This window comes from Protomyctophum parallelum (genome assembly GCF_964188405.1).
Source record: "Protomyctophum parallelum genome assembly, chromosome: 4".
NCBI lineage: Eukaryota > Metazoa > Chordata > Actinopteri > Myctophiformes > Myctophidae > Protomyctophum > Protomyctophum parallelum.
Window position 1 is genome coordinate 43003615 of NC_139700.1, and position 121896 is coordinate 43125510.

The 121896-nt window shown below is 43.0% G+C and overlaps 4 protein-coding genes across 5 annotated transcripts; 1 reads left to right on the forward strand and 3 right to left on the reverse strand.

The window, feature by feature from the left end:
* Positions 1-22797: 22797 nt before the first annotated feature.
* Positions 22798-29234, reverse strand: hyal6 (hyaluronoglucosaminidase 6; the record flags this gene model as incomplete). The annotated part of the gene is made up of 3 exons (XM_083763980.1): positions 22798-23316; positions 24967-25056; positions 28380-29234. 3 exons carry the CDS (start codon positions 29232-29234, stop codon positions 22798-22800), a joined length of 1464 nt encoding a protein of 487 aa, XP_083620106.1.
* A 17182-nt stretch (positions 29235-46416) lies between these two features.
* On the forward strand, positions 46417-75745 carry wasla (WASP like actin nucleation promoting factor a). Of its 2 annotated transcripts, XM_083763230.1 has the most exons (13): positions 46417-46964; positions 51748-51882; positions 53000-53086; positions 53833-53929; positions 54988-55011; positions 61182-61440; positions 62029-62071; positions 64804-64957; positions 66779-66796; positions 68814-69157; positions 69501-69860; positions 71123-71225; positions 73813-75745. In XM_083763230.1, the coding sequence occupies exons 1-13, from the start codon at positions 46848-46850 to the stop codon at positions 73872-73874; spliced, it is 1803 nt and encodes a 600-aa protein (XP_083619356.1). In that variant the 5' UTR covers positions 46417-46847; the 3' UTR covers positions 73875-75745. The 2 variants fall into 2 exon arrangements, with proteins under 2 accessions (XP_083619356.1, XP_083619357.1); XM_083763231.1 differs by lacking the exon at positions 66779-66796.
* Positions 75746-82258: 6513 nt separating this feature from the next.
* Positions 82259-90072, reverse strand: lmod2a (leiomodin 2 (cardiac) a; the record flags this gene model as incomplete). Its single annotated transcript, XM_083762812.1, has 3 exons — positions 82259-82332; positions 86987-88429; positions 89800-90072. The coding sequence occupies 3 exons, from the start codon at positions 90070-90072 to the stop codon at positions 82306-82308; spliced, it is 1743 nt and encodes a 580-aa protein (XP_083618938.1). The 3' UTR covers positions 82259-82305.
* Positions 90073-95495: 5423 nt separating this feature from the next.
* On the reverse strand, positions 95496-120543 carry asb15a (ankyrin repeat and SOCS box containing 15a). Its single transcript, XM_083762813.1, has 20 exons — positions 120523-120543; positions 120337-120389; positions 119205-119339; positions 118342-118506; positions 117396-117645; positions 116131-116298; positions 114562-115087; positions 111885-112038; positions 110929-111103; positions 106806-106822; positions 106257-106365; positions 106034-106071; positions 105765-105896; positions 104743-104901; positions 103758-104003; positions 100476-100647; positions 99341-99646; positions 98328-98571; positions 97071-97224; positions 95496-96223 (listed from the first exon to the last, which is right to left on the reverse strand). Exons 3-20 carry the CDS (start codon positions 119332-119334, stop codon positions 96048-96050), a joined length of 3321 nt encoding a protein of 1106 aa, XP_083618939.1. The 5' UTR covers positions 119335-119339; positions 120337-120389; positions 120523-120543; the 3' UTR covers positions 95496-96047.
* Positions 120544-121896: the final 1353 nt, after the last annotated feature.

Here is a 121896-nt window from a genome sequence, read left to right on the forward strand (position 1 = left end):
GCATTGGTGTCCCTGCTGTGATCGGCTAGTTAGAAAATCTTGGAGGTGCAAGAAATGCCAAAATGATCGTCGGCAAGGCCTTCCAAATCGGTCATTTTCTCTGCACCTTACCAAACTTTCTATTTGTAGTTCTTACAGTAGGTGTCTCCGCAGGAACACATTGGATAAACACACACACACACACACACACACACACACACACACACACACACACACACACACACACACACACACACACACACTCTAACAAGGAGTGGAAGCCATGCTGTCGCGGCTGATAATAACCTGCCATACAACACTCGCGGTACAAAGCAAACTTCAGGCACGCGCGAAACGGAGCCATTGGAAAACTCTCAATTAACATTCACCACTAATAATAGTCCTTTGGCAGCTGTGCAGGCCGAGTGTCATTTTCAGTTTTAACAAGTATATGGGACTGTCAACAACAGAACTGCATGGGAGTCATCTTCTGCATCGTTTCTCAGCAGGGAATCGAGTCATTGTGGTGAAATATGCCTTAAAAACACTGAGGCTGTTCCACCATAGGGCCTCTAAGCTTGGCCGGGCGCTCCAAATGAACCAATATTTCATACCAGCATATTCACACGGTGGACATTTTGCTCTTAAGTCATACTTGAGCACGCCGGCGGGGGTGTAGGTTCCCAACCCGCAACTATGATGCAAGAGCAAAATGGCGTGAATGTGTGCATTTTAGTCAATTGGCTGTGCTGGTATATGTGCACACTGCACAGCTGGCAGTGCAGAGAGCAGGGTGTTCTCTGTGTGACTCCTACAGGTTGGTTGGGGCACCTGTTCATCAGGTAGTGGAACTGGGAGGGATGTTGGAGGGTGAAGTTGCCTTAACCCATTCATACAAGCTTGTAGATCTGCTATTTTTGAAAAATTGTGAAAATGTGGCAAAAATCTATATATTCTTTCAGAGCGAAGGTTTTTAACTCAAATCTTTACTTCTGGGGGGTCCCTGGAACACCATATTTTCAGATGGGGGTCGGCGGCCAATTACATATATTGTTGGGGGTCCTTCACATGAAAATGTTTGAGAACCACTGACATAGAAACATGAGGTTTATCAGAAAACCACTTTTCAATCTATCTTCATATAATTGGTCCTCGCTAATGTTCATGATAAAATAATACAATTCCTTTCTTTCTACTTGGTCTGTGACTCATATAGGGCTGTGGGCAGTTCAGAAATGCGTCTTCCAGTGACATCATCGATGGTGAATCCAAGCTAATAGAAACGGCAGGCTTTCTATATTCCTGAAATGTTACTACAATGCAATTAACACCCTGCTTGATCATACTACACTACTACAGCGTCACACAAGTTTTGATACTTTTGAATTTGAATCCTGTAAAGTAACAATTTATGGACGTATGAGGTTTCCACCCGACAGACGGCATCCTCCCATTGTCCTTGTTGTTTGAACAGAAGCAGCTGGGCTGCGACTCCATGTGGTTACACCCTCCCCCCAGACCAAACAGTATGGGCATCACGGTCATAGTGTCAATCATCGGGAAAAATGGCTGTGTTGTTGAGTAGATTATGTATATTATGAAGAATATTCCTTTGGACTATACCTCTCTGTCCAGCCCCTTTGAGTTTGTACCTAGCACTTCTCTGTATTGTAACTGCAGGTCATTTCGTAAGAGCTCTTGCCAGGGGCACTGTGGCTTTGACCCTCTCTCGCACATGAAGGTGGCGATTTAGCGAGTGACGTTCATTCTATTGTTCTCTCTTGTCTTGAATCATGTCTAGAGTGGCGTCTGGGTTTCTCAAATTGGGTGCTGTGATGCAAATCCAGTGGTGCCACAGAATCCTTTGATAATATATCAAAGTTGCCCTGTACTTGTAGAAAAATACCTTTTTTTTCCAAGCTCATGTCACGACATGTGTTGCTTGTAGAACGGCTATTTCTGGTGAATGTTCAGAATTGGGTAGTTAAAAGTATAAACTTATTTTCAATCTGTCCTAATGGAAACAGATAGTCTCTCAATTATTTTCTCGTGACACACTGTATGTTAGTGGGGAAGATTACCTATTTAAAGATGGAGTGCCACAATTTTTGTATTTTTCCAGCTTTTCATGTGTCTATGGGGTGACAGTACTTCATTAGACACCCTGGAGTCGTTTTTATGTCCAATGGTGTAATAACTTTGTATTTAGGGTTTCTTCCTGGAGGCTGAACCCTTGACGGTCAAACGGGCCAATGAAGTAAACACGGATAGTGTGACGTAAAAATATTGCACGCACACACGCACCTCCCCCTCTATACATATTTTTTAAATACGACAACCTCTGTGGGCGGAGCTGCCTGCCACATACACACGTGTGAACTGAACAGCGCAGCCAGTTTGCTTTTGCTGCTCTGTGTGTGTCTAACTGTGTGGCAGATTTTCAAACAGTCATTTCACACATTACCAGTTCACAGCAGAGCAGACTGTTTTTCGTTAGATTGGAAGCAAGTAAATGTTCACGTCGGGTCCTCAGGAAGGAAACCACAACAAACCAGTCTTATAGCCTACCTGCTCTGCTGTATAGTTGCTCTTGTTGTTCTCAAGGAGTAGGTTGTTTCTTTTATAATCACAGTGGTCGGGCTTTGATACAGAGTGTAGTGTCACAGTGTGCATTCTTGTTGGCTGTTGTAGTCAATATGTATGTAGGTCCTAATACTTATACGAGGCTGTAAAGTCAAGAATTAGAAGTATGTTGTGTCGCGCTGGATGTCATGTTGCCATGTCTGGCTATTACAAGCGACTTGGGCTTGTTTTCATATAAGTAACTTTCAGGGGAGATGTGGTTGACTTGACCAATGATTCATGTGAAGGACCCTCAGATTAATATGTTGTTAAAAGGATTGGTGTTGTTGAAACGTTTTCATAAATATTCACGGCAATTTCTGTGACTTATTTTTGTGGACCTGGCCGCTTGTTTCTTTAAATCTGGCGACTTTTGCTGAAACTCAACGCAGTCAGATAAAGGACAGTTTTAATGCCAGGGTGCTTAGCTGGAGGAAATCAATAGCCTACAATATATTGTAGGCTAAATGATCTATCAAACTAATTGTTTCTGCTGTTAAACTATGATCGAATTGGATGATGAGCTGAGCTGATTGCGACAATAGGGTCAATATAATTGGAGGAAATAAATAAATGATTATAAAAAATCAGAAAAAACAGATCTGATATGGTATGGATGCATGGATTATATGCCTATACATGGATGGTGGCAGTATAAGTGCATAATGGTGCCTATACGATATCTCAGAAATATTGGAAGTGTTCACTTCTAACATTCACAAAAACATGAGTTTTTGTTACATTACAGACACCAATTTGCCATTTTGTAAACAAAAGGGCAGAGCCATGGGCTGTCCTTTTATAAGGAGGGGGAGGGACTAGGACAAGTGGGTGGTCTTAAAGGAGGAGGCGGAGGGACTGGATTAGGTGGGTGGTGCTATGGTTAAACTCACGCATACCTAATGAACTGGTGGGTGTGTCCACATAAAACCATCATTTTAACAAATACTGTACACTTTTTTGAAAAAATTATACCTCATATACACCTAAATACACCTGATGATCATGTTTAAGTGTGGAAAAAAATCACGGCACTCCATCTTTAAGTAAATACAATATTAACATGTAATATAAACCATAACTGTATGTATTAGATATGACAAGGCGAGGCTTGTATAGATCACTACAGTACATAACCACATGTCATCTTGCTACACTAATTGAAAGACGCTCGCCCGTTTATCTGTCCGCCTTCCCAGTTCTGCAGTACAAATCGTCCGACACCCCAATAGGCCGATGTGTCTGCTCGCCCACTATTCATAAGGTCCACACAGACACACACACACACACACACACACAGCACTTAGACGACTGGGCACCTAGGGACATGTGGCCACCTGGACAACTCAGCACATGGTCACTTGGACAGCTGGCCACCAAAACCAACTGGCCACAAGGGACAGATGAGTGGCTACCTGGACAAGTGGCCACCTGGACAAGTGGCCACCTGGACAAGTGGCCACCTGGACGAGTGGCCACCAACTGGCCACCTAGATGAGTTGGCACCCGGACAACTGGCACCAACTGACAACCAGCGTGGCGTGGCGCTAGAGCGAGACCGGCCGATGGTCGGTCGAGTTCTATGGATATAATGCACAACCGATGTGAATGTTGTGAAATAGGTCCCAGACCCTACATTATATTTCTACTCAAACTCTTATGTAATCTGCTATGGTGTCAATATATATTTTTCTTTGAATATTCTAATGTTTTCATTTATTTAAAGCATCGTATAGGGAGGCAGGACAATGGGAAAACGCAGATCTCCAGCTTGAACCCAACTGAGGACATTGCATTTTGTGGTTGGTATACAGTCCAGTAACCGTTCCCTGTGGTATCAAAACACTGTCTTGAATGATTGAATGATTTACTTTATTCACTACTGTTGTTTGACAGTTCTACATTACAAATCCAAGAGGAAAACGGTGACATCTGTAGTCTGACAACTATGATCTCTGTCAATTGGTGATGTCTAGCTTAAAACTAATGCAGAACGTTTACAAAAGCATGCACATCCAAACGATATATTCCAGATGCTGCAGGACAAGAAGAACATACAAAAAAGGAGTTTATCGCACACTGCATTATCCTTCCATGGACACTGGCTATACCATCAAGTGACAGTCATTATCACCAAGCTGAAGAAGAGATTGAGGCTCGGAACGTAACAACAGTGGTGGAAAAAGTACAAAAATATTTTACTTAAGTAGAAGTACTGATTCTCTACTTGAAAATTACTTAAGTAAAAGTACAAAGTACCCATTGAGAAAGTTACTTAAGTAAAAGTACAAAAGTACCTCAAATTAAATGTACTTAAGTACAAAAAGTACCCGGTGTAAAATGTACTTAAGTATAAAATTACAAAGTACAAGTAAAAAGTACAACATGCTTTTCAAAATGCCTACAAAGAAATTAAGTCCAACAGTGGCTTTATTTCAACACTCGTCTTGAAACTGGCCAATGGTTTTTAATGTTTGTGTTGGGATAAACACTAGAAACTGTCCATTCATTATCAATGGCATTTAATGTTTGTGTTAGGATAAACACTAGAAACTGACCATCCATTATCAATGGCATTTAATGTTTGTGTTGGGATAAACACTAGAAACTGACCATTCATTATCAATGGCATTTAATGTTTGTGTTAGGATAAACACTAGAAACTGACCATTCATTATCAATGGCATTTAATGTTTGTGTTGGGATAAGCACTAGAAACTGACCATTCATTATCGATGGCATTTAATGTTTGTGTTGGGATAAACACTAGAAACTGACCATTCATTATCAATGGCATTTAATGTTTGTGTTGGGATAAACACTAGAAACTGACCATTCATTATCAATGGCATTTAATGTTTGTGTTAGGACAATGTTTGTGTTTACTATCATTACAAACATTACAAACAACTCAGGTTGCAAGCAGCTCACACAAAAATATAGTTCAGATGGGGGTAGACAGTCATTTAGGGGAGAATGGGGAGAGCCATTGCAATTTGCAAAACAGACATTATAATTGCGTGAATTCACACATTATAATCCTTAACTATTTAAGCCCCACCCACTCCACTCTGTGAGGGCAAACTGTCTCCCACTGAGATGCATGTAAATGATTTCTCCATAAAAATAATCGGTCATTTCAGTAGCAAGAGCTTGAAAATGTCTTCTAAATCTAGTCAAAAAAGCCTACAGTAGGCTATAGGCCTATGCACAAATGTGGATTACATTATTGGGGAGAAAGTTAAAACCGATATCAACTTTAACAACCATCCCGTTTGACAGACGTTTACATGCAATGCACTAGGCCTACAGTGATTATTATTGCAATCACCTGGATCGGTGAGTGTAACGTTCCTGAAGTTAAGCTGTGTATGTGACGAAAACAGAACTGCAATAACCAGCAGATGCAGCGCACGTCACACACACACACACACACACACACACACACACACACACACACACACACACACACACACACACACACACACACACACACACACACACACAGCGCGGCTCGCTGTAATTTATTCACGGCACCAGAGAGAGAGACCGAGAGAGATAGACGGGCGCTTCTGTCCAGCTTTTTCACCGGACCGCACCAACATGCTTCTGCGTGAATGTGAACCATAGAGTATTAAAAGGATAGAGACTGAACCGCCCCTCCGCTATTCATGTCAGTGGAAGTTTCTCAGTGGCGTTTTGAAGCAGCCCCTTGATGTGAACGAATGAGTGAGGCGATCAAGCGAGCCCCGCATATTTCTCATATTTTGCGCGGAAATGTGTAGCGAGTAACGAAAGGTGTCCAATTTTAACAGTTTCCGTGCCTTGAATGGATTACTCCAGGTTAATGTCGCTGCCGTATCGGACATACCCGCCTTTTGTTTTATGTGTTTAATCCGCCGTAATGTAATGAATCAAAAGAAAATCCGTCTTCGTCGCGGAGTATGAGACTGGATGCCTTCGCTGTGATGACAAAACCGGAAATCGTCACATGCTGTGGGCTGCTAGGGCTTCTGGGAAATTGAGGCCAATGGAAATGCATTGGATGCAACGCCTCATTGAAACCAATCTTGTGTGCGTCTTCCGGGTGCACCAAGATGGTGGATGCTACACACAGATCATAACAAACCACGGGAGCTTTTTTTGATGGATTTTCGCGGATTAAAAGCCCAAATAATTCAGCGTATGCTCTAAAGGTAATACAACAATCTCGGCAGTGAAGGGGGGTTGATTAAAATGCGGGTTAATCGTAAAAAACAGTCAAACTGTTAATGTAGCGGATTAAAAGTAAGATTTTTTACTTGTAAATGTAACGAAGTAAAAGTAAAAGTACAGCAAAATAAAAATAGTAAATTAAAGTACAAATTCTCAAAACGTGTACTTAAGTACAGTAACGAAGTAATTGTACTTCGTTATTTTCCACCACTGCGTAACAATTTAGTTTTCCCTCTAAACTCTACTTGTGAACCTTAGTGCTAATTGGTCTCATTTCTCAAAGTCCCACCAAAAGCACTGCTCTTCGGGGTTGGCGTCACATTTCCGTCTAACTATCAGGTTCATCTGCTCAAAGTAATGAGAGACAGAGAGCGCGGAGGCAGGTAAACACCGTGTGCCTCGTCATACACAAACACTTAACCCATTTTGGGCGGAAACCCCTTTTGCTGTTTTAAGCATTATGTAGGTCTGCTATTTTTTTGAAAAATCTTTGAATATATATTCTTACAGAGCGAACGTTTTTTAACTCAAATCGCTTCCGAGTGGTTCCTGGAATAACATATTTTCAGATGGGGGTCGGCGGCCAATTACATATAATTCTGGGGGTCCTTGACATGAAATAGTTTGAGAACCATACTGACATAGAAACATGGGTTTTTCAGAAAACTGTCAGGATTTAGAAGACATTTGTAGAATCGGTCTCGGTCTAAATAGGTTAACAAGGTCCAAACAGCAACAACTGCAGATGGAGTGTGATGATGTCTCTGGCTGGGGGTTTGATGGCTCTGCCACCCCTCTGCAGCACTCCCCATGGAAGAGACTATAACATATGCATTAGATCTGCATCCTGCGTGCCTGCAGCCAGGATGGAATCACTAACTTTTTTTTAGCAAACCTGTGATTTTACCCTGGCATGCAAAATGAAACCCTACAGTTAGGGTTACATCAGATTGTTTTAATAATAAGAGACGAGGGCATATGAGATCAGAAGACTGTACATAAAACGTATTGTGGTCAAAGAAAGTATACATTACTTTTGTATGTGTTTTTGTTTATAGCGTAAAGTAAAAAAAAAAAAAAAAAAACGTCAAAATAACAGACAAAGAAAACCACTCGACTAAAATGGACGGAATAACCATTGCGTTCAAATCAATATCCATGCATGTTCACAGTTTGACTGCTGAAAACGATTTACCAGACTTTTAATCAACCCCCCTTCACTGCCGAGATTGTTGTATTACCTTTAGAGCATACGCTGAATTATTTGGGCTTTTAATCCGCGAGCGAAAAAAGCTTCCCCCGTTTGTTATGAACGGCAGCACCACCCGCCATCTTGGTACACCCGGAAGACGCAGCACAGGACCCTCCTCAATGAGGCGTTGCACCCCATTCGTTTGCATTGGCCTCAATTTCCCAGAATCCCTAGCAGCCCACAGCATGTGACGATTTCCGGTTTCCTCATCAAAACAGATGCACCTACTCTCTTTCTCCGCGGCGAAGAAGGATTTTATTTTTATTTATTACATTACGGCGGATTAAACACATAAAACAAAAGTCGCGTATGTCCGATATGGCAGCGACATTAACCTGGAGTAATCCATTCCCAGCACGGAAACTGTTTTTATGATGGGTGTCATGTTATAAATGTTTAATTTAACTTTTAATATATTTTCTTTTTTTGTCATAGCAACTCAATTTCTTTTTTATAATCAAATGAAGGGGCAGGTGTTTTAACAGGAAAGCTGAAGTTGTACACATTGGACTTATTAAACACATAAAGAAAACATGTCTTCCCAAGATTGAAAAAAAATAATAACCGTAAGAATTCCTCCTCACCAGCAAAAACACCATTACATAAAACCAACGTTGGAATGGCCACGGTTCAAGCACCTCCGAGCAGGAACATTGGTCCTGAATCCCCCTTCTTCCCGTCTGGATGTTAGATGTTCAGCCAACAGCAACTTTGAGAAGCTAAGGAAAAGGAACATGAGAGAGAGAGAGAGAGAGAGAGAGGGCCAGCGACTTTATAGTAACTTTATACACGGAGAAATCTCGCAGTGTTCTTTTAACCCATTTCTGAACGGGAACCACTTTTGGATGTTTTATGCATTATGTTATACTTTACCGATTGAAAAATAGCAGATCTACGGTGCCGCGCTACGAGCTTGTAGGTCTGCTATTGTTTTTTTTTATCGTGAGAATGTGTTGCAAATCTTTGAATATACCGTATATTCTTTCAGAGCGAGCTTCTGGCTTCTGGGTCGGCGGCCAATTACATATATTTTTGGGGGTCCTTGACATGAAGATGTTTGAGAACCACTGACATAGAAACGGGGTTTTTCAAGAAAACTATCAGGATTCAGAAGACATTTTGTAGAATCTTTCTCTCCGGTCTAAATGGGTTAACTGCAGGATGTATAAGTGCAACCAAAAATATGGTTGCGGTTGGTACATCCTCACGAGTTCAAATAACACAGGGGATTTTAACAGTGTACAGTACGGTGGAGAGACATATAGGAGGGAGGAAGATGATAATCCCAATAATAACAAGACTAAAGGGGAAAGCTGGAAAACCAAACTGACAGCGCAGTGAGCAGCTTATAGAGGACATTCAATGTCAATGAACCCTAATGCTTTTAGACAGTAAGTATGGAAGGGAAATATTAAAAGTTTACATGTTTATAAAGCTGACCCTAATCCAAATGCAAAGTGTAGCTCCGTCTGCTGGTGTTTATATTATATTTCGCCTGTTATTTTTACAGAATGGATTTGTAGGAGGCAAGACATCTAACTCGTGCGTGCGTCCGTGCATGCGTGCGTGCGCACGCACCCACAGCTAATCTTGCAGACAGCTGGACAGATGAGCACCAAATGCTGACATGCAGGATAGGCGAAGGAAGTAAATTCCTGGATTATGTTTCACATGCAGGGCAAAGCCACACTATACTCTTACAATGGAAAGAAAGAATTTGTCTGACCCTGTCAATAATCATATAATTATTACATTTTATAATGTAGCACCATTTTAATGCATTATAGTGTGATTATTTGTCACTATAAGTGGTCATTGGTGGCCTGGTGTGGGGGGGGGGGAGCATTAAAATAGAAAATACACACAATCTGTTTCTATATACCTACACCTCCAGGAATGTCATTGCTTTACTTAAAACACCCATTGACCACTTATAGTGACTTATAATTACTCTAAAATGCATTATAACAGTGATTTAGAATATGTTATCAAATTATTTTAATGTATTAAAGGGATGGGGAGGGAGACCTTTTGTTGTAAAGTTCACCTTCACCCAGCTGATGGCTGCTCAGATGTTGTGATTAGCACCCGTGGTTGAGCAGTTAGGGGTTAACCTATTTTGGGCGGGAACCCCTTTTGGTGTTTAGCTATTGAAAAATGGCAGATCTACAAGCTAATAGCGCGCTACGAGCTTGTAGGTCTGCTATTTTTGAAAAATCGTGAGAATATTTATTTCAGAAAACTGGCGGGGGCAATGGGGCTCAAGAGGTTCTTGTTCAGGGGACTTTCTGATAACCATTCTGCCTCTCTACCAAACCACTATAAGCTACGGCTGCCCCATCTATATGAGAAGAATTACAATATACCGTACCATGATCCTTGTGTTATAAGCAGATTAGCAGAATACAATTCATTATTAAGTACGCTATGTCTTCTAATGCATTATTACAGTATAGACATGGGGCTTCGTAGAAAATCTGAATGTAACACATTTTGTAAAAACAAACTAAAGGAGCAAGTGCAGCTCTAAGTAACTGTTTGCCATGTTTAAAATAGAGCTCCGTGGCAGAGGCTGTTCGTCAAACATAATTGCTGCTTTGCTTTTTGTTGTTGTTCTAATGCATATGTTGCATCTTACAATCTTACAGTGAAGCTGTTTTTTATCTTCTCATGAACCCAACACCCTTTTAGCACTAATCCCTATAGCAAGCGGTGTTGTTTTTTGGCAGCACATTTTTATTTTAGTTTTAGTCTCTTGAATAGTTTTCATTTAGTTTTAGTCACATTTTAGTCACCTGGAATGTTTTAGTGTCGACAAAATGTCATAAGATTTTAGTCGACTAAATCTACAGTTGATTTTGTCGACTAAATTTGTCGGCCTTGATGCCGTCGTAATGGCTGATTTTACACTTGCTGAAAATAGCTGATCGTTGTGAGCTTGTAGATCTGCTATTTTCAGCATGCAACCAAGTGTAAAATCACTTATACTGGATCTCTCTCACATTTTGTCTAGTTTTTAATCTGTTGACGAAATTGTCAATACATTTAGTCTTAGTTTTAGTCATCATAGCTTAGTTTTCATTTACAGTAGTTTCCATTTAGTTTTCGTCAGTGAAAAAAGGTAGTCGACGAACATTTTTCGTCTTGGTTTTAGTCGACAAAAACAACACTGCTAGCAAGGAGATGCATTTTAAAACTGCTTCAAATCAACCATGGACGCTTTTACTTGCATATTCTCAGAGTCGGCATACCATGCAACGTCACCTTCACACTCTTTAAACATACAGCGCAGATGACTCTAGCACGGCTGAGTGGCTGTAATTTAGCCTCTGCCTCATTGAGCCCTCATTAGCGCAGAAAATTAGCATGTCATTACTGTCTACATTCTGCACGACAACTCATTTATCTCAGTACAAGACAGCTGAAGGTGTTATTAAAGCATTTTTTTTGTAATCAAACTGAGTTCCCGAATCCCTGCACACACTTGCTTCTGAGTCTACATGGCCTTTTTTGTATGCACTGCTTCATCTGTATATAATTGTCTCCACCAGGCCGAAGGCATGTGGGGAGAGTATGTTTTGCACTCCGTCCGTCCGTTTGTGTGTCCGTCCGTCCGTCCGTGTGTCCGTTAGTAGCTAATCTCGGCCACCGTTAACCCGGTCGATGGCAAATTTTGCACACACACTCCCTGGATGCCAACGATGAATCTCTGCCCCAAACTTTCCAGAACGGCCTGTTATAGCGCCACCAGGAGGCCGCTTTGTGCAAAACAAGTTTTTGCACAGTACACCTACAGATTTTGTCCAAACATCACGCAAATTGGTACACACACTCCCTGGATGCCAACGATGAACCTCTGCCCCAAACTTTCCAGAACGGCCTGTTATAGCGCCACCAGGAGGCCGCTTTGTGCAAAACAAGTTTTTGCACAGTACACCTACAGATTTTGTCCAAACATCACGCAAATTGGTACACAGTCTCTCTAGAGCCATTCAACGAAACCGGTCTTTCACATTTCTCAGACTCCATCCTGATTGGTTAAGATTGGCTTCCAAAGTTCACAGGAGTGCTCAGTTTCAAACAAAATGCTGCAAATCATGAACACATTGCGTGATTTCCGTGAAATTGTGCACCCACATTCCCACTAGGCCGAGGACGAAATGCCACATGAACAATTTCAACTCAGCCTCAAGGTGGCGCTATAACTGGCTGAAAAGTGTTTTTACCTCTAACTGCACGGATCTGTGGATAACTTTGTATGCCAACTCCCCTACATTCCTATCCTGGTGGAGACCTGTGCCCAGAAGGGCACTTTTTCTAGTTAATTATAATTTTATCACACTTACGTGTTGTTACCCAGTATTAATCGGCCTACACAGACATTTTAGACCCACCATGACTCAGAGAGACGCAGTAGCATCGAAATATCACTCTTTGTAGGTCCAGTGCTACCATCAATGCATAGTGATGTAGGCATTTATAGAGCGTCGCAGTCCCGCCCCCTACCAGGGCCCAGGAAATGATTCCCCATTCAGTTTCTTCCTAGACTTCAAAATACTTCAAAAAGTATTTATTTACAAAGAACAAAGAATTAGAAAGAAGAAAAAAACGGCAGGTTACAACACTTTTCTTCTTTGGAATTATTTGTTTGGTCCAAAATATTGTCATGATTTGTCTCAACTCGAGTTGGCTTTGTCCGCAGCGTAAACTTATTTATAACCCAAGAAAGCACTATGGCTTGTTTCCATTGGGGTCCTTCATACTCAATTCATCTTAGTATTAATGACTACAGGCCTGTTACTCTGACATCTGTAGTCCAACTGCAGGAACATTTCAGTTTATTTCTTCATTTTCTATGTATTTGTTATGACAATTCCTCCCAGGTTTATTTTGTAAGTCGTCATGCTGCTACCATTACCCTAGTCTCGCGGAGCCAGACAACTATTCCACAATCTCTGAATGCTATATAGAGTCTGGAACTACACCTCCTGAATGCTATATAGAGTCTGGAACTACACCTCCTGAATGCTATATAGAGTCTGGAACTACACCTCCTGAATGCTATATAGAGTCTGGAACTACACCTCCTGAATGCTATATAGAGTCTGGAACTACACCTCCTGAATGCTATATAGAGTCTGGAACTACACCTCCTGAATGTTATATAGAGTCTGGAACTACACCTCCTGAATGCTATATAGAGTCTGGAACTACACAAGCTGCATGCATCTGTTCGGCATTTCTATTCCTTTTGCGTTTTTCTTTTTTAATTTCCATTTCAGCTAAGCAGCAATTTATAGCTTAGATGATTTAAATTTATATTAGGATAAGTTTGCATTACTGTACAGATGAAGCGGAAGTGGGGAGGAGGCGTCACTACAGCTTTTAAATAGTTTCCGTGGCCAAATAGTTTTAGGGAAATAGTGATTTATAAAAGCCTCTTTTTTATATCTAATACATGGTTAAATGTTTCATTTTATATTTTAAACAGGCTGGAAGAGCTTACACCGATGGTACTGAGTGCTGACCACAGTGCAAAGGTGTAATAAACATGAAGAAGAGAGGTCGCACAGCAATTGTAGCCAACGATACATACATTTATTTTGATGTGAAACCAATGTTTTGACCTTACAAAGAGGTCTTCTTCAGGGAATGAGGGTGGAAAACATTGGTTTCCTATCAAAATATATGTCTGCATCGTGGCTACGAGCTGTGCAACCCCTCTTCTTTTTTATGTTTTAGACATTTAGATGGCCCTCTATAGACTGGAATCCAGAGAGAGAGAGAGAGAGAAATAGAATAAACTTCACTTGCTAAAATCACCACCTGAGCGAGGGTCAAAGCCACAGTAGCCTGGCTAGAGATCTTACTCAATGGCCTGCAGTTAAAATACAGAGAAGATACAAAAGGAATATTCACATACATAATTTACTCACACACACACACACACGCATTTGTTTGGTGATGGAAACTGAACCTAGGACCTTTAAATGTACCGTTAGAGGACAAGCTGCATTCACACTTTCATTCGTTTGACCACAAAGTGCACTTAACGATGACTGACTGGACCGGATGATTCACTGCTGAGAAGTGACTCTATACGAATGTGAACTTTTAACTTGTATTTGCTGACAGACCCAATATACTACCTGTTAAAACTTGACAAATTATGGCACGAGTCGTATACCACACGGCTGGCAAAGAAAGGACTGCTATTTAGTGGTGATGTTAATTGGGAGTCTTTCTAAAGACTTGATTTCATGTATGCCTGAACTTGAAGCTTCTTTGTACCGTCAGGAAATAAATACATGTCTTGGCCAGTGTCAAGACATGCGCTGATGTTATTATTATTATGAGATGAGAGATTGTGACAATACTCTATGTGGTGAGGTGATGATGGCCATGCTTTAATGTACATGATGTGGTGGGGAGATGTACAGTAACACATGTCGGTGGAATGGTACTGTACAAGGACAAGCTGAACCATAACAAGACATGCTGTGCCATAAGTGATGGTTCAATATACAGGTTAGATATAATCAACCATAATAACTATATAGTGTAATTCTTCCTCAGGACACAAGGACTTGTTGAAGGCTTACTTACAGCAGATGGAAATGTAACAGTTCAAGAACAAACAATCATCCATTGCAGAGGACGAGGTTTATTGTCATTCATAGGATTATAGTGATCTTTGACGACAAAATCAACCCTCGTTTTTGTTTTGTTAGTGTAGAGAGACAGGGAGACGAAGAGAGACATTATGCAAGACAAGATGTGGCTTGAATTCAAACCCGGGTCCTGCATGGCTGAGCCATCAGGCAACCAACCAAATTGACTGTACTAAATGCCTGAATTCAAGCTTCATGAAAGCAACAATCACACACATTCTGAAATCTTTCCAAATATAAGTTCACTGGGCAGTAGTGTCCAAGTTTGTCAACTCTATGTTCTTCTTGGAAATGCAGTGGAAATTTTGTGAAGTTTTTTTCAAATGTTGCATGCTATAGAGCGTCACAGTCCCACCCCCTTTCATGACGACGCCAGGCCCAGGAAATCATTCACAATGCATTTTTCCCATAGACATTTCAAAAAGTATTTATTTAAAGACGACAAAGCCAACTCGAGTTGAGACAAATCATGACAATATTTTGGACCAAACAAATAATTCCAAAGAAGAAAAACAACAAAAAAAGTGTTGTAACTTTTTTTTTCTTCTTTCTAATTCTTTGTTCGGCCCAAAATGTTTTGTTTGTTGTCATGATTTGTCACGACAAGAGTTGGCTTTGTACAACGCTTAAAAGGTCTTTAAATAAATACTTTTTGAAAAGTCTAGGAGGAAACTCAAATCATTTCCTGGGCCCTGGTAGGGGGCGGGACTGCGACGCTCTATAAATGCCGACTGTATATACATCACTATGCAATATGCATTGATGGTAGCACTGGACCTACAGTATATCTTTACGTTTATGATCATACGTGTTGCTTCCTCTAACCACAATGCTCATCCACAATGTTCTGCTTGTGGTTTAACCCAGACCTGAGGCTGATTCTGCAAATGTCTTTTCTGAAAGACTTATGTTACTACTGCTTTTTTATGTCAAGGATCCCCAAAATTGATATAGGCCTCCGACCCCCATCTCAAAATAGGTTGTTCCAGTGACTGCCCCTTTAAAAAGATAAATATTGAAAGATCTGCACACATTTTCACGATTTTTAAGAAATAGCAGATCTACGAGCATCTGCTACGTCTTGAATAGTCAACCAATGTGATATACTGTAGCTAAAATGACAATGGCTTTCCCGGTTTAATGTGTTAAGTAGTCGGTAATTGTATAGTAGTCTAATGCTGTCTTAAAGCAACTATTCTCTCTGTTGCACAGCACAGACAGGCGTTGACAACTTGACACTAAAGGCTCTTTCATAGTTTGGATTTTCGGTGGTGAGGTGACCACTGCAACTACAACATGACGTCACTGAGCCGCGGTGAAGAGCAAACCACCGCTCTCCCCAGCCCTTCTCTCTGTTTTTACTCCAACCACAACATTGGCGACATCCAAACCTCCGCTTCGGTGGTCACCTCGGACTTCACTTCACCACTGAAAATCCAAACTATGAACAGGCCTTAAGGGTTGCCCACCTGCCCCTGGCAGGTAAATATAACCTGTGGGCCGGTTGGAGTTTGCCTTCAGGTTGCCCGACCGGGCAAGTGCTCGTTTGAGAGCGGACACAAACCAACACGAGATATCTGTCGGCTTGTTATAACTTATAACACCTGAACATGGCCAGAGCACTCTGTCTTCTGGTCATGTGGAATGTAAAATATACCTATAATGTGCTGTTTACCTATCATTTTCGAATGGCCGATTTACGTTTCTGGCAAGTGCGCATGACCTTTGGGCAAGTAGAACATGAGCTGTACTTGTTCAACGGGCAAGTGCAGTCTGAGACATTGTTTGTGAATGTCACAAAAGTGACATCAACAGGCTGTTGATAGGAATGTTTATCTCATGTCTTTGAGGGTGTGGTACGTCTTCAACTTTATTTCAAAATGGAAGTGAGTCACATGCTTGATATAGAACATTTCTCAAACAAACAATGGCACATGAGCATATCAGAGCGCACACACACACACACACACACACACACACACACACACACACACACAGATGCTTTGAAGTGATTGCCTTCTCTCTTCAACCTTGTCTGGGTGTTTCTTTCCTGTCGATTCTCCAGTGGGCCCCATCTCTCCATCGTTGCTTATACTGGCCCAGACTGTTTGCCAGCCGAACACCTCAAAGCATTTCTTTAATCTGCAGACCCCGTTGGTCGGGCAATCCTGTCACCAGATATGTCTGTGGGCAGACCACACCGTTTGCAAAGTGTATTCTGCCACCTTTGAGCCTCCGCCACTGTTTTCATTACCTACCGTTATACTGTTTTAGTTTGTCTGGGGTTTGTCATCGTTTCAAGAACAATAATGTTAGTCAATGAAAACATAAACATGTGAAAACCTTAAAGTAACCAACGTGTTGCATATTGAAGTGATTGTTTTGATCCATCCAGGCTGGCAGTGTTAACCACTCAAACCCATTGACCGGAGTTCCACAGAAATCTAATAGGCGGCCTCCTTATATATATTATATATATATATAAATGAAAACTATTCAAGAGACTATGACTAAAACTAAAATCTAAATTTGCTGCCAAAAACAACACTGGTATCACCCTCCCCGCCCGGCTTACCCTGTACCTTCCCCTGAACACAGGCCGATTGTGTTAGTGTGTAGACACTTGACAAAGCCAGATGCACCACTGTGGATTTGAACCCACAACCTCTGCAGTGGTGGGCTGGGCAGGCACTTTACCACTTTATCACCCGAGTAGTACCCAAATGCTAGGGTAATTGTTTCAGACGCCACTTCAGGGTTTCCTTCCCAGACAGGAAGTGTTGAAAGGAACCCATGAGCTTAAAACACTAGAAGTGTGTCTGATTCAGATCACACATTGCCTAGTATTGTTTCAGGCACAACTTGCATGCACGCGTGCACACACACACACACACACACACATGCGCACACACACAGCTTTTTTAAGCTTTGTTCTGTCAGCCATGGAAAATTCAACACATTGATGGATGATAAGGCCAGTGGAACCTTTCTTATTTTCTTGTAGTCTTTTCTTTTGGAGCAGATTGGGCAGAGTGTGTGTGTGTGTGTGTGTGTGTGTGTGTGTGTGTGTGTGTGTGTGTGTGTGTGTGTGTGTGTGTGTGTGTGTGTGTGTGTGTGTATGTGTGTGTCAAAAAAAAGAAATCTCATAAACTACGTATGTGCATTTCTTTTCATTTCTATAAAATGTCTGTCTGTTCAATTTTTTCTCCTGAGTGAATTGACCAATTAATCTGAAGAAGTTTTATTACGTTTTTGTGAACTAACTCTAAACACTAAACAGCTGGGTTTTGAGATTGCTGCGCATGTGCGACCACTACAGGCTATGGGCTCTGTTGTCACGGTTATGGTCCCCGCAGGCTATAGGATCTTGCTCTGTTGTTGCGGTTACGGTCCCAGACGATTTTAATGATTTAATAGAAAACAGGGCGAGAGAGATGGGGATTAACACGCAGCGAAGGGCGTCGGGATCGGGACTCGAACCCGCGATGCGCTGGGCCGGTGGACAGGCTTCTATAAGCACCACACAGAGAAAAGCCGGTCGGCACCACTAAGCCCAATCGCTAAAGATCTAAGCTTTGGTTGAAAGTGTCACAAGCACAATGTTCGAATGAACGTCCTATTGGCACAAATGCGAATAACAGCTGAAACAATGTAAACATGGACTTCTCAAGGTTATGGTGTAAGGACTCAACCTCAGGGTTGTTACACACACAGCCATGATCAAATGAGCAACGGGGTGGAAACATCATATATCCAAAACTGTCACTTTTCAGGATTCAAATTCAAAAGTAGCAGATCTACAAGCTCAAAGCGTGTTGCTTCGCGCTCGTCCTTCGAGCTTGAACATCTGCTCGACAGCCACTACATACTCCATGCAGTGCATAATCCAAAGTCTACTTCTTCCTATGGGGGACGTTTTGAAGATTTATAACTTCACGTGTAAAACAAAAAACAATAATTACGTTGTAAAGCCTGCAGGACCCAATTCTGTACATTCCTGTACAGTCCTGTACAGCTGAATGATATTTTTAAGTAGGTGTGACTGAGTTGCAGAGGGGTCATTTTCTGCGGTGAACTCCTCCATGTGAGCAATCAACGGCCCTTGTTGCTCCGGTACACAGTACTACACACACACACACACACACACACACACACACACACTCACACGCTCTCCACTCAAACTCATTCACATACACCCACACACACAATCTCTCTCAATTTTCAAAGGAGCTTTATTGGCGTGGGAAAACTGTTTACATTGCCAAAACAAAAGTAAACCAAGCAAATCAATGTAGGCTATGTACAATTACATGGAAATAAAGAAATCTGTAAACGGAGCTGTGTTACATGCAACTTAGAGGGAAGGTTGTCTTACAAAACTATACAAACTATATCAATTTCGCATTTTCCGTCAGAAATAGTTACATCCATCCATATAGAATCTCTCTCTCTCTCTCTCTCTTTCTCTCTCTCACACACGCGCACACACACACACACGCACACACGCACACACACACCCACACACACCCTTGTTGCAAGAGCGCCATCCAAACAGCCCCTCCTCCTGCTTATTACCCAAAATGTAATTTGATGTCATGCCACCGAGGCTTTGGAGAACCTCCCTTTCCCATGCGTCTCATTGGCCCGTGTACCAGACCATTGTTTGATCACGTGACCCGTCCAGACGCGCTGCTGAGGCTGTGCTCTGTGTTGTGAAAGAGTTGTTGACTTATTGCATTGTGTCGCCGCTAAATTGCAGATGCATAAAAAAATTTAATAAAAAAAAAGACGACTGATTAAACGTTGGCAACGGGGTGTAATGTACGCGAGAGAGAGAGAGAGAAAGGCTGGCCAGGAAACTTTTCCATACTCATTATAGTCAAGGATAATTGTAGCTGACCTTGCTGTGAGTAACAAATTACTGGGACTGCCTACTACAGTTTGAAGAACTTGAAATTTCCCAGGAGAGTTTTGGAGCGTTCATTGATTGTTTCTGGGTTCGATTCTAACATCGGAACGATCTAAGGGGGCCCTAAGCCAGTGGTTCCCAAACTTTTTCATGTTAAGGACCCCCAAGTTGACCCTCATTAGCCCACGGACCCCCATTTGAAAATATATGCTAGGGAAGCCCCATAAGAGAAGATTTTCACAGCTCTGGCAGTGATTTTCACCGATTTTCATTTCAAGGACCCCCAGGTTTGACCAGATTTTTTTTTTCTTCTTTATTTAAAGGTATAGCCTTTTAAGGTACCATGTATGTAAAGGCTTAACCCTCTAAGACCCAGCGTTGCTTTTTAGCAACAATTTTATTTTAATTAATTATTAAATTATTATTATTTTCTGTTCTTTTTTCACCTAAACGTCATCAGTGATGTTCATTGCAATGCCATTTCAATGCCATTGGTCATGATATTTGCATATAAATAACCCCCACAGAGGCTGAAATTCACACAAATTAAAAATGTCTTGAACATTTTTTAACCTAAGACTTTTGACCTTTACCCTAATAAAAGTAGGTACAATAATTGTAATATATGTGTTTTGTGATCGTTAGAATGTCTAGAACATGTTTTATTCATTATTGTGAAAGATATCCCCCAAATGTAAATTATTTATTTATTATATTATTATATAATTATTGTCTCCACCAGGCCGAAGGCATGGGGGGAGAGTATGTTTTGCACTCCGTCCGTCCGTCCGTGTGTCCGTCCGTGTGTCCGTCCGTGTGTCCGTGAGCAGCTAATCTCGGCCACCGTTAACCCGGTCGATGCCAAATTTTGCACACACACTCCCTGGATGCCAACGATGAACCTCTGCCCCAAACTTTCCAGAACGGCCTGTTATAGCGCCACCAGGAGGCCACTTTGTGCAAAACAAGTTTTTGCACAGTACACCTACAGATTTTGTCCAAACATCACACAAATTGATACAGTCTCTCTAGAGCCATTCAACGAAACCGGTCTTTCAGATTTCTCAGACTCCATCCTGATTGGTTAAGATTGGCTTCCAAAGTTCACAGGAGTGCTCAGTTTCAAACAAAAAGCTGCAAATCATGAACACATCGCGTGATTTCCGTGAAATTGTGCACCCACATTCCCACTAGGCCAAGGACGAAATGCCACATGAACAATTTCAACTCAGCCTCACGAAAAGTGTTTTTACCTCTAACTGCACGTATCTGTGGATAACTTTGTATGCCAACTCCCTAGAGGCCAAGGAAAAAACTTTGCCTGGAATTTTTCACATCTGCTCTTTATAGCGCCACCAGGAGGCCGACATATGTAAAACACATTTTCTATTATTACTCCTTCAGATTTTATCCAAATTTCACGCAAATCGGTACACATCATCTCCATAGTCATGTGATCAAGACAGGTTTGTTTGATTTCTCATATTCCATCTTGATTGGCCACGATTGGCTCCTACAGTTTTCAGGAGTAGCCCGCTTTGTACAAATCGCCACAACTCCTCAACGCCAGTGCCAGTCACCATTTTGTAACGGTCACCATCTCCCTGTTGTTTTCTTGTATACTCTTGGTACTTATCCATAAACACATACAGTAGATCAACTTTACTTTTCTCACCAACATTGTTACAACGCCCAATCATTTACACTTCCTCCAATACCATCATCTCATGAGCACCAGTGTGTCAAGACGATACCCTGATCTCCCAGTGGTAGACACTAACAAAGTACATTTATTTGAGGAGTAAGCCTACTTAACATAACCATGCAAGCACCTCAACGCTGGTTTGCCAGGCATCTATACTAACACAATTGGACGTGCCGGGAGGGTGGTCCTTGTCGCTGCGCAGACTTGTACATTCTGGGGGCGGAGCCTGCCAGTGGGGAGTGTTGAAGTGTTGGAGGTGCTACATCCTCCTGGTAGGTTTTTTTGGGGAGGGGAAAGGGTGATTTTTTTTATTTTTACTATAGCCTATTGGTAGCCTGCTTTGATCATTTTGCAATACGCAAATGGGCCAAGTCTTCCACGTTCAGCTTGTCGAATCATTGATAGCCAGTCGACTCATTGATAGTGAACATACGGTCGTGATTTTGTAGGAAACAAAACAGTTCTTTAGTTTAAAGCCACACAATTTCATTTGATGTGGTTTTTCATATTTTGGATTATTTGTGTGATGACGTTGACATGACATGCATGATTTAAAAACGTCTTTAATCTCCTTTTTAAAAACGGCAACTGGTCCAGTCTCCCACTCACCCGCTCTCATTGCTCACGCACACACCAGTGAGGGAGAGAGCACAGATTTACCTGCTCTCTCTCTCTCTCTCTCTCTCTCTCTCTCTCTTTATCTCTCTCTCTGTATCTATCTGTGTCTATATCTCTCTCTTCACGCACGCAGCCACGCACGCAATATCTGTATATACTGTAGCTACCTGTCTCTTTCTCTCACTCTCACACACGCACGCTCTTTTGTGTGTGTGTGTGTGTGTGTGTGTGACAGAGGGAGAGAGAGAGTTAAGAGAGCAGATTATGGGGGGAGAGAGACCGTGTGTCAGTGCGTGAGCAGTGACAGTGGGTGATGTTTTTATAACTCATGCGTCATGTCAACGTCGCCATGCAATACAAACTATGAAAAACCACGCAATAATCAAATTAATTTGTGTGGTTTAACGAACTCAACTCAACTACAAAATTACAACTGTACATCCACTATCAATGAGTCGGCTGGCGACGGGAAGGGTTGCGGCGGGCCCAGGCTGTACGCGGAAGACTTCTAAACCCTAGACATTTTCACTCAACTTAACTTCATGCACAAAAAACCACTGAGAACCACTGGTGGGTTCTCAGACCATACCTATCAATTTGACATGAAAATGTTTGACAACCAGTGGTTCTTAAAGTGGGGTCCTTGAGGGGGTCCCTGGGGGATCCCCAGCTAAATGATTATAGTTATGAACCAAAATGGAACGTTACCAGTTTGTACCTCTGAATTATGGGGATCCGTGGTCTTATATAATTACAAAACCGAGGCTCCTTGAAATGAAAAAAAAAAAAAAAATACAAAAAAGAGTTTTGAGAACACACCAACGTTCTAAAGTATCAGACACTTGATAATGAGACACAGTCCCAGGAACATGATGATGCACAGACAGGAGAAATGCAGCGACAGCAGAAACAGGACGTCCCCCAGCAGCCCGTTGTCCCTGGGCCGCGGGAAGTGGACGTCCGGTGGCGGCGGATGTGGCGGCGGAGAGCCTTGGGCGGGTGGCGGCGGCGGCGGCGGGGGGCGACCCTGGGGCATCTCGCAGTAGACCCCCGTCCAGCCCTGGTAGCACTGGCACGTGAACTTGTGCTTCATGTCCAGGATGTCGTGGTTGTTCAGGTGTCCGCTCACGCGGAAGCGCGGGCCGCGGTGGCCCGGCGGGTCGCGGTGCACCCGGAAGAACCTCGGGTTGAGGTGGAGGTGGGCGCCCGAGGACAGGCTCTTGCGGACGCAGCGGCCGTTCTTCTTGCACAGTGCCTTGCTGCACAGCTTGGCGGCCGACGTCACGTTGATGACGTAGTGGCCCAGCGGCCCGTCGATGTACTTCTTCACCGTCTGGCAGTTCTTCTGCGTGGCGGGAGAATGTCGAGAGAATAATCAAAACTGACTCTGTTAAAGTCTAATTTCTAAAGTGACAATTTAAGGCCTTTTAAGACCTTTTTAATACCTCTATAATTAAAACAATTTGCTAATAAGAAGACCAATACTACGTCAAAGGTAACCAACAAACATTGTCAAATATTAGGCTACTACCTAAGAAAGAGGCACTTTTTTTTTAAATAGCCGTACAAGTTCACACTTGTACGGCAGTGCGAGTTTGACCGTGTAATTTTTGCATTATGTATCTGTTGTGAAACCAAGCCAAAGTAAATGTAATGGCTATAATTTCATGTGCTCATCAGGGTGGGGCGTTCCCAGTTCAAATATGATTATTTTTGGGGATCAATTAATGCCTGAAAAGTTTGGTAAATCCTTGTCTTAGGGTTCGATTTGCCGGGGTGGGGGGTAGTGTGTGTGTGCGTGTGTATGTGGGGGGGGGGGGGGGCTCATAACGCGAGCTTGTAGATGGGCTAATGTTCCCCCCCAGAATATAGATGCTGGGGTTCAGGTGGTTATAGTCCCATCATCGTTCATGATACAATGTTTCCATGACACCACCGACCAGAGAGATACTGAATGTAAATGCTCGGTCCATGTGCCACTTGTAAACAGGATGTTTAAAGGAAGCCATAATAATCACGTTGGTCTTCTTCACATGACACCCACACAGCTGCAGCAAAGAGAGATCCACTTATTTCTGGAAACTGTAAGGACTGTATTGTATAACTGTACTGCACTGTAACTGTAGAAACAATCCCAACTGGGAGCGGAGACAATGCCGGCGGCTGACATGATGACATCATTCATTCACAGGCCTAATTGTATGCATTGCCACAGTTATGCTATAAGTTATTTTCTAAACCCACTGACATTGATGGATGGCGTTCATTTGTCATGTATGACGTACCATGCATAGCATGGTTATGAAATACACAGCAGTCAAAGTATGCAGATTATGTGAGTCCATTTAATTCATATCACCAGGGTAGCATTTGTTGTTGAGGGACTATGCCTCTGCTTTTGATTCCCCCTCCCCCAGGTCGGACTGAATTAAATACATGTATACAAGCATTGTCTGTCTGATTTAAATGGATTTTGTCTGCAAAAAAAAAAAGCGTAAATAGCATCTTCTACAAGGTCACAAAACTATGCATTGCGACTTGTGGTATGTAGTTATGAAAAAAAATATTTTTTTATTTTTCTCAGACGGAACCTTAAGGCCTATTCATACTTAAGGTGACCAGCGAACACTAGGCTGCAACATGAACGTCATGTCGCCTAACTGGAGTATGAATACTAGGCCTTTAGGACTCCATTTTCGTCACCGCTAAACCCCCTATCCCTAAACTTCTTTGCCTTTTTTTTCTATTTTGAAAAACATTTTTGTTTAATAGTTCAACTAGCCAATCTACATTGTGTTTTAATATTTTTATTAAGCTATTAGCCAATCTACATTGACACGTTGTGAGCTTGTAGACTGGCCATTTTAACTATTCAAAAATGTTTTGCAAAATAGTAAAAATAGGCAAAGAAGTTTAGGGATAAGGGGTTTAGTGGTGACGAAAATGGAGCCCTTTGTAGTCTTCCCCAGAGCAACGTCATGTCACAATGGGTTACCTGGGATCGGGCGTATTCTGACGATCCCCAAAGTACGACTCCTGACGCTCCCAGCGCTGCAGTCTCTCCGATGGTGTGAACCAGGTCACTCTGTAGGACCCACACACACACACACACACACACACACACACACACAGTACTCACACCTTGATAAGACCTCTGCCCTTAAAGCTGCAACCCAGAACTTATTTTAGTGAATTAAGGGATACTTTAATTGAGTCAGTGTTGGTAGACTATGTTTAGCCTGTGGTAAACCATCCCGGTCACGTGAATACATTAACATTATCATGTGTCTGCATGCAGAAGACATTATGATAATGTAAATTAACGCGCCCGGGATGGTTTACCAGGCTACAGTACGTAAATACATACATACATACATAACTAACACCACTGCAGTGGTTTGGATGTGGTCTCTTTATACACAAGTAAGACGAGCGAACGTGGGAAGCGAACGCAGCTCGTAAATTGCAATAACAACAATTTGAATAAATTACATACTTTTTTAAGTTTTTTTTTTAAAGTTCTCCTTTTTTAAGTTTTTTTTTAAAGATATATTTTTTAAGTTAAGGTTTTTTAAGTTACTTTTTTTTAAGTATTTAGTGTGTGTGTGTGTGTGTGTGTGTGTGTGTGTGTGTGTGTGTGTGCGCGCGTGCGCGTGTATTTTTTTAAGTTACGTTTTTTACTTTTTTTTAAGTTAAGTTTTTGTGTGTGTGTGTGTGGGCGGGTGGTGTTACAGCGTGACACACACAGACAGACAGACATGTTCTGCTACGTCTCATAGTGATTGCTCATTGCATTCGCAATCACTGTGTTCACAACTACCATTGAGACATTCAGACCCTGATGTTGACAACTACATACAGTAGTATACTGCCCTGAAGCTCATAGTGAAATATCTCCTGTGGCACAAAAATTCCATCTTGTTTTTTTTGGGGGATTTTCGGCCTTTATTTGTGTGTGTGTCTGTGAGGAAAACGGGTAGCGAGAGACGGGGAGGTTGCACGACGCAGCACGGGTCGCTGGGCTTGGGATTTGAACCTCCGACTTGCGGTCAGCCTGCGCTATATAATGTGGTATGCGCTTCCCAACCAGGCCCTCGTTTGCCCGAAAGGACTCCCTGTTGAGCGATGGAAATAAATGCTGCTTTTTCCCACGCGAGGGACCACGGGTTCAACTCCTAGGCGTTACAAGTTGCAATTAAGAGGACAGATTATAGCTTTAACCCGTTTTGAGCGGCAACCCCTTTTGGTGTTTTTAAGCATCATGTTATGCTTCAGCTGTTGAAAAATAGCAGATCTACAAGCTCATAGCGCGCCACCGAGTGGCGCGCTATGAACTTGTAGGTCTGCTATTTTTGAAAAATCGTGAAAATGTGGCGCAAATCTTTGAATATTTATTCCTTCGGTTCAGAGAGAACATTTTTTACTCAAATCTTTGCTTCTGGGGAGGTCCCTGGAACAACATATTTTCAGATGGGGGGGGGGGGGGTCGGCGGCCAATTACATATATTTTCGGGGGTCCTTGACATGAAAATGTTTGAGAACGACTGACACGGAAACATGGGGTTTTTCAGAAAACTGTCAAGATTTAGAAGACATTTTGTAGAATCTGTTGTCAGTTCAAAATGGGTTAAGTGTAATGTTGCCATCTGTTTGCAGCCCTGATCCAGATTGTCATCGCGTGAAAAATAATAGGTCCGCCCGTTCACAGTCAGATCCCCCGTGTTAGTTTAACTCTGCATGATAAGTGTACAAATGGAACCCAAAATCGTTCCGTATAAGGGTCCATTTGGTTCCATTTCCCTCCAAGTCACAAATGCCTTGAGAATGTGTACCGTGTAAAGCAGTCCCCTCATAAATATGTTTTTGAACTTTTGAAAGGTCGCGTTAGGTCACCCGGCACTTCAACACTCTTGGAGTTACGAAGGCCATAAAGTTAACACTGAGGAATTGACTGTGTAAGCGATGATCAGTGATCATGTGTTTTGGAACGTTGAAAAGGTCACGTAAGGCCATCTAGCCGGAGGCCTTCCTTCCACTCATAGTTCAGTGACAGTCCCCAGACGCTCCCTGAGATTAATGACCCGCTCATCTCTCCGCGGCTTCGGCTTCAGCACACATGTTCATTCATGAGACCGTGACACCATGCCGACTATATGCACAAACAGTCCTGTGTGTGTGTGTGTATAGCTTCTTATCATAAGAACAGTAGCGCAACACGAAAATGCATTTAAAAAAGCAGAAATGCATGTGTTCTTTACCCAACCATTACTAATATCATATCGTGTAAAGTATTTACACGATATGAGTGTATTGATGTTCTTCCTAAGAATTACTTTCAAAGACAGAACAGGTCAGGTGATGGGGACACATACAGACGGTGTTTGTTTCCTTTAGGGGCGGCGTAGAGTGGCCGGATGGTAACCACAAGGTTGCCAGTTCGAACCCGGGCTCCCCCAGAATCAGTGTCGAAGTGTCCTTGAGCAAGACACTGAACCCCTAATTGCTCCTGATGTGCTGGTTGGTGCCATGCATGGTTTCCGCCGCCATCGGTGTATGAATGTGTGTGTGAAAGTAATGCACAATCTGTGTAAAGCGCCTTGGATAAAGGCGCTATATAAATGCACCATTTACCTATTTTTTTCCCCTAATAGCTGATTCAGGTTTCAGGCACAGAAAAAGAACGTGGATGCCAGTCTATGACACCAGGCATGTATGACGTCAGTACTGTGTGAGTCTCTACTGTTTGTGACAGTAGGCAACTGGCTTTAGCAGTATACTGTGTGTCATATATCTGAAGCCAGTAGGAAATCCTGACTTCCTGAAAGTTCATATAATGGCCTGTTGTGGCGCTGTCATTGGGCCCAAAAAACCCCATATCTCCATAGAGGTCCACGTATTTGGGCCCAACTTCACCTAGACTGTATTACCTTAATAAACATGGTCATGAATGCTTTCTGCTTCCAGTCACTAGTTTAAAGTCTCATTTCTCATGTCATAATATTCTTTTTTGGAAAATTATGGTCCCATTTATTAAAAAAGGACCATAAAGTTGAGTATATTCTGAGGCGCGTGGCTACCTTTACAGTCTATGATCGGGATCCACCCCCCGCTCGAGTCAAAATAAAAACCAACGAAGAAGAAGGGGGGAAGTCCCGCGTCGTTGTCTGGGCCAGCCAATGGCCAGCTGGGCCCAAACGGATCTAGAAAGATGGCGATTTACAATTCAAGGACTGACAGGCTTCATCTTAAGTCCATATCAGACCTGGAGAACGCTTTGTCCATATTTTTTTACAGTCTATGATCTGTACCAAGAACTGCCCAGTTTCTTGCATGGCATAGGCCCAAAAGTGTGTGACACTAAGACTTAACAGAATCTATAGTGTCTACAAATGTGTTTATTGCACTGACCTCAGAAAGGACCGTGAAGGTGTACGCGTAGAAAGGCCTGGAGTAAACGAACACCGGCAAAGTGACGTCTGCACGAGCGATCGACGCGATCCTCATGGCCTCCTTGACGCGGTAATGGACATACTTCACGGTGTTGGCCGAAGACTTGAGCTCGTGGTCCAGGTAAATGGACGGGTAGAGCGCAGTGCTCTCCTTCCAGAGCCACATCAGGTGGTCGTTGCGGACGTGCTCCACGTTGGGACATTCGCCCGTGTAGCGATGCGGGTGCAGTTTGTACCCGTAGTTGTAGCAGTCCGGGAACAGGTAGAACCCCCACAGGCCGTTGGGTCTTCGGCTCTCCGCCAGGCCCAAGGTGGAGTTCATGAAGGTCTGCCCGGCCTTCTCGAACCGCTCCTTGGCCTCCTTCTCGACCTTGCTCTCCGGCCACCTGGGATGGAGCTTCCTGATCTGCTCCTTGGATTTGTTGCGGTAGATGTTCTTGGAGCCCCAGTTGCGCACCCACTGCGGCCTCCAGTTCTCCCAGTCGATGACGCCCAGGCCTCGGAAGTCCTTGTGCGGGATCAGCTCGTCGATGTCGGCCCGGGCCTTGCTCAGGTGCTTGGACAGACTCTGGTTCTGCGGCAGGCCGCCGTTGACGGGCGCCCCGGAGTTCAGGTAGTACGGGTAGTGCCCGAGGTGGCTGTGGTAGAAGATGGTGACGTTGGGCCCGCTGAGGGTCTCGTTGAGGTTGGCCACGATGTCGAACACGCTCAGGTCCAGGTCCACTTTGAAGCGCAGGCGGCAGGACTCGGTGGGGGCGTTCCAGACCACCACGAAGGGCCGGTGGGGGATCAGGGGGGCCCGCGACGGTTTCATCAGCTCACCTTCAAGAATCAACAAGGTTTATTTAAGTACAAGCACCAAAACGTTTTTTTGGGGGGTGGGGTTAGTTCACAAATGTGCTGAAATTCTTAATTCATATTTTTTTATGCCATGACTTTGTAACCCATTTTTCACCCATGTGTCAATTATCTAATGTGATCCTGAGCTCTAGACACCCTTCGCCAACCTGGGGAGAGCAACGGACTTGAACTCATGCATGAGTGTCCATGTTGCTCCTTGGACACAGGGGAGAGTTTCCCTGGTTTGACGTAGCGTGTGGAAGGAACACGTTATTCCAACCAGTTCCTTTCCCCTCCATAAGGCGCAGTTTTGTGCTGACATTCTAAATATTCAAAGCCGAAATCTATATTAAAAAGCACAGTCATGTGAATTGAGCGGACAGACATTCCATTCTCAAACGGACATTCCGTGCTCAAACGGACAGACACGCACACAAAGCTGCGTATAAACATATACAGTACTACGATGCTAAAATACTGGAGTTTAGGTCTTGTCTTATAGACAAGGTACAATACTATTGTACCTTGTCTATAAGACAAGACCTAAACTAGACCAAAGCTATTGTCAATAGCTTATCCTTTAGCAGCATTCTTGAAAATGTGCAGATACATCTAATGTGCAAGGTGTACCTTCATACATACTGTACCTTTGACCTCAACCTTCACTCCTACGCCGACCCATAAGGCCAGCACCACCAGGAGGAGATAATAAGGCCTTATCGGCGCCATGGCTCCGGGTGGTGCTTCATGGATCAATTAGTCGTTGCTAATATCAGACGTGAGAAAAAAGTAGGGAACGGGGGGACAAACAACAACAACAACAGGAGAGTAATTATGTGTTTGCAGAGAAGATAAGGTGATTATGAGCTCCGGTGGGCAGAGATAATCAGTACAGCTGGTGAAAAGAGTGCTCCAGATTCCACACTCGGCAGCACAATGCCCCTCTGTCCTCGAGAGGAAAAGGTGGCATGGCATCTCTGACAGAAGCAGCACCTAATTAGATCCTGCCAGTTCCTGCCCAGGCATGTTTGCTTATGTGGAGATGCCCACAAAACAGTGGATGTTGTGACGTCCCTGGGGGCCGTGTGTGAGTAGAGTGTGGTTACTATAGTACATACTGTACACACTGGCTCTCAAAGTGGGGTCCCTGAGGTGGTTCCATGGGTTCTCCAACGAAATTGAAGGAAATACACTCGTTTTGTTTTTCAGCTGTTCTGCAAATAGATCTGATATTTCTGAAATCTTTTGAAAATATTGACAAATATTGACATATCTCTTAGCTCTCACTGTCATAAAATATTTTCAATTGGGGGTCCACATTTAAATACATGTCATCACGTCATCTTTCACTTTCTTTGAGAACTCTTTTTCAAGCTGAAATCTGTTTGCTGGATCTCTTCTTCAGTGTGTGCAAGAGACGCACACTGCCACATATACTCCAAAATAAACTAGGCTTAAGATGGCCCCCTCATGTAGTCTCTTTAAAACTGCAACTGAGCTAAAATGTATTTTCCAGTCCAGTCCAGTCTTTCTTGGGACAGATGCATGGAAAAGAAAGCACCATCATCATCTCTGTCATAACCAGCACTAACCAGAGAAGGGAAGCAGGAAGCCCAACCACTGGTGGGCTGGGGTTGCTCTTGGTTCATATTTGACATTTTCACTTTCACTTTCATTTACATTTAAATATTTACAGTAAATCAGCAGTATTGAATTCATAGACATTCATTTTGAAGCGAGGAAGGCAGAAGAGGGATATAATAGAGGAGGCAGAGGATTGTCGAAATCAGACTTGGCGGGGGACGTTTCTTTCAAAAGATATTTTGAAATATTTGAGATGACCATAATTTCACTCAACTCCAATTCAACTTGAGCATTGCCTAATAACGCCATGACGGCTTCCACGTTTATTTCTTTTTTCTCTCTCTTAATGACCGTGGTAGCCCAGCGGCCTGGTTTTCATGGCCATCCAAGACCCAAGACAAACAGTGTGTGGTGCAAATCTGTGAGTCTCTGAGGCTAAGCTGAACAGACCACAGCCAGGCCCGGTGCCACCGACTGACCACAAGAAGAGACCCCCCAAAAACAATGTCTCTACTCAAGTTCAAGTTCAATACTGACAGAAGAATCTCCCTCCTTTTGATCTTGTGTTTTCTCTCAAACAGACGCCGCTAAATGGGCATAAGTCGGCCTATATAGACCTTGAATCCTGGCTGATTGGATCCAGATGAAGTCGGGGGTGGGATGAACTTTCAGCATGGCTGCAAAGTTATAAATGTAGTTACATTTAAGACTCTCCTTTGTGACCTGCATTTTGTTTTTTTACAGTTCTATTTATGAAATCAGACTGGCATCTATAGCTGCATGATATAGGGACTGTGATCAGAGTTTACCATGAATAAAGTAATTTCAGATGAATAGCCACACATAGAATCCATGTTCTGGTGTTAAACATTGACAAAAATAGGCCATGTACAAGCTCAGAACTGAGTTTATACAGTAGATCGTCTATTTTCAGTGAAGATAGTTGAGTTGTGTGTAGAGAGGAAATCTAATTGTGGTATGTGAGGTTTGAGTTGTTAAAGAAATTCATATCTACAGTATAACCAGTATTCCCTTTCAAACTATTCATCTTCAACCCATCAAATCTCTTCAGTTGCTTGCCTAAAAATGCGAACAACAAGAAATGTTACATGCGTTACATGCAATCTTCATGTGGTGAGCGAAATGAAGTATCTTTGACATACAATATTAATACCACATGTGTGAGCAATTGAATTGGCATAAATATTTTGGTCAGGGGGTCTTAAGGGGTTCTTAGGCCTGTGCACGAGTCTGCATACCAACAGAGTGGCAGTTCAAGCTGTGTTTGAGTTAATCCATTCTGGGCGGGAACCCCTTTTGGTGTTTTAAAGCATTATGTTATACTTTAGCTATTGGAAAATAGCAGATCTACAAGCTCATAGCACGCCACCGAGTGGCACGCTACGAGCTTGTAGGTCTGCTATTTTAGAAAAATCGTGAAAATGTGCCTCAAATCTTTGAATTTTTCAGTTTCAGTTTTTAACTAAAAACTTTGCCTCTGGAGGGTCCCTGGAACAACATATTTTCAGATGGGGGTCGGCGGCATATTACATACAATTTTTGAGGTCCTTGACATGAAATATTGAGAACCACTGATATAGAAACATCTGTTTCTCAGAAAAAAAGATTTCTAAAATGTCGACGTCGGGCCTAAATAGGTTAAAAGGCTGCACATGTTTCAATCTGGAAAATATGAAGCTAACCTTGCATTAGCAGTGAATAGCCCATGCAGGAGGCAGGCAGCCATATAAGTACCATGTCCAACATGGTGCTTGTGCTGAACGCATGATGATCATTATTTAGCTATTGCACACACGGTAAAAAGAAAAGTGTCTGTAGTTTGCAGTTTTCTTTTGGAATGGCTAGACAGATTATGACATTCTGCCCTGTGCGTGCGTGCGTGCGTGCGCATGTGTTTGGCATGCATGATATACGTTTTGTACTGTATTATGACTATCTACATAAACGTCTAAGTGTGATCTATATAGATTGCATACGCAAGTTTTGCACACACACACTCCCTGGATGCCAACGCAGAACGGCCTGTTATAGCGCCACCAGGAGGCCGACTCCAGATTCTGTCCAAAAATCCCGCAAATCGTTACACAGTATCTCTATAGTCATGTGTTAAAGACGGATCTGGATTGGCTATGTAATAACATTTATGCCTAAGTTTGCAGTATTGGCCCGTTTTGAACAAAAAGCCTCAAATCATGAACGCAGCTTGCAATTTACTTGAAATCTTTAATGGACTTTCCTACTAGGCTGAGGAATATTTCCCACCCTTTTCACATTGGCCTGTTATAGCGTCACCAACAGGTGGATTTTTGCAAAACACATTTTTGGAACAAAATGCCTCAAATCATGAACGCAGTGTGCAATTTACATGAAATCTTTCACGGACTTTCCTACTAGGCTGAGGAATATATCCCACCCTTTTCACATTGGCCTGTTATAGCGCCACCAACAGGTGGATTTTTGAAAAACACATTGTTGGTACAAAATCCCTCAAATCATCCAATTGCCATCCAAGGCGTTAGAAGAAATGTCACCCTTTTCACATTGGCCTATTACAGCGCCACCTGACCTGCCCTGGTGGAGACCTGTGCCCCGAGGGGCACTTTTTCTATTTTTACGTATTTTGGTCATGATTTAACTGTTGAACATAGAGAACAATAAAGGCAACAAGATAACTATTGCCCAAAAAGGTATGGGCTGATGCCAATCTTAGCCAATCAGGATAGAATATGAAAAGTCTGACAGATCCGTGTTCCACATGACTATAGAGATAATGTCTACCAATTTGCGTGATGTTTGGACCAAATCTGTATATCCTGGTTGCACTATAACAGCCCCATGTGAAAGATATGGGCCCCCAGGGGTCTACACCAAAACACTTCGGGAGACTCTCTTTAGCTGGTTTTGAGGTTAGGTTCAGGCATAATTTCTGTGAGGTTAGGTTAAGGTTAGGGTCATAGCATAGTTTTTGTGAGGTTCAGGTTTATGTGCAATCTGGGCGACACACCAATGAAAGAGGGATCCCTGTATAGCAAAAGTTTGCTGATCTACGCAACTGTGATGCAATGTTGTCTTTGGCAGAACATTTAGATTTTAGTTTTAGTCATAGTCTCTTGAATACCTTCCATTTAGTTTTAGTCACATTTTATGCCCTTTAAGTTTTTTAGTCGACTAAATCTACAGTTGATTTAGTCGACTAAAATGCATTTTGGCGGGCCTTGATGCCGTCGTAATTACTGTTTTTACACTTGCTGAAAATAGCCAATCTACAAGCTCACAACGCGTCATGCTGCGACGCGTTGTGAGCTTGTAGATCTGCTATTTTCAGTGTGTAAGTGTCAAATGACTTAGGCCTATACTGGATCTCTTGTCCACTAGTCCCTTCCTAACATTTAGTCTAGTTTTTATTTGTTGACGAAATTGTCAGTATATTTAGTTTTAGTTTTAATCATCATAGCTTAGTTTTCATTTAGTTTCCAATGTAGTTTTCGCCAGTAAAGAAAACGGTATAGTCGACGAACATCTTTCGTCTTAGTTTTAGCCATTGCTGTGATGTTTAGGATGCTAAAGCTTGATGAGTCTCTGGGGGAGAGGATGTGTGAGAGGTGGAAGGAACGTGAAAAGTGAGACCTTGGAGAAGTGAATGTGAATGCACTGCAACACTCATCATCACCGACCACAAGCAGCCACCACCAGGCAGGCAGAAACTATGAGTCAGTCAGAGTGTGTCTGTGTGTGTAGTTGAGTCAAGTCAGCATATGGATCACAGAAGATTGTTTGTTGACGGTGTCCCATCTGCATATCAACTCTCTCACCATATGGAGGCCTGTGTTTGTTTTGAGTGATAGAAGCCGTCTACAGTGGCAGTTGTGTGTACAGTATGTGCGCGGCTGTGCGCGCTCCATTTGTAAATTCCATAACACGTCTGTTGTTGTTGTTGTTGTTTTGTTGCTGTGGATAGTCTTATGTGTGTCAGAGCTGTCATGCCCTCTGGCCCTAAACAACTCCCCTTATGCCCTCCTGCAACACCTGCACATCTCTCTCTCTCTCTCTCTCTCTCTCTCTCTCTCTCTCTCTCTCGCTCGCATGCACACACACACCAGGGACGGCTCCAGGGACGGGCAAGGGGGGGCTTTAGCCCCCTCTGGTGGAGGATTAGCCCCCCCTAAGCCCCCCCTCCAAACAAGCCAAATTGACTGACTTCTATGTAAACCAAGATTCATTAGCCCCCCCTCTAAATAGCCAGCCCCTCCATATCACCCACAGTCACAATTTTCTGGAGCCGTTGCTGTACAGTGTGTGTGTGTCACACACACACACACAAGCACATGCATGCACGCACGCACGCGCACACACACACACACACACACATACAGTGAGTAACTGCAGTGTTAACCTAGTTGATTCTCATCACTGAGAACAGCTTTAATGATATTCATATGTCCTTAATTGTATCATGCCGTCTCTCATTCTGCTCCGTTGCTTTGGTCAAAGCAAATTTCCATATGGCATAGTGGTTGTATTAATATGACTCAAGGCCAGCACATTGATGCCTGTGGTGGCACAGAGTTGCATGGAATGATTAGCCTACATATTAGATTTAATTACATCTGAGCAGCAGTGATTACATGAGTCCTTTAATGCCCCTGAGATTTTAACATATTTGTATGCACATTTTCTTCCTAGTCTAATGGACTAAAGGGTTTCAATACTAATCAGCAATAATTGATCAAAAGTTCACATACCTCCAGGTGATAGTAGCTAGTCCTTTTTTGCTCGATGGAGTCTCTCGTCTTCCTGTTGGCAAAAAACTGAAATTGTTCTCTTCTAGAATGTAGACAGTGTTTCCGACCAACCCCGTGTCCTGGCTGGGTCCCTTGGCCCGGTTAGTGGAACCAGTGATGGCCCCACTATTGTTGGCTTGGCCCCTCCTCGTTGACCTGGCTACTAACTCAACCAAGGGAGATAGACGGCCACAACTCTCCCACCAAAAAGAGCTCATTCCTTCCTGCCCAGACCATTCTAGTCAACTAGTTTACTAGATGAAAACCTATATCATTGGCAGTTGCTGTCAGGCAGAAATGCCTTCTCTCCGTATTTTTCTCCCTACTTGATCGTATTAGTGTCACAAAAGTATCAAAAGTAGCACATGTGCAAGCTCCACACGTGGTGCGTGCGAGTGTATAGATCTGCCACTTTTGCTATTTTGGAATTTGGGGTTTGAGGTCTCCATGCACCCGACAGAGACCATATGATGTAGCATTGTTGTTTGGAATAAATGCATCAATGAGATCAGAATGGATCAAATGGATTAGTTCTCTTGATCAAATGGATTAGTTATCTTGATCAAATGGATTAGCTATCTTGATCAAATGGATTAGTTACCTTGATCAAATGGATTAGTTCTCTTGATTATATTACTTATAGTCTTGCACTCTAGCCAGCCAAACTGTTACTTTTCACGATTGAGGAATCAAATTCAAAAATAGCAATAGTAGCAGATCTACAAGCTCAAAACATGTCACTTCGAGCTTGTGGATCTGCCACTTTTGATGCTTTTACGGAAAAACACAAAATGTTACAATATGGAAATGGTTTCTGCCCGAAAGCAACGATCCATCTCTCTATATCTATAATTGGACCAAGTGTGTGTGTACGTACGTATCCACGTAACTCAAGAACCGTTCGCCCCACCGACTTCAAATTCGACACATGCGTTCCACACCACCACAGGGAGTGCAGTGCCCGGTGTCGGTCGGACCCACAGTTGTCCAGAACCGCCACAAAAGGCCTCTCTCTGCCCAGGCTCTGGACCTGATATAGGAATAAAGAGACACAGAGAGACAGATACAGACATCTCCATATAAAAGGGACAGATGGGTGGAATGGGTACATCGTTACCGACTCGGTGCTCTGCAGCCGGGCACCGGTCTAGTGTAAGCAATATCACATGAGAGCCAGTACACTCATACTGTACTGCACGGGACAAGGTTGCGGCCTCGTGCCTATATGACCTCGTGCCTACGACGACAGATTACGATTTATTGGTTTATTTAATCATTTATTTGGCTCTGCCAACGCAAATAGTTTTGTAACTGCTTTACTGTTGCCAGGCAACACATAAACATTTGCTGGCACACTAAAAGGGATATTTTACTACTATTTCACCAATTGTAACGTGGTACAATAGGGTGAGGATGACTTTTTTCATTTATTTTATTCCATTTTTGTCATTATTTTACGTTCTCAAGGAATTGAAAAAAGTAGAGTAGATGACCTCAAAATATCCCTTTTCTAATTCTTTGCTACTTTTTGTAAGTCGGCACGTTACTGCAGGCCAGCTAGTTGTATCATGTACAGATATGTGTCTTGTGCATGTTTACATTTTTCATGAAACCAGTAAAATTGGCTGCAGGTGTGATTCCGATGAGTTAACAAACTTAAAAAGAGTGGCAGGGGTCCCCCAGGGGTCCATCCTTGCCCTCCAAAGAGTGGCAGAGTCCCCCAGGGGTCCATCCTTGCCCTCCAAAGAGTGGCAGAGTCCCCCAGGGGTCCATCCTTGCCCTCCAAAGAGTGGCAGAGTCCCCCAGGGGTCCATCCTTGCCCTCCAAAGAGTGGCAGAGTCCCCCAGGGGTCCATCCTTGCCCCCTTAATCTTTTCACGAGGCGATGCGTTGTGAGTGTTATGTGCTATTTTATGTGCTATTTTTGTCAAATGTTTTGCCTATTATTACATGCCCAGAAAAGGGACACTACTCACGCTAGGGTTCAAGTGATTATCATAGATAACGACTGATCGTTAACTTACGGTTATTATTAAATAACCTACTCTATTGCTCAACTGTACTACTCTACCTATACTCTATTGCTCAACATTCTAGGAATGCATCTTTTCCAAACAAATCTCTTGCTCATAGAACTAAACTGTCCAGCCAGCACTTGCTTAAGCCAGAGAGGAAAGGTGTTTGCTGTATAAGAATTAGCTGACATCCGTGAAAAGGTGTAACTCCAGACAGTTGCATAACAAAGGAAAGGGGTGCTCCACTTAGTTTTTGGCGTTTCTCATACGTATTTGTTTCAACAGCTGAGAAAACAGCCATGGTGCGTATGGTGGACTAACTTGTACAACACCTCTGGCATCAGCATCATCGTTCAAACATTGCAGATCATGATGGCCATGGCCCACACACATGCAGAATGGCCTTCCATCCGCACGCAAAGTTGACTTTACACAACATCACCTCTGAGGTCCGTCACGCGATATCACATAAAAAATATTGCCGTGGTCTGTGTTGCGCACATGTACCATAAAAAAACAACCCCAGACACATTCCTCGAGGCCAAGTATTTCCTGCAGAAACAGCTGAACAGCGTCTACAGGCCTCGCGGCGGGTTCGACGCACGTAGTATCTCCGGCTTTTCCCGGCCCAGCCTCCCACGATCCGATCGTGTTCTTTCATCGATGGAGGGTCATGTGGACGAGTACAGTTCTCCGTAACTCAGCTGTAGAAACAGTTTAAGACAAGTGGTTTGCTTGAAACCTTTACAATGTGCTTGGCTGGTGTTGACTTTATACAGACTCACACAGACCTGCCTGGGCGTTAAAAACATGAGTAAGGTGTGTGGGTTCCTACATGGCTTGCTTCTTCTTCATCTTCATCATTAGGATTAGTCCTTGCCAGCAGTGTGTCATGGTTATCCCATGTTGGAACATTGTCAAGGCTGATTTGTGAAATGTTGTTTTCCAAATCTAGCTGACTAGCTCAAATTGAATATGAGACTGCTCGCCCCTTTACCAAGTCGCCCCGGGCGTGCAGCTGGCGGAACATCGCGGCCTGGTATTCCTACAGTAATCTAAGCACTGATAATTGGTTCTCAGTGCACTCGTCATATAGCACTGACGAAGGTCTTAGGACCGAAACGTTAGCTTTTTAATTGCACTTTGAGCACAGAGCACTTTATGAGCATGATAAAATAAAATAAAAAATATTTTCTTAAGTTTCAGTGAGCGAGTCTTTTTCTGTCAAAGTTTACCTAAAGTAATCTAAGTAAATTTTGCTTAAACGGTTAAACCTAACCTTATTAACCTAACCTCAACCTCAGTAAAACGATGCCTAAACCTAACCCTATTCCTAAACTTAACCCCAGTAAAACTATGCCTAACCCTAAACTTATTTCTAACCTTATTCTCAGTAAAACAAAATAAAGAATACAAGAACCGCCGCACCGAGCTGTCGGCGTGAGGTCGGCGGAAAAAAGCTGGGGCGAGATGGAATTGGGGCGACATGACCCGTTACCCTCAAATTTTTGCTCAAGAGCTTTTCACATCACTCAGCAGCCAAAGTTGGCCTATTGCTCAATGCGAAAAAGACAGAATGCCTGCTTCTGAATGAAGAATCTGATCACCCAACCACCATCCGCTCCATAGATGGCAGTGCATCTTTATGGTGCTGAAGGACAATGAATAAGGAGTTTCGGGATCGTCTGAGGGAGGGCAGAATCCATTTGTACCGGCCGGCCCGTCGGCCGGTGCGATGGGTCGGCCGGTCCGTGGGTGGGTCGGCCGGTCCGTAAGTGGGTTCGCCCGGCCGGAAAAAATAAATAAAAATAAAAAAACATTTTTCTTTTTTTTTCAAATAGTCAATTTTCAATTGTCTCAACCATTACTCAATGGCTCTGGTCTCAGCCACCACGGTGGATATTTTGACATTCCGTATTTATTTATTTTTTATTTTTATTATACAGTGTCACAAAAGTAGCAGATGTGCAAGCTGTAGTTTCGAGCTTGTAGATCTGCTACTTTTGCTATTTTTGTATTTGAACCCTGAAAAGTGACAGTGTTGGACATACAGTATGAGGTTTCCACCCGACATAGACGATATGCTACTTCTGTGCCACACAAGCTCTTTCAAACACTATGATATGAATTGAATGTGCTGTGCACCTTCATTCTCCGAAGAGGATGACCCTTACTGAGCACCACCATTAGAATAAACCTTCCCGTCTTGCAAAAAAGGGCGGATTTCCATGAAACGTTTGCAGAGTGCAAGTCAGGGGAGGATGAACCTTACTCATTTGAATGTTGCCATGACTTTCCCTCTTGCGCCTCCCTCGGGTGAAAATGATGTATTTTCACACAAGATCTCTCATATTCTAATAATATTGCAGGATTTTAAAGCCTGCACAGCCTCTAGCATTATTATTATTATTATTATTATTTATTTTTGAGGTGGGGGGGGGGGGGTTGATCCCAGATGACAGTGAAGTGACACATTGAAAATAGCCAATCTGTAGATCTGCTATTCTCACAAACTTTATTTGTGGAACAGAGTCAAACTAAATGCAATCTGAAAACCCATCTGCAAGTAAAGGAAAAACAGTGCCATCTTTTCCTTTGATTTTGAGTCAACAGTCTGTCTCGAGACACTAAATGTCACTAAATGTAATGGTAATGCCTACAAATACGACATTACAAGTGCTTGTCAGTTGATTATTTTGGAGGGTCAAGGCCTGAAAAGGTTGAGAAGCACTGGTCTATAGTGACTGACATGCCCAAAAGAGGAACACCAAGATTCACTTGTTCTCCTCAATGGCCCCTTTTCCACCCAAAAAAAAGTTTAGTTCTACAACTGGTTCCGTTCTATAGATTCTTGGAACCTTATGGTGGTGCTTTCACGGACATTGTTTTGGTTCCAGATCCGAACAAACTTTTAGGGTTCTGAACCAATTCATTGTCAGTGGAAACACTCTGAACTGGTTCAATATTTGGCGGGAACAAAGAACCGAACCGGTTCAACTCAGGTGAAATAGGGGCCTCTAGTTTGAAACAGACTATAGTATAGTTTGAAACAGACTTTAATATAGTTTGAAACAGTTGGTTCTTTGGTTGGTAAGATCAAAAGAAAATGAGTCCATTTTGTGCCCCCTGTTGGCACAGCAATGACTCCATGAGAACTTCCTCGCAAACATCAAACGCTCTCATCATCAGGGCTTTAGTGAGCGTCTAGACACTAAAGCACAGGAGGAAGGAAGCGTCACAGACACAACTTGACAAATCTAATCAAACCGTTCCATTCCACACATAATAACATTAGACATTAAGACCTGAAGCGGAGGTGGATTAAGGCCAAGACTGTGAGTCTAGTTCACAACTATTCTGCTGAGTGGGTGTGTCAGTTGATTCCATGTAGCTGAGCTGCTGACAGGCATGTTTTCCACACTGCAGTTTGTTTGCCACATTCAGTGTTGCTTGAGAATGAAGTGTCTGCTGCCATCTACTGGCGGAGATTTCATAATACAACCTTTGGTATCTCAAATTACTTTTTATCAGTGGTGGCAACTTGGCAAGTAACTAAGTACATTTACTCAAGTACTGAAGTAGCCTACAATTGGTGTATTTCAAAAATATATATATACTTTTTCCCACTCTCATTTCAGATGAAAATATTGCACTTTTTACTGCAATTATTTGAAACTTTAGTTAGTAGTTACTTTATAACTTTTAAAAAGTTCTCAAACATTTTAAAATATATTCAATGAATGAGTACTACCACTTTCGGTATAGGCTACTTTTGTATTGTACTCAAGTAAATTATTTGTATTATTAAAACCGCTGCGATTTGTTTATTTCTGGAACACAGTGGACACTGTCTAAGATTTCCCTATCTGTAACCCAGGGGGGTAGCAAATAATTGTAAATTTGTAGCAGAAAATATATATAGTTTGGTTTGATTTATTCAAATTCTCAACATTACAGCCATATACAGTACAATAATAATAAATTAATATGTGCACCTATCTAACCACAGAGTGCACGTTAACACATTACAACCAAAGAGCCTTAGTTTCTCTGTCCCCAGGATCAGTCCGTCTTCTCAGAGACAGAGCAGGTGAAACCTCTGTCGACCAGTAATTGACGAGGTGATATGTTGAGACAATATTCTAGGTGCTGAGGGTTATGCTTTAATGTACGTCATATCATGGGGAGAAGTACGTTAGGTCGAAACATATAATTTTTTGCCTGCTGTGTCGCTGAGTAATTATTTTGGGAGCATTCTAAAGTGAGTTGCGAGCCCCCGCTTTTGTTCTACTTTGCCTGTTTTTTACAGTTCGGCTCAGCAACAATAACGGAGGATGTGGGCGTTATATTTTATTCTGAGAAGTATTGACACAAGCACAGGGATAGTTGCTATAAAGGACAAGCTGAACCATAACATATGGGCTATAACAAAAACATTGCTGATATCTTGGCTCCTATACAAGTAACCAAAATGTCATAATGTATTTTTATATTATTTTTATTTAACCTTTATTTAACCAGTAATAACACATTGACACACATTTTTTAAGTGGGAACTGGCCAAGCGACAGAATACATAATTAGTTAATTACACTTCAAACTAAGCTACATCGTACATGTCAAGTTATACAACAGCCAATATTAAATCCATGACAATACCTACAGAAAGGTATACAATATATACAACAATAATCCAAAATGGTACACTAACAATAACCGGGTACAAGACATTTTGCACTCAAATACACAAAGTAGGCCCCTACATTTATGGACGGGAACCAAAAAACAATAAATCCAAACATGTGCAGGTGTTGGATTGTACATTTAAGATGATCCTTTTGAAACTTCTCAAGGGAACTTTCAAGGCCAATTTTAATCTGGCTTGCAGGTCATTCCACGACCAGGGGCCAAAGAAAGCGAGAGTATTATACAAGTACAATAAGTGATAGTAAAATATGAATATTATTATAGTACAATGTGTAATTCTTCTGAACCACTTTCTTCAGATTGTCATTAAATGACACACATTTCTGACTTCTGTGAAATTACTTCTGTGTAACACTAACTGATCAAGTTTGTCTCTCAAGGCAGACGGCAGCACTGAGTACGTGTTGCGACATTGTGGATGCTAGCCAATGTTTTCAGTCGGTCCAGGGTACTGAAACCTTTACTCAGAGGAAACAGGAAAACCACCAACATCAATCTGGTGACCACAGCTTCCACCCGAGGAAACAATTAATCTTTGCACTAATAATTTACCAGTCTTTATCACTTCTCCTGGTCATAAATTAGACGACAATCTAAAGGCAAAGTTGTTCTTGTAGGAGGTCCCCCTGGCAAAATGAGGAACAGTTTAATTTTAATATTATTTCCAATCTAGAAGTTAACTGTTCAGATTATGGGTTTTATTTCTCCACTGTTATCTCCCCACCTATAGACAATTGTAGAATTCTGTACTATATTTAATGTAACAACAAAATCACACCTGTGTGAAGTGTAGTGTGTGGGGCTCCTCGGGGGCAACATCCAGACCCCCAGGAACGCGCCCAGGGGGCTAGCCCGGTTCCGGCGAGCTTTCCCGCGTCCGAAGCGGTCGAGAAATGACAGAGTTGCAGCATCATGTTGCAGCTTTCCGTGCTCATCCGTCCTAGGACATACATACATACATACATACATACATACTGTACATACATACATACATACAATTTCGCCACAAATACAAAAACCTTCTCTAAAACGGTGTCCCAAGGCCATGTCACCACTGGGTTCGCATTCACACCATCCCCCAAATCTATGCCAGTAGATTGAGTTACATCAGTTCTGGGTTGACCAAACTCCTGACTTGATTTTCTGGTTCCACACCGGATTAATGACTGGTCACACTCGTTGTGACAGTTTCACCACCTGTGCCTTTTTATGGAGGAGGAGGTGGTTGTATGTTACTGGATACCATATCTGCATTACTTCCCTGTCCCCCCCAGTCTTCACACTTATACCCGGTAACATTAAAGAAGCAAACATGAAAACATTGCCAGGATTTAAAATTGTATAAATAAATGAATAAAAATAATCCAGAGAACATGTGTTTACGGTTTATGTCTGTACTGTATGTATTATATTAAATTTCAATCAGGGAATGCCTGTGTCTGTACAATACAATTGTATATTTCATTGTTATATTATGTAACATATAATAACTAATTATTGTATTCATTGTACCGCACTTTTGTCTACTTTTGTTGTTTTTAAATATGCTTTTATAAATCAACTTGGTTTCAGTACAGGGCAAAAATATACAGTGTGTGTGAAGAAAAACAAATCATAGCATAGCAGGTGATACCACTTCAATCAATAGTAATTTCAAAAGCCCACACATACATGCCTGCGAGATGAGAAAATGTCCTGCAATGTGTGAATGCGAGCTATCTATCTCTCATGCATTGAGCTGGCAAGGCCCTCACACTCACAGAGAGACTCATGCTATGCGTGGTGGTGGAATAACGTGGGCTTTTTGGTTGAGGCCAAAGAGAGAAAGAAGATCAGTGGACGCTTTGTGCTGCAACATGATCTTGTTCTGAGCTCCGGTTTATGAATGCAGCAGACAATCTACTTGTGTTGAGAAAGTGAATGAATATTCACCAGCTGAAGCCACCGCCACCTGGAGGTGACGTGATGGTCGTGACCCCTTCCCCAGCAACAGAGGCTGGCAGTACTGTGTGTGTGTGTGTGTGTGTGTGTGTGTGTGTGTGTGTGTGTGTGTGTGTGTGTGTGTGTGTGTGTGTGTGTGTGTGTGTGTGTGTGTGTGTGTGTGTGTGTGTGTGTGTGTGTGTGTGTGTGTGTGTGTGTGTGTGTGTGTGTGTGAGAGTGACACTAATTTATTATTTTCTAAACAAACAAAATCTCCTTAATGTGTGTCTTTGCCCCATCAGTCCCATTCTCTTGTCAGAGAGTGTTACATAATCCCCTGGCTTGTTCTCCGGGACAACAACGATAAATGCACAAACAACAGCAGAGAGCCGTGTGAGCCCTGCCAAACCCCCCGTGTCCACTACCCATCTGTTGATCCCAAAATATTCTTTGGTAGTATTCCTGTCTGTCACGTGTGTGTGTGCGCGTGTGTGCATCAATTTATTTATAGTAAGTGTTTACATCTACCTGCAGTATACACAATGTTGCAACATAACTTGAGCAATGAGCATGCATAGTGCATACAGCATGTTGCATCCATAAGCATGCATACAGCATGTTGCATCCATAAGCATGCGTACAGCATGTTGCAACATACGATATGTTGTGACATACTATGCGTGACATGCCTTCATCCATCCGGTTGTTTGACCTATGATCCAGACTAAACCATATCTATCAGTTAGATCAATGGCCCTGCAAGCGTTGCCCTATAGCCTGAGGCTCTACAACTTCTACCCAATGCTGTGTAAACATGGAATCTTAAAGTTACACAGTTTCCCCCATAGCTGTATAGCGGCTCCTATATGGCCTCATAGATTAGTGATGTTGTTGCTAATGCCCAGGTTTAACCAAAGGTGGCAGGTGGCTCCTGCCTGGTGGGGCATCGGTCTTTAGTTAGTGTACGGTCCATCTGTCTACTTTTTCATCCCTGTGTATTTGTTTTGATGGAGGGCTATAGAGGATAAGCTAGAGCGAGGAGGATCCCAAGTCATGCAATGATAGTGCGGGCGAAGGTTGTTGGGGGACATGGAACATGATGTGAACATGTGATGTAGAGTTAGCACCTGTTGTCACCTGTTGTTGATTTCTAGGTCGTTTTTTTAATATCATTGGTGTGTGTTCTATAATAAATGCCATACATTATATCATTCTGATCAATTATGTCAGTATAATAATTATACAATTCCAAAGTGAAAGGAAAGATGATAGTTAGTCGATGGAGGTCAGCAAAAAAGGGCTTTTTTGGAAACAAGGATTTTTGAAGGTGGTGTATGGTGAAATGTAGTGGCATACATTCATTACAAATAAAAATATTTAGCAGCCAGCTACAACATTGAAGAAGGTATTAAACCTTTAAATTGCTATGCAATTTAAAAGAGTTAGTTGTGGTTTAGCCCTGAAACATGACATGTCATAATCAGTGTGGTTGTATATAATGGCATTGCATAGCCTATAATAATTTGCAGTGCAATGCCTAATAACATCATGCATGATTGCATATTAGCCTATATCATGCATTGCATTGCATTATTATCATTATTTACAGCCTATGGGCATATATTTAATGCAAATGATTGCATTGCATTTGCATTGCATTGCATAATATAACATCATGACATGCACATGCATGTCTTTGCATTACATAATTTGCATACCGTTATAATATCGAGGTCAGTCAGGCCAGGGCACGCGGCGTTGTAGTTGTCTGACAGCATGATGACGACGTCCCTTTAGCGCCGCCCCGTCACAACGACACCCCCCCCATACTGCATTCCTGTTGCTAAATCCACAGGGAATCAGGACGAAACCATTCAGCTTGTTAGTGTCACGACATTCCGTCTCCCCCATCCTGCAAACACTAGTAGGCTAAATATTGACCGAACGGATAATAAAACAAATATTCAACAATTCTCAACCGCATTAGTACAGTCTCTTTATTTATTTTCACCACCACCGTCGTGCGTGGAAGATACGACAACATGTTATGCCGTGTTGTTGAAGATACCACCCCTTCCCTTTCTCGTCAGAGTGGTGCGTTCCTTCCCACGTCCATGTTGGATGGACGGGACGCAGCATCGATGATGGTGCAGCCGGAGCAGAGTTTCCGAATGAAAGTTTAAGGATCGTTCCCTCTTGTGCGTGCACCACCACGGTTCCCACGGCTTATTTTTAGGACCCAGGGTCATCTCCCAAACGGAGAAGATTGTTGTTTTGCAGAAGCTCCGCGGGGCCTCCAGTCCAATCCTCCACGTTGGAGAGAGAGAGACAGACACACACACACACACAACCCCAGATGAGATGATCCGCCTGCAGGCAGCAGAGCAGGCCGTGGTGTCGGCGACCCAAGCCTGCTGCATGGATATTATTTCTATGTAATACTTGTCTTATCTACAAGAATAAGTGCGTTTTGGGGGTTTATTTTGTGTGTGTGTGTGTGTGTGTGTGTGTGTTTTATTGGGGGTTTATTTTCCAAACCACTGACCACCACACACCAGCCATGAACAACCACCACCACAACCCTCTTCCACCGCGGAGGGTTGCAAACGTCGGCTCCATCCTGCTGACCCCGCAGGAGAACGACTGTTTGTTCAACTACCTGGGAAGGAAATGCATCGTAAGTTATAACATTGATGAAACCTGTTCATGTATTATCATAGGAAAGAACACTTGCTAAGTTGCTATTCATTCATGACGTTAATTTCATGTGCATGATGGAGACTAGGGTATGCGTTTGTGTTTTCAGACAGTGCGTGTGGGCCGCAATAACAAGTGGAACATTTAGATAACATGATGAACGAAGCAGTGACAAGTTGGTGTTTTGAAGACAGTCAGCATCTTGACAGCTCAGCAGCTTTTCTGCATTGGTTTGGTTTTTTACTGGATAGTCACTGCATGCATGGTGCAGGTTTTTAATGCAAGCTGGACTGGACCAGTGTTGCCATGTCTGCTTATTGTAACCGACTTTTTGGGTTTTGTTTTTCTGTGAAGTCGCTTGTACGTTTATCGTTATGTGCATGGTCGCTGGGGGTGGGGGGTCCTTGCTGTGTAATGTTGTTTTAGACCAGTGGTTCTCAAACATTTTCATGTCAAGCCAAGGTCATTTTCAGATATATACATATCTGAAAATATTTTGTGCCAGGCATTTTCTTCAAGATTATTCTTGGGAAATAGCTGACGCGTTGTGAGCTTGTAATGTAGATGGTCTATATTAGGTTTAAAGTTTTCATGTGAACCTACCAGACCAGTCTCTTCTTCCGGGCTTGTTTTCATAGACCTGGTTGCTTTTTTTTCTCAAAACCTGGCAACACTGGACCGAGACAGGGGCCCAGGCTGAACCAACTGGACTCGTCTAGAAAAAACAGCAGCATTGATTGATTGATAGTTAGAAATATTTATTAACAGTTTGCAGAATTACAGTACATTTCAAGCACAACTCAATACAAAGACTGTTAACTGTGAATGGACGACCCAATAAAGCATTACACTTGTTTACAATTAATCATTTAGAGACATACAAAGTGACACTTCTATAGCCAAAGAACAGAACAGGAATTCATCATAAAGGAGGTAAAAAGGGAAAAGAAACATATACAGTAAGGGGGGAAAAGGGGTGGAGGCGGGGGGATTCCGATTTTACGGGGGGCCAGTTAAGAATTGCAGCCGTATAGGTGCCCTTTGAGAGCGGTTTTGGTGTATCGAAACTTGTGGACCGGACCCATTGCAAGATGCTATACTCTGTCGTCGACCCTAAGCCATTCCAGCCTGTCAAAGTGGGCAGGGGTGAGGTGCGTTCGGGCGGTGAGGCCAAGTAGGAGCCTGACCAGTTTGTTTTGGGAGGTCTGGACTCTGGAGCCTTGTTTTAAGGGCCTTTGAGGTGCTGTGGTACCAAGAGGTGCATGCATAGAAACCTTGTACGAGGGCTCTTGTTAAGGTCTTCAAGGTGTTTTTGTTGACCAGTGAGGAGATCCTGTAAAGGAATCTTGTTGTTTGATTGACTTTTTTGATTAAGTTGGTGGCCATTTTATCACCGGAAAGATTAGCCTCCAGGATGGAACCTAGGTAGGTAATTTCATCTTTTCGTGTGATAATATTGTCACCCACTCTAACCAAGAATCCATCTGCCTTGCTGAGATTACTATTTGATCCGAAGAGGATGGATTCAGTTTTCCCCAGGTGTAAGGATAGTTTGTTATCAACGAGCCAGGTGCAGATTCTACCGAGTTCAGAGCTGAGGGTCTTTTCAACCTGCAGTTTGTTCCTGTCCGAGACCAGCAGTGCTGAGTCATCTGCGAACAGGAACAAGTTGCAGTCACAAGCTGATGTCATGTCGTTTACATATATAAGGAACAGTAAAGCCCCTAGTATGCTTCCTTGTGGAACGCCACAGCTCACTGGGGGGGGGGGGGGGGGGGGAGGGGGGAGAGACAGTGTTCCGTTCACCTCCACCATCTGTTCTCTCCCCTCCAGGTAGGATTGCATCCAGCTCACTGATGTGCTATCAAAGCCGTTTTTACTTTAGAAGAACTAAAAAACATCGCTAGGATGCAACTGGGACGTATCCTCAGTGATGTATCCCAAGCCGTCATCGGGGTTTCCAACATCATACCCCTCACTCGGGTGACCCAGCCGGGGTGACCAAGTCCCGACCTACGTCCCAGTAGCTGTCCTCGATCAGTCCCGAAGGGAAAAACCAGGGACACACAATCCGCTGCTCCAGAACTACTCTGCCGGTACTGGGCGGGCTATCCGGTGGGTACCGGCCACCGGGTGGGCCATCCGGCACGTACCGGGTGGGCCATCCGGCACGTGGAGGGAATAGGCACTGTGTGTTATAGTATAATTTATAGTAATAACGAAACAAATAAATAATCCACTATTATTGGTCCGACAGTCATTAGACCGACAACCTACCTCTATCCCTAACCTAAAACCATAACCGCAAGCACGGGAGCAGCGCATGTTTGAGCGCTAGTCCGACCGTTGTTCCCGCATGTCTGAATAATGCTCCGTCAGAATTATCATCGGATCCCCCCTCAAATACCAATATTTATAAGCGACTTTACATGAAAAACAAGCCCAAAGTCACTTATAATGAGCCGTCATGGCAACTCTGGTGATCTTGATATTGTGTTTCATCCTGTCGCACTGCAGACTCACGGAGGTGTACAACAAGTCAGCCTTGCTGTCAATCCCATTTACATTTATCCTGTGCTGCTCTACTGCCACCATGTTGGCTATTATGATGATGATACCTAGAGGGCCTCTCCTGTGCAATAGATCACACATTTATTGTAGTAAGAAGAAGGCTTGCATGACTAATGAGAACTAGCCTGTTTTTATTGCCCTTCTTGGATTAGACCTGAGGCCGATTCTGCAGATGCCTTCTAAATCAGTAGTTCTTCGCACACTTTAAAGATTTTAAAAACGTGTTTAAAAATGGCAAATGTACATGCTTGCAGCGCGGCACGAAGCGGCGCACTGTGAGCTTGTATATCTGCTATTGAACGGCCAACGCGAAAATCTGAAATGACACTGGTTTCCTGGTTTTAATGATCTGTTAAAATGATTGTGATGCTATATTAACTACTTTACCGTGGGAGTCGGGACCCCTGGTATATCACTTTCAGAACCAAGGACTTAGATCGATTTCCCAACCAGACAGACTTTGGTCAGTGTGAACCTGGGGATGTGATGTGACCTCAAGTCAAATGTACTTGGTGTTTAAATGTTTTGATGTCAAGACACAGGAGAACCAGAACCAAAAACCTACTGTGTTTGCACAGAGAAGACATACTGATAGCACAGCATCGGTTGAAATCTTCTATTCTATAGCTCCTCTTAGCCCTTTTGACCTTCCCTGTTGTGACGTGGGAGTGCCTTCATGTTGAAAAGCGTTTCCTGGTGTTCCTCCTAAAAATGCTCCATCAATCACTGAGAAGGAAACCAGCCAAGTGACATATCCTCTTCCTCGTTGGCCCTGCAGTGAATGAAGCACAGATTGGGTTCTGTTGCTGAGAGGAGGAACAAAGCCCGAACAGGATGGTCCACTGTGGCTGTGCCGGTCATAGACCTCAAAACCTCAGAGAACTCATCTATCCTTTCCTTTTCATGCAGTGAAAGTGCAAGCTTTTGTGAACACTTCCAGTAGTTAATATGGAAAAATGCCAGATGCGTGTCTGTGCAATACCAAGCCTAATTTGGCAAATGCAGCCATGTCAAGGATATAGCCCGATGTATCTAGCTTGGAAAGATAATTGATGTGGAGGAGGATAGAAGATTCTATCAGCATCTTGTTGTCTAGTTGAGGCAAGGCAGTACTTAACTCATGGATTAAAATTCTCAGTTGCCATGAATGTTTTCAGTCATTTTAATTCTATAGAAGCCAGCATGTCACCTTTGAAAGCATGTAGCGCACCGGAAATAGCAGACCTATATGCGAGCTTGAAGATCGGCTATTTTTCGTTATTAGTTTGTACAACTTGTACAGCAGCTTGTACTAAAAGTACAGCAGCCTTGTGTTACACTAGGCTGCTGTACTTTACCTCATACTTTGCGGTATAAAGTACAGCGGCATTGTGTTCATACAGTACAACAGAAAAATTGGGTATTGGGTAAGACTGACGTTATGTTTCTTTCAGGACCTTTCACTGCTTCGTCTCAACCATTACTCTATGGCTCTGGTCTCAGCCACCGCAGTGTATTGTTTGACATTCCGTTTCTCTCCAAAGTTGAATGTTGCCACTACTGTTGGAGCAGCCATAAACTACACAGGTTCATCCTGATGTTCTGGGCATCTTTGTAGAGTTAGTGTTAGTAAAAAGCAGGTAAAAGAGTAACGTTAACTGACTAACATCAGTCACTCTACCATTCAATGTAGTAGAAGACCTGCGAGTTTACACTGCAGATATGTCGTCTCTGCCTACAGGAAATAAGTTCGCTGCGACCAGGAGACCCGTTTCTGAATCGGTCTATACACAGCTATGTACACTTGACTTAGCAGTTAGCATGCTATCACGCCTCCCCAATTGGAGCCACTAGAGCCGAAATGGTACACAAATCCTACAAATGGTCTCCTAAGTGGGTGCAGTGATCATGTCCGATGTTTACTGGTGCCAGATCCCACAAGAGTGTGAATATAATTGTATATTTGTGTCTCTGGAGAAAAGCCATTTTAGTATGAAAACCATGGGAAGATTGTGTGGCTTGTGATCAGGTCCAATATTTAGTTGACTATGGGGCTGAGGAATCGTTCAGAACATCAGAATCTGTGTTCACGTTCACCCCACCGATTTCCCGCCGATACGGGAAGTAAACCGGAGATTGCATGTCTTGGGTGCTGCATGCTATCACTGTGTGTTGTGCACATTACTAACGACCATCTGTGTTTGTGTCCCCAGGCTCTATGCTCTGCAGTGGTGCAGGTGTACGGGGCTGACCGGAGCTCCTGTTGGGTGAAGAGATGCTGTGGCGTGGCGTGTCTGATCAAAGACAACCCCCAGAGGTCCTACTACATCAGGGTGTTGGACATCAAGGTGAGTCCGTGGGTGTAACTAGCCTGGCCCCCGGAGCAAGCCAACGCTAGGTGCAAATCTGCATTTTGAAAATTTTTAGTGACTTTGAAACTCAGTCAATTAAATTATTTTCAAGTTTGAGACTTGTGCGAATGTGCATAAGTGACGAGGACGAAAGCAACAATTACGGAGCCCCTGAGTGGCCATGGTAAGAAAAATAAATGATCTTGTCCGGACGATATTATCTTGTCCGGACGAGATAATATCTTGTCCGGACGAGATATTATCTTGTCCAGACAAGATCTTTTTTTTTCTTTCCATGGCCACTCGGGGGCTTAGTACAACAATAGTTGTCATTATGGGAATATAATGTACGTTTTATGATGAATATTTCCAAAGCAATATACACTACCACCTACCATAGATGTTGATAATCAACTAGTATCTCCAATTAGTGCTTTTGTTGCATGTAGTATTTATTTTATCAAACTTGAAGTGCAATGACACTTTGGTGGAGGTGTGGGTTATTGGTGAGATATCTTGCGCTGTTGATCAAATGAAAAAAATTCATTGTCACAAAAATATGAATAAAATATCATTGGTAAAGATTCTATGGTAATTCTTTAACACAATAAACATACACAGTGATTCGTTTCAGAAGCATACCCACCAGATCTTCTTACTGTAATTCAAATAGTGAGAAGAAAAGGGTCCCACACGCTGTCTTCACTTATAGAACAATAGTTTTATTCAGGTGACAACGTTTCGGTCTAAACGACCTTCATCAGGTATCCTGATACCTGATGAAGGTCGTTGGCACCGGCTGAGACGGGTTTTGTAATTGTATACATGGTCAGAATCCACTTTGTGCTCGTCTGAAGTTATGTCACGGCAAGGTAACTCCACAACCCAAACCTCTAGTACCAAGGTAACTCCACAAGCCAAACCTCTAGTACCAAGGTAACTCCACAACCCAAACCTCTAGTACCAAGGTAACTCCACAACCCAAACCTCTAGTACCTCAAGGTAACTCCACAACCCAAACCTCTAGTACCAAATATGAATTGTGCTTCTAACGTAATTTCCGTAACTATGTTGCAATTCCGGCCAGAAACTGTTTATTTTCTCTCTTTTCTAGGAAGGAAAGACCATGTTTGAGCAGGAATTGTACAATAACTTCTCCATCAGCAACTCCAGAGCGTACTTCATTTCATTTCCAGGCGATGTAAGTCTCTGAACACTAGCTTTGATTCATCATACAATGTAATAATGTATAGCCTCTAGTGTACCGTTTTATGTTGCCTTGTATCTGTGACTTACACTTTTTTTACGGGTAGTAGTATCTCACAACTGCATTAATATTGATTATCATATTTTATTATAGTATGAAGTTGCCCCGGGGCTCTGTTCTTGGGCCTCTCCTTTTCCCCCATCAAATCTACATAAAATATCTGCCTATTATGACCAGACTAGCGACGCCAAGGTTCATCCAATCCAACTTTATTTATAGAGCACATTTAAAACAACAAAGTTGACCAAAGTGCTGTACAATTAGGCAAAGCCGTAATAAAAAAAATAATACAATGCAGTAATAAAAACATATACAATAAAATCAAACACTCAAGAGTACACATTATTCACGGTTTAAAAGCCAGGGAATAGAAGTGAGTTTGAGTTTGGTTTTGTGAGGTTCGTGTAGTTTAAGTCAGGGATCTTCAAAGTTTAAATTTAAATGAACGTTGATTTTACAATATAAATTGGGGTCCCAGAGATAGAAATGTCATTAAATGGGGGTCCGTAGACTAATGCAGGTCAAACTGGGGGTCCTTGAAATTAAAATGGTTGAAAATCACTGCTAGAGCCGTAAAAATAATCTTCTCTTATGGGGGTCCCTGGCATATCTTTTCATATTGGGGGTCCACGGGCTGTCCCAGACAATGTTTAAAGTGGCTTGATTTGTCTTTCCTGCAGAGCTGCCAGATGGGACTGAACTTCGCAAGCGAAGAAGAGGCCAAGAGGTTCCGACTCGCCATCAATGACCTACTTGGGCGGCGACAGCGCAAAACTGGTAATGCACCACGCCAGAGTCTGTTCCACCGATATGCCTCTTTCTCACAGCCAATGACGTTTCAACTTCGCACTAGTTTCCCACGCGCTTTTACTAACATGGCCAAAAAGCCCCCTCTCTCTCAAACCCACAGCTTCAATCACACCTCATCCTTTTCGATCTTCAGAAACTCTACAACGTCACTTCCGTGACGTGGTGCGTAGAGCCAGTCCTAACACGGAGACAAATGGGTCCAGTACATAAAATAGACTAGACTACATATATTGCACTACATATACGCACCAGGCACCTCCATCAATATGTCCATTTTGTGCAGGATAATGTGGTTTCAGAATGTACAGCAGAATGGTACATATCAAAGTGACTCATGGAAAGGTTGATTATAAGGCTTGGTTTGGGGGCGAGGTCAGCAGTCTGTTTCTAACTGGTCTGCTGCTGTAAGCACAGTGGTGTCCATCTCTGGGGCTCTAGTAAAAGCAGCAGCGTCTCTCTGCATCGTTTGAAAAGGAGAGGGGGGTCTGCAGCAGGCAGCATGGCCTCCCTCCTCTGGCTCCTGGCCAGCTCCTCCTGTTCCTCTCCGCATGCCGGGCTTTTTGATGTGATGCTATTTGCACAGTGGTGAGCGAGGTACATGGCTGGCAGGATAAGCAGTGGTAAGGATCTGAGCACGGCAGAGACCCTAGCTTAGCTTTCATACCTCTTTTCTATCTATCTAACCCACTTTCTCCTCTGTCGAGGTTTCCATGACTTTCCTCAACTCTCTTCCTGACTGATGTTCCTTCCTGTGAGGTAGCATGATGTTCTGTCTGGCTTGTGGCGGCATCGCTGCCTCTCACGTCCAGGTCTGGATCAGAGCAGTCATTGACTTAGAGACTGTCACAATGGCTTATACTAACTTCTTTCCAAAGCAACGCGCTTTGCCTCTCTGATAATTCGCTCTTTTCCCCACCCACGTAACTGCACTATGTCTACATATCTTCTTTCGCTAGCATTGTTTGGATGGGTCCTTTTATGATTTGATTTAAAAACTTTAAATTGTGTTAATTTTTGTTTTGCAGAGAAGAGACGTGACCCTCCAAATGGTATGTTTAATTATAACTTAAATAATGACGAATTATTTTTTTAAGTTCTGTCTCAGCGTGATACTTGGGGAAATGCTGACTGTTGCACTTGCATTGGCTTTTATCTAGACAGGGTTTATATCCGTAAAAAATCACAGTACATGTGTCTTAGGTAGCAAGCAAGCAAAAAGGAATCTGATGTCTTGAGAGCTTTTAACTTCAGTGCTGAACCTGAAGTATGTTGCGTTTGTGGGATTTTGTGTACATGCAGTCATGCACCAGGAAAATAACACTAATAGAGAGGTTTGTTTATTACGATTTTTACAGTCAAATAAAAACATATTGGTGCTTCGAGCCTTGTAAACATTTGGGAAAATGACATGTATATACTGGAGGGGGAAAAAGTGATCAGGAGATCAAGCCGTATTTGTGAGAGATTGAGGTACTTATGATAAATACTTTGTCCATATCCCAGTTGCTATCTATAGCTTACTAACTAACACCAGGACTGGTTTATTGAAATCACATCAGTTGTTCAGCAAAAATAACTGGCTTGGATGTCTGTCCGATGTTGACCGTGGTAATTGAGCATGGAGTCTTTTTTTCTTTTTTTATATATATTTTTGCTGCCCGTCTCATCCCAAGGGGGTAACATCAGATTTCAGCTTCATCCAGCTGAGTGCTGCCCACAGAGGAGCAGGGAGGGGTTAGCACTTAGGGGGTTAAGTGTCTTGCTCAGGGACACTTTTGTGTCTTTGACACATTGCTAAGAGCTGGAATCAAATCTTGGGAGTTCTGGCTTTATTAAAATGCATAGGAAGTTTGCCGACAGCGGATCAGTGGTCTCTACATTCTTCTATATAAAGCATAGCTTGCTGCAGACTGACACTCCCCCCCCCCCCCCCCCCCTCCCCGGTGTCCCTCCCCTCCCCTCCGGGGTTGATGGCCATGAGAAGGCCCCATATGTAGACCACATGGCTTCCTTCCCTTCCTTCCTTCCTTCCTACGGCGTCTCTCCCTCCTCCCCCTTTGTTAAATCTGTGCTGTAAAAGGAGCCAGTTCAGGGTCGAGCTAATCTCTAAAGCTTGGGTTAGAGGTCACCGAATGGCTAACTTAAGGTCTGAGTCCAGCTCTTTTTGGCGCATCATCAGAGCCTGTAGTGTCATGTGTTTTAAGCTGCTGGCGGTGTGTGGCATCTCAACAGACTGAACACTTTCACCAACTCCTCCTTTGTTGGTCGGTAACGAACGACGATGATGATCTAAGGACATGGATTAGCCTGTACAGAACAGACCGGAGCGTGGCTGCAAAGGGGCAAATATTCTATTGATTGCTTTTCCAATTCATCGTGAAGCAATCATGTGCTTGTGATTACATTCTTTTTTTGTTGATTTGTCAGTAAAAACAAACAATTGTTTGTATAATCAACTTGAGTGTTGTACAACTGGTTTTTTTTGGGAAAAGTGTCACCTATAATGACAATCTTTATTTAATTTAAATCGATTCATGTTTATAATCAATTCAATCGATTAACTGTTCTACCTCTGTTCTTGTTCTGTTCTCAAATGTCCCCCTAAACGCCAGAGGCCCTGCTGAGGGGAGGGGCTGCCACTTTGTGAAAGGCCGCGACCCCCCAAATAATCATATTTGATCTATTGTGGAGACCCCCCCCCCCCCCCCCACCCTGACAGGCAGTTGGAATTGTAGGCATTACATTTAGTTTGACTCGGTTCCACAGATACATATTGTGAAAATGGCCAATCTTGTAGATTTGACTTCATATTTGGTAGATGTTTACTTAGCTTATTCCTTTCTTGTCCCTTAATTTGCTGTGGCGCTCATTGACGCACGGTTTGAGAGTTAAGGCAAAATAATTTCCATGAAATTATGCTTCAAAATGAGAGAGAGAGAGAGAAAGAGAGAATTATGCTTGCGTTGCTATTTAGTGATTAGTGCTGAGAAATTGAGGTCATGTCATTAATTCCCTCGTCTCGTCACCCAGTGTGAACTCTTGTCTAGCAGTGGGTGTTCTTTTATAAATTTCAAATGGCTTGTTCCTGATAACAATGTCTGTGTCATTTACTTACATCAGTGTCAGATGAAAAGCCTGTCCTGTCCTCTCTGAGAAGCAGCTATTCAGTCTTAGTTCCAGATACCAGGCTTTTATCCTTACTGCTATTTTAGCTCTGCTGCCTGTGCCTTTTTAATCATGTCACACAATGGACTGGATTGAACTGAACTGGCCTTTATGGAAAATCTGAAGAAAGAACAATCTTTACAGAGGGTGAAAAAAATGGGCCATTGGCTAATGGGAGGGCGGGTTGGCGGACCACATCATTTCGCATAGCACTCTGTATGAGATGACTCAGCCGTAAACCATAAGAAGTTACCAATGCAGCTATGCCCAAATATGGAGCAAATGGGGAACGTGGAAGTTAAAAATCATGACAAAATTGCAGGTGCTGATGTTACAAAAACAAAAAAAATAGAATAATGTATTGGTGGAGCTCTAGTGCACATCTCAAGACCGTGGCCAGATATGAGGTGTTGCATTGAGGTGAACTAAGGTGGGGACGTCCATAGGGAATCCAAGGGATCTGGATTAACTGTAGATTATGGTTATGTCAGAGGTTGCTTTTAGATCATCGTTAGCAGGCATAGACTTCGAAAAGAGAAATAAACCTGCCAAGGAAGGAACTAATAAAGTGCTAATAAATAAGTTGATGATGCAGTAAGTGGTTTGTCTTTGTTTTCTTCCTTGGAAGGTTTATTTCTCTTTTTGAAGTATATGCCTGCTAACCAGACTTGCACCTCCCACAGGTTTTTTTTTAAACCCATTTAGGCCTGACCTCAACATTAAAAAAAAATCTTCTAAATCCTCCAGTTTTCTGAAATAAATATTTCACGATTTTTTTAAAATAGCATACCTACAAGCTCGTGGCGCGCCATTATGAGCTTGTAGATCTGCTATTTTTAAATAGCTAAATTATAACCTAAGTTTAAAACACCAAAAGGGGTTCCCGCCCAAAATGGGTTAAAGTACATGAGTCCCCTTTTTTATTACTTCAAGTTACTTCAATCCTCAATTTCTATAGTTCCACTGACCCAGTGTGATGACTGAGGGTAGATAATTCAAAATGAAGTGTATTGATTGAAATTTAGCTAGAGAGGGTGAATTCGACCAGTTATGGGACAATGGAGGTTTAGGTTTGAAGATGACAATAGCCTTAAGGATCAGAGTTGAATCGTCGGAAATGTTTCGTTAACTGAAGAAGTCTGCAGTGATGAATGGAGGATGTTATTGGACCTGTGTAACAGATGGTACTAGTCTGAAAGTTGCACTAGTGGATGAACTTGCGGTCGCAAATACAATGTGGGGGTCCTTGGCACGAAAACGTTTGAGAACCACTGCGTCATGCGACTGCAAAGGTGAAATGGTAATCGGGGAGTTTCCAGCATCTTTTCGGTACTTCCGATATGCAGAATCTTAGGCGGAAGCATTTTAAATTTGTATTGTATGAGGCAACAGTCTGTATCTTGAGAGGCAAGAGTCACAGTGTCCAGACAATAGATGTAACAAATATTCCCGTGGGGCCAGAGTGTTCATGTATAATAGAGTGCCAGGTTAAGAAATAAGAGCCAGCCACGTTTTCTCTCCTCAGATCACAGCACTTAGTATCAAGTGCAAATAGAAATAGACACCTCTATAATGCTGTACAGTTGGGGCTGGTTTATGCACCTTGTGTAGTGAGATAAGTGTTGGTGATGTGTGGAGACAATGCTGCTGAAGAAAGTTCTCCTTGGTGCTGGCTTAACACAATTTTTACATAAATCGTCCCTATATGTTATAAGGATTCCGAAAAATTAGTGCCTTGGACGTCATAGCGACGTCCTAGTGACACGGGGCGAGATAAGAATATTCAGAATTTTTCCTATATATATATCTTTTTGGCATTTCGCTTTTCGCTTTCCGTATGCTAATGCTCTGTGCAACTATTAGCTTGTCATTGACTCGCATGTTAGCGCGGCGGAAAGAATGACTCGTATCTCCTAATCCAGGGAGCTCTCCGTGGTGATGAATGGATCGATATGTGGCGCTTCATATCTGCTCCTCATCCGTCTCTCCCGCAAAATATGAACGCTTTTTGGAACATATATCGTATAAATTAAAACGATCGAGATGTGAGGTCACTTTGTAAAGTCAACCTTTTTAGGAAAGTGTTTCCGGTTCATGGCTTTCAGAGTAAAAGCGATCAGACAACTCTGGCACCCCGGAGCTTCTATTTTGATGCACTTCCGGCACTAAAAGGAGAATTCCATACTAAAAGGCTTTCTTACCTTTCTTTGTAGTTGCGTCCCCACCAAAGAGGTCCAGGTGTTTTGTGCAAAAGCTCCTTATTGGCTATTTCCCCTACCATAAGCCCTAAATTAATTGCATTGAATTGAATGGGGCTATGGGGTGTTGTGATAATACGCTATTACGCTTATTTGTTTTTGTATATATCCTCTCTTCATAATGTAAATAATATCCCAAGCGGCACACTTTACTACTTATTTCGATGGAAATAAGCGAATTAGCACCCCATAGCCCCATTCAATGCAATTCATTGAGGGCTTATGGTAGGGGAAATAGCCAATAAGGAGTTTTTGCACAAAAAAACACCTGGACCTCTTTGGTGGGGACGTAACGACTACAAAGAAAGGTAAGCCTTCTAGCATGGAATTCTCCTTTAATACCCAAGCTCTAACCTTGCTTATATTAGTGTTATTCGTGATTTCACAGCTTACAAAAAGACATGGTACATTGGTACAAGTTGCAACAATTCTTGCAAGTTTAACTTTTTACTACGACGTAGCTCTGCACGAGGCTTAGCCACGTAGCCACAAGTTCTCTAGGTAGCTTACTGGGGAAACGAGAGTGTGCAAATTATGGGTATCACCGGTTGAGTGTGGGAAGTAACACAACCTGACAGAAAACAAAAATCATGTTAGTCTGCTGTTGGGGAAGATGACATTAAGAAGTGGCCGTGTATTTTAAGACATGCATTCTGTCAACAATGACAGACGGGTGGTGGGACCCTCATGTAGCCATGCAGCTGCAATTATTTTGAAGGTTATGTAGGACCACAAACCTATCCTACATAATGTTGGTTGTAGACAGAAACCTCTTATCTCTATATTTTTATATTTTAACTTTTTGTTGTTGTTGTATATTAATGTCCTACTTGTCACACAAAAGCATAAAAAGTAGCAGATGACCTTTGCAATTAGTTCTAATTTGAATCCACTTTTGGTCATATGAGGTTTCCACCCGACAGTAGACGATATATTTTAGATCTCCCTCCACACAGCTGATTCAAATGCATGATCAATGCGTCGTCGTTGTTATTATCATCATCAAGCCCTGAAACTGCTTGATGATGACCATCATTTAATCCCTGCACTCAGAGAGATTAAGGTGTCATAGCAGCAGCACTGTTAATGAAACACAGGAGGTATACAGGCTACAGATAAAGGCAGATAAGTCAAGTTAAATAAAGAATAAAACTCCCCCGAGGGCATCAAGAGGCTTAAAAGTGAATACTGTGATCCTGTGGTGCCGTTGGGTTGAAATGTGGTGATATGTCACATGATTAGAACATGGCGCTAGCATGACGACATGTACAGTGTTGGCATCAACCATTAAACAAAATGAGAGCTGATGAATAATAGGCACCTTAGATTTCCTTTTGCTTCTTTTATGGATTTCATATCACATTTTCAAAACCAAGAACGGAGGACAAAAATGATTGCAAAGAACTCTTTGCGATTATGTCACACTAAGGTTTAACATTACCACTTTGTCACACAACCCTTGAAGTACACCAACTGAACGTGTCTTAAATAAATGAAATTCTAACTTATATTAAGTTTAAAAATGCATGTTGCAGTATTTCCAATCGAGCAAAAGTGTTCTATGGCGCGGTATAAAAAAAGTGCCCCAAAGGGCAAAGTAGCAATTCTACAAAACTCCCCCCATGACGGATGATAGAAAGGCATACACATTAACATCCACACATACATAACATGTATACGTAACATAACGTCCTGCCTCCCTCCCGCCCTCTGCCCCGTCTCTCTCCGTCCGTCCCTCCCTTCTCTTCATCCTTTTCTTCCCTCTCTGCACTCTCTGTCCACTCCACACAACACAGGCCCGGCTCTTCCCATGGCCACTGTGGACATCAAGAACCCAGAGATCAACAATGTACGCTTCCACAACTCCCAGCACTCCCACCATCACCACCACCACCACCACCATCACCAGCAGCAACAACCCCAGCGGGAGCAGCAGCCATACCACCTCAACAACATGCTGAGCCACACCGGTCTGGGCAGCAGGAAGGACAAGAAGATGAAGGGGAAGAAGAAGAAGCTCACCAAGGCTGACATCGGCACGCCCAGCAACTTCCAGTGAGTGGGGAGGGGGCTGCGGGGGCTCTTCATGTGGTTCTCAAATTCTTTAATTTCAAGGACCCCCCCATAACTCTCGAGAGTGCACCCGCTGGACAAATGCACTACACACATGCACTAATTGATGCTAATTAGGTCCATTAACATTCACATGGGCTTCACTTTTATTATAGAGCATTACGTTAATGTGCGCATGCTAGTAACACTTGAATTTAGATTGAGATTTATATTTGTCCTTGTGTGTGTTGAAGCAGATATAGTCCAGATTGTTCTGGTTTGGTGGGCAGAGTGCTGCTGTGCACTGTGTGTGTGTTCACAGTCAAGTTGTGTTGGGTGACATATTGAGGTTGGCCACTCATGTTTAAGGGGGTCTTTGCAGTGGCCTTGGGAAGCTGGCATTCATTCAATGACTTGATTGTTTGGCGCGTGTGGTATGTGTGACTGTTTGTGTGTGCGTGCATAAGTGAGTGGGTTTACGTAGTGTGTGTGTGTGTGTGTACTGTGTGTGTGTGTGTGTGTGTGTGAGAGAGGACACATGTACTGTATGCTCTTTCTTCATGTCTGTGCCCTTGTTGTCCCGTTCTGCAGGCACATCGGCCATGTGGGCTGGGACCCAAACACAGGCTTTGACGTGAGTTTACACACACACACACACACACACACACACTCACAGGGCACGCGCAAAGAGTCACTGCTGCACAATGGCCGTGTGATTGATGCATGATTGCGCCACACAATGGGCTGTTGTTGCTTATGCCTCATACTTTTCTGTTTTCTCCCCTGCATCGAATGCTGTCATAGAAACGGCAAAACCGAATTTATGTTGACGACGAGGGGTTATTGCTTTGTGCATCATCCATTCCGCCCCTCGTCCATAGAGAGAAAGTAAACACGTTTTACAAATGGGATGTCATTTATTTTGAAGCGTTCTGTTCTTTTCGGTTTTTTTCTTATTGTGTTTCCCGGTCAGAATACCGATTAATACATTTCACAATCACAACATTGCCCTTGCACAGCCAGCCGAGGAATTACATTAGCATCAGTTATATTCATATTTACACAGCTGTCATTTATGCTCTGTTGAAACAGAAGGGATTGTTGTGTATAAGGTAGAACAACCATTAGCACAGAACACAAATTGGACCAACGGTGCATGCACATAATTATTATCAATCTCTCTTCAAAACACCATAAGCATGACTGATAACACTAGGGCTTAATTATGCCCTCATTTAGGTGAGTGACCATACATGCAAATATCATGCACGCACGCACGCACACAGTACACGGTACACAGTACACAGTACTGTAGATACCTCAAATGATATGCTGTGGAGAACGGAATCCATTGAGTTGGCAAAGATAAATTCGTAAAAGTGAATGAAAGTCATGAATTGACAAACTGTCAATGGCATATCTGGTTTGTTCTGCCTGTTGTAGAGTTACAGTAAGTAACTCAATGACATTCCTCAAAAGCTCTGTCACCTTTGGGGATTAGCCTATAGTACAAGGAATGACCAATAGACCCCTGGTCAGCTGACCTCCTGCTGAGCACATACTGTATGGTTCTAGCAGGTCAGTTTGATATTCAGCTGCCTCACTGTGAGTTCTACATGGTCCTTTTTCCACCAAAATAAAGTTGGTTCTAGAACTGGTTCCGTTACTAGATTCTTGGAACCTTTGGTGCTTTCACGGAACCGGAGGCCTTTTTTATTTATTTTTGTTCCAACTTTTTAGGGTCCTGAACCAATTAATTTCCAGTGGAAACACTCTGAACTGGTTCAATATTAGGCAGGACCAGTTCAACCCCGGTAGAAAAGAGGCCTATGTGTCTAATCTATGTGAGCACCAGGACCTTGATGAACTTGAACCCTAAGACGCCAGAACTGGAACACCTTCTGCTGGACCTAGTTAACTAGTCTTTCAGCAGCATGTTAAATTAATTGGAGCTGTTTTATTGAGGCAGGTGAAAACCACATGGCTATACAGGTCATCTCGGTTGTATTTCTGCTTGCTGACTGACGACCACTAGGTGTCAGACTTGCACTTCTGTCAGTGAACCAACCTTTTACTGCAAAGCAGTGTAAATGATCTGTATTCTGTATGCAACACTGGACATGTTGTCCATATGTTGTCCATATGTCTAGACCAGTGGTTCTCAACCAGTGGTCCAGGGACCACCAGTGGTCCTTGAGGGGGTTCCAGGTGGTCCCCCAGCTAAATGATGGAGAGCTGGTAACCAAATAGACCCTTATTAGATCTTTAACCCATTCTGGGCGGGAACCCCTTTTGGTGTTTTAAGCATTATGTTATACTTTAGCTTTTGAAAAATAGCAGATCTACAAGCTCATAGCACAGCAATTGGTGCCACGCTATGAGCTTGTAGATCTGCTATTTTTGAAAAATCGTGCAAATGTGGCTCAAATATTTGAATATGTTCTTTCAGAGCCAAAGTTTTTAACTCAAGTCTTTGCTTCTGGGGAGGTCCCTGGAACAACATATTTTCAGATGGGGGTCGGCGGCCAAATACATATAATCTTGGGGGTCCTTTACATGAAAATGTTTGACAACCACTGACATAGAAACATGGCTTTTTCAGAAAACTGTTAGCATTTAGAAGGCATTTGTAGAATCGTCCAAATGGGTTAAAACTTGAGTGTAAAATGAAAACAAATGGACCAAGAGTTAATTTTTTGTTAAGAAATCTACACAAAATCCAATCTGACGACAAAACATTTATTAAATCTCATGAAATGGCGGTCTGTGTGGCTCAAAAGCCAAATAATAAATAATGGACCCTGATATGAAAAGGGGTTGGGGTGCTCATATTCATCAAATGTTTGTCTGACATTTCCTCTCTTCACCCTAATGTACTGTGCTTGGCTGTGATCAGAGGCAGACAAATGTGCCATGGCAAACCTCAGGGAATTACATTTAAAACTTCAATGTTCTAGTCTATAATAAGGTCAGTGAACTATGTACGTGACATAATGCAGTCAGCCGCCCTTCAACACGAATGACATTTTGTGGACAAAATATTGAACAAACAAAGAGCTACAGGTTGTTTGGCGCTCGTCTCCGCGATAGAGAACCCTTTCGACCCATGTTGTTTGTTACAACGTGAAGGCACACTTGAACTTTGCTAATATTGACGTTTTGCATTTGGCTGCGGAGTGCGAACCCCATCTGAAAAATGTTGAATTTGAATCCTGAAAAGTATCAGTTTTGGATGTATGCGGTTTCCAACCAACAGAGAACACTTAACTTATAACTGAAGACATTATAAATTTGCCATGGATCAATACTACTAGTTATTGTGAAATTGTGCATTAAAAAAAAATGTCTTTCTTTCTTGGAACGCAGCTGAACAACCTGGACCCTGAGCTGAAGAACCTGTTTGACATGTGTGGCATCTCAGAGGCTCAGCTCAAGGACAAAGAGACCTCCAAGGTCATCTACGACTTTATCGAGAAGAAGGGAGGAGTGGAGGCTGTCAAGAACGAGCTACGCAGGCAAGGTGAGCTTACTGGAGCCTGATCTCTCTCTCGCACACACACACACACACACACACTCACTTGCAACTGCAAGGTTAACATCTTTGAAATGTCAATGGTATTGAACACCCTTACGTCGGTATATTGGTTAGAATCACACCCGTGTGAACTGAGCGGTGGAACTAGACTGTAATTGTTATAGTTACTGTACTGCACTGTTCTCGTGCTGTATTGTACTGTACTCTACTGCACTGTGCTGTACTCATACTGTACTTGTGCTGTACGACACATACTGTACTCGTACTGTACGAGTACTGTACTCTGTACTGTACAGTACGATTATGTACTTATGTTGTGCTCGTACTGTATGAGTATGTACTCATACTGTAAGCGTATGAGCGTACTGTACCAAGAATGTTTGCATACTGTACTGTACGAGTACTGTATGTACTCATGCTGTACTCATACTGTACTTGTGCTGTACGACACATACTGTACTCGTACTGTAGTGTACTGTACTCACACTGTACTGTGCTGTACTCTTACAGTGCTCAGTGTGAAGCTCAACAGCAACACTTAGGCCCAGACAGACAGACAGACAGACAGACAGACACTCTTGCTGAAAAATACATTGGTGTTACACTAAAAACTCAGTTTCCCATCATGCACCTGTGCACAGTGTGAAGCTCAACAGTGTCACTTTGTCACCTGTTGTAACTTGGTACCCTAAACAGACAGACAGACATAGGGACACACAAAGTTACATGTAAGAGACAGAGTGCCCACCGCTAGAAAAAATACTGAACCATTGACAAAACCTCTTAACTCCATTGGACCCTCAGACTGCTAAAGCAGCTGACTCTAACCTCTCTCTCTCTCTCATGCAAGTACTTGACAATATATAAAGCCACAATACCAACATTGGCGAGGCAGTATTGCTTTGTTTTAAAAATATACGGTTTTCTTCATTTCCTGAACAATGAACATTTTGGCGATAGGTGGTTTCTGCCTGACAGCAGAGATATATATATATGATAGAATCTATCATATGTATCTCTGCTCTCGGGCTAGATGGTTAACATCTTTGAATGGGTGTGACAGATCCCACGGGGGACATTCAGTTGTCAATGTCAGTTCAGTAGAGAAACACAGGACTGATACATCTATAAGGGTAGAAACTAAATACTAATGAAGACACAAAAAAGGGGTCAACAGGTACAACTGGGTATAGGAGTGTCAGACACCGGGTATCCTACTGTACAGCCCTCAGCACTTGGACTGTGTTGTACAGTAAAATACAGCAGAGGAATAACGTTTCCAGTCCAAAATATTACATGTTTTTAAAATGACACAATACTGCCTCATCAAAATTGGTATGTTGACTTTATATATTGTCAGATACTTGAATGTGTCCTTATATTATCCTAACTTTACCCACATACAGCTTAAGTGGAGTTAGGAGGTTTTTTGACCATTAATGTGGAGAAGATAGTTGTTTTGTCCATCATTGAGTAGAATGACGAAGTTTGAGGATCCAATAGAGTTAGACTTAGTCAGAAGCGCTTTTTAATACTTTTCATTAAAAATAAATGTGTAAATCCTGCACACAGGCGTAGAGGGTGTTCAATAGCACTGATTTATAAATAAAAAGATAGTGATAGTTGGTTTCTGCACAACAGCGATGATATCCAACTTGTAGGACAGTTAATAAAATCATTCATGATAGTACAGCAGGTGTTTTCTATTCCATAAAGTTCCGCTAGAGTCAGACCTGGTTTCTTAATGAGAGTGATGATGATGTTTTCATGAGGATTCAATGGGATTTATGTGGTTGTTTTTCTCAGATCTGCCCACGTGGTGTGGTGGGTAACTTGTGTGTGTGTGTGTGTGTGTGTGTGTGTGTGTGTGTGTACTTTCTCTGCCTTTGTCCGCTCTTTCTCTCTCTGACGTCCTTGCTTTCTCTGTTTTAGGGTATGCAACAGTTAATCCATTTAGTCAAGTCTAGTACTTCATTATTGACATCCCAGGGATGTGCAAGTATTTGCAGACTTTTAGTTGTACAGTCAAGCAACAGGTCCTTTTAGTTACAGTATGTACGGTCAAGGCTGGGTTCCATGTACGCCTAGCTGCAACAGTTTCTACACACGCGTGCGTGCAGCGTTCTCTGTGTGGCAGTGGCCGGCACTCTGCAGCTTGCAGTCATTCCACACATGTGCTGTTGGATCATCCCATATAGCTTGCGTTGCGGCGCTGTGACCATGGCGCCATAGCCCAAACTCCGAATCTCCAGTATTTACATCAAAACAGGAAAGTGAAAAATGTAATAATGAGTCTGTGTCAGTGATTCATGAATCGTGGAGCTCAAGCACATGGCTTCTAGGCATCTACAAGCTCTCAACATGCTGCAATGCGTTGTGGGATTGTAGATCAGCTATTTTGATAAAAACGGGGAAAAAAGAAGAGGAAAAAAATATTATATGTATACAGCTCCATCTCAATGAATTAGAATTAGAAGTTCATTTTCTTCCGTAATATAATTCAAAAAGTGAAACTTTCATATATTATATTGCGCATAAAGTAGTATTTAAAACCTTTTTTTGTTTTAATCTTGATAATTATGGCATACAGCTCAATTATGATTAGGCTATTTGAATTATTAGCATTACCACTAGGAGAATAATGGATGGTTACCATGCTGTGTTTCTCTGCATGACGTCATGCTTGGATCTGTCTTGGTTTGAGCCTTGTTTTTGTTGTTTGATTGTGTTTGATGTGATAGTGATGATGAATTAATTAACTAAAATACATTTGGTTTCTGGCATGGTTTTGTTCAAGGCAAGAAATTCCAAAATGATAACGCCCTCCTCATATATTCTCTTGCCTGTCTTTGATTCATATGAGGGGTTCAGACAAAAGTATTCATATTCATATCTGCTATTTTTGAACACTAGTCCCGTGCCCGACTGTAGAACGCCAAGTCAGTAACGATGGAAGTTGGAAATCGATGCCAGTTCTGTGTCAGGCATGCCCAAATATGGAGTGTTGATGTCAGAACAGGCCAGCTCCATATCTGGAGCCTGGCCAGGGGTCCTGTCCAGATCCCGGGCAGAGGCCTTTTGTGGCGGTTCTGGACAGCCGTGGGTCCGACCGACTCGACAGCGCCGGGCACGGCACTCCCTGTGGGCGTGTGGAACGTGTGTGTCGAATTTTAAGTCGGCGGGGCAAACGGTTCTCGAGTTACGTGCATTACAGCCGTACTACACAGACATACAGACAGACATACGTACAGAGATGTGGTGCATTTATAGATGAATAGAAAAATAAACTTATTTGTTCCGTGTCTGTGGATTTGTAGAACCGGCCTCAGATCTTTGTATCTTTTTGTAGCTGAAGTTGAAACCAGCTCAACCTTTTTGTAGCTGTTGTAGCTTTTGTAGCAGCTACAAACGTCTAATGTATATCTTTGTATCTTCATGTCGACCATTGAAAAAGAACGGTATCCTGTTTCTTTGTAGCTAGCTACCGGTGTGAACGCAGCATAAAACGTACTTTAAGACGGGCATCGATGAACGCAGACGACGTCGCCTGGATCAACAACAGTTCTGCTCCAGGTCTGTTCAAGAGGGAAATAAGCTCAACAGAATCCACGTCTAGTCAATTGTGGGGCGCGCGTGCGCCGAACGAGCAACGCGCGCGACAATTTCGTGGGACCGCACTCTCGTACGTAAATACACTTGCGTTGTCGCCCCTCGACTTCTCCGCGCCTACAGAAACAAATAACGCAGGTCTCATTGAAAATGAATTACTTAGGCGCGTTAATCGCTGCCCGTTTGAAAGGAACTTAACTCCTTTTTTTCCTTTGTTGTTCCTCCACCCCAGCCCCACCTCCGCCTCCCTCTCGCGGTGGCGGCGGAGCCCCTCCTCCTCCTCCTCCTCCCCCCCACACCTCCTCCCCCGGCCCCACCCCTCCTCCTCCTCCGTCCCGGGGCGGGCGCGGAGCCCCGCCCCCTCCGCCGCCCTCCCGGGCCCCCATGTCGGCGCCTCCACCGCCTCCGCCCTCCAGGCCCAGCGCCCTGGGAGCTCCTCCGCCTCCACCTCCTCCACCAACCAGAGCAGGAGGTCACCACCATCACCACAGCTCCTCCTCAATCCATCACCATCAACAACAACAACAGGCTCCACCCCCTCCGCCACCACCCTCGCACGCCTCCCTCTCTCCTCAGGTAAGGCCTGGTCGTCACTAATGGCAGTTAATTGTATGGCTGTTAATCGTCAAGTACAGTGTTTTTTTTTATCCATTTTATAATTTGTATGTTTTTTCTCCAATACTGTGTTTTCTCTTATCCTCTTTTTGCAACAGTAGCAAATGACTGGAAACGTATCAATTACCGGTATCTTACAAAGACCCTGTATTTTTTTTACCCTCCCTCGAGCTCTTACCTGCTGTTTGCATCGCAACACAGTTTTTATTAAAATCGATTTCAATTGTACACCAGCTTGAATCGATTTTTTTATCAATTCACAATGAATCGTCAACATGCCTAATCGTAACCCAAACCCTTCTAGTCCCCCCAGGCTCCTCCTCCTCCTCCTCCCCCACCAGCAACAACGGGTGGGGGCGGCGGCAGCGTGGCTCCTCCTCCACCCCCGCCTCCCCCTCCTCCACCGCCGCCGCCCGGGCCCCCTCCCCCGCCCGAGCTGGACGTTGGCGCGGTGGCGGTGGTGGCGGCGCCGGCGGGCGACTCGCCCCACTCCCCCGTGGCCGTCCCCGCCGTGGGGGGGGGGCCCACGGCCCTGCTGGAGCAGATCCGGGGCGGGACGCAGCTCAAGAAGGTGGAGCAGAACAACAAGCCCCCCGTGGCCACCAGCGGGGGGGGCCGGGACGCCCTCCTGGACCAGATCCGACAGGGGATGAAGCTCAAGGTGGTGAGTTTGACACGGAACCCATTCTGACCTGAGACCAGATTCTAACGCACAGAAGAATGGTGGTTCTTTAACCCATTCTGACCTGAGACCAGATTCTAACGCACAGAAGAATGGTGGTTCTTTAAGAAGTTCTCTAGTCGTGACTCGCAACGTATTTCAGTCATTTGGATTACATGGGGATAGTGTCGCTAGCGCGTTGTAAGCTTGTAGATGGCCTATTATTGGCCGGTTATTGGTTATTTTAAGATTAAAGGGTATTTGAAGTGGTTAAAAAACTGTTCAATCTTCCGGAAAAAAGCTAAATGTTCTCGGATATTTTCATAAAAGTAACCTCAATCTGAAGAGCAAGAAAAATGGGAGTCTTCACCGACGAAATTGTCTGACCTCCATCAGGCATGCCTGATGAGTGGCAGGAGAACTTCCTCTCTATGCCGTTAATATGCCAAATGTCTCAGACGTTTTTGGAACAGAACTGGCAGAATGTGGCTGCATTAAAGTAGAAAGTATACTAGTGTGGACACTAGTGTGTGTGTGTGTGTGTGTGTGTGTGTGTGTGTGTGTGTGTGTGTGTGTGTGTGTGTGTGTGTGTGTGTGTGTGTGTGTGTGTGTGTGTGTGTGTGTGTGTGTGTGTGTGTGTTATTGAAGCAGTACCACACATGAGAAAAACTGCTGTTGTACCGTGTAGCAGCATGACCTTGAGTGTGATATTGCTTTTATATAACACTATTCTAATCAACTATTCATGATGTTTGGGAATACTTTTATATTAGTTCCCCCAGCACTCCATCCTCAACAGTTTGGCAAATCTTTCAACCCCACTGCAACAGATTTTTTTTTTTGCATAATTCGGTCAACCTTTGGAAATACACAAATCCACTCAGTAACAACTTAGTGATTTGTCTACTCTTAAAGGGATTGTGACATAAAAAAAAAGGTTTTGGAATTGTTCTTATTTTTTCTAATCTCAATTGCACCCAAAAAACATGAACTTTTAACATTCAGACCACAGAAAATCCACTGAATGTTCAAAGTTCAGGTTTTTTGGGTATAATTGAGGTCATAAAACCTAAAAGAAAAAAGAAAAATAAATGAAAATGAATGTCATAAAACCTTTAAGATCCTTGCAGACTGGCCGTGTTTTTCAGGAAAAAACGGCAGAAAAATGCAGCAAAGAATCTGAAAAACGCACCAGTGTGCAGGTACCTTTTTTAATGTTATTCATTTAACCATGATTACAGTGGCTGAATGATGTTGTTGTTCAGGTGCCAGATATCCCAGAGGGTCTTCCATCGGCCCCCTCATCGGGCATCGTGGGGGCTCTCATGGAGGTGATGCAGAAGAGGAGCAAGGCCATCCACTCCTCGGGTAAGATGAAATGAATTGTCCTGGTGATTAACCCATTTAGGCCTGAGAACGATTCTACCAAAATGTCTTCTAAATTCTGGGAAAAAAATATGTCAGTGGTTCTCAATATTTCATGTCAAGGACGCCCAAAAATATATGTAATTGGCCGCCGACCCCCATCTGAAAATATGTTGTTCCAGGGACCCGCTAGTAGCAAAGATTTGAGTTAAAAACGTTCGCTCTGAAAGAATATATATTCAAAGATTTGCGCCACATTTTCACGATTTTTCAAAAATAGCAGACCTACAAGCTCGTAGCGCGGCACTCGGTTCCGCGCTATGAGCTTGTAGATCTGCTATTTTTCAACAGCTTAACATAATGCTTAAAACACCAAAAGGGGTTCTCGTCCAAAATGGGTTAAGTCCATAACGTAGACGAGTGGTTCTCAAAGATTTTCATGTCAAGTACCCAATTTCCACCCATTATGACATTGATGTACAAGTACACCCCCAGCCATAATGTACAAGTACATCATGACGCTAGTATGTCTCAGAGACCCCCAAGGAAGCTCACCTTTGAGAAGTTAGGGAAGTGGTCACGTGACTGGGCTGCGCCATTACACTTTCATGGACACTTTCATGGGAGCCAAACTCACACCGGAAGTGCAATGAATACATGGCAGTGAATGGAGCCGGCTGGACCAGCTCATAAGAAACATTATTTATGAACAATTGAGACCTTTTGTAAAGTAATCACTTCTGGAAAATAACAGAAGACATATCACAGGTTGTTTTCTAATCACATACTTTTCGATGTGCACAGTATATAATTTGGGAAGTCCCGCGATCAGCAAACAGCTGATCCTTCCTTAATTTCGTTAATAAATGTGACGGCTGAAATCTATCTGGCACGCCCTATGAAATCAAGCCTCGCCCTCGTTTTTGCGACATGAACACATGCAATACGACCTGGAAAAGTTTCTCCCGTGCCTTGCTGCCCGCCTCACCCCCCTCTCTCATACACACACGCAGACGCACGCACACGCAACTTGCAAGCCCAACTAACTGGTGTGTTGTTAAATAAATAAAGAACGAACACCTGCATGAATTAAATAAAGTTGTAGGCCTACCCTGTCTGTTTCCCTCTCACCTCGCTTGCCTTGCTGTCATGCACGCACGCACCTACATGACACATCGACATCGCCACGCCATGAATGGAATACGTTTGTAGCCTGGCCTATATTAATTTTACCCATTCGTGCGCAGTGCACGGCGAAGGCGTGAGACTGCGCACTGCTGTGATAAGTCATGTGGGTGAGTGATGCCTGCATGAGAGATAGGCTATCATGTCGTCAAGGCAGTCATAATCAACGTTGTAGTGATTTGATCATTGATGAACGAATCATATGGAAACATATGGACGAATGCTTGCCGCTTGCATGTGTGCTGGTATGTGTTGGCGACGCACGCCGCGGTCCCGTCCTCCCGACCCCCTAAAATGATCTCGCTTTTATCTGAACTCTCAAAGCACTTATTTAAATGGTGAATGATTAAGCCCCTTACGCCTATAGCCTGCTACAATTGCAAATAGGCAAGCTGTATGCTTGTCATTGTCACTTGGAAATAAAGGCGTGCAGTCCATTTATGCCTTTTTTTAAATAATATCACAGACAGTACAGTGATATAGGCATCTGATGTCATGCCGCATGCGCTCCCAAATCATCTCACAAGTGCACTCGCATAACAAGGCCAGTAAAGCACTGTTGGATTAAGCACAAACTAATACATTGTAAACATGTTATATTGTTTTTAATTGCGCGAATTAATTACTTGTAAAGTTGGAAATCTCTCCTTTTCTTTTTCTTTTTTTTTACATGTAGGCCACTAGGCCTATATACATAGTTTTATATTAACATTTTAGGAGTGAAAACATATGCTTAGATGCCTGTGACAGCGTGTCAGCAGTTCAGACAATGCTGCTCCGCTTGTGTACGACAGAAAAACAGCCGAGGACAAAGTGTACGACAGCTCCCGACCAGACGTGACTTTTTGTCCTACTCAAGTTCAATTTCAAGCTTTGGCGGAAATGGTAAATGCCGAAGATTTCGGTAATTTCGGCGTGCACCCATATTTTGGCGTACGCACGGTTGATAAATGAGGGCCCATACCTCTATAAAAATTACACTATACACATCGAATAACAACACAGCAGACAATAATGTGTTACATGTCTTCTGTTATTTTCCAGAAGTGATTACTTTACAAAAGGTCTCAACTGTTCATAAATAATGTTTGTTCATGAGCTGGTCACTGAACTCTCATTGACTCCAGTGCATTCTGCCAAACTTCCGGGTAGTTTGGCTCCCATGAAAGTGTCCATGAAAGTGTCATGGTGCAGCCCAGTCACGTGACCACTTCACTTCCTTCTCAGAGCTTCCTTGGGGACCCCCATGAACCCCGATACAACCCTTGATGCCATGTGCCATTTTTTTTAGAGTCTTGGTATGACCCAGCTGGTCAGAATTGGGGTGCTAAGTGAGCTGGTTAGAATTGCGACCCTACGTTGACTTTGAAGCTAAATAGGACTGGCTTTTGTCCCCTTTTCTTAGACGAAGACGAGGATGATGATGAAGATGAAGATTTTGAGGATGACGATGAATGGGACGACTGAGTGACGGTGTCTCTCCTCGCTAAAACATGGCTTCCAAAAACTAAACTGTAATGTAAATGTTGTATGAAATATGCTGTATATTTATTGTTGCCTTTTTTTCTTTCTTTCTTTCTTTATTTCTCTTTCTTTCTTTCTTTTTTAATTAATATTAATCTGTGCAATACCTCATCCATTTAACATGTAAAGTTTGTCACACGTTTTCCCTTCAGACTTCACTGTCATAGAATGCACTTATAACACTGTTAATAGCATGGCATAGAGACTTATCTAGTTCCGCCGGTTCCCAACCCCGTGGCCCGTGAAGGATATATCATTTGCAAAAGACTACGGTTTATTTATGATATAAACATTAATATAAAAAAATAATGTATGTTTTCTTTTAATGCCGATAAAGAATACTACGTTATAGTTCCATTGATCCAAGCCGGAAAACACGATTCATTTGATTTCTCATTAAAAATAAACATGCTCTGAAAATGCACGCCCCACGATGGGTGGGGTCTTGAATACCTACGAGACTTTCAAGTGGGCTCTTTAATCCAAAGAAAAAGGTTGGCAACCACTGCTCGACGCTTTCTAAACCAGAGTTGACCAGCTAGCTAAGCTAACTAGCTGATGGCTCTTTAAACGGCTTACTATGTTAGAACTGTATATAACTAAGATACATAAAGCACTGGCTGAGCCCCGGTCTCATTTTATACTCCCGTCACACAACGGTGTCGCTTGCCGAAAAGAATGGAGTGCCGTGCGGTCGACGGTGTATATATTGAGTTTAACACTACGTGCAAACCATCCGTGGTAAAAATGTAGTCTGGGTTACAATGTCACATTGCTGTGCCATGCCTCTTAATGCCAGTTTAAAAGCAACCTCTGTATCGCTGAGCTCGAGTAGTACAGTTAAACCACGTGCAAGTTATTTGTTGGGGATATCTTTTTTTTATTGGTGTTCATTTTGAATCTTCCCGTTCTTTGTCCGAAAAAAGGGAAAGAAGGGAGTATGTTTGTAACATAATAGGCAGGATCCTCCTTTGTGTTGTTGTTTAATGTGAGATAACACTATTTTCTTATCATACGTTTTCCTTTTCAAGTTTCTTATTAAAGCCTAGTTTAGCACACTTATTTTTCATAAGACGTTCACTTCCTAGAGAATTGAGGCCCTCTTGTGGTTGTTCAAGGCTGTTACATAATTTGCACACAGTTGGGAGTCCTCCACATTTATTTTCTATGACTATGTCATAGGTGTGCGTGCGTGTATGCGCGCGCGTGTGTGTGTGTGTGTGTGTGTGTGTGTACGTGCACGTGTATGTGCATGTCTGTGTCTGCAAACAGAAAGTGGTTGGGAGAATGGGAGAGAGTTGGTTAAAACCCCAGCATCCAATCCATATTGTGGGGAAAGCTTTTGTTGGAAATGGCCGATCAACGAGCTTCAGCGAAAGCTTTCCCTACAATAACAGAAAATACTAGTATAGAGCCCTGAGGGACGGGGGTTTAAGGGCTTAACACTAACCCTTACCCTACACGGTAATCGCCCTCGTAGACTGGAGTAGCCAGACGTATATCAGAGATATCTCCCTGCTGATGTGTCTGGAGACAATTCAATGAATGGCCTAAAAAAAACTGTGTGGAAACAATTTGAGAAATAAAACAATACAACTACAATAATATCACGACTGTGAAGTCCGCCTTCATAATTGGGACAGTCAGTCATACAGTATGCTGGTTTCTCAAAGCAGTGGTCCTATACTGTAGGTTCGTTAGTGGTGGCTGCTGCTGCAGCAGCTGTTTTTAGGCCTTACGTTGTTTTGAATTTAGGTTCCACAGACGACGTAGGCAGATATCTCTGGTCAACTAGCTATGGGAGACGCCATCAATCCTGGAGTGAAATTAAGTGGGGGGGGGGCGGGGGGGGAGGAGTTGCCAATTTGAACCTAAATCCTATTGCTCTGATGTGAGATCACACAAACACACTCGCATACAGTGGATATAGATATACATATAGATATGTCTGTGTGTATATTTCATATGTTTATACTGTAAATATGTGTGTTTATCTGTGAATGTGTATATATAGAGGGGGGGGGGGGGGAGTGGGTGGAAAATACCCTATCCCTATTATGTGTATCGAGGCTACGTGCCCATACGTCTGACGTAAAACAAACGACGCATTTAGCTTCAGAATCTGCAACGTTTCCCACAGAGGATGTTTTTACTGTGCAAGAAGTGTGGTGTAAAAGATTAAAGTGAGAATGCGTTACTTTTATTTTTTATTTTTAATAAGTTGCAAACATGGTTGTGATTCTCACACAACCATTGAACGATACAGAGGAATCTTGTCCTTTTGAACTTTCCCCAGGCTCCATAAACGCTACGGATGGGGGGAAAAAAAACATACTATGTGTGCATAGTTCTGCATACACATAATACAGTAGGCACGAGAAGTATCATTCATTATGTCTCCATTCGGAGCGAAGTTTATATTTGTCTTTCTGTTCTTTTCTTTCTCTGGAAATAACACCCATTAAATACACACCCTACTGTTACCCCTTCAGAAGCAAACGCCTCGTTAAGATCGTTATCCGCCTGCTCAGTATTTCATCAATATAACCACCCACCGATACACACAAACATCTTTCCCTTATGCCTGATCTATACTTGTGTTTATAGGTCGGGTTGTTATTGTTGGACTAAAGTATAAATCAGGCTTTACTTTGTTCAATGAGTCGTTAAAGAAGTTTTTTTTTATGCAAGTCTGTAAATGCCTCTCTGTACAAGAGCAAAAAATATTGAACCAAAATTTGCATTTGCAAGAAGCTTCTTGGTTTGACTGCTTTCAATGTGGCAATAACTATGCCTGTGATGTTTTCCGTTATACATATGTACAGAAATACTAATGGATGCTTGTTTTAACTGTTAATGTCTGTCGGAATCAATCGGTGGTTCTCAGAAAAACGTTTTAATTTCAAGGACCCCCTTCCCCACAACTCTGAGAGTTTACAAATGGAAGGAAATTGACCCATTTTGTACACTCTCAGAGTTCCAGACCAGTAAAGGGGCCATTTGGAACTCCAGAGCGTCCCTGGACCACCTATTTGAGAACCACTGGTCTAAATCTTTACCATCCTCCACTGAGGCTTTGCTGCATTATAAAACCGTAATACTGATATGGAACACCTGTGAAATAGGGATGGGGGGGAGGAATGAAAATACTAAATTGTATACTTTAAAATAAATGTTAATATTTACAAATACATTTGGTCTTTTTTTTCTCCCTTTTTAAAACGGTGCTTTCCATGGAAATGTGTTGTGAATCGTGATGCACTTTTTTTTTTCTTCTCTAGATTGAACTTGGCACTTGGCAGCAAATTCTAATTGGTTTAGTCATTTTAGTCATCTGAAATGTTTTTACCGTTAGTCTAGTTTAGTCTTCTTTTTTTTTAAGATATTTTTTTGCGGCTTACACCTTTTATTGGTTTTTTGAAGGGACAGACAGTAGGCTGACAGGAAACGGGAGAGAGATGGGGGGGAGACATGCAGTAAAGGCCGTGTCGGGCTCGGGAGTCGAACCCGCGGCACACTGCGACTGGATTACCAGTCGGGTGCCCAGACGGTTATACCTCCGCCTGGGCCTAGTCTTCTAAATAAGTTTTGTTGACTAGATAATATTAATATCTATATCCACCAAAAATATTGCAAGCTGGATGAAATGACAAATTAATTAAATTTAATCTATGATTTGTTTACAATAAAGTTTATTTTCTTTTTTTCTCTATTAACTTAACAATTTTTTGTTCTAGTTTTAATTTAATAACGGGCACCGGATCAAAGATACAGACACCAACGGCAACCAACAGGGTTGTCACAACAATACAACAGTCATAACATGTTTACAGTTACTGTGTAGCTGGGTTTTATTTTCCTAGATTAAAATATGTACATGAAGAATGTCATCCAATTGACATTTTATCTAGTGTCTCTCTGAAGACATGAGCTCTGTAATGAGAGCTCTCTTCATTCTTCCCCCCTGTGGGAAGAAGACATTTGCTATGTCTACTGTATGTCAAGTGAACAGCTGCTCATCATCTATATGCTGATTGCTGATAGCCCTAATTTGCAAATGTTCAAGTGCTTGCGTAAGAGCATATCGTCTCTGTCGGGCCAAAGTCTCTTATCTCCATATTTAACCATTTTAGTTTTTGATTTTGTTGTAAATTAATGCCCTACTTTATCATACAACAGTGTCATACAGAATATGCTAGTGCAATATAACGTATACAGTTGAGACGAAGAACCATCTAATTCCATCATTTATTCTGACCCCTCCCGAAAAGTCCCATCGCTCCTGCACCCCTTATCCATAATTATTATGGATATGGTCCTTCGTCTCAACTGCTGGTGCAATATGGGGTGGTTGCACCTTCTTCTATTCTATTGCGACATTTAGATTGTGCCAAAGGTCATGACTCACATAGATACACTGAGACAAATATTGAACTGATGGTCAAGATAACATTTATACCCTGAGCAAGCAGACAGGCTTTGGTAAAATTGTCAACGTTATTTTAACTTTGGTACCTTAAGTATATTGTCATGCCAAGGTATGTTTTGACTTTGCAATAAAGTCACAGTTTAAATATGGACTTTTATACTTTTTTGTTGCTTTACTTTTGTTATGTAACAAATCTACTCGACAGTGATGGACACCTGGCTGCACGACACAGAGATGGACATTAATAATAATAATAATAAAACTTTATTTGTATAGCACCTTTCATGACATGAAATGCAGCTCAAAGTGCTTTACAGAACAATTGAGAATAAAAGAAAAGCAAGGCAACGACAAAAAACAAGCAGTAATGCAATACAGCAAGGCAACGACAAAAAACAAGCAGTAATGCAATACAGTGAGGACATGAATAACAAAAAAATTATAATAATAAATAAAACTAGACAAAGTGCCAATCGGCACAGGTCTCCACCAGGGCAGGTCAGGTTGTGGCCTCATGGTGGCGCTATAACAGGCTGTTGAGGAAGATTTGGGCCGGAGGTTCGTGTTGGAGGGATGCAGGTACAATGTTTTTCCATGTGTGCATACATAAGTTGTATACAGATCGATGCAGTTATAGCTAAAAACAGGAATTGGCCTGTTATAGCGCCACCGTGAGGCTGATTTTGAGGAAAAAATTGTGGCATGTCGTCCTCGGCCTAGTGAAAATGTGCGTGTATAATTTAACGGAAATTGCACACTGTGTTTGTGATTTGTGGCCTTTTTTCGAAATGGACGAATCGTGTGAGCTTTGGAAGCCAATCTTAGCCAATCAGGATGGAAGATGGGAAATGGTGCCGCTCCGTGTTGATCACATGACTATGGAGATAGTGTATACCGATTTGCGTGAAATTTGGATAAAATCTGAAGGAGTAATAATAGAAAATGTGTTTTACATATGTGGGCCTCCTGGTGGCGCTATAAAGAGCAGATGTGAAAAATTCCAGGCAAAGGTTTTTCCTTGGCCTCTAGGGAGTTGGCATACAAAGTTATCCACAGATCCGTGCAGTTAGAGGTAAAAACACTTTTCGGCCAGTTATAGCGCCACCTTGAGTCTGAGTTGAAATTGTTCATGTGGCATTTCGTCCTCGGCCTAGTGGGAATGTGGGTGCACAATTTCACGGAAATCACGCGATGTGCTCATGATTTGCAGCATTTTGTTTGAAACTGAGCACTCCTGTGAATTTTGGAAGCCAATCTTAACCAATCAGGATGGAGTGTGAGAAATCTGAAAGACCGGTTTCGTTGAATGGCTCTAGAGAGACTGTGTACCAATTTGCGTGATGTTTGGACAAAATCTGTAGGTGTACTGTGCAAAAACTTGTTTTGCACAAAGCGGCCTCCTGGTGGCGCTATAACAGGCCGTTGTGGAAAGTTTGGGGCAGAGGTTCATCGTTGGCATCCAGGGAGTGTGTGTGCAAAATTTGGCATCGATCGGGTTAACGGTGGCCGAGATTAGCTGCTCACGGACGGACGGACGGACGGACGGACACACGGACGGACGGACGGAGTGCAAAACATACTCTCCCCACATGCCTTCGGCCTGGTGGAGACAATAAAAAGATCAATTAAAAGCAATGTTGTAGAAGTGGGTCTTGATCTGAGCTTTAAAAATGTCTACAGAGGCTGCCTGACGAAGGTACAGTGGGAGCTTGTTCCATGCCGACGGCCCGTAGAAGCAAAAAGCTGCTTCCCCGTATTTTTTAGTTGCCATTTTTTTAGGCAAAGCGAGCAGGCCAGCAGTGGAAGACCTTAGGTTTGGGACATATTTAGGCAGGCAGTCATGTAGGTAGGAAGGTGCGAGACCATTGAGAGCTTTATAGACAAGTAAAATAATTTTAAAATCAATCCTAAAAACAACCGGAAGCCAGTGCAGTGATGCCAAAACTGGAGTAATATGTTCTCTCATCTTAGTTCTAGTTAAAACTCTGGCTGCTGCATTTTGGACAAGTTGTAATCTGTCAGTTGTTTTCTTAGGCAGTCCTGAAAAAAGTGCATTGCAGTAATCAAGCCGAGAAAAAACAAAGGCGTGGATTAGCGTTTTTGCATCGTCCAAGGACACATAGGCTCTGATTCGTGCAATATTTCTAAGGTGAAAAAAGGCAATCTTGGTAACATGATTAATGTGTGAATTAAAATTAAATTCAGAATCAATAATAACCCCCAGGTTCTTTACTGTACTGTTACTTTCTACAGTCAGGTTGCCAAGTCTGCTTAATATTGATTCTTTCTGTTCACTAGAACCGATTATAAGAACTTCTGTCTTATCCTCATTTAGCTTGAGAAAGTTCTCATTCATCCAACATTTGATGCTAGACAGACAGGTAACCAGCGGGTCTAAAGCACAGGGATCATCTGGAGCTACAGAAAGATATAGTTGGGTATCATCAGCATAGAAATGAAAATTGACTCCGTGATTGGCAATGAGTTCGCCCAATGGCAGTATGTACAAGGAGAAAAGCAGAGGGCCAAGAATCGAGCCCTGTGGAATACCAGAACTGATGTCGTGTTTGTCTGAGTCAAACTCGGCTAGATTGACAAAGTAACTTCTATTTGATAGGTAGGAGGAAAACCAGGACAGGGCCGTACCAGACAGGCCTATCCAATTAGAAGATGATACATGAAAGAAGATGAAGTGATTGACAGTAAATGGCAGGTGCACAAAGAACGTAGCCTAACCCAGTGTGCTGACAATGGAACTCTTCACAGCAGCCTTGTTGACTTTGGCAAACGCAGCTGAATTGATGATATGCAATTATGCACATGGCTGACATATTGCCAGCAAGGTGCTAACTAGGTGCAACTTCCCATAGATGGCCCATTCATCCAAACAGAAAAGTCCTATCTAATTGTATTAAATAACGTCAAACTCACCAACATTGCAGCTGTTTGGAAAGCTTGAATTATACTCTATCTGCAATGTGTTTGTTTAATAAAAATCCACTGTAGACATGTTATGAGCTACTTCCTGTCAAGAAATTATTTGCAGATGATTTTGATGAAGTGTTGGAGTTTGGAAGTGCTCGTTGACTATCACTTAACGGCCCATGCGTACCACCTGTTTTGAATTTCCACATAATGCTGGAGGCAGCAGGAGGTTCCTTTACTGAAACCAGTGCTTCCAAACTCTGACACTTAGAAAATAATCATCTGCAAGGAATTTCTACAGGAAGCACCAACATGTCTATGGTGGATTTTTATGAAACAAGCACTTTGCAGAAAGTAAGAGGATAATTCAAGCTTTTCGTACAGCTGCAATGTTGGTGAGTTTGACGTTAATTAATACAATTGGATAGGATTTTTCTGTTTGGATGACTGTCTATTAGCACTAGTAGTTAGTAGCACCTTGCTGGCAAGATGGCAGCCGTTTGCATATCATCATACCATTCATTCTGGATGCTTCATTTTTCTGACCACATAAAGTTAGTCAACTGTCCAGGAGCTGTCACTGCAGTTAACACACAATTAATGCAAATTACTTCCAGCTGCTGTGTTCACCTGTCGAAAATGTCTCCTGTGAAATGTTTGTGAAAACTTAACTCACGTTGTGTATGCTGCCACATTGTCACCAATCACCACTGAGACGAGCAGGAAACTGTCTAAGAACTTGTTTTCTTGTGGGTTTCTTCTTATGAAGCCATAATAGCAACAAAAGGATCCTTCTGGTGCTTTATTTAGTCTACACAACAATATTTATATTTGAAACACTGTAGCAAAATACATCAATTGCTGAACGGAAACACATACCAGTATAGGCAATGTCATGTAATCATATGATTTTTGTTTTCCAGTCCAAGGATTGTATATAAACATTACACATCTGCAGTTTAAATACAATTATAAAGTGAATGTATGGGTCATGTTTTCTTATCCCTCCATGGTAGACTTCTAGCTCGGTTGCTGTGGTGGATCCACCTGCCAGTTGGAAGATCAAAGGAGGCTGATTAGTTAAATGCAACCTGTGACCATGGTACGTACAGTCACACACACACAAATAAGTGACACAGACATGACATCCACCATCTGTGCTAATTGGTGGATAAGTGCATGAGTGTATTTTAGGACATGGGAACTCCAGGCGGCCCAATGAGGGAAATGGCTCGGGATTCCATGCATCACAATCGTTTCGTTAGAGGGGCTATTTTGAGTGCACATTTAAAGGGTCTACATAACGGACATGGACAATGCACCTTTTGTTGTCCGAGAGCATTTGTGCCGTTATAATTTACCACTTAAAATCCTATATACTTTACCGGGGTCCCTCAGGGCTCTATACTAGGCCCACTAGTATTTCCCTCTACATCAAATCTCTTTTTCCTTAAAATAGACAATATGCTAGGTCACAATCTGCGACGCGTTGAGCTTGTATATCTACTAATTTGACCAAAATATGTTCTCCCCGCCGGCATATAGGAATGCTAGGGTTCAAGTGGCTGGACTGGTCATTTGGATCCCATAGAAGCCATCGTGGCTTGTATGTAATCGTGTCACTCGCCGAAAATAAGCTTACAAACGTGCCTGTGACGTGTTTTAAGCTTGTAGATGGCCTATTTTGGGGTATTAGTTGTTTTAATATAGAGTAGCTACTTGAAGTGGTCAAAGTAAAAGTCTAAAAAACTAAGTCAACAAAGCCGTTTTTCCCTTTGTATTATCTTCTATTATAATAGATTATTATTTTGGGAGCATCATGTTTGAGAGTCTACTTTCTCTATGCTTTGTCTTTTCGATAGAACACACGTTTAACCCATTCTGGGCGGGAACCCATTTTGGTGTTTGTCTGGCTTTAGGCTTTAGGCTTTAGGAAGATCTGCCAAAGCATAATAATTTGGTGCTAATTGTTTATGAAACACTTTAATCCATGGGTGGGAAACGGACCAGATGTCTGTGGTGGGGTCCTATATAATATATATATATCCCCAGATATACACCCTTTCTCACCCATCTACTCCAAGCAGTGGTGTTTTTGACTCATTCTTTTCTCTTGTTTTTTTAATTATTTATTTGACTATTAGACTATGAATAAAGCAAAATCCAAAAATACAGACTATGTATGAGCCTTTATTCATAGTCAGGATTTTCGGTGTTTACCTCACCACCAAAAATCCAGACTATTAATAGGCCTTTAGGCTACACTGTCACAGTTGTGACATTGTCACCTCGACAGATCCTGCTGTTGTTAACTTGTTTCCACACAAATACAGATAGACAGATATTTACATTTCATAGCACATTCTGGAGATATAAGGCAGCCGCTGCCTAAACGTTGGTTCGGAACTGTAAAAAAAAAAAAAAAAAACTTCTTCTTGCCCTGAAGTGTGAACCAAAGTGGCCATGTCACTATTCAGGTTGAAAGATACAGATATGATATAAACCATTTAAAAGAACGGAACCAGTTCTAGAACCAGTTATTTTGGTAGAAAAGGGGCCTCTGTGTATGAAGGCATAAAAAGCGCCACCACCGGTGCCTCAGTTCAACGTCTCCGTTAATCTGGCTCCGGAGGGTTTGGAATAGATGAGCAGTCATCAATGTACAATTACTGCTGCGTTATAGCTGCACAACAGCTGGCCGGGTTCGACTTGTCTGCATGTGCCTCAGCGCTCCGCTCTGAGCCATCCATTCCACTTATCAAGTCAACGGTGAAAATGTCCGTCTATTTATAGCCGCACGAAGTGTGTGGAATTCACAGGGCTGTGCTCTATAGAGTAGACCATAATGACAGCAGGTTGCTCCCGGGCCTCTGAGATGTGAGGTGTATACACTGTATAGTGTATACGTTAATACTCACTTTGTTCTTCACACCCTGGAACTGTGTCTATTATTGTTTTTTGCTATGGCTATTCAGTAGTACTATTTCTACAATGTAGAAGTATTCATAATTTTACTGAAGTTAAAAAAAAATCACACATGTGTGAACTGAGTGGTGCAAATCCCCTCTCCCCCTGCCCCTCTCTCTCTCTCTCTCTCTCTCTCTCTCTCTCTGTAATTAGCAGGCAACAGTGCAACACTATCGCTCTCTCTCTCTGTTTCTGGCACAACAGCGCCACTTTTGCCCCTACTGGTACTCTAAACATAGTCACATATAGGTTAGGATGGACATTGCTGTTCTTTGGAGTGGTTGCACCACTAAAAAAAAAAGGAAATGAGATTATACCACCACTGTTTATAGCTGCAGTGTGTGGAATTAACAGGGCCGAAAGGCTGTGCTCTAATGAGAGCAGGTTGCTCCCTCAGGGAAGTTAAGATAAGTGTGTATACATTCATCAATGCACTGTATAATAAGGCACGTTCATACAGTTTTAGGTGATGGCTACACCGCGGTGTAGTTTTTAAAGGGTTGGAAAACTACAACATTACGCCACTCGCCGCAGACACAGACTGTCAGCAGTGTTGTTGTTTGGTAGCAAATTTAGTTTTAGTTTTAGTCACATTTTAGTTAGTCTAGTTTTAGTCGACTAAATATCATAAGATTTTAGTCGACTAAATCGACAGTTGATTTAGTCTAACAAAATGTATATTGACAGGCCTTGATGCAGTCGTGATGACTGTTCTTTTTTTCACTTGCTGAAAATAGCTGATCTACAAGCCTACAATGCAACTAATTGTAAAATGACTTATACTGAATCTCTTGTCCACTAGTCCCTTCCTAACATTTTAGTCTAGTTTTTATTTGTTGACGAAATTGTCAGTATATTTAGTCTTAATTTGAGTCATCATAGCTTAGTTTTCATTTAGTTTCCATTTAGTTTTCGTCAGTGGAAAAAGGTAGTCGACTTGGCTTTAGTCAACGAAATCAACACTGACTGTCAGACAAGTCCTTTCACTCTGCAGCTATCACCTCGTTCACTGATTGATTGAAGTATTCATTAACAGTTTGCAGAATTACAGCACATTTCAAGCACAACTCAATACAAAAAACTGTTAACTGTGAGTAGACGACACCATAAAGCATTACACTTGTTTACAATAGGGCCCACCGTTTTCAATTCATCATCATTCGCTGATTGGTCTACAATTGTTGGTGTACGCGGTCCCCTTGGTTGTGTAGGTACAGGAGCGCAAAACAGCAGAGAGAGAGAGACGGGAGAGAGAACAAACATGCAGAATAGACAGCGACAGAAAGCGAGGCCTGCAGGCCATGGCTCAATGGTCCAGGCACCTTGGCTGGTAATCCAGTCTGGCAGTGTGCTGCGGGTTTGACTCCCGATCCCGACGGCCTTTACTGCATGTCTTCCCCCATCTCTCTCCCCATTTCCTGTCAGCCTACTGTCTGTCCTTCTTGGCGAAAGCCAAAAATAAACATATTAAAAAAAAGAAAGCGAGAGAAAAAGACTGAAATGTCTCCTACTTCAATGCCAAACTGCTCTGTTTACGGAAGACGGATTTCAGGGTGGGCGGCGTTTCACATCTAAACCATAGGGAGTCAATGCTTAAGGACATCACCGCGAGTATGATGGCCTCAACTCTTATCACCGCGTGAGGTGATAAACTATCACCTCACACGCGGTGGTAATCAATTCACCCTGGCCTGGAGTATGTATGAGCCTGTGTGTGTTGTTTTGCTATCACTATTCAGTGGGACATGTTTACCCTTTTTTTTACCCATTACGCATCTGCATAATGACTTTAACCATTATTTTATAGTTTGCCTATTCAAAAATAGCAGATCTACAAGTTCATTACTACTTTGACCATACAGTTTTTAAAGCAAACCTTTTTGACGCAAACATTTGCTTCTGGGAGTCCCTGGAACAAAATATTTTGGGATGTGGGTTCATGCAGCCAAATACCGGGGGGGGGGGGGGGTCCTTGACATGAAAAAGTTTGAGCATTACTGATTCAGAAAACCGTGGCCCCTTTTCCACCGGTTGGTTCCCAGTGGACCGGTTCAGTTCTTTTTGGTTTTTAGTCCATGAGCCAGAGCTCCAAAATTGAAACGTTAATTATGAATTCAGTGGGCAAAACCATACCTATATTAGATTGTTATCACCATTAAACTTCCCCAATTGAGTACATACACGAAGACAATGATTTATTGTATTACAAATTTTACATTTTTCAATATGCAAATGAGGCATTATGTAGGAAAATATGTAAAATAATCAAAAATATGAAAAAGCTACTGTGGAAGGGTTATCATGTATTAATTTACTTGTATTGATCCTATAAACAATTTAATATAGGGTATAGTTTGCCCACCAACTTTGGAGCTCTGGCTCATGGACTAAAAACCAAAAAGAACTGAACCGGTTCCCATTGGGAACCAACCGGTGGAAAAAGGGTCCGTTAGAATCGGCCTCAGGTTTTCATGGGTTATTAACCCATGCCTGTTTTAAGCATTAAGTTACGCTTTAGCTATTGAAAAATAGGGGGGGGTCCCTGGAACTACATATTTTCAGATGGGGGGGGTCGGAGGCCAATTACATATAATAATTCTGGGGGTCCTTGACATGAAATATGGAGCACCACTGATACAGAAACATGAGGTATTTCTGAAAACTGTCAGAATTTAGATGACCACATTTGTTTTAAATGTCGACGTCGGGCCTAATAACAACGGGACATGCTTACCCTTTTCAATGACCCAACGCTACTGCCACGAATGGCCTCCATCAGGTCGTCGCGGGTGTTGCGTGGCGGCCGTGGTGGCGGCGGCGCCAGGAGGGGCCGGGACGGCGGCTCCACTCTCTTCTTCTGCGGCGACGAAGGCTTCAGGGCGTTCCTCAGCTCCTTGAGAATGTCCGCGCTCTCCTTCTCGTTAGTGCCGTTCTTGACCTTCTTTGATTTGAGCTTCCTGCACGACGGGCTTGATTGGCCTTTTGTGTTGTTGGAGACGACCGCCTGCTGCTTGACCCGCTCCGCAATCCTCCTCGTCGGAGTATTCTTTTCAGACGGCGGCTGTTGTTCCTGCAGGGCAGACGACGGCGGGGGAGGAGGAGGAGGTGGTGGTGGTGGTGGTGGTGGCATGGAGGAAGTCTTAACTTTAGTCTGATGTACACCGGCCACTTTAGAGGGCTGTGCTGATTTCTTTAGAGTCTTCTTAGTAGTACTGGAAGGGCCTGCAGAGAGTGGTGCTTTGCAGGGCGACGTGGTGGTGGTGGTGGTGATGGTGGACGGCGCCTCTCCGGGACAACCTTGCTGCTCCTTCTGCTGCCGCAGCCTCTTCTGCCTCTGCTGGTCCTGGTTGCGGGTCAGGATGCCCGTGGCGGTCATCCTGGGGCCCGGGAGGTCGAACTGGTAGCCCAGCTTGAGCAGGGTGCCGTTCTCCCTCAGCAGCTGCACCATCTCCATCTCCACCTTGCCGCCGCAGATGTGCCGCTGGTTGTGGAAGCGCAGCTCCACCAGCGTGCTGTTGTGGCGCAGCGCGGCCAGCAGCGCCAGGATCCCCCGGCCGGACACGAAGTTGGACTCGATGTTGAGGTTCCGCACGGAGCGGTTCTCGCCGAGCATCTTGGAGACGGCCAGGGCCACGCGGTCGTCGGCGTGCGTGTTGGCCAGGCTGAAGACGCGCACGTGCGTGTTGGCGCCCAGCGCCTCGGCGAAGCGGAGCAGCGTCTCCCGGGAGACGTCCTCGACGTTGTTGAGGTTCACCTCGCAGCGGGACGGGTCGTCGCGCAGCACCTCCTCCAGCGCCGCGTCGATCGCGATGGGGTTTCCGCGCTCCGCGTTCGCCTCCGCGTCCGGCTCCGCGGGTTCGGTGCTCGACGCATTGTTCCTCCTGGAGGCGTTTCCCACGAGGCCCTTTGAGACGCCATTACAAGTCTTGTTTTGGAGACCGGTGGTCTTTGACGGTCCCTCCTTTTTGCAATCGTCTTTCTTCTCCTCCTCCTCCTTCCCGTCTCTGGGTGACCTGCCTTTGACTTTGCTCTTCTGGAAAATGTTTCTGTTTTTTTCACAGTCCTTGAAGGGCTTGGTGGCGTCAATGTCACTCAGTGTCATCTGTTCCTTGTGGCTCTTATCTGGCCGGCCCCCCTCCTCCTCCTCCCCCTCCTCCTCCTCGGTGGTGATGGCGGCCTGCGTATCGTCAACAGGATGGAAAACCAGGTCAAGCCCTGACATTCTGCAGTGTCTGTGTCTGTCTGAGTGACTTCTAATGAAGAATAGCTCTCCGACACTGTCACGGTCACAATCATTATTAAAGAAGGCTGCGGTTTCATATGCATTTCATATTCTTAGACCGTTTTCCACTGAGATGTAAATGTGAACCCGTATGCTGAGCTGTGACACGCATGACGGAAATAGCAACGCATTTGAATGGAATTCATCATTTGGATTTTAGTTGTTTGCAACTGACTGTGTGAAACTATATTGATGTAGCCTACTTGGACTATTACTTATATACTTCCTTGAGGGCCCAGGGCTCTACACATGATACTATGGTTGACAAACACTGAAACCAATCACTTTAACTAAAGCTGAAACTCTAATCTACTGAAAAGACAAAACTGTCACATTCCGTGTGACCTTTCTGCAATCAGTTAACTTTTCGCTGATTGCTTTACTTGGCGCTGGACTCAAATTGCAATCACAGCAATCAATCAAACCCCCTAATATACTTAGTTGACCCGCTGTTCCCTAAGAGTCTATTCTCGGTGTGCTTCCTTTCTTCCCCCATGTGCCCCAAATATCTGCCAAAAAGACTTGCGCTGCGAGCTTGTGGATCTGCTGTTTTCAACCAGTGTTCTCTCCAGAATAGGCATGCTATAGAGGGCTAGGATTCGCACTCACTCACAATGGGGGACACTCAAGCATAATGTTTAACCACTTAACCACTTAACATCCCAATTTTCCGGGGGGAAACTATTGGCAAAAACAGCCACTCTACAAGCTCAAAAAGTTTGCACAAGTCAACTGTGTGTGTGTGTGCGTGTGCGTGCGTGTGTGTGTGCGCCAGTGCGCCTGCGTATGAGTGCGCGTGCGTGCTGTGCAGTGCAGAAGATATAATGAGCAACTTATCCCAAATATGACCCTGGTTATAAGCTGGAATGCGGACTCCTCTGTGCAATGTAAATGTCCTGTGCATGTAAATGTCATGCTTTAGTAAAGTAAACCCACGACTCCACGGAGTGGGTTGGAAGTGGAGCGTTTTTAAGATCTTTGACCTGGGAACGATTAAATGTCTTCTAAATCCTGACAGTTTTCTGAAAAAGCTGTCAGTGTGGTTCTTCGATTTTTCAAAAATAGCAGACCTACAAGCTCGTAGATCTGCTATTTTCCCAGATCTACGAGCTTGTAGGTCTGCTATTTTTGAAAACTCGAAGAACCACTGACAGCTTTTTCAGAAAACTGTCAGGATTTAGAAGACATTTAATGGTTCCCAGGTCAAAATCGTTTAACGTACAGTAAAACACAGCCCAATGACCAATAAGCTCAGACCTTCTCACCTGCCCGGGGCTCTGATGATCTCCCTCCGTGGGTCTCCTGTTCTCGTCGTCCCAGTACCTGAGCAGAGCCTCCCTGCTGTAGACGCCCGTGGGCGACTTGGCGGTCTGGTCCTTCTGCCTCAGGCCGATGGGGACGTCGTCGTCGGGGTCCATGTCCGCCAGCTCCCTCTCCAGCTCCTGCAGCTCCTCGGACGACAGGCCGGCCAGGAGCGCGTCCTCGTCCACCTCCTCGTACTTCCCCAGCTCCCGTCGGTACCCAAAGGTACCACTCATGGTTGTAAGAGCTGTAATACTCGTCGATTCGCTGGAGGTATATATATATCGTCGGTGGCACTTACTTTGTTTTCTTTGTACTTGGTACTCCTTGTTTTAGTTTAAAAACGCTCCACGAGTCTTTGGGATCACTGCTCGTCTCAAAGCACAGCCTTCTTCTGCATCCCTATATCAGCCAGCCATGGACTAGACAGAGAGCTTGGCCGCCTATGTGTGGTCAGGGATGTGGTGTATAATGTGGGATGGGCGAGTCAGAGAGAGACAAAGGGAGAGAGAGAGAGAGTGAGAGTGTACTGGTCCATGGGGTCATCTCCACCGCCAGAGGACCCTCGGAGGGAGGGGTTGTTGGTTGGAGGGACGCACAAAACAAGTGGCTGTCAGTGATGTCTTAGATCTTTTTTTAGGGTGGTGGGTGTGGTGGAGGTGTGTGTGTGTGTGTGTGTGTGTGTGGGGGGGGGGGGGGGGGGGGGGGGGGGGGGGTGAGCCTCACACTCACTGAGCCTCACTCTCCCTCACACTCACTGAGCCGTGTCATCAACTCATGCCTAGAAAGACTAAGAAAGCAAACAAAAAGCCACAGGGAGACATCGGAGACGAAGCGCTCTCTCTCTCCTGCTTGGTGCACGTTACAAAATGTGTGAGAACGCAGAGCGTTCAGCTTCATTAAGGCAACATTGGGGAAACACTTGTCACCCCCCTGAGGAGGAGGTAGGCTTAAATCCAGTATGCAACACTGACAGCACTGCTGCTGCTTCGTATAGCTGTTTACAAGACCAGATAAAAGCATCTAAAAATAATAAGTAAACGGGGGAATATATACGCAGCGGCGGCTGGGTATTAAATACTCGCGGGGATAAAGTGCGAAGTCAAACCTTGCGGATCAAAGGTCTGTAAACGTATGCGATAACAAGGAAGCTAGGGGCCAGATGACTTGGAGTTGATGGCGCTGTGTTTATTGGTTGCCAACGCAACAGACCTCATGTGTGTCCAACTCTGAGCACCACCAGCACTGCATTGAAGTCACGACGGTGTTGGATTGTTCGCGTCATACTGTATGTATGGTGTTAGATAGATTATGTCATAGGTGTTACTGTAAATTGCGTCTGGAGTCAGACTGCTTAGATTGATCTAACTAGATCTAACTCGTTGTGGGAAGTACACGGTACATTTGACCTTTGACCTTGTCCAGGCTTATTCTTTTACTGAAGTTCCGTCCGTCCGCTATAGGTGAGGTCCAGGTCTGTGTTTAAAATAGGATAGAGGTTCAGTTACAGAGCGTACTTTACCTGGCTAAACCAATCATGGATGACTCAATGTTGTTTGTGGATATTGGATTAGAGGACTCGGATCGCCGTCGCTGATACAGCCATGTCTTGGTTCCGTGCAGTTTGAACGGAGAGATAAGAAGACAGGGAATGTGAGCTTCAAAGGTACACCAAAGATAGTCCAGACTTTGTGAACATACATTTCTCACCAACCACTAGAAGCTCAGTGGCCTTGTGGTTAGAGTGTGAGACTGGGAGGTCGGGGTTCAATCCCCGGGCCGGGTCATACCAAAGACTGTACAAATGGGACCCAGTGCCTCCCTGCTTGACACTCAGCATCACGGGTTGGATTGGGGGTAAGTCCCTGCAACATACTAGCGTCATGTCCAGGGGGTGTATATCAAGCTGCCTCACGCTACAGAAACAAGAGATAGGCTCCTGCCCTATGGGCCTCATGGCTCGGCAAGGCTACTTACTAGAAATGAGTGTAGGACAGTGTAGTGACAAAAAAAGAAAGGGTACGTAAGAGGATAGATGGATACATCCAACACAGTAGGCTATTACTTACATTTTCATGTATTTATTTGTTTGTTTGTTTATCATGGTACATTTTCACTTTCAGATTTGTGTATAAAAGACTCATGAGGTTCAAGGTTGTACTTTCTTGTTACATCTTGTGTACACCTGAGTATCTTGGTTATTACTTATGTTGAGGTCAAGTATAAATGCATTACAATCTGCTTAAAACTATGATTTATAAATTCTCACAAAGGACATTGTAAACCATACTTTATTGTGGCCACAGTCATATCGAAGTGGAAACAAACAAAACTTTATTTCTGCCTACACCTCTATAACCAGTTTCCTACACCTGTGAAACTGGTTATAAAGGTTATAAAATCATTGACCTTATAAGTTATTATAAATGTTGTATAATGTATTGTAGTTATTGTTATGAAGTATTATGAGTATTTATAACTAATCCATGAATTTGCACACTGCAGAACATTACCCTCTAGTGGGCCATAGATGCACATGAACATGATTGGACTGTAAACGGAACAATACAACATCTGACTATCAATGTATACGTTTAGTTTAAGTACACCACTTCAACAACTTCAACCTTAATATTCGAAAATAGCCGATCTACAAGCTAACAATAACACTATAAGCTTGTAGATCTGCCGTTTTTAAAACACAGGATATAGGATTGATTACTCAATGATGATTACTTAATTTTTCGTCTTAGTTTTAGTCGACAAAATCAACACTGCCCAGAGGCCATAATGGTATGTCATCGCTGCGCTGCCACAGGCAGAAACCTTGTATGTTCAAGACAGAAAAAAAGGAACCTGTGTGTTCCAGTTATTATTTTGCCACAAGCTCTTTTCATTGGGTAAATATTGTAAAACCCACAGACTTAACCACTTTCAACATCTTTCAAAAGTAGCCGGTCTACATGCTCACAACAAGCAATTTGGGTATTTGTGTTACTTTTAGAACTTAGAAGTTTAAATATGAAGCTACAGGGCCGGACTGCTGGCCTAGCGGTCCGTCCGGGGCGGGCACGTATAGGCTCCAATGTAGGCTGACGGCTAGCCCCTCTCGGAACCCTCCATAAAGCTTTTCTGAAATTTGGATGAGTTTTATGTAGGGTCCCTGTTCATAACTATATTTTCGTATGGGAATTTTAGAACGCGGACATAAATATGCTCCGTAACATCGTATCTGCGCCGTTTGACGGCCTGTTTTCCTTTGAGGGCTTCTGAATTCGTGAACTATAAGTACCTATACATTCCTTTTGTTTGACCGATTTGGTCGCTTTATTTCTTCTTGTTTGTTTACCGTTTATTGTACCGCCTCCCGGTGTGCGGTTGGCTTGTGCCGGCTACGTCCCTGCCTCTGATCTGCTCTGTCATAGCTATAGCGCCACTAGCTAGCCAGATAGGCGGTACAATGAGGTGTCAATAAACAAGGAAGGAAGAGAAGAATCAAAGCGACCAAATCGGTCAAACAAAGATTAAAAATACTTAACGGCTTCCGCGCCACAGGAGATATTCGCAGCGGTATTTATTGGTACTTAAAGTTCACACATTCAGAAGCCCTCACACGAAAAAAAGTCCTGAAAGAGCGCAGAAGGACTTATCCGAAGTTGTTTACGTTTATATATGTGTGCGTACCCGGTGGCAGGGTGGAGGTGGAATAGGACCCAATGCTCTGGGTCTAAAAAATGTCAGAAACTTCAGTAGCATTGGGTTCTGCTTGTAGGGCTAGCTGACGGCGTACCACGGGTTCGAGTCCCGATCCCGACGGCCTTTGCTGCATGTCGCTCCTATCTCTCTCCCCCCATTTCCTGTCTACCTATTATACAATATCAATAAAGGCATAAAAAAGTCCCCAAAATAAATCTTTATGAAATATGGAGATACGATCTGCCTGACTGCAATGATATTTAGAGAGTTTCTATTTGGAGGTGACACACTTTCTGTAAAGCTGTCAATGAGAGAATTCAGGTCATGACCCTCTGGCTGAAGTGTGTTGGTGTCAGCCAGCCTGGGTTCTGGTCTGTGTCTGACTCTGAGTGTACATAGTGGTGATGATAACCATAATGTATTTCATCACCGTCCAAAACACATTACTGACCCACATAATGAGGAAAAAGTGCACATGGTGTATTCAAATCGACTATCTATTAACATGTTTTTTTATCATATTAAAGCAGCATTATGTAACTTTATTTTAATGAATAAAATGTAATGTTGCCAATCTGTATGGTTGGTTACTTACTTACTTACTTATGCCTATCGCTCCTTTTCATGGAGCATAGGCCGTTGACTACAGTTCGCCAGACTCCTCTATCCTGGGCCTTCTTTTCCAGCTGTTTCCATGTCAGTCCACACTGTTTGATGTCAGTCTCAAGGTCCCTGCGCCAGGTGTTCTTCGGCCTCCCTCTCTTTCTTTTGCCTTGCGGGTTCCATCTAAAGGCTTTTCTTGTGATGCTGGTAATTATTTGGCTTCCGGAGTGTGTGGCCTTTCTTCTCTTAATATCCTCTTCCACTGGTGGTAGACTCGCTCTCTGCCAGAGGTCATTATTGCTGATGGTGTCTGGCCAGCGGATGCTCAGGATTTTCTTGTTGATGAATGTTTGCACCTTCATCATTGTTCCCTTTGTCGTCGTCCACGTCTCTGATCCGTACAATAGTACTGGCTTCAGTGGCTTGACATTTGTGCTGAAAAGTTGGAGCTTTGTCCGCTGGCTGATTTGTTTCGAGCTCCAAATGGTCTTAAGTTGCTTTGCCGATTCTGGCTCTGACGTCTGCATCCGTGCTTCTGTGTGTTGTGTTGACCTTGAGGACTTTTGTCTTTCCTTTATGAATGGTGAGGCCAATTTGTGATGAGGTGTCTGCCAGCAGGCCCAGCACTCAATCTGTATGATGGAGTATGTTAATACAATTGTATTTTGTCTCCCTGCTCTTCTATTGAGACATTTTAGAATTTAGATCGTACCAAAGGTCATGTCCCACCTAGACACAGGATCTGACACCATTCACTTTATCCCCTGAGAAAGCAGGCAGGCTCTATTAGCGCAATGGTAAAACTGTCAGCACTTTTACATATACATTATCTTACTAGCGTAAATAAACAAGTGCAAAAAATTCAGAAAGTGCAGAAGACAGTGATAACAAAACCTGTTAAATTAAATTAACACAACGCATCACAATGCATTGACACAGAAAGTGAAAACATATCCCTGTCACTTCGTGCTGTGAGCTTGTAGATTTAAATTATAACAAATAAATAAAAGTAAAATTGACAAAAACACAAAAATAGCCTGAGCTTCTTGCTTTCTTGTGGTCCACTTCAGTTATCTCTATATGTTTTCAGTCGGGATGCCAATTTTATCCAATCAGGTCAGAGAAGTCATACTGTACATACAGTACAGGCTGAACAAGTGGAATTGGAAATGAAGAAACGAAAAAATCAATGAGCAGAAACAAATTGGAACACTTACACTGAAGCTGATGAGTTCTCTCCCCTGATTGTGTTAAATCGGTACCCCCCCTAAAGACTGTTATTGAACAAGCACTGAATAATTGAGCAATGATTACCGGAATATGGAAAAAGACAAAAATAGCTGCATAAATTTAGTCTTTATTGAGTTGAAACCACCGGCCATACTATGAACTTTATGCGTCCAAAATATCGGTTTATAAGAGCAGTTTTACTTTTCACAGATTTATTTTTCTCTTTTTCTTTTTTTTACAGAGCTGCAACAATTAAGTTCAATTTATGATCCCCCTCCCCTTTTCAGTTATTCAATGGAATCCGTGGAATTAATTGTGACCATAGAATTAAGGTAAAAAAAAAACTGTGACACAAAGTGATGTTCACGCCATTTTAACTCAAAACGCAGATGTCTTGAATTGCTTCCTATTATGTTTAGCAGCAGCAGCAGCCAAGTGAAGTTGTATAGCACAACAATAGCAGATCTACAAGCTCACAAGCGTGGATATTATGTTACCATGGTCACAAGCTTGTAGATTGGCTATTTTAGCTCACTTTTGCAATACCCTTTTTATCAATAAGGCCTGTTTTCGGGCAGGCAGGGCAGCTGTATACAACGTCCTCCCGGTGGGGGCTCCTCACTGGTAGGATGCAACAGCAGTGGAATCAATTGGCATACATTGATGAGACAACGTTGAACATTCACTCCTCTTTGCATATAATCTTGGCGTACAGATCCTCTTCCTTGAACAGTACATAGTCTCTCAGTCTGGGAGGTAAGTGCATGGAGTTGTTGATGCAGGGGTCGGACAGTCTGCTGGGGCACAGGTGTTTCCTTATCACCACTCTGCACAGATGTTCCAGAGACCGCGGGTTGTCTATAGGTATGAGAAGAGAACAGAGGAGAGGGTCACTGGGAGTTTGTCAGAAAATGCTCTTGACTCACTTTTGCTGTTTTTTCTTTTAGAAAGCTTACATCTGCAGTATTGTCTATAATGTTGCTGTCTGGCAGCAATGTTGTTTTTGGCAGCAAATTTAGATTTTAGTTTTAGTCATGGTCTCTTCAATAGTTTTCATTTAGTTTCAGTCACATTTTAGCTACCTGGAATGTTTGAGTGTTTTTTGTGTCGACTAAATATCATAAGATTTTAGTCGACTAAATCTGTGGTTGATTTAGTCGAACAAAATGTGTTTTGGCGGGCCTTGATGCTGTCGTAATGACTTGCTGAAAATAGCTGATCTACAAGCACACAACGCGTCGCAGTGCGGCACGTTTTATTTAGTTTCCATTTAGTTTTTGTCAGTGAAAAAAGGTAGTTGACAAACATTTTTCGTCTTAGTTTTAGTCGACAAAAACAACACTGTCGGGCAGAAACCTCTATTCTAAACCCCTTTATTTTATTTTTGTAAATTCATGCCTTAGGTGATCATACTACAACTCCCCCCCTGACCCCCCCACCCCCCACCTCTCTCTCTCTCATTAGCAGGGAACAGTGCAGCACTATCCCTCTCTCTGTTTCTGGCACAACAGCGCCCCTACTGGTACTCATAGTCATATACTGGTGCTCATTAACCAACACATAGGTGAACCAACACATAGGTGAACACGGACATTGCTGTTCCTTGGAGTGGTTGCACCACTCAAAAATAGCAGATCTATAAGCTGGTAACTGCTGTAAACAACAGGGTGTTGTTTACAGCCGTACCATGTTATCTGGCGTATACCTGTTATCTGGCGGATGTCAGGCCACTCTTTGTGTCTCTTTAGGGTCTTTGTCAGTTTGCCACAGAGGGTCACGTGACTGACGTAGTCGAGGAGGATTGACACGGCTCTGCCGGCCAGGTGACGCAGATATGAAACGCTGATGAAGTCACACCACTGGGATGGATGACAGTCATGACACACACACACACACACACACACACACACACACACACACACACACACACACACATTGATAGGTCATTATTGGGGTTCTTCATTTTCTAGGGCAGTGGTTCTCGCTCATGTTTGTGCCAAGGAGTCCAAGGACATTCCCAAATTGATATGTATTTCACCGGCACGGACCCCCACCTGTTTTCTTTATTTTTTTATTTTTCCTCTCCGAGGACCTCAGGGGGTCCTCGGAGGGGAGTCCCCCCTGAAAAACGTTGAAGACCCGTGGTCTGGGCCGGTTTCGTGACCCTTAAAGGAACCCCTTTTGCAACCAGATCTTATTTGAATGATGTTTGGGAGACAAGAAACACTTTCCTGGGGGGTTTTATGTGTGTAATATGTGTTTTTAGATATTTTAGAATTTCAAAGTTTCCATGATGTCATGGCTCACTTACTTCTTGGACTACATGTAGTCTCAGTAAGACAGCCCTCCCCCTATCCACAAGGCGGAGCAGTGCACCAAAGCATTATGGGAATTATAGTCCAGGAGGGAAGTGAGACCAGTGTCCATGACATCATGAACACTTTGAAATATCAAAATATCTAACATATCGCATATTGCCCACATAAAAAAACCCAGGAAAGTGTTTCTTGTCTCCCAAACATCGTTAAAATAAGATCTGCTTGCACAGGGGGTGAGGTAGAGCTGTCCCCGACTAAGGATTTGTATAGTCGAAATTAATATGAATACATTTGCTGTTAGTCGACTGATAGTCGACTGAGCACCCCCACCCCCCCAAAAAAGAAAACATCGACTGGTGAACATCGACTGAGAGGCTTGTCATTAGCCAGATTGAGCACAGCAGGTGTGATTGAGATTCTGGAGTCTATCAGGCCAGCGCACTGTGCGATTTCAAGTCACAGGCAGTGGCACATTGCCACACAGGCAGACACACTCCACATGGAGATTGATTAAAAACAGTCAGAAAGCACGTTCAAATGTGTTTATGTCCCCCACAGACCTAGTGGAATAATACAATAATATTTTGTAAAAAAAAAAAGGTCAGCCCTAGGGTGAGGTGGACCTTATTTAACAAAGAACTCACGGGAACTTTTTCCTCCTCCTCCTGGTCAGGCGAGTAGTCCAGGTCAGTCCATTCGTCCCAGTCGCTCTCGTGGCGACAGCAGAAACACTTCTCGGCCTCGTAGCCGTTGTTGAGCAGCAGACGCATCATCACCTCGTCCCTCACGCCGTACTGGAGCGCCGTGGGGAACACCGTGTCGTCGACCGCCGTGAAGTAGCAGTTGACGTCCGCTTTGTTGGCCAGGAGAAGCTTCACAATCTCGTACCTGTATAGGGTTAATGACACCACCATGAAATGAAACCTCTTATCTCTATCTATTTAACTGTTTGTGGGTTTTTTTGTAAATGAACGCCCTACTTGATCATAGGCCACTGCAGCGTCACACAAAAGCAGCAGATGTACATGCACAAGCTCGTATTGCGGCGCCAAGCGATGTCTTTTGAGCTTGTATATCTGCTGCTTTTGCTATTTTCTGTTATTAGAATCCTGAAAATATGAGGTTTCCACCCGACAGAGACGATATGTTACTTGACAACTAATTGACCCCGGCTTTAGCCCCCTCTGGTGGAGGCTTATCCCTCCCTAAGCCCCCCTCCAAACAAGCCCAATTGACTGACCTCTGTGTAAACTAAGATTCATTAGCCAGACCCCCTATAGCACCCCACAGTCACAATTCTCCGGAGCCGTAAGTGTGAGGAATTTGCCGAATCCTGCTATGGCTGGGATTGCCATGGCAATCATTTAGCTCATTTGGGCCGCGGCATCGGCCAGAGCAACTCCTGGTGGTTCTGGAACAACCGCCTATCCAACCGACTCAATGCACTCCCTCGGGTCGCATGCAACGACGTGCGTGTTGAAGTTGGGCGGTCGATCGGTTCTCGAGATACGTGGATTACAGTTATACAGTACATTATACTGTACAATACATTCTAAAACGTGGCCTCAGTTAAAAGGAACATCTCGGGTGCAGTGTGTATATATAGTGACTGCATAACGTATAATTGTATAGGCTATATATACTCGTAGTCTCGTACCTCCCCGATCGTACCGCCACCAGGAGACAGCTGAGAGGGTCCAGGTCCGTTTTGGCTCCGGCGTTCAGCAGCATTCTGGTGCAGGTCACGTCTCCGTTGGAGACGGCGAAGTACAAGGGGCTCCTCCGCATGTCTCCGTAGTTCTCGGAGATGTGAGCTTCCAGCAGAGCATCGACGTCGAAGCCTCTCTGCACCAGGAGCTCCAGGCACTGCAGGTGGCCCCCGTCGGCCGCAGAGTGGACGGGGCTCTGCCCGCACAGCCTGATGGCTCTCCTGGTGGTGATGGGGATGAAGATCCTCAACGCCCTGATGGAGGAGGGGGAAAAACAGTAGCCGTTAAATGGGAAGAAATAACGCAATACTTTAGCTTGAGAAAAGGCAGAGTATAATAATTCCAGTCGTGTCCCCATGACTCCCCATACTGACCTGAGATCAGATTCAAAAAATGTCTTCTACATCCTGACAGTTTTCTGAAAAAGCTACATTTCTATGTCAGTCATTCTTCGATTTTTCAAAAAATAGCAGACCTACAAGCTCGTGAGCTTATAGATCTGCTATTTTTCAATAGCTAAATCATAACATAATGCTAACACCAAAAGGGGTTCCCGCCCAAAATGGGTTAATAGTATTGACCTCTATTAGTTCAAGACGTCATGTGTGTTACTGTTAAGGTTGCGCCCACATGTATGTTTCCAGTTCAGTTTATGCAATTTAAAGTTTAAAGCATTCTTTCTGTTGTTTTTAGCATTTGTAATGTCCTTGAGAGCTCATAAAAGAACAGAAAAAGGAGAGCATGTTTCCAATTACAATTTGCAGGTTTGATTTTTAAAGCAAAATAGGGGAGAACATTTTTGAAATGTCTATGGGAAATGTCTATGGGAAAAATGCATGAAAGGGGGCAGGACTGCGACGCTCTATATAATATACAGTACTCCACACAAGAAGTAGCGAAAAATGGGACGTTTCAACGTTTGTGAAGAAAGCCTATTTTTGTGATGTCTGCAAAACATAATCTCCGCCTTTTTTTAGCTAATCTCAGCCTTCCTGGGCCTCGTGGAGATAAATGACCAGAAAGAGGGGGGGGGGGGGGGGGAGGCAAGCATCCATGCCATTCATTTGCATGGAGATGACTTACAGGTAATGTCCCTCATAGGCAGCCCGGTGGATGGGCAGCTGTGAGGACAGACTGGGGATGTTGGGGTTGGCTCCGTGCTGCAGCAGGATGTCGATGCAGTCTGGGTTCCCTGCACCAGCTGCGTCGTAGAGCACGCTGTCTCCGTTGGGCGCCTGAGCATTCACATCAGCACCTTCATGTTATAGTGACACAACAATGTATAGAACCCAGGCTTGGCTTTTTGAAAATAAGTTGGAAAGTCTGTAAGGTTGTCTCAAACAAGGTTGTTTCTTACAATAAATACAGAGTTAAAAAAAAAGGTTATATACAGTATTTGCACCTGTGATATATAGTTTTTGGCTGTGTAAGATAGTTTTCTTTTCAATATTTTATAATTTTAAGCCTCCGGTACGATGATAAACATTATAATCTGGCAACATGAAGTTGGGCAACATCAAGTAAAATGCTGAGCACATATGCTGCGTAAAAACAGGCGGTTTATGAAGGCAACAACAACATTGTTTATATGATGGCTTGCTGCCCTGGCCTTTGGCCTTTTGTACCCTCAAAATAAGTGACAACATCAACGGCCAAGTGGACTTGGCCCTAAAATGATGAAATTCCACAGGGCTGGGTCAAAAGTCATCTTTCATATCACCGTTATACTGAACATGTTATACTGAACCGGTAATGAAAAACTTATGCCGACTTTCACCAATGTGTATGTTTTTTTTTGTGGCTTTTGCCTTTATTTTATATATATTTTTATGGAGGGACAGACAGTAGGCTGACAGGCAATGGGGAGAGAGATGGGGGGGGGGATGACATGCAGTAAAGGTCGTCGCGATCGGGAGTCGAACCCGCGGCACACTGCCAGACTGGATTACCAGCCAAGGTGCCTGGACGGCTGAGCCACGGCCCAGGCAATGGAGTATGTTAATACAATATAATTAGTAAATCTGTATGGTAGAGTATAATTAGTACATCTGTATGGTAGAGTATGTTCATACAATACAATAACTACAGTTATGTGCAGTGGTTGGAGGTGGTCTCCCTACTCAGAGTAACGTAAGTAAGTCCTGACGTCAATCGTTCGTCCCCTCGGTTCTTTAAGGAAAATAACGTTGGTCATCTTAGAATTGTCTCATATAAGAATTGTGGTCCAAAAATAAACAAACTGTCCCAGCGATATTGTCAGCTGGCAGGTGGCTCTGTATGGTTTACGATAAGTCAGTCACTCATATTTGATACAGTCCGTTTCTGGCAAAGAATTGTATTAATTCGGTGGCAGTAACATTAGCATTCTCGCCTTCAGTTGATGCTTCATATCCATTAGGAGTCAAACCACCATGCTCATTAAACACATTTTGTTTATTTTTGGAACACAGAGCTAGTTCTTATATTCAGCAATAGACTATTTTGAATTGACCCTGGTGTTGGGTAGTAATGTTATTTGAAGCGTAATAATGTTTGGACAAAGTCTAGGAGTTGTATAAAAGATATGTTATTTGATGCAGATCGAGCACTGGATTGTATGCTATCGATGCTGCTATCTTTACTGTTGTTTGGACGTCATTGCAATCACATCTCTCCATTAAGAGATGGAGATGAGAGACTTTAGATTGTATTAATCTTGAGGGGGGAATTCAGTTTCACCCATGGCTGATTGCTGCTCAGGTGGTCATGATGAGAGCTTTGCGTCACACCCTTTACATCTGTGTGTGGGTTTAAAAAATATTGAACCCATGAAAAATATTGAAACCCCCATATGACTTCTTCAGTATAATCAATGATGGACAAACGACTATACAGTATCTCACCTAACGCCACTTGAGCTGGATTTGGGTAAAGAGATCATAATACACAGTCGATTTGAGTAATAATAATAATAATAATAATAAAACTTTATTTGTATAGCACCTTTCATGACATGAAATGCAGCTCAAAGTGCTTTATAGAACAATGGGGAATAAAAGAAAAGCAGGGCAACGACATTAAAAAAACAAGCAGTAATGCAATACAGTGAGAACATGAATAACAAAAAATAAAAAAATAAAAGATCAATTAAAAGCAATGTTGTAGAAGTGGGTCTTGAGCTGAGCTTTAAAAATGTCTACAGAGGCTGCCTGACGAAGGTACAGTGGGAGCTTGTTCCATGCCAACGGCCCGTAGAAGCAAATAGCTGCTTCCCCGTATTTTTTTGTTGCCATTTTTTTAGGCAAAGCGAGCAGGCCAGCAGTGGAAGACCTTAGGGGGGCGGTTTGGGACATATTTAGGCAGGCAGTCATGTAGGTAGGAAGGTGCGAGACTGAGATTGAGAGCTTTATAGACAAGTAAAATAATTTTAAAATCAATCCTAAAAACAACCATCTTAGTTCTAGTTAAAACTCTGGCTGCTGCATTTTGGACAAGTTGTAATCTGTCAGTTGTTTTCTTAGGCAGTCCTGAAAAAAGTGCATTGCAGTAATCAAGCCGAGAAAAAACAAAGGCGTGGATTAGCGTTTTTGCAATCGTCCAAGGACACATAGGCTCTGATTCGTGCAATATTTCTAAGGTGAAAAAAGGCAATCTTGGTAACATGATTAATGTGTGAATTAAAATTCAATTCAGAATCAATAATAACCCCCAGGTTCTTTACTGTACTGTTACTTTCTACAGTCAGGTTGCCAAGTCTGCTTAATATTGATTCTTTCTGTTCACTAGAACCGATTATGAGAACTTCTGTCTTATCCTCATTTAGCTTGAGAAAGTTCTCACTCATCCAATATTTGATGCTAGACAGACAGGTAAACAGCGGGTCTAAAGCACAGGGATCATCTGGAGCCACAGAAAGATATAGTTGGGTATCATCAGCATAGAAATGAAAATTGACTCCGTGATTGGCAATGAGTTCGCCCAATGGCAGTATGTACAAGGAGAAAAGCAGAGGGCCAAGAATCGAGCCCTGTGGAATACCAGAACTGATGTTGTGTTTGTCTGAGTCAAACTCGGCTAGATTTTTGATAGGTAGGAGGAAAACCAGGACAGGGCCGTACCAGACAGGCCTATCCAGTGCTCCAGACGCTGTATTAAAATTGAATGATCAATCGTGTCAAATGCAGTCACCATAACAACTGCCGACTGCAGAGATATACTTAGTCGACCCGGGGGCACCCAGGGATCTATACTAGGTCCTGTAGTAGTTTCATCCACACCTAGTCTTAGCTCAATCTACATACAAGACTATTTACAACGAATGTTTCGCCCACCCGGAATAGGGATGCAATCACTAAGGGTTCACTAATGATAAAATAATATACATACCACGTTTAATAAGGAGCTCCAGGACGTCAAAGTGGGCATACTCGGCAGCGATGCCCAGGGGAGTGACCCCGTGTTGGTCCGTCTCTGTGACCTTTGCCCCGTGCTCCAGGAGCAGCTGCATGACGTCCACACAGCCCACCGTGGCGGCCTCGTGCATGGCCGTCCACTTCTTCAGACACACCTGCTCCACGCGCGCCCCTCTGGACAGCAGAGTGGAGACCATCCTGTAGGACCCGGCACGCACCGCTGGACGCAAACGGAAACATCAGAGACACGCACTGACCGTGCTTCTGGTTGTTGTTGTAGTGATGGATGGATGATGGATAGATATCCCATAGCTCAGTGGTTCCCAAACTTTTTCATGTCAAGGACCCCCAAATTGACACTCATTAGCCCACCAAACTCCGTTTGAAAATATATGCCAAGGAAGCCCCATAAGAGAAGATTTTTACGGCTCTAGCAGTGATTTTCACCGATTTTCATTTCAAGGACCCCCAGGTTTGACCTGAATTAGGCTACGGACCCCCACTTAATGGCATTTCTATCTCTGGGACCCCAATGTATATTGTAAAATCAAAGTTAATTTAACTCTGAGAGTGTACGCTCTCTGAAGTACAGACCCATAAGGGTCCAATTGGTTCCTAATTATCATTGGGTACCCCCTGGATGAGGTTAGTTAAAAAAAACTGCACAAAAAGAGGCACTGGTTAAAACTAACCAGTGCAACAAAAACTTTGCAAATGGAGGACAATTCAAGCTTCCTGTAAACCTGCAATGTTGGTGAGTTTAACAGTGTTTAATGCAATCAGATATAGGACCTTTCTGTTTGGATGTGGGCTGTCAAGACCAGAACGTTTTGCCACTTAGTAGGCGTACCTGCATAACTTCCGGGTACGATGCTGTCACGCGCATACAGTATAGCCTCTATTTAGACAACATAGATGCATACTAGTACACAGTATCTATCTAGCAGGATAGTATTTACCCAGAAGAAGAGGGGACACATTCTTGCTGTTGGTGGTGTGTGGAGAAGCATGGTGGTTCAGCAGCACCTTGACGTTGTCCGACAAGCCTTTCTTCACCGCCAGAGTCAACAATGTCTCCCCCTCCTTGGTCCTCTCCTCCAAGGTCAGACTGAAGGATGCTGGGAAGAGACGCTACATGAACACCACTCATTTCATCTATATTGTTGCAGAAGCCTCATCTCCCATACTTCTTAACTTTTTGTTTAGTAAATAAAATGAATGCTCTACTTACTACAGCCTCACCCAAATATCAAATGTAGCAGATCTACAAGCTCGATGTGTGGTGCCATTAGTTTTGGACATATGAGGTTTCCTCCCGACATTGACTGTATTCTAAATTTGTGTTGTTTTAAATCAAAAAAGATTCAAGAGTTTATTTGTCACTCACTCATACAGGCACAAGCCGCGGGTGTGGCATGCTCCACAGACTAAGCTGCTAACACAACAAGAAAATAGTGATTGTAATGTAATATAATATATAATGTAATATAAAAACTCATAATTTACGGTAGTCAAAAGGATGAATCTTCTTTTTTTAAATTTGTGCTTCAAAATAGTGTCGAGTAACCAATAACAGAAAATTACATTGAATTAACTTTTTAAAATAAGTATAATTATAAAACAAACTGACTGGACCTGGCTGGAAATAGACCTTTATGGGTCCATTCCTCGAGTTGCTCAGGAACACTGAGAATTTGACACTGTACAGCACTGAGTTATGAGCTTCCCAAACAAACCGTGGATCAGGACTCGTGACCCGTTTGTGGGTTGCGGACACATTTTTATGTTTTTTTCCCCCCTACATTTTGTTTTGAATTACTATTTCAAAACATTTTCAAAAAACATTCGCAAAAAAAGCTATCATGAATTAAAAACAAATTCAAACTAGTACATGGCAGTACAGTACAGTAATCCTGTTCCCTGTGGGGGTTGGTACAGTATGATTGGTGTTCACAGTTTATGATGTGAGGACAGATCTTACCATACAGCACTATCTCCAGCACTTGCGCCAGTGGCTGCATGGCAGCCCTGTGCAAGGGGTACCGGCCCCTGTCATCGGCCTGGCTGAAGGCTTCTGGGAAATCGCACAGCGCCTGCAGTGCCAACATGTCACCTATAGGATGAGGTGACAGATTAGAGATTAGGAGGATGGCATCTGTCGTAGGTCCAAAAGTCACTACTGTACTGTCAGTTATTTTTTGTTTAAAGTTCCCCATTGCCACAAAACAATTTTATCACTACTGCATTTACCTTGTTCAATGGCCTCCACAACCTTCAAATGTTGTTGTCTGAACATATCAAAGGAAGATTTGATTTGAATCTATACATTTGAAAACAGTGGGACAAAAGGATAAAGGAAAAGGAAAACCACACCGCAATATTATGTATATATGTATCGGTGTTATCATTGTATGTCTCAGTACTGTTTACATGCACGGAAAGTGTCTTAACACTCTCTCAGTTATGTTAATACCTATCTGTTGATAGATATTGTTTTTGGCATGACTCTTGAATGCTCATTTGGAGTGCATAGTCGAGAAGCCCGTCGTCATCCATATCCTCGGTGGGATCCATAGCGTTGCCTTTTGAAACGAGAGGAGGTGGTGGAAAGATCAAGTCAACGTTTAACTTATGTTAAAGTGGCACTGTCACTTTTTTTTAAATGACAAAAATGCAATTTTGTCCAGTTTGTATGTTAATTCAATATAGCATATACAATCGACGTGGTTGTATTTAGTCTCCTATTGAAACATTTAGATCCTATGTCTAGGTGACACATGACCTTCGACACACAATTGTTTCTTGTTTGACACACATTTTGACCAGAAGGTCCAAGATTCAATTCAATATCCCCTGAGCAAGCAGGCGGCCGGCTCTATTAGCTCTAAGGTAAACATTTCAGCACTTGTCAGGAGACCCACAGGCTCAAATCCGCGGGGTAGAAGAGTAAGCTATACATAGTATCTGCGTATACGTTCAGAGAAAGGGCACAAGTCAAAGTTCAACACGTATAACGGCTCACCTGTTAAGATTACGGTTCTGTGGAAAGAGCACGAGTCCTGAAGAACCTATATAGCCATTAGCCAAACAACGGTTTGTTTGTTTATTTCTCTGCTCAATGGAATCCCCTCCACCCCACCCCGCCCACCCCACTCCTCTTGACATGCACCCACACACACTTCTAAAGCTATTTATAGCTGTCACCTGCTGTTCACGCTGAACCAATGCATGTACACTGTAAAATAACGAGTGCTATATATAATCTAACTCTGACACTGATAAATTAACACCCAGGGTTTCAACTGTGTCATTAATGGTGAGCCATCAGTGGCGGGAAAAGTACTCACATTTTCTTTACTTGAGTAAAAGTAGCAATACTGCACTGTAGAAATACTATTTAGTCTGGTATTCAAAATTTACTTTGAGTAAAGGTATTGGTATCAAAATGTTCTTAAAGTACAAAAGGAGAAAGTGCTCATTATTCAGGCATGTTTTCAAATGTATAAAATGCAAAAGTAATCTTTTGAACTTAGCAAAGTAGCTCACAATGAGTCGCAGTGTGACTTTCAAATTGAGTGAGTAAAAGTACAATATTTGCCTCAGTCTGAGATGTAGTGGAGTAGAAGTAAAAGTACTGGAAATTGGTACTATACGTACATAAAGTAAAAAATACCAAAAAATTGTACTTAGGCCTACAGTACTTGAGTAAAATGTGCTTAGTTACTTTAAAGTTTACAGCACTGCGGTGTGACTATAGCCTTGCTAATCAGCCAGACGCGAATCAGCCGTTGGCAAATAAAATATGCCTGCCGGCTAATAAGTCAGACATTTTCTGGCTTATTAGCCAGGCTAGTGTGACATGTGCATGCCTCATGTACCACTGCTAATGACAAATTATAATGGCATACGGTATTGTATTATGAATATTTATTCAATCACTGTAGCGATTACACTGCAATGTGGGGGCAACACTTTAAGCCTGTGTAATGAATTATAAACATACTTGTAATGCATTAACTATTTGAGACACAAATTTCCCATTCACTTGTCCGGACACAAAAGTCACTAGTCCGGAGCAGAGGTCATCAACATGTCTGGTGATGGACATTTTCATACAAAATGAGTGGTCAATAATATTACCAAAATGCTAGCCTGAGCTAACGTGTTAGGTTTCTGGTCTAGAGGGGCGGGTCGCGGCTCAGATTTGCGCACGCCCTGATTGGATCTCATCGATCTGTCCGTCACCCCCGGCCCCTCCTCTCCCCCCTAGTGCAGCGCTACGCGTCACATCATTTGGAGCGACGCCCACCCGGAAGGGTTGACTCCCACTTTTAGACCAGAGCGGCCAATACGTTCCTCCAGGCTTTCAATTTTTGCACCAACAAAAATGAAAGCCTGGTACCGAGGCTACCAAAATGCATACTAGTCCAGTAGACACGATGAAAAAAAGCACACTGTTCTTAAAGCTGTGGGAGAGTGGTTTGACCATCACACTTTTTTTTTTTCAAGCAATGTGAACTCGTGAAGTGTTTTTAAAAGAAGCATGTCGCGGTTTCCTCAACCCTTTGTACAAAGCTGAGAGGGAAGGCGTAGCCGTAGATGGAGCAATTTGTAACTCACAAAATTACTTTAATAGTCAAGCGTATTATTGTTACTATTTCCATGGCCATCTCTGTACTTTTGTCTACTTTCTACTTCAACTTCTTCACTTTATATTGAAGTGATTGCTTTGAACTTTTCAAAGCTTTAAAGACAATCAGAGACAGTGGCAAGAATTGAGCAGTTGAAGAAGAATGACCATAAGTTCATACTAATGATCCATAATGTATACATCATATATAAATCATGGAAAAGTGGTCAGGAAAAAAGGCCTGTTCGGGGAGGGGTATAATAAATTGACTGCAGGGAGATTTTTCGAGGCGCAATCATAGACATGTTCTGTATCCGCCACCGTTTGGTACCTGTTTTAACAAGGTTTGTGCAGGCAGTGTCTTTATTAAAGTGTTAATGTCAATGTCACAGGTCACAGGTCATTTCGAGGAAGCAATCTGATTGGTTGAAACAGCCTTCTAGCCGTGGGTTAAACCAGCACCAGATCAACATATGGAATGAATTCTGTAGGCTTACTGGCCATATATGGAGCGTGTCTCGAGTGTACAGGGTTTGATGAGGTCAGATCAACATATGGAATGTCTGAACCGGTCCCTTTCATGACGTGGTGTCATGAACACGACGCACTGACTGACTGACGGGAAATGCAGGTTTTAATGGTAAACGCGACATATGGTCGCAATTAGTAGCCGTTTAAAATAAATAAGTGATGTTGGGTAGTTTTTCCCTTTGAAAGTAAATAAACAAGCCACAGAATAACACAAGATGACGGACAATATTGGAAAGGTGATTATTAGGAAAGCCAGACAATAATGTCTCGCAATATTGTTTCACAAAAAAAGGGAAACCAAGAGTCACTTGTCCAACGGACAAGTAAAAATGTAATGCACTTGTCCGGAAGGATTTATTAGTTGTCCTGGACAAGCCTTAATGTCAAGCCCTGCCTGCATTATAATCGGCTTATAACACTGTGCAATTATTATTATAAGCACTCTTAAGTACCCATAAGGCTTTATAAAAAATAATTATAGCACATTGTGTTGTGATTCGTTTTTTTTATAAAGCACTTGTAAAGTAGGCCTACTTACTGTAAGAGTGCTTAAAACTATAATCTCACACAGCTTCATGACTCGAAAATAATGCAACTGGCATCAAAATGTTAGTCATGGTTATTTATTTGGCAGTGGTTTAAGAAGTACTGACAAGTTTTACTTACAGTAAGTAAAAGTATCAATACCACAATGTAGAAATACTCTGTTGCAAGTAAATATCCTGTATTCAAAGTTTACTTAGTAAAAGTACAAAAGTATTGGCATCAAAATATACTTAAAGCACCAAAAGTGGTTGAAGTGGTTAATGTAATTTGTGGTTTGCAGTTATATTCAAAATCTTCAAAGTAACCGGTAAAGCTCAAATTTACAGTACTTGAGTACACTTTACACCACTGCATTTAACACATTAAGACCTGAGTCCGTTCGAGTTATACAGAAGTGACAGCGCAGTATTTTACAAAGCAAATCATTTGATAAATCTATCTGCTAAAGAAAGCTGCACCAGTGTCTTCACAAAAGACCCACGTCAAACTATTCGTATTTTATTGCAACCCTTCAAGTTTTATTCCATTCACATAATTTATTTGTTCATAAAGACAGTGGAAAATGCAGTATTAACAAGCTGGTGTAAAACAAATGCATAGAAAAAAAGAACAATGTTACATTATATGAATAATGCTAATTCTAGAGTTCTATTTAAAATATCTGACCGTAACTCCATAATCAATCATTGTAAAACTTCATAGGTATCACTTTCCCCTCAAAGGAGGAGTTATCTTATTTTGGACAGAAGTGATTTCAAGGTAAAGCAGGCTAACTTAAAACATCATTTTAACCAATCTCTTTATACAATATAACTGGTAGATCTGCAGTGGTCTCCCTCTACTCGGACATTGAGAGAGACATTTCGGCCCTGGTACTGTTAGGACACCTACTGGTTGCAAGTAGTACTGCCTGAAGCTCATATCTACCATATGGGATGAGTTAGTAGATATGTTTTTCTCTCACTATGTCTCAGGTAGACATACATGTTATAGTCGGTGTTATTTTTTTCAGAATATTTTTATATCTACAAGCTCACAACATGTCGATGTATAGATTGGCTATTTTAACTATTCAAAAATGTTTAGGGATAAGGGGGTTAGAAGCTTGTAGATGGGCTATTTTCCAAACATTTTGGAAAGATCTGGAAAAATAGTGGACACATCCGTATAAGGATGTATAACATTTTTAACACAAATCATCTCTTGGTGGTCAAGGCCAAAATATACAAATATCGAATGGAAACCTCAGGACAGCAAAAGTAACAGATCAACTGAAAACGCTTCAGTAGCTTCGGGACTTGTGGATCTGCTACTTTTAACGTAAGTTAGAATATCGGGATAAGAGGTTTCTGCCCGACAGCAACGATATAGATTTGGGGGACGTCGTTGACATGGAAAGGGTTTGAGAAGCACACAGACTTGTCCTTCTACAATCTACATGATCCACACGTCCGCAGTGTGGCTGTACAGATCCAGCTCCTGGTACAGCAGGTAGTCTTTTAGCCTGGGTGGGAACAGGCCAGAGTTCATGAAGTCACGGTTGTTCAGTCTCTTCAAGGTCATCCGTCTCCTGAGGTCAAGTCTGCACAGATGCTTCAGAGACCGAGGGCTCCCTGGAGAAACGAGTTGTGATCGGTTTAAATAAGGGGTCTTCAACATTTCTCAGGCCAAGGACCCCTTAGCTGAGAGAGAGATATATGAAGCAGGGACCCCCACTACATATTGATATGTTGCTCTGTTCAGACATTTTTATATAATGCTTTTCCTCCCTTTTGCTTTTATCTATCTTCTTAAAGCTCATACATAGTCTGGTTTTACGGTGGTGGGGTGACCACCGAACTACAACATGACGTCACGAGCCACGGTGAAGAGCAAACCACCGCCACCGCTCCAGCCCTTCTCTCTGTTTTTACTCACCACCGCTCAACGTTATTTCAGCTCCGGTGGTCAGCTCACCACCGGAGCGGTGGTCACCTTACCACCGAAAATCCAGACTATGAATAGGCCTTTATCCTCTTCTTTTTTGCCTCTATGTATGTTATGTTATGCTCTGTGATGTGAAGCACTTTGGTTCGACCTCTGTAAATCTGTGTTCTCAGACATTTAAGAACTTAAACAGTAATACGTTGTAAACCTGACCTTTGACTTGGTCTGCTCTTTCCCTGCACACCAAACCTCTTCGCCGAAAATAGCCGCTCTACAAGCTCACAAACTGTAGATCTGCTATTTTCAAAAACAAGAATATCCAGCGCTCGTGGAAAAAATAACCAAATGAAAACAACAAAAAAACAAGCAAATCAAGACGACAAAATAACACATCTATGCAATAACTGCAAGAGAATTAGGGTAGGCTACATAATAATTTTAAGGCTATACGCTTACAAAGCAACTTACTCAGAATGTTACATATCTCTGGCCATTCGTTCTGCTTCTCCAGAAGGCGTGTGAACTTGGAGCAGATGTTTACGTGGCTGACGTAATCCAGGAGAATCTTTGTGACTCCACCAGACAGGTGCATGAGACAACACAGGCTCATGAACTCACAAAACTGCAGAGAGAGAAAGAAAATATGGGATTGTTTTAAAGGACACAGATGGGTGATAAAGTCAGAGGGATATTACAGGCATGAGGCATGTACACATACGGTACGTCTACTACTGAGGTAACATTGACGTTTGTTGTGTATTCATTGTCATGGATAGATTAAACATCTCATGCCATGCAAGAGTGCAGTCTAGCCTATACCAACTCGGGACTCCTGAATCGCTGCCCTCCACACTCTCCTATCTAGCATTAAGCTCTACAGTGTTGTTAGCTGAAAGGCCTCGACAGTCCGTTTTCACTTACGTTGGGGTGAGACTGAGAGAATGCACGCAATGCACTCCATCCGTTACGTTGCGTTGCCATGCGTATCCAGTGCGTATCCAGTGTGTCCTTATGTGTACAGTACGTGAATGTTGTTGTGGGAAATACTGTATGAAGGCTCAAATCTATATAGTGTATTGTTTGTATTGTTCCATGCTGTTCTGTCTGGTCGTGTCTGTGAGCAACGACTTGGCCTGAAAGCCTGTCTTACTCCAATCCCTTTGATCCCTTTGATCAAGCTGTACAGTATGTAAAATACCATATGTTTGTTATGAGACCGTGCTGGGCCTAAATAGGTATCACTATGGAGTTCCTGTCTCAGGAGGGTGGCGACAGCCAAGACGGTGAGAGTGTCTGTATTGTATTGTACTTTTGTGATGGTCATGTTGTCGATCTGTGAACCTGCTTCTGGGGTATAAGAGAGGACCTGCTCAGAAGCTCAGGAGGCTGGTGGGATGGAGACCACGAGAGAGAGAGATGTGCTGAGGGAGAGAATACTGAGTGATACGTAGGCTGAGCCTGCTAGACTGAGAGATGTTGTTTGCTTGTTGCTGTTCTTCTGAATAAACTTAGGCTACGATAGGCTACACATTCACCTTCCGGATTATTTCCATAACCATGTCAGTAGGCCTACAACAATTCCACCACTGGATGGCAGTTGAAAGACTATCTAGTAGTGGCTCTCCCACAATGCAACGCTGCATTTTCAGGAAGTGAATCTGGTATTTTATTCAAGATTTTATTTCAAAAGCCCCAGCATTTATGCCATCATAAACTGTGATGGAGAACTCCCGAGGAAGAAGACACGTGAGCATGTACGTAGATCAGCTATTTTTGGCAAATGTATTTGGTGTAGAGGGGGAAAAGGAGGGGGCCTAGTGCAGACCCCTGTGGGACTCCTGTCAACTATGTTATAATCCTTAACTGGCCTACTGGCATGTGCACTTAAGCCTCTCCAATTGAGCCAGAATGCCGCAGCGCGCTTGGTCTTCAACCAGCCAAAATTCTCACATGACTTGCTCCCTGTATTGGCTCCCGGTTACTGCCCGTACAAAACACTGATGTTGGTCTACAAAGCAACCAAAGGTATGGCACCAAAGGTATGTCCCCCCCCCCCAGGGACAATTAACGCTCGACACGTCCCAGACTCTTCTCCCTTCTGGCTCGAAAACTATGGAATGAACTTCCAATTGCAAGCAGAACTGAAGACTCACTCCCAATCTTCCGCCGTAGTCTGAAAACTCACCTCTTCTCCATCTTAGCTCTAGCACTAGCACTAGCCTCGACAACCTTACAGGCCTATACAGAGCCTAAACATATGTAATGTAGCTAGCATATTAATAATTATGTAGACTACTATATACTCATAGTTTCCTTCTACAGATATTCTACTGTTAGATGGAAGTCAGGTTCTTTGATTGATTGATTGATTGACATTTTGTGTAGAATGGGTACAGTTCAAACAAAAGTACAGGTCAATACAAAATCTGCCACGAGGATAAAAATACATCGGGGTCCTCTATTTTCAATTCATCAGAACATTTAAAGACGTTCAAATATACACATGTTATGCCATGTTATTTATTTATTTTAGTTGGTTTGTTTGTTTGGTTTGTTATAGGTTAGAGTAGCCAGGACTAAATTATTTTCGCTCCTATGCCACCAAAATGTGGAACGCCCTACCGACAGTCATTAAGACATGTGAATCCCTTGACTCCTTCAAAACTGCTCTCAAAGGGCACCTACGGATGGCTGCAATTCGAAACTGGCCCCCGTAAAATCTGAATCCCCCCACCGCCCTTTCCCCCCTCACTGTATAAGTTTCTTTTCCCTTTTTACCTCCTTTATGATGAAATCCTGTTCTGTTCTTTGACTATATAGAAGTGTCTATTTGTACGGCTCTAAATGTTTTGATGAATTGAACATGGTGGACCCTCTTGTAAACAAGTGTAATGCTTAATTGGGTCTTTGTATTGAGTTTGTGCTTGAAATGTACTGTAATTCTGCAAACTGTTAATAAATATTTCAATCGATCAATCCATATTGCCAATATATTTGACCTCCTTGTTCCTCCCAATTTAGTCGTTATTCCAATTAATTCCTTCCACTGCTTGCCACTGCCTACTGGCTCGATCACCATGCCAGTGAGGAGCCCACGCCGGGAGGAGAGAGCACCTCATGTTAACGGTTGAGAGAGAGAGCTCACCGGAATCTTGCCGTCTACGTTGTCGCTGGGATCCAGAGGGTCGTCGTGTTTGCAGCGGAAGCACCTCGCCACGTCGTAGCCGTTGTTGAGCAGCAGACGCATCATCACCTCGTCCTTCAGGCAGTACTGCAGCGCCGTGGGGAACACGGTGTCGCTGATCACCGTGAAGTAACAGTTGACGTGTGCCTTCCTGGTCAGCAGCAGCCTGGCGATGTCGTACTGCCCCGACCGTACCGCCACCAGGAGGCAGTGGAGGGGATCCATGTCCGTTTTGGCCCCGGCCTCCAGCAGGGCTTTGGTGCAGGCCAGGTCGCCGTTCGACACGGCGAAGTACAGCGCGCTCCGCCTCATGTCGCGGTAGTTCTCGGAGTTGCACACGTTCATGCGGTAGTTGACGTCGAAGCCGTGCGCTATGAGCAGCTCCAGGCAGTGGTTCTGACCGCCCTCTGCAGCGCTGTGCACCGGGCTCTGACCCGCCTCTTTGATGGCCTTCTTGTTTGTGAGAGGTATCAGCATCTTCAAAGAGCTGAGGGTCAGGGAATATAAAGTAAACAAGGTTAGGTTCCTTGGGTTGTAATAATCTTAATCGGGGACTAAAATAAACTAAAAAGAAAAGACTTAAAGCAGCACTATGTACAGTAACTGACAACTGTCCTCTTCTATCCCGGATTTGAACCCGGTTATCTCATCTGTGCAAACTAGCCCGCCTGCTTGCTGCAGCCAGGGGATGAATCTTGACCATCAGGTCAAAATCTGTGTCGGATCCTGAGCCTAGGTGAGAAATGACCTTTGACACAATCTACAGTAAGAGCGCAATCTTTGGGGGTCAGGCTGTGACCCCCAACAATAATCCTATTGGAACTGGGGACCCCCAATTTAGTTTGACTCGGTTCCACAGATAAATATTGTGAAAATAGCTCGCGTTGCAAGGTGGTGTGAGCTTGTTGATCTGCTATTTTCAAAAAGTGTCTCTTTCTTATATTATTTGAAAATTTGGCCAATGTTTGACCGCTTTGTTGATTACTTTTGATGCAGTATTAGGGACTTTTTTATTTTCTTTCGTTTAAAATAGGTTTCAATTGTCACTTCTGACATCGTCGTCAGAGGACAGGGGGGTCACAGTAGTCCCTATGTGTATCACTCACTCACTCACTCCAGAGGCTTAGATATACACAGAGTTACGCAAACTGCGTTCACTTCATGGGACCAGTCCAATAGACAGTCTACATAGACTTCTATTGAGAATGGGGACAACCAACTGGGACAAGTCCTGGACCGGAAATAGGCAGACATGCATTGGACTCAGGCAACAGCCCAGCTTTAATGATCTTAAATCCCTTGTATAGAAAAAGTACAACATACTGTAGTAAACATTAAAGAGACTTTAGTTGTTACTGTACAATACTTTAAAACAGTTGTCACGTTGCACACATGCCCAAAATAGCTCTTATTTGCGCCGCAAACAATGTATTTCCAACTCCAGCTTGTCTCGGTTCAGGGCTGCATGAACAGCGAGCGAGCGCTCGGTTTCTGCCCCCTCCTATATCTTAACACTTAGCTCTGACTCACTCATAGTGGCCTGCGTACGCGGCCTTGTGGATGGGCAGGTGTCCAGTGATGCTGGGTAGGTTGGGGTTGGCTCCGTTCTCCAGGAGGAGACGGATGCAGGCCAGGTTCCCCGAGCCGGCTGCGTCTGTGAGGACGCTCTCCCCGTTGAAGGCCTGGGAGTTCACTCTGCTGCCTGCAGGATGGATGGACGACGTGGACAGAATATCAACCCATTCTGACCTGAGATCAGATTTTAAAAATGTCTTCTACATCCTGACAGTTTTCTGAAAAAAAAAGCTATGTTTCTATGTCGATTTTTAAAAAATAGCAGACCTACAAGCTCGTAGCGCGCCACTCGGTGGCGCGCTATGAGCGCTATGGGCTATGAGCGCTATGAGCTGAGGACCTCCATCTGAAAAGATGTTGTGCCAGGGACCAACTGTAGAGAAGTTTGGGTTAAAAACCTACTAAATTATTCCACATTTTGGGTAAAAAGAAAACTTCTATCATTATGTTGTGAAACAGAAAGGCGCCTTTATACACTTTATACACAACAATTTCCATGTAAATCCTACATAGTTCATTGAAATATAGACCCCGGGGTCTATATTTGCCTCCATCCTTTTTTCCTCTATACATAGCACCAGACCTTTACACACCAAAAATAGCTAATCTACAAGCTCAGAGATCAGCTATTAAATGTTCACATGTGTGGTTAAAACAAGGTGAAGCTAGAGCTGTGTATCACCAGATGACCAGATCACCAGATTAAAAACAGGTGGCGTGCATACATCCCGTCCCTCGATGGTATGCTGCAAACTGATCTGGTTATCACCAGATGACAAGTACAATGCTACAATGAATAGTTCAAAGGGATAGTTCACCCCCAAACCAGCAGTAGTTCCCTATGGAGACACAGAGGAGGCTCTCGTGTCTCCATGGGAATTTAGGCATAGTCTCTATGCCTATAGAAGGCTAAAGGAAATCGCTCTACTTCCTACATACCATAATTGAGTAGAATCTCGGTCATGTGATAATGGCCTTCTTCCTATACATACCCCTAGTGGAATAGTAAGAGATTGGCTTTGATCTCACCTCAAAGCAGGTGCCTATGGGCTATAGTTCCAAACATTGGAACTATCCCATTGAGAATCAGAATGAGCACTTCCGCATTCCATTGTTACAATGGGAGTCAACGCTATAGTGTCGCCACTCTCTTACTATTCCACTCGGTACATACACAGAATCTCGGTCATGTGATAATGGTCGACTTCTTCTTCCTATACATACCATAGTTGAGCAGAATCTCGGTCATGTGATAATGTCCGTGCTCTGCCGCCACGGCCAGCGGCGTCACTCCCATGATGTCCTTCTGGTTGAGCTGAGCGCCGTGCCGCAGCAGCAGCATCATGATGTCCACGCCGCCCGACCGGGCCGCCTCGTGGACGGCCGTCCAGTTCTTGCGGCACGCGTGGTCCACCCAGGCTCCGTGGGCGATCAGCGTGTGGGTCATCTCCAGGGACCCTGACCGCACCGCTTCAGCATGACGTGCGTGAGACATGTATGATGACAAAATACAGCACACATCTCGGTCAAAGATTACAGCTTGAATATCATTAACTTGTATGCGTGCATTTAAATGTTGATTTAGGACTAGTGCCTAATACAAGAGAGACATGTGCTCTATACACTGAATTAATTTCCCTACCCTAATAACCCTGACATTATTCTCTTAGCCTGACTTTAAACCAAACCCACAAATGTGTTGTGTTTTTGAGTGGTGCAACCACTCCAAGGAACAGCAATGTCCGTGTCCGCCTATCTATGTGACGTTAACCCACCTATGTGACGTTAATGAGCACCAGTATAATGAGTACCAGTAGGGGCGCTGTTGTGCCAGAAATGGAGAGAGGGATAGTGCTGCACTGTTGCCTGCTAATGAGAGAGAGAGAGGTGGGGGGGGGGGGGGGGGGGGGGGGAGTTGCAACACTCAGTTCACACAGGTGTGATTTTTTTCACACACTTTCAAGACTTTTCATAAAATGGTCAAAAAGCACACGCTGTCTAACAACGTGCCACACGGTTACACTATTTCCAGTGTGTGATACTGGGCACGCTAAGTGTAAATTAGGCAGCGGCCGGCCCCCAACCTATAAACGACTTTTTAAGTCTTAACCCTAAACCCCAACTTGGATCTCTCTCACACATGCACGGAAGTCGCGCGCCCCTCACCCAGCAGCAACGGGGACTCATTCTTGCCGTTGGTGTTGTGTGGAGAAGCCCCATGCACCAGCAGACTCTTCGCATTCTCCACCAAGCCGGCTTTAGCCGCCAGAGTTAGCGCGGTCTCTCCTCCCATTGTTGTCCTCTCCTCCAGACTAAGCCCACACGAAGCCACTGAAAGAAGGGGGGGGGGGGGGGGGAGGGTCAAGGTCACCGGCGGGGGACATTCCTGGTGTTCATCGTGATGATGTCAGGTCAACAGTTGTGTGATCCTTGACGGACCGTTAAGCCCAGCCCAATATCGCCACCTCGCCATTTGCCAGTGGTGGGAAAAAAGTACGGTACCAATACCATCATGTAGTAGAACTACTAAAAAGTAAAAGTCCAGTCCTATTCAAAATGTACTCCAGTAAAAAGTATAAAATTTATTCACATTCAAATTTACTTAAGTATACTAAAAATAAAAGTGTTTCCATTGTCCCATTTCAAATGTTTCCAAATGTATACATAGAAAAATAGCAGATCTAGTGAGCTTGCAGATTGTCAGGCTAACCGAAGTATATAGGGCTGAAATGGTTCATTTATATTTTGTAATAACTAATAATCAAAATCAATAAAGTAACTTGAATCTTAACGCTTAAATGCAAATGTTTTATTTAATTTTGAGCGATGGAAATAAGCGAATTAGCACTAAAACCCAATGCCCCATTCAATTCAATTGAATTCGTTGAGGGCTTATGGTAGGGGAAATAGCCAATAATGTGCTTCTGCACAAAATAACACCTGGACCTCTTTGGTGGAGACGTACTGTAACAACTACAAATAAAGGTAAGAAATCCTTCTAGTCTGAAATTCTCCTTTAAATCTCTTACCATGCAGCACAGTCTCCAAAAGCGCTACAATGGGTTGCGCTGCAGCTCTGTGCAGAGGAAGCCACCCTCTGCTGTCCCACTTGCTGGCGGCACCCGGGTGCTGGTGCAGCAGCTCCCGGAGCACTGCCATTTTACCTGGACACAAGAAGAAGGAACCAAATCAATAGGCATTTAGCTTTATACGCTCTTAAACCATTTAGACCTGACTTTGAAATTTAAAAATAAATCTCCTAAATCCTGTCAGTTTTCTGAAATACCTATGTTTCTAGTTGAGTTGAGTGGTGCTCAATATTTCATGTCAAGGACCACAAAAATGTTATGTAATTGGCCACCGACCCCCATCTGAAAATATGCTGTTCCAGGGACCTCCTCAGAAGCGAAGATTTGAGTTAAAAACTTTCGCTCTGAAAGAATATATATTCAAAGATTTGTGCCACATGTTCACGATTTTTCAAAAATAGCAGAGCTTGTAGATCTGCTATTTCTTTTTAAATCGTGGTAAACATGTCTGGAGGTAATACATCCAATGCATGCATATAAATAGTCATCTATAGGATCATATAGGTAAACCAAGATCTGTACATTGAAACTATACACACTATACTATACTATAGGATGCCTGCCTGGTCAACAAATATCATGGAATCTGGAACCCCTCCTCACCTCTGCCTCTCCTCTTCCCATAAGTACTAAACCTACTTTGTCGCCCACTCTCCTCTCTCCCACCAATCTGTTTGTTAGGTCTGTCTGTCCCTGCCAGCCGTGGTTGGCAGTGATGATGCCAGACAGTTCTCCTAAACAGCAGCCTGGCGTGTGACAGACTAGGCGGATGCTGGCATTATGGGGGAGCACAGGGGTTTGGCATGCAAACACAAAGACATATCGTTGCTGTCGGGCCAGAAACCTCATACATGTTTTTATTTAACTTTGTGTTTTATTCGTGAATTAACGCCCTATTCGATCATACACACTAAAGCATCGAAAGTAGCAGATCCACAAGCTCGAAAGGTGATCTCGTAGATCTGCTATTTTTGAATTTGAATCCTGAAAAGTAACAGTTTTGGACTTATGAGGTTTCTACCCGACTGAGACGATGTTTATCAGAGCATTCTGAGGATGGTGTTGCACATACCTTGCTCTATCGCAGCAATCACTCTCAAATTGGCACCTCTCTCCGTTTCTAAACTAATACATGGGAAGGAGAAAACATATAGTTAACATTTCTGGTGGATACATTTCTGAAACGCTAGTAATGTCAGCATGTTTACTTCTATTTTATGTAATTGTAAAACGCATATAGAGAATACAGCATCCATACCTGGCATTAGAATTTAAAAAAGCATCTTGGCAAGATTCTTGGATGCTTAGTTGAAAGATGTAGTCACTGAGGTCATAGTCACTCAAGTCCTCGTATGAAGTCATAACTCCCCCAATGAAGTTATTCCAAACGTTACAAAATGCAAAGCCACGCTAATGATGTTTGGTCTCCAAAAAGGGGTGAAAAAAAGTTTAGTAGATCGAGAACCTTATTCCAAAAACATATCCTAGAAATCAACACAAATCCTCATTTCCTTTTCTCCACATCAATTCTACCTCACTGAAAGTCCTCACCTCTGCCTGGGAAGGTATGTAGCCGGTCGCACTAACTCGTCCCACTCACACTAAACAGGAGAGCATTTTTATATTTAGAGACTGACCTACTATCACCATTGTCCAAATACATTCAAGGAATGCATGCCATGCCTGACACATATCCCTGACATACTGCAGATGGTCTATTGTGATTGTGTATATGTCAGGGGTTCTCAACGTTTCTGGCTGCAGGGGACCACCGGAAATGCTTTGGCCATGTCTTGCGACCCCCGCACCACTCCTCCTCCCCACCCCCAATACAAACTGATTGCAAGAATAACCTTAATAATAGAGAAAATATATATACTGAAACCAGATACTGTATAATCATTAAGGAAAGTGTATGCATGTACTACGTGTACTTCATTTCCATTTTCCAGCCAATCAGTTTTTTTTTAAATATAATTTGGGGACCCCCCCAAAATAATTTGGCGACACCCCCCCCCCCCTGGTCTATGTTGCCAGAAATAATATTAATAAATAGAAAATAACCAAGAGCTGTATGTGAGGGACTGTATAGACACCTGGTTGTTTCTATTAAATATAGTGGCGCAGTTATAGATATACCACTGGGCACTCCACGTTCTATAAGCCGGGTCTTTGTTATTTTGAGCCCCAGTCATATCAAGAGGCTCCCTGGGCTTATGGTAGAGTTAAGAGCCATCCATTGTTTTGTGGATGTCAAAGAATATGCCTGCGATTTTGCATCCTCCTTTTCCAATCCAATAAATATGATATGATGTCTCTCTGTTTTGTGCTCTCCTTTTTTATTTTTATTTTTTATCCCACTATTTTGTAACCCATTTTTCACCCCTGTGTCAATTATGTAATGTGATCCTGGGCTCCGCACACACTCCGCCAACCTGGGGAGAGCAACAGACTTGAACTCATGCTTGTTTTGTGCACTCCTGGGAGTGTCTACCAGGAACTGAGGAAACTGGGCATCATTAAAACGAGATGGGACCGACACAGTATAGGCTGGTGAGAAAGCTCTGTTGACCTAAAGTGATTAATCCTCTGAAATCCTCCCTCTACCCCCAAAAGCAGCTGCCACACATTA

Coding starts and splice junctions, on each gene's coding strand:
- wasla (XM_083763230.1), top strand. CDS start 46,848: ATGAACAACCACCACCACAACCCTCTTCCACCGCGGAGGGTTGCAAAC. Junction 53,087..53,832: donor TCATTTCATTTCCAGGCGAT/GTAAGTCTCTGA, acceptor TCTTTCCTGCAG/AGCTGCCAGATGGGACTGAA. Junction 62,072..64,803: donor ACCCAAACACAGGCTTTGAC/GTGAGTTTACAC, acceptor CTTGGAACGCAG/CTGAACAACCTGGACCCTGA.
- asb15a (XM_083762813.1), bottom strand. CDS start 119,334: ATGGCAGTGCTCCGGGAGCTGCTGCACCAGCACCCGGGTGCCGCCAGC. Junction 106,072..106,256: donor CAATATCTATCAACAGATAG/GTATTAACATAA, acceptor TGATATGTTCAG/ACAACAACATTTGAAGGTTG. Junction 99,647..100,475: donor GCCTATGAGGGACATTACCT/GTAAGTCATCTC, acceptor CTCCTCCATCAG/GGCGTTGAGGATCTTCATCC.